Raw genomic sequence first — 144,179 nt, forward strand, 5'->3', positions numbered from 1 at the left:
TCTCCAGCCCGAACGACATTCCAATGTCATTGCTGTATAGCCTGGTAGTGTGGATCAGTGAATCGATGTCTCGTTCACTCTTGGCATACAGCTTGATGTCATCCATGTACAGGAGGTGGCTGACAACTGCTCCGTTCCGTAGTCGGTATCCATAGCCAATGATCTCACTGAGGGGGTTCAGGCCTATGCAGAACAGCAGTGGGGACAGAGCATCTCCTTGGTAGATCCCGCACTTGATGGTGACTTGTGCTATGGGCTTGGAGTTGGCCTCTAGTGTTGTACGCCACATCCCCATTGAGTTCCTGATGAAGGCTCTTAGGGTCCCATTGATCTTGTACAATTCTAGGCATTCCAGTATCCAGCTGTGGGGCATTGAGTCATAGGCCTTTTTGTAATCAATCCAGGCAGTGCACAGGTTGGTCAGTCTGGTCTTGCAGTCTCGGCTGACTGTTCTGTCTACCAGTAGCTGGTGTTTTGCACCTCTGGTATTCTTGCCAATTCCTTTCTGTGTGCCGCTCATGTATTGACCCATTGACCCATCAGCTTGTTGATCCAGGTTTCAAGCTTGGCCATGATCCTATATTTCAGGTCAGTTCCTCTCGCACTCAACGATCCTTCTCCTACCGCACTTGGGGCTTTGTACCCAATCTCGGGTGGGGGTGATGATATCTCCCCCGATATCTCCCCCGACCTGACGTCCTGACTCCTCCTTGCTGTAGCATTTATGTTGTACCTCGTCAATCTCTAGCTGTGAAAGCAGTCCCTGTTGGAACACTGAGCTACTAGTTGTTTCGCCGTCATTGTGGATGTTGGGTATCGAAGAATCCATAGGTCCCTCATCCTATTCATGTAGCCCCTTCCGCCGGGGTTACTTGCGTAGTAGCATTCCATCACCGATACCGAGTACCTAATAAAAACATGATTTAAATTTACAGGTAACAGCTTTAGTCATATAATTTAACAAAAAAACAAAACAAAACAATGGACTGGTTTGGAGACATTCTGTTTTCGTCTCTTGCCTACCGATGCCTTCTTGTTCTAGTAGCCCACTTCTCGTCAGGGTGCCCTGGTTCCTCAACACCTGACGCGGACCTTGTTGATCCGGGCGACGTCAAGTTCGTCCAGTGAAATAACACAGTCGGGGTGAACGCGAGTCTGAAAAATATTTAATGCATGAAATATTTGCACTGATTTTGTGAAAGGGCCTTCATATTAAATCTGCATTTCATAATTTCAGAAACTACTGAGAGGTATAAAGAGAAAGGGTGACATCACTAGTTTCTTCCACACAAAGAGGAGAGATCAGGGAGACAAAGGGCATGAAGCTGAGCCAGGGCAAGAACCTGAACCAGGGCAAGCAGCAGCAGAGGAAGAAGAAATGGACATATGGTCAAACGCAGAGGAGGTGATAGGGTCAGACAGCAGAGGGAAGAAGAGACAGCCTGAGTTCTCTGTGATTATTCAAAGTGATACCCTAAGATGTCTATCTGAATTATAGATATATAACTAACATGTAAAACTAAATTACAGTAATGGTTTAATCACATTAAATATGCATTAGCATTGTGCTGCAATACAAAATCTAATTAATTAATTTGTGCATACCAGATTATTTGAGCAAATAGGTTTTTCAAAACACAGTTGAAGCTCATGCAATATTTTGTTTTTTGTATGTGAGTTTAGACACATCCAAAGCCAGAAGTGACAACCCAACACAGCCACATCTGAGTTTTCCTAAGACATAAGGATGCAACAGACAGTGCATCTTGTGAAAGGAGCTTTTCTGCTTTGAGGATAATTAAAAACTATTTATGGTCAACTATAGGGATGGGTATTGATAAGATTTTCACGATTCCGATTCCATTTTCGATTCTGTTTAACGATTCGATTCTTTATCGATTCTCTTATCGATTCTTTTTTTTAAAAAAGGAGAACACTAAGGTCAAATAGCTTAGATCTTTGTTTTATATCTTCTCTTTGAACAAGATAGAAATTTAGGAGTAACATGGCCTTACAAACCCAACAGTGAGATCTTAAGAGATCCACAGCCTACGGCTCTTCAATTGGGTGTCACAGGGTCCCCAGGAAAAAAATTGTAAATGTAAAATAATAAAATAAATACTCTTCTGTAGCAATAACAAAGTATAACATAAATTATTCTGTAGCAATTACACAAGAATATCCAGTAATGTCCCTGCCTACAATTAAACACATTCACTTACCGAAAATCGGGGGCATCTGCTGTGGCAAATGGGTGCAAGCCTTTTACCACAAACTTAGTCACTGCTTGGTGACATTCGTCTATCCTGGCCTGAAAGGAGACGCTACCGGTAGACTGCAGCGAGAACTGCCAGCATCTGAGGCAGCCAGACTCTGTCTCTCTCATCATGGTCACCTAAATGCACATAATGGCAGGTTTTGTAATAAGGCAGATCGCGCTAACATAATATGCACTGTTAGTTGATTATTTACCTGCCGCATTAACGGGAGAGGACGCGCAAATGTTACCGCTGCTGCTGGGTTGAGATTCACGAGTCCGGAGCGGAATTAAAAACACGACATTCATTTAAGGTCATCGCGTGTTTTGTGAGCAAATGCTTTTGCACATTCGTAGTGTTTCCTCCCTTAAATGAAATATCTACTTTGCAATTATTGCAAGTTGCCCTGTTGTCATCCGTTCTCGTAAAGTATAACCAAACGTTTGAGCGTTTAAGCCGCTTAGGCGCCGTGTTTCCTGCCAGGTAAATGACGCTCTGCAATGTGGTGACGTCATTCGGGGCGACTGGAATCGATAAGGGAATCGTTTGCAAAAATGGCAAACAATTCCAAGGAATTGAAACAGTGGGAACCGGTTCTCAACAAGAACCGGTTTTCGATACCCATCCCTAGTCAACTATGACAGAGGAAAGACTGTCCAATCTGTCTACACTCGGTATTGAGTCCAAAAGCACAAAAGCATTGGATTTGGATGAGTTTGTCAGACGGTTTGCTCACCAACATGGAAATCAGTGCATTCAGTTGTTGTAGACACAATATTGTTCAACATGGCCTAATGTAATGAAAAATAAAGTACTTGACTAGTGAACCCTGATATTGAAAAAAAAAAAAAATTTCATGTTATTTTGTTCAGTGTTTTTTGTAAAATGCAGATTTCTGACCTTTTGGTGTAAATGTTAGGATGTAATACACTTTTGAACATATTTCCAACATAAAAAGAGTATGAAACTTAATTAAAAATACAAGTCCAACCTAATCCACCTTGTGTTGTGTAGGTTTCTGGATTTTGTACTTATTGGGATATATGCTTATTTGTTGCATAGGCTATACAGTATATAAAATCCAAAATATTTTTTAATGTAACTGAAATATTTAGTTATTTGGGCTAATGCCAAAAAGAATGTTAGACTATGTTATATTAAACATGCAATTTACTGCAAATTGATGTATTTTAACTATATATGGCATGTATTAGAAAATGTAGCACCTGCAAATGTGTAAAGAAATTGCTTTGACCCTATCTGATCTCCATGCCACCCCAAAAAATTTTCTCTAGATCCGCCCCTGACTGTGGCCTTATAAACACTGAGGCCACCTACCTGTTCAACTGATTGTGAGTGTAATTATGTAATCATCCAATCACATGTCAGCTGCTTAAAGGATTTAGAGATGTAGACATGTTCAAGATGAAAGTGACTTTCAACATGGCACGGTTGCTGGTGCCAGATGGACTGGTCTGAGTATTTCAAAAACTGCTGAGTTTCCCACTACCATCTGCTGAGTTTACCTGGAATGGTCTGAAAAAGAGAAACTATCCATTGAGAAGCAGTTCACAGGAGAATGGCCAGTCTGATTGAGCTGATAAGAAGGCAAATATAACTTAAAAAAACCCCACTTGCTACAAGAAAAGTATGCAGAAGAGCATCTCTGAATACACAACATATCGAACCTTGACACAGCTGGTTTGAAGATCACATCATATGCTATTCCCGTCAGGAAAGTGAGGCTACAGTTTGCACAGACTCGCCAAAGCTGGACAAAAGGAGATCAGAAAAACATTTCTTGGTCTGATCAATCTGCAGTGAAATTCATGTGGCTGCATTAGAATTTTATCTATCCTGCCTTTTAAAAATGGTTTGGGCTGTGGTGTGATGATATGGAGGATATTTTCTTGGCACATCTATTGTGTCAGTGTGTTCAAGGCCCCAACAGTCCAGAGAAAAAAAAAAATCCTCATAAGGGAAACTCGGCCTCAGTAGATTACTTCGACACAACCAGAATTCCTGTGCAAAGAAGAGACAGAGATGAGGAGACGACAAAATCAGAATAGGCCAAACTTCCGATATGAGTGGATATCACTAACAAGATCAGGCATCAGATGAGGGAATTCATTCATCCCAGTTAAATAGGGGACCCTGGGGTGGCTGTAGCTCAGGTGGTAGAGCAGGTCATCTACTGATCAGAAGGTTGGTGGTTCGATTCCTGGCTTCCCCTAGTCTGCATGCCAAATATCCTTGGGCAAGATACTAACCCCAAATTGCTCTCCGATGCATCCATCGGAGTATGAATGTGTGTGAATGTTATCTAGAAAAGCACCTAGAGAAATGTGCTTGTGCGAATGGGTGTGAATGGGTGAATGCACAAGTTGTGTAAAGCGCTTTGAGTGCTCAGAAGAGTAGAAAAGCGCTATATAAGAACCAGTCCATTTACCCATGACCCTATTGGGGACACTCACATGGGAATTTTAAAAAGTTCCCTCCTGACCTCTGTTTGTTTTCGGTGTTTTTTTGACAGTCCCTCATCTCGAGCGCATCATGTTCAGCTTTGTTTCCTGTCTCATTACTCCTGATTTGTTCCTCCTGTGTTCCCAGCTGCTGCTGCCACTTCCTTGATCCCTACTCCCTCATTCATATATATATGTATATATACACATATATAATTCGTGTTTTTCCCAGGTTAGTTGGCATTATTTCTTGCTTGCTTGTTAACCAGCCTAAATAAACCGCTCACTTTTTGTTTAGACCAGGCCTGTCTTCAAGCTTATGGATTTTGATCATCTCTACAAAAATTATTGTTTAAAGGCTTTTAGCTGCTGTCAAAATTACTGTTTTCCTTGCTCATTATTTTTAATTATTTGAGTTCAATTCCACCATCAGGCTGGGGCCTTGCTGTGTGGAGTTTGCATGTTCTCCTGATGTTTGCGTGGGTTGCCTCTGGGTACTCCGCCTTCTTCCCACCGTAGCTTGTGGGGATAGGTTAATTGATTAATCCAAAATTGCCCACAGGTGTGAATGTGCGAGTGAATGTGAGTGCGAATGGTTGTCTGTCTCTATGTGTTAGACTGGCAACCTGTCCAGGGTGTACCCCGCCTCTCGCCCTATGACAGCTCCAGCACCCCCCGCGACCCTGAAAAGGATAAGCGGAAGCGAATGGATGGATGAATGAATAAATGGATAAGATATCAAGCTCTATTTAATTCAAAATCAAAGCTTAGAGGTGGGTGTTTAAAAGCACCTTAAAAGTCTCAAGGTTACAAGCAGCTCTTATATGGTTTGGTAGATTATTCCACAGTTTTGTGGCTGCAACAGAGAAGGCACGATCATCTCTACTTTTCTGATTTGACCTCGGAACATTTAGGAGCAGCTGGTTGTTTGACTCTAGTACTGTTGTTCATGGTGTTTTAGAAGTTCCTTTAAATGTGATGGGGAAAGACCATTAAGACAGTTAAAAACCAGTAGCAAAATTTTGAAATCAATTGTGTAACAAACAGGAACTAGTGTTATATGTTCCCATTTTCCAGTTCCTGTTAACAAATGAGCAGAAGCACTTGCAGCATTACATGCATTACTTGCATCCCTTTATTACTTGCAGCATTACATGCTGCAAGTAATAAAGGGATGATCTAAATCGACATAGATAGATTTCAATCTCATCAGCAAAGCAGTGTAAAGAGATATTATATAGGAAAATAAGTATGGCCCGTGACAAACTCCACAAGTAAGAGGTTGTAGCTAAGGGAACATCTACAGTGTGAATTATTTTCAGCAATCAACAAAATGCAGTGAATGAACAAAAGAGAAATTTAAATCAAATCAATATTTGGTGTGACCACCATTTGCCTTCAAAACAGCATTGGTTCTTCTAGGTACACTTGCACACAGTTTTTAATGGAACTCAGCTTTGGTTGTTCCAAACATCTTGGAGAACTAACCACAGATCTTATGTGGATGCAGGCTTCCTCACATCCTTCTGTCTCTTCATGTTATCCCAGACACACTGGATGATGCTGAGATCAGGGCTCCGTGGGGTCCATATCATCACTTCTAGTACTTCTTGTTCTTCTTTAATTTTAAAAAAAAAATGCGAAATTTGTTCTAAGGGTTGTTCTGACATCTCAGTTCCAATAGATTTTATGGCTTGGTCAGAGGGCCCGGTGGCGCCAGTGTCCGGCAGCCTCGCCTCTGTCAGTGCGCCCCAGGGCAGCTGTGGCTACAATGTAGCTTGCCATCACCAGTGTGTGAATGGGTGAATGACTGAATGTCGTGTAAAGTGCTTTGTGGTCCTTAGGGACTAAGTAAAGCGCTATACAAATACAGGCCATTTACTATTTTACCATTTATTTTTTGGTGGGTTGGGTCTTACAGGGTTAATTGCAGACTTTCACTAATCTGTTTCAATTCAATTCAATTTTATTTATACAGCGCCAAATCACAACAAAAGTCGCCTCAAGGCATTTCATAGATACAGAGAAAAACCCAACAATCATATGACCCCCTATGAGCTGCTTTGGCGACAGTGGGAAGGAAAAACTCCCTTTTAACTGGAAAAAACCTCTGGCAGAATTTGGTTGTAACAGCAGCAAGAAAAACACATATACAAACAAACAGGGCACAGGACACAGAACAGAAACAAACACATTTTTTTTTACATATTTACATCAAAGACAATAGTTACCAAAAACTATTCTTTTTTTTTTTTGGATCAGTTGTTGATGTGCTCTTGAATTCATTTTGTTGGGCCAGCCACTCCTGGGAAGATTCACTGCTTTCATCATTTTGAGATCTTTTAGCCCACTTCACTTTGTCAGACAGGTTAACTACCCCATACGATGGCTTGTTGATGAATGCACATTATCTTTGTTTATTTACAAGAAATGTTTGCACATTCTTGATATTTTTGAAGGATTTTAGCTTGACTCTGTATAAAATAGAGCAATTTACAAACATAGTAATCTATTTTCCAGTCAAACGTTGTCCAATGAAAATCAGTTATATTAAACTTTCATAAAAGTCATGACTGAGTTTATTGGAACTGACCGTGAACCCTTTCAGATTTTTAACTTATCCACCAAGGAGAAATGGAGACATTTCAGCAGTTCAGAATATATTGAGCAACAATTAGGTGATTACTAAAGTCATTATGTTTCACTATCTCAGGTACACAAAGTCAAAATGACAATAAAAGTTATTTCTCAAATTGTAACTGGCATGGCTGTTAGCAGTAGAGATGGCACGATACCACTTTTTTATGTCCGATATGGATATCATAAATATGGATATCTGCTGATACCGATATGAATCCAATATAGTGTTTTTTAATCAATAAAACTGTTTTTTTTTATCTTGCTGCATTTTGTATAAGTTCATACTGAAGTTTAAATAAACAACAACACTAAAGCTATTCTGTTATACCTGTATGTAAAAAATACACTGCACCCAAAATATTTCATAGTTCAGCAATACTGATCAATCTAATAAATTTAAACCTACTCCATCCTCCTTATTCTGGTATTTTAAAGAGTACTTAGCAGAAATATTAAGCAACCTAACTAATAGGGTTGCAAACCCTATTAGTTAGTTTACATCAGATTAAAACTTTGGGTGTACAATTCAGATAATTATTTATTAAAAGCTAGACATTTTAAATGAGAATAAGACAGAAAAGTATGTCTTTGTGCCCCACTTTTCCCTGTTCATGCCCTATCGGCCCCCCAGGCTCAATTTTGCTAGATCCGCCCCTGCACAGTTACCAGCCGTCAGCTAAGTAGAAAAAGATCCTGGTGTACAAAGTAATATTAAATAAATTCTAACAACAGATTATCAAGGTTAAACGTGCTGCTGTTGTTCAGCCGCTGGTTTCCTCTTTCTGGTGCAAAGAAGAGAGACGGACTTGCGACAGAAAAGCCGATCAGCTGATCATTAAGCAGTTTCATGATTCATGAGCAGCAGGAGAGGGAGGGAGAGAGAGACAGTCGCTCCATATATTGGTTGTGAAGCTTAACGTGGGAATGCTTTACAAACATTCAGAGATGAATTTACACACTTGCTTTACTTCTCTCTGGGATTATGGAACAGATAACTTCCTCGGAGATTAAATGCCGGTTTGGTAGCGAGGCTACAAATACACACAGCCGCTCTATCACGCGATACACACTGCTCCAACATGCTACGGTTATTAGCCGAGTTACACCGTGTCGCAAGTTTTGTGAGGTGCTTTTTTGATATTTAATGGATCGGATTACATTTTCTTTTATTCCTCTCCGACAGGCACGTGCAGAGGGGGGGAGGGGGGGGGGGCTGGAGGGGCTTGCGCACCTGCCCCTTTCCTGATGGGTGCCCAAAGTGCCCTTTTGTTGAGGCAACTTTTAAAAAATTTTATTTATTTATTTATTTATTTATTTTTTTTATGTGTGTGGGCGTGCGGAGTCCTGTCTGTGCCCCTCAACAATAATATATACTATTAATCACGGTTTTGCTAAATAAAAGGATCTGGCTTGCATCAGTCACATGATCACATTTAACCAATGATCGCCCTTGACGGCAGAACGCGCTGGTTATGAGCCGGGAACGAGCTCACAAAGAGCATGCGCATTTTTTGCAGTCCGGAGCTGTAGGAGAAACACAAATTAACTCAGAGACACAGACTTACTATATTTCTTCCATACAGACTGATGCAACAAAACCAGTAAGTAGGTGTACAGCGTACACTGTAGTGTATAGTACCCAGGAGTATTGGCTTATTACGTACACGTTGGTAAGTTGTCTTGTGGCAACTGACGAACTGAAACAAATGAGCGTGCTGTGTTTGCAACAGCGCGACGAACATTACCTGTCCTTTTATTAACTGCACAAGTAGTGCTGGTCATAGCTGCTAGCTCACTGGGTAAGGCTGTCATGGGTCTGTAGCTCTGTCACCGTTTTAGGGAACATATTTAGTTTTAAAGTAAGTTACAGGGCTTTTCCTGCCTTTCTGGGGGGATTATATTTCACTAAAAAACGATCTAATATGCATGTCCACATAATTATGCATTATTATAATTATAATATATTAAAAAACACACGCTGTATTTTAAAGAACATACATTAAGAAGCAGATTATATTCGGTTTAGATTTTAAATAAGACAAAATTTGGATTTTACAGAGGTAAAATTATTGTATCTCTACAGTTTAAAAATGTAATAAGCTTTCCCCTGCACAGAGTGGATAGTGAAAGAAATGGAATCATCATAATGACATTATTTCATATTTATTACTTCCCCCTCCTCATTGCTTTATTATTGTAGCTCTAGTAATAAATAATAATGTAAGGATTCTGGATCAGCACAGTGATGCCCATAGTATATACAATATTCTGAAGAAGGTCTAAAATGTCACTGTGTGTGCGTGCATGTGTGTGTTTTATGTATATGGATTTTTTTTAAATTATTACTCATGATATAACATTGTCCAGACATGGCTGGTAAGGACATGAGGAGGAAACAGTAGAAGCTGTGTGAGGCTACTAAAGGCAGTGCTATAACATTTTTCTGTCATCATTTTATTATAGATTAAGTGCAAGAGTTGTTAGGTGTGGATAATTAGATTATAGTTTATTGCAATAGCAAGTTGTGCCTTGTTCTCAGATAGACAGCAAGTGTAGAGTGATGGAAGGAAGAAGAGAAGCAAAGAGTGATTCACAGGCAGAGCCTAATTTATTTCTCACAGTTTTTGTTGCCTTATGGTTCCAAGCGCTGTCACCAATCTTTGCATTTTGTTATTATCTCATGACACTTGTTTAATCAGCTACCATCTCTCCTATGGACTTTTTAATGTCTACAGTCTCAGATCAACACAGCCCTGCCCTCCAGCACTATCAGCAGCAGGAGCAGCAGCAACCCCTCAACAGCAACATTGTACCCATCAGGTAAAACATAGGCTACGTTTGCTTTGCCTTGTCGCCACCTCACAACAGTGATATAGTATGATGCAATCCCATATTAGATTCTTGATGAATGTGTGTTGTTGTTATTCAGCCTGGTTCAATGTGCCCCTTTTTAACTTTGAGCACCCGCCCCTTTAAACATCTCTGCACGGCCCTGCTCTCCGATATCCGATCCAGTAATTTAGGTCAGTATTGGACTGATACCAATACTAATATCGGATTGGTCCATCTCTAGTTAGTAGAAGAGGTTTAGTGACTGGCAGTGCTTTCTTTACACGTTAATATTTAGATGGGTGACAGTTTGATGTATTCTTAGTGTCTTACTTTATTTTGTAGTGATGAATCAAACTATTGTGGGTCAGGTTTTCATGGGCTTCCTGTTCCACCCCCCGCCCCCAAAAAAGCTTTAAAAACCACAACTGGTAGTGGCTCTGTTGTTCTTGTTCACACTTTTATCCTCTCCACATTGCAGCTGAGCTGAGAACAGTTTGAGCGATGCATCCTCAAGGTTACGCGACTGACGCCGTGCAGTTGCAGGGCATGGGTTATGGCGGACTCCCTGGTCAGCCTGGGGTGGTCCAGCACACTGCTGTGAACATCACAAGAGGGCAACTAGTCATCACAGAGCCCCCCAAAGACCATATCATCTGGTCGCTGCTCTGCTTTCTCTACTCAAATCCTTTTTGCCTTGGACTTGCAGCTCTCATTTATTCCATCAAGGTGAGTTTATTGTGACACATTTTCATTTCTTAGAAATAACACTTTTATGTGCTTGCTCTATGTGATAAGAGAAGATAAAGTTATCCAACATTTTGGGAAATGGATTTGATACAGAAGCCAGAAAATTAAAGACAACCAAGAATAAAAGAATATATAAACAAAAACAAATATACAATTTTTCAATAAAATAACATGCAATATGATTAAAAAGTTTAAAACTACAGAAAAGAAAGGAGTTCAATTAAATAAAATAAGAGTATCAATACATTTTTATTTTGTATGCATAATGTGAAACAAAAAAATTGAAATGAAATTTAATAGAACATTATGTAAAACATTGAAAATGATACAGGACATAACATAGGAAGATAAAATGAATGAAGTGCAATTGAGATAGAAAAATTTTAATAAAATGCAATAAAAGAACAGCAAAAGGAGTGTAATATTCTGGCTTCAAAAAATTAACCAGCTCAACTTAAATAAAGAAAAACTGAAATTCAACTTTTACTGAAATGTTACTAAAATTAAAGGCTTACTAAAAGTAGTGTAAGCAATACAGAAAATATCAGACTGAGACAATAAAGGACTAAATAAACTATAAACACAAAACAGATGATTTATGGTAACTTCAAACAATATAAGCTACATTTTGCAAATTGAAAAAAAATCAGTGCTCACAAACCAGAATCTTGTTATTTGCGGGGACTATTAGAGGATTATACATGACATCTGATGTTTTGAGTTGCGAAAATGTGCTTGAATCCATTTTTCAAAGTTGAGAAAAGTATATTTTCATCCTTGCAGGCCAGAGACAGGAAGGTGGCTGGAGATGTGGACGGTGCACGGCATTATGGCTCCACTGCTCGCAGTCTCAACATTGCAGCCACAATCATAGCTGCCATTGGGTTCCTCATTTTCATTATTACAATCAGTATAATTACAGCTCAAGCAGCTTCCCATTACAGTTACAACTATCGATATTAATCACATTTAAGCATTTCCTCCTGTTGTGATTAGGTCCCATTTGTGTTTTTCTGCTTAAAATGAATTTTGCAACCTTCTAGAACTTTTAATAGCATGATCTGAGGGGAAAAAAGCCATTTTACAAAAGTCTTAAATGGAAGTCTTCCCTATTTCTTTACTGAAAAGTTGTATTTTGAGACTTTGTTACTTGATGCAGAAATCCTGTCAGCAAATAATTAAGAATTAAAAAGCCTCACATTTTAATAAAGGTCTCTATTTTATTGTGCTTTACATATTTTTGACTAATTATAATTGGAGGAACTGGATGTCATCAACTGGTGACAGATTTTTTTATACCACGAGTGGGTAATAGGGCAGAGTGGTGAGTTTTCCTTCTCTGAAAATGTATAAACTGACAATGTTTCAGTTGTGTGCAGCTTGTTGAATTCACCCAGTTCTTTGAATCTTTGGGCTGAAGGAAGGACACTTACTCGGTGTATAAATGCTCAATCAACAATCCTTTATTTCCATACAATTTTCACACACTGAGCATAACAACCATCATGATGGGGAGAGATGCAGAGAGGGTCACAGCAAGTCTCAAAATGGCAATGTATTACACAGCTTCTTATACTTTTCTACTGGCCCCCACCTGGTCGTAAACCTAAACATTCACACTCTCTTATCTGTTGTGGCGCCTAAGTTATGACCTCGGGCTTCCTGTCTTTCTACCTCCTACAAGGGTGGGGGCACAGAATGTGGTCTGTTTTTGCTATTATCGGCACAAGGTCTTTTGCACACAACATTCTCAGAGAATGATTTAAGCAGTCTGACATGACAAGAAAACAGTGTAAAACATTCACAGCAGATAAATGGTGGCGCCCACCTGTCTAACAGAACCCAAAGGATGGTCACATTCTTTTAATCCCCAGAGATGTACTTGAACTTTTGTCTATCCTACTAACAAAATATACTGAGACATTTGGTCTAATCATACTATAAGAATATACTGCAAAGAGGGTCATATTCTTTAACCTCAAAATATAAGGAAACTAAGTTACATATTTTGCACACATCCTAGACTAAGGAATACATTTATGTTCTACAGCTGTTAACATAATTCATCTACCTTGACTATGGGTATAAGATAGCCTAATTTAAAATACTAATTTCACAATCCCCCTTTGATCTCTCCTTTTTTGGAGAGATCACTTACAACAAGCATTCTAAGGTTGCAATATCCACATCGACCTGGTTCTTATGGTCCTCCTTCAACAGAGGCATCATGACCCCGGGGCCCTCCGGTCCCGAGGCTATGGCCTTGTCCATAAGACGAACTACCAGCGCCCTGAGACAAGGTATGAAACAACATCCACATGTTGTAAGGACTGCAGTAAAAACAGACAGTGAAACCATAATTGACATGACAAAACTTTTCCATTGCCCAAAAACAGAAGTCATCCACTCCTCCAACGGGTTTTCAATACCTGAGTGTTCATGCATACGATGTGCCAGAGTTCGCAGCCCCTCCAGAGTTTGTTATCGAGCCGTCTGGAACAGTATTATTAGGAATTAAGGTGCAACACATTTGTCCGAACACAGCACACATGTCCCCCTTTCCCGCCAGGACCATGTCAAGCGCCATCCTGTTTTGTACTGCCATCAGATAGGTGGGACCTAATTGCTCTGCTAACCCTTCAACTGCATCACGCGTCAAATCGGCCAGCCGGAGAACGTGATAATGCACATAATTAATTCTATCGACGTTTTTGTTGGGGGTGACAGGCTTACCTTGGGTCACCTCACGGTCCGCTGAAGGAAGAGAAGTTGAATGAGTTCTGAAACTGGGCAATTCACACAATAAGAAAATAATCGTTACCAGGATCACAGTGAGCACAGTTAACATCCCCATCACTCTCCCGTTTTCCCAAAGCTTTATTTTCACATGGTAGTTTCTCACAGCCATTTTAATGTTACCTTATGGTTTTTCAATGTTATTCAGAATCAAACCTCTGTCTAAAGAATTTTTAATTTTTATTTTATTGCTGCAGCCACCGATGTCCTCCTGTTGTCGATTCTCCTTTCTTCAACCTCCAGAGTTAGACTACCCTTCGGTCGTTGCACAGGTCAGGGGATTATTCTGCCCCTTTTTCGCTCAAACCTGTGTTTTTTAGGGTCACGGCCGTGTCCCCCTTTTTCCCCTAAGAGCCTCTCCGACCTCCTAGGCTCTTCCGCCACCGCACACCGGCTCCAGTGATACCAAGTGTCGCCTTTGCCCCTCAGCTGGACCGCGTGAGAGGTTCGAGTGGTCACCTCGAATGGTCCCGTCCACCTCGGCTCATCCCACTTCCGCTTATGCACCTTCAGCCACACCCACTTCGCCTCTGGCGTGGTCACCTCCTTTCCGGTCGGATCTCCCACCTGCGTAGTGAAACTAGAGACAAGAGCCTTTAATGCTTTAAACTGTTTCACATGTTCAGACCCATTTGTTTCCTCTCTTAACTCTCTTACACCTGCTGCAGGGCCTGGAAATTGTCTCCCTGTCAGCAGTTCACATGGGGTAAACCCCGGTGCTCTGATTAACTGAGCACCTCACACTCATGAGTGCTATAGGGAGAGCATCAACCCAATTCATGTTTGTCTGTGCACAGATAAATTCATCCACCCTTTTGTCCTGTCTAGGTGGAGGTTAACTTTGAGTCGTAGTCAAGTCTTGTCAGCTTTTACCAGTCAGTCAGTTTGTTTTTATTTCCATTCATTCATTCTTTCTTTCATTCATCCATTCTTTCCTTCTTTCTTTGCTGATAGTGGAAACCATCGCCGCATTTGATTTCCACCCTCAGCAAAATGACGTCATTTCAAAAAGAAAAAGAAGAACTTTAGGTCGGATTACCTCGCTGAATCCTTTTTAGGCAGGGACTCTCATTTTCTAATTGTCCCAAATAAGTGGCTTTCTCCTGAGCCCATTTTAATGTGGAGAAAAATACTTTGCGACTGTTTTCAGTAAGAATGTTTTATAGCGCTTTAAAGTTCAATCTCTCAGGCCTGGATTAAAGAGCTGATTTGTTAAATCAGGAACTCACAAAATACCAAAATATCACCACCGGTGGATCACTCCTCTCAGATGTTCTTATTTCAGTGCACTGTAACAAAAGCAAAAACAAACGTAACCAATAAAATACTCATAATAACAAATACTGGGGCCCGTTAGAAACATGTCCAAGCATAAAACCATCTTTCTCTCTCTTATAGAAAGAAAACAATCCAAACCTCACTGATAAAATCAACCTAGTGTTAAGCAAAACCCAAAATCAACCAAAACTTCACCAGAAAGTGATAGGTTACGAGGCAGGGTGCACCCCGAACAGGTCACCAGTCTATCACCTAGAAACAAACAATCATTTACACTTACATTCACAGATAATTTAGAATCATCAATTACCCTAGCTCTAACAGCTGCATGACTTTTCACTGTGGCAGGAAACCAGAATACCCAGAGAGAAACCACTGCAAACTAGCCAGACTGTGGACTTGCACCCAGGACCTTCTTACTGTGGAGCAACAGCACTCACCAGCATGCCAACAATGTAGGAAATACAGGGAAGCTATAATTTCCTGTTGAATTTTGTACAGATCTTTAAAGCCTCAGGCAATTATGTTAAATACACCTGGGATACTTACGTAAATCCAAGGGCTGGCCCCCTTTTCTCTTTTTTTAATTTATTTTTTCAGTGTGTTCCTCCTTCAATTAAATCTCAATCACAAAAATGTGGTGCCCCGAAATAAGGCTCACACCGTTAATTCATCATTTTCACTCTGTACCACTGCTCCTTATCCGGCTGTGCGAAGCACAGTAAACACCACTCAGTCTAGGCCTTGAGCCATAAACAGACATCACTCACAGACATTGTTTTCATAACCAAACTGCTTTAGACCCTGTCCCCTAAATCTACACAAATGCCCTCTGGGTGACATGAAATGCATTTAACCAATTAACAATCAATGGCTTCTTGTTGTTGTAACAAATTCTGTATTTGGACGTTTGTGTGCAGCATTTTGCGTATCAGCATAGCATTTGTTAGTTGTGTATCACTCTTCATTGCACAAACATGTGTATGTGAGTGTGTGTGTGTGGATCACTTCTCAGTGAATTGAATCAGCATTTCGATTTGTGTGCGTGTGTGTGTATCATTTCTCAGTCAATCAATGAGTGCATATGTGTTCGTATGTGTGTTTCTCTTAATTCTGAGTCAGTGTATGTAGATGTGTGTGTTTGTGTGTGTGTTTGTGTTCATCACTTTCCTGTTCTGGTGTTCTGGGTAAACCAGGGCCTGAAGCGTGCTCTGGGGTCCTGCCTCCCCCTTTCCAGTCCGTTTGCATCCCTTGGTGCTGCTGCCCAAAGTTCTGTCCATACTGGTTCTGGCCCCAATTGAGGCAGTCCTTTTCTCCAGTGTCCTGCATCTTCTCCTTGTCCAGCTCCTCCTTAACTTGACCCTTTTTGCTTCTGTAGCTCTGCTGTGCGGCTTTTCTCAGAGGTCAGCTCCTGGCTGAGCCCCAACACCAGTGCCTTCAGCTTATGTTCTTCTGCTGCTTTTGTCCAATCTGAGGTGCCTCCTGACCTCAGTTACTCCTCGTGTCTCTGGCACGCCCTTTTTACTGCCTGATTATCCGTGTTGGTCCGTCACTGTCCTGCACAGTTTTAATGCAGAGTTGTTAAGGTCAGCATTCTTTTGCTCGGCCTCACTTTTCATCCGGGCTTAATAGGCGTCTCGTCACAGCTCTGTCAGCTGAAGCCGTCTGAAAATCTCCCCCGTGTAGTGAAACGGGCCTTAGATTTAACGTTCTCCGTCTCCGCTGCATGAGATCTCTTTCCTGCAGCACTGTTGACATTCTCAGGCTGTTGTTGTGGGTCCAGCTGCTGTAGCATTTAGTCAGGGTCACATCAAAGATGGTAGAAGGGAGAGCAAAGGTAGTAGAGGGGAGAGCAGGAGTCCAGGTCAGCCTCGGCTTTCCGGGCCGACAAAGCAGCCTGTAATTAAGCATAAAGAGAAAAAACAAAAACAAAACAAAAATAGACGAACAGGAAAATGATGTTGTTTTGGCTGTGTTATTCAGAGAGGGGCCAGGCCCTGTGTCAGCCTTCTCCCCCCCTTTTTTTTGTTTTTTCTCACAATATAATCAAGTCATAACCCACCAAGTTGACAGGACAACACAGGTACACGTTAAAATTCTTAAGATCATGTTTAATAACTCAAAAAAGGAATTTTATTTAATTCAATAATCACTTGTATTAATCAATCAGAAGAAAACATGTCACAATTTGACTCTTTTAACCACTAAATTTATTATTTCATCACTGGTTTATCGTACCAGTGTCTGTCTTTTTGAAGTCAAGTTGTTGTCCTGCAACCCAGAGAGTTTATTTGTTAGTAGTGGATAAACTTTATCATTTAACAACATGTGTATGTTAAGTTTTGCTGCTTTAACCTTGCTGGAAAATCTTCACGTGTTCATGAATGTAAGCTGTTTCTTCATTGCATGTATGTGCGTTTGTGGGTGGGTTATTTTAACTTTTTCTCCAACAAGGCATTTCCCTAATTGTGTGTGTTTTTAATTTTGTTTCCCAAATTTTGATTTCCCACCTTAAATAACAGCATTCCATGTCTTCAGCCAGGAATTAGAGCTTGCTTGTGAGATTCAGGGACACATGGTGCCAAAAACAATTCAGTGAAAAACTTGCCTGAAAATTTCCAGTGATGGTAACCGATAACTGGAGGAGAAGATGTCCTTTAAGCCTCTTTTCAGGGTGAGGACAACGTGAGAGGTCAAGCTGTAAAATTTTGAGCCAGAGCTTGGCCTGTCTGTCGTCCCAATTCTGTTAATCTATCCTTTTGCCGCTGTACTCAGGTTTCCAGGTTGAGAGAAATCCACCTGTATTAAGAGACTAAAACATTCATTTACTATTTTTCTTAAAACATCCATTTGGTTCACTTGCCTAGATTTTACTCTCTCTCTCTCTCGGTGCATCGTTCACACAGTCAGGCAGTTGCCTTTTATGGGCATGCAGATTTCCGGTCACCGACACTCACCCCCAGCAGCCGCCAAGCCATCCCTCCTATATCAAAACCCAGCCAAACATCCAACATTCACCGCAGTCATTCAAAAACTGTATTTATAATATTATAATCAACAAAATCAGCGTTTTAATTACAGGCATGTATCATTGTTTGCAAATCATAGTTATAAAACTCAATAACACGCTAAACAGGAAGTCCTCTGTGGGCTTCACAGCAGCCACCTCATTTGCATGTTCACACACCGTCTAAACTAGCTCGCAGCGCGCTGTCGTCACACACAGCCTCGTTTCACACTCAACTCCCTATTATATTTACAAAGACGTCTTATATTAACAATCACTCCTTCTTTATCACACAACTCCTTACTCTCCTTCGCCACAGCTGCAACCTCTAATTTTTTCTCTGGCGCCTCTCTTTCTCTCTCTCTCCTTTTTTTTTTTTTTTTTTTTTTTTTTTACACCACAGAGTAATACACCCAATTCAGCCCGTCTATCTCTATGTGGCTCCAAATACCCTCTTTATTTAATTTAACACTCGTCAGGGGACAGGCAAACAACAATTTCAACCACTGAAACGAGGAATACAACCTTTTTCAACCTTTTAACCTTATTTAACCTTATATAACCTTATTTCTCTGACTATTCTTAGAACTCAACCTTTGTTCGCAAAATGTGTCTTGTTCTATGTTCTCATCCAGAATAAAACGTAAACCCGTGATTACACAACCGTTTTCAATATTATTCTGTGGCTATGCGGGAGTCCTCAGTCCCCAAGTCACCACCTCAGCAAACCAGACGCCGCTGGACCTGACTGCGCGTCCACAGGTCAGGGGGGCTGCCAACACCATGAACAAAACCAATTTCCACAGGTCCACTAGGCATCAACCTTTGATCCTAAAATGTGTCTTTGCTCTAATGTCCTCCCATTCACACATTAACCGTCACTGTTACTGTGTTTATATTTCACACAGAAACACAGCAAGCGCGTCTCATCAGCAGTAATACACAGAAACACAGCAAGCGCGTCTCACCAACAGAAACACACACAGAAACCTCTGAGCTCACCTTTGAAAATGCAAGCGCACCACAAGCCAGATTCTATTTCACCTCTATTTCAGATACTACACTTTGGCCGCTTTTTGAAAGTTTTTCCACATTTCTTGCAACAGAAGCCAGTCATAGACAAAATTAATTATGTAGGGTAAAAGTGGGCTGCACTCTAGTCTCAACGTAGAATATGATTAGTATCTTGCTAGAGCCAGTTCCTATAACACACTTGATTTCTAGTCTCAACGTAGAATATTATTAGTATCTTGCTAGAAAATCCCTATAACACTCTGGAATTCTAGTCTCAACGTAGAATATAATTAGTATCTTGCTAGAAAGTTCCTCTAACACTTGAATTCAGCCTCAACTTATGCTGTTAGTATCTTGCGCCGAAAACCAGACACCGACAATTTAATGTGAAAATACGTGTAACCCAGCGAACAGATTAATTTGGAAAGCCCAATATGCACATTTGGTATTCATAATACAACAGGCTGTGCTTACCTTTTTGATGTTTGAGCCGGCTCTCCGTTCGCTTTGTCGCACGATCTCACCAAAGGCCAAATCTGCCCCTCCTCAGCACACCAAAAGATCCGGGTCACCGGCACCAAGTTGTTGAATTCACCCAGTTCTTTGAATCTTTGGGCTGAAGGAAGGACACTTACTCGGTGTATAAATGCTCAATCAACAATCCTTTATTTCCATACAATTTTCACACACTGAGCATAACAACCATCATGATGGGGAGAGATGCAGAGAGGGTCACAGCAAGTCTCAAAATGGCGATGTATTACACAGCTTCTTATACTTTTCTACTGGCCCCCACCTGGTCGTAAACCTAAACATTCACACTCTCTTATCTGTTGTGGTGCCTAAGTTATGACCTCGGGCTCCCTGTCTTTCTACCTCCTACAAGGGTGGGGGCACAGAATGTGGTCTGTTTTTGCTATTATCGGCACAAGGTCTTTTGCACACAACATTCTCAGAGAATGATTTAAGCAGTCTGACATGACAAGAAAACAGTGTAAAACATTCACAGCAGATAAATGGTGGCGCCCACCTGTCTAACAGAACCCAAAGGATGGTCACATTCTTTTAATCCCCAGAGATGTACTTGAACTTTTGTCTATCCTACTAACAAAATATACTGAGACATTTGGTCTAATCATACTATAAGAATATACTGCAAAGGGGGTCATATTCTTTAACCTCAAAATATAAGGAAACTAAGTTACATATTTTGCACACATCCTAGACTAAGGAATACATTTATGTTCTACAGCTGTTTAACATAATTCATCTACCTTGACTATGGGTATAAGATAGCCTAATTTAAAATACTAATTTCACAAGCTCCAGAAAATACTACAGAAGTTATACATTTAGTTGGATCAGATTTTCAAACCTAGAAATGTCCCTGGGCCAGACATTTGAAGCAGCCTGTAAGCAACAATTATAAACTTCAAACCCATATAAAGGAACTAATGAAAAAAGTCATATTTATTCATTGCTTCACTTTTAAAGTTGATCACATCTGAAAGCATGCACAAGAGTAAGTGCATAAAAATAACAAATGAGTTGTAACTAAACAGAATCCGAAGTAGCAATAATAGTTAAAAAAAAATCAAATTAAAAACAAAAACATTTTGCCCATATCTGACATCTGAATGTGCACAACATTAATGATTCAATCATATCAAAGCCATCACTGCAGAAACTCATTGCATTATACCATGATGGAACATAATGTTAACTGTAAGTCAGGCATGGCCTGATACACATCCAGTAATGTTAATATTTAGGCAACAGTTACCCTGTTTACATTAGTCGGAAAAGTGATTTATCCATTTTGTTGTTCTGTGCATTGAATGGGAGCTGATTTTTTTTATTGAGTTCATGTGTGAAAAGCCTGAATCACATCTGTATGTTGATCCAAACACAATGAGCATGACTGCAACTTTGATAAGGGTTTGATAAAAAGTTTGATAAACTTTGCAGCTCCTGTGCTGTGGCTACAGATGACTGCATGACAGCAAGTTCTAGTAGATTGTGTTACTCCCCAGCCCAGGGGAAACTGGTGTGCAACACAAGGAAAATCTAAAAAAAAAAAAAAAAAAAAAGGAAACTGTCCCCACACTCCCTGCTCTCAAGGAAGACAAACCAAAAACTGCCACAGATTTACAACATCCAGTCAGTTTATTAAGTCCCAAAAGGTAACGGGCATCAGGGTGAGCGTGGCCAAAGCAACAAACAAAATTCTCTAGATATGAAATGCAACTGGCTTACCTACACGGAAAACCCCCGAAAGAAAATACAGGTCTCTTACCTGCCTTCCTAACCAAAAACAGGAGAAAAGGTTCCAAAAGGAAATGGCTTCTCCCCCCTACAGCTACCGAGTAAAAGTATTTACAACTATTTAACAACTATTTACAACAAAACTATTTACAACACAGCAAAAGCTTCTCATTCCAGAACACAGATTCATACGCAGTCACATGCACAGTTCGTTGGGAACAGGAAGTAGGCGGGGGGCGTGCCAGTTCAGAAGGATCCTCATTTATAGACGGCCTCTCCCAGTCCTCCACCAATGGTCAGCCTCCACCTAGAACTCACATAACATCAACAACACAGGACACAAACTATGCCACCCTCTGGTGTGGCAGACAAAAACACAGTGCAAAACATCCATAACAATGAATCATATCAGTTGTGAACTTTTTCTCCCTCACCTTCATTGGCTGTGCAAGTCCATCTCGTTAACCACAAACACTCTTTTTTCAAATGTTTGAATATATCGCCCAGAAAGTAGACTTGACTGTGGAGCTGTATTTGTTTTTTGGGGTTTTTTTGCCTGCTGTTGAGCAGGAATATTGTGATCTCCTCTTTAAGATCATAAAAACACTGAAGAGTGCAACCTTTATATGGACTGTTGTGTAATGTGGAGCAAAGAGAGACTGAAGTCCCCCTGACTGCCTCTTGCCATCACAGCTGAGGGAAAAAAAAGACTTGAAAATCAATCTTATGTTTTAAAAATGTGTTGAAAATGGTCAGAGTGATAAAACACAGCTTATCCCTATCTGCTAGTAAGGATTAGGTATATGTCTGATAAATATGTTAGCAGAGAGATCTGAGTAGTGAAAATGTCTATTCAGTCTATTCTAGTTTTCCTGTGTAGACATGATCCACCATTGACTTTTTAATTCATGTCTGAGTCTGAGAAGACAAGAACTGTGTTGCCAACCTGTCATCCTACTTTTGGGCAAGAAAAATAGTGTTAAATGTTGTAAGAGTTAAACACAGAATTATGAATTGTGTTTTCTTTTGCTCTCTGTTGCGTCGTACCCTGTACATGCTGTGTGTTTGTCATGTTCTAGTGTTTTAGTGTTCCAGCTCCTCTGTTCAGAGTTTTTGTTCAGTTTTTTTTCTGAGTTTTATTTTGAGAAATTTCTTCCAGCAATAAAGCTGCGCTTTCAGTTTAATCTCCCTGTTTGAGTCCTGTTCTTGGGTCCACCTTCCCTGCCTGCCCACCGCACAGCCCATCATGACACCTTTGCCATAAGTTTGACTCTAATTATAGTAGAGTGACCATATTTTGATTTCCAGAAAAGAGGACGCTTGGCTCAGTCATGAAGAGGTTTAATAATACTGTTTGCTTAAGGTTCGCTTAGACACTGCTAGCATAATCCCACATAGCAAGCAGGCCTGGCCCTGATCTGGTATCAAGCCGGCACTGCTGGCTGATTTCTGGCATGATAAGACATATGTCATCCAGATATTGGCCAGGCCTGGCATAGATGGCACTGTCTATGTGATGGCATGCCACATCTGGCTCGATTGATGTTTGGTTTATGTGGCCCAGGCTCATAGAAAACAGGCCTGGCCCCGATCTGGCATCAAGCTGGCACTTCTGACTGACTGGTGTCATGGCAGAGTGTATTTTGCACAGAGAAGAATTTTTTGAAAAATGTATTGATAGCAGTGTTGAATATTATTACTAGAGATGGCACGATACCACTTTTTTATGTCCGATACCGATACCGATATCATAAATTTGGATATCTGCCGATACCGATATGAATCCGATACAGTGTTTATTAATCAATAAAACTGTTTTTTTTAATATCTTGCTGCATTTTGTATAAGTTCATACTCAAGTTTAAATAAACAACAACACTAAAGCTATTCTGTTATACCTGTATATAAAAAAAAAACAAAAAAAACAAAAACACACTGCACCCAAAATATTTCATAGTTCAGCAAAACTGATCAATCTAATAAATTTAAACCTACTCCATCCTCCCTATTCTGGTATTTTAAAGAGCACTTAGCAGAAATATTAAGCAACCTAACTAATAGAGTTGCAAACTCCCAGCAAAAGAAAATAGGGAACCACCCTCCACCCTCTTCCTCATGATGCTTAATCGATGTAATCAACTTTAATTTGATGCAGTGTGGAAAAAAAATGCACAGAAGTAAATTATATTTTAAGAATAATTAAATAGATTCAACATCTTTCTTCAACAGAATTGCAGACTGCACAGATGGTACCTTCCCAAAGGAAAAAGTACTACAGCTTACTAGGGTATATTAGACTTAACAGTTACTATATACAGTAATGGACTTCTATACATTTTACATCAGATTAAAAATTTGGGTGTAAGATTCAGATAATTATTAAATAATTAAAAGCTAGACATTTTAAATGAGAATAAGACAGAAAAGTATGTCTTTGTTCCCCCCTTTTCCCTGTTCATGCCCTATCGGCCCCCCTGGCTAAACTTTGCTAGATCCGCCCTGCACAGTTACAGCCGTCAGCTACGTAGAAAAAGATCCTGGTGTACAAAGTAATATTAAATAAATTCTAACAACAGATTATCAAGCTTAATAGTGCTGCTGTTGTTCAGCCGCTGGTTTCCTCTTTCTGGTGCAAAGTGGGCCAAAAACAAACAAGAGAGACGGACTCGCGACAGAAAAGCCGATCAGCTGATCATTAAGCAGTTTCACGATTGAAGTAGCAGCAGGAGACGGAGGGAGAGAGAGAGAGAGAAGAGGCAGTTGCTCTATATATCGGTTGTTAAGCTTAACGCGGGAATGCTTTACAAACATTCAGAGATGAACTTACACTCTTGCTTTACTTCTCTCTGGGATCACTTCCTCGGAGATGAAATGCCGGTTTGGTAGCGAGGCTACAAATACACACAGCCGCTCTATCACGTGACGCATACTGCTCCAACGTGCTACGGTTATGAGCCGAGTTACGCCGTGTCACAAGTTTTGTGAGGTGCTTTTTTGATATTTAATGGATCGGATTACATTTTTTATTTCTCACGGATATCCGATCCAGTAATTTAGGTCAGTATCGGACCGATACCGATACGTAATATCGAAATTTATATCGTTTCTATCGTATATCCTTTATATCGCCCATCCCTACAATCAGCTCAAAATGACGAAATGCAATATCCCAGAATCCATTTGTCCAAAACTCAAACGAGGCAGTGGCGGAGTAACACAGAGTGGCGGAGTTTGAAATATTACTCTTTCTGGGTCACAAAATAAACTTTTAAGATATTTTCATGTGAGAATGGTGCTATGTAAACTAATGTAACTAATGTAAACTTCAAATATCTGCTCGATTTATCAAGACATCACAGGAGTCACACATGTGTCCACTGTACCATCTGGGAACTCTTCTTGTTTAGCACTCGTAATAACACAAACACTAAATCCCCCTTCTCTTGTGCTGTTTTGTAGCAATGTATACACCTGAGACTGTCACCTGTCTGTCTGTCCTGCACTCTCTCTCTCTCTGTTTCTTTCTCTCTGATTGTGGAATAAAAGTATGAACATGTATTTATAAGTTACACTTGTGTTTGAATCCTGCAGCTTATCACATGATTTCCATGTGTGACAACTGCAAGTGTCCAGAATGAGGACAGACTGAGGGACCCACTGCTGCACATCATCTGTGAGGCTTTGCACCCCTGATGATCCAACAGGGCAAACTCAGCAGTGTGTGAGGAAGAGGAGGAGGAAGAGCCAGCAGCAGCTGACAGATGGAGAGAATAGACAGACTGTTCCCTGTTTGTGAAGGACTGCTAGGAAAGTTTAACATAACTAATTGTCTGTCCTGAATCAGTCTTATTAGGTAATGTTCAAATAATTTTATCATTCCAGTGTTTGCAGTGTGGGAGAAAGTACTCAGGGCCTTCAAGTTACACACTATGAAAGGCAGCAACAAGTTTAATATTCAGAAATCTAAAGTATGTATCAGCAGCAGAATGGACCTAAAAATAAATGTTTGTTTCAGTTCTATGAAGCTGTGAGTATTTTGGATTAGTAGCACTGCTGTGTTTGTTGCATCATATTGCTGTAATTGTTTATATGCTTTATATATTCTGAGGTAAGTTGATCTATAGTGTTACATCATATTCTATAAGGATGTTATGTGTTTGGATACTTACTGCCCAGTTTTACCCATTTAGCAGAAGTCAGCCTGTTTAAGGCTCTGATATCTATTCTGTATGACTTAAAGCAGTTATGACATGGTCTGATTTTCTCACCCAATAAAGGAATATTTAATATATCAGTCTACTCTTCATTCTATCAGAAACAGTTATCACAGCTTGTACATTTTCTTTTTACACATATATGTGATACATTAACATATATAACAGCGTCCTTATGTGCCGACACCAGTGTTTTAGCTAGCAAAGCGGCGTGGCTGATGTGGAGTGAAGCCAAATTAATGAAAACGTGTATAACCATTGGAGATGTGAGCAGGACAGACGGAACAATTGACGAGAAAAAGTGTGGACTTTATACCAATTTTTAAATTGTGTTGATAGGCCACATAAAACCAGAGTTATGATAAAAATATATGCAATGTTTGGTTTTCTTCCTGAATACTATTGTTCTTTATATTTACTGCGGAAAAAATGGTAAAAACTGCGTTTTATAAGGAAAACGCTCGAAAGCACTCTCCGCCTGAGCAAAACCAAAACCAAAAACAACCTACCCTTTTCTACTGGTCAAAAAATGTACCATGTCAACCAATCAAAAAATGATATGGCAACGTGGCATTTAGTTGTTTAGGAAGGGGGGAAGTTTTAGGAGTGACGGCGGTGTTTTGAGATGTGAGAGATTTGTGACGTTTAGTGCAAATCTTGTGTAGTTAGTGTGTAGTGTAGTCAATAGTTTTGTTGTGTGTGTCAGAAAAATGAGGCGACTGCTGAATGTTACAGGTGTTACAGGAGTGATACATCTCCTGTTGTCAGGCCTGCAGGTATCAGGCTGTTGTTCTCCTTTATCTCATAGTGGACAGAAATTATTTTTTGGAGTGGCACAAATAATTTGTGTGGCATCAGATTTTATGCAGAACACCTGATTGTTCTGTAAATATTTTGAAATGTTTATTTAAAAATGCATTGGCTGCATTTTTAGGTAAACAGCTGCAAAAAACTTTGTTGTTTGCATAACAGTTCCTTTTTTGAAGAAGTAATATAATTAATTGCCCAACATTGGTCATTATATACTGTATTTTGCAGACAGAGAGTTACAGGACTCTCTCCAAGACCACAGACTCATAATACAAGTCAAGCTTTATAAAAAAAAAAAAGAAAAAGAAAGAAAGTTGTGTTTTCAAAATTGGAGTTCCAGTTATTTTTACTACACAGGTCATGATTTGAGGTCAAGATTTTTTTAAATGTTCATTGTAAGTGGTATAAAACAGTTAACTAAAAGTAGTCTAGCATAAATGTAAATGCTGTAATTTGATTATTTTAATAAACCATGTAACTTGGATGGATTCGAGTGACCACAGTGCACATGTCTGCTGTTGCTCACAGTGGTCCAAGGGACTGCTCAGGGAGTTTGTGTGTTCGCTCAGACACATGAAACATTAGAGGGCACATTGCACTATATGGTTATATGGCATTTTAGTTAATATAAAGCATAGAATTGAGGCACTTCAAATAATTCCATCTCAACAAGTGCAACTCTTTGTTCAAATATCACACAGCTCTGTAGTGGTTTGTTTATAAGCCCATTTTCCATGGTATTATAAACATGTCCACTCAGCTGACTTTTGAACCAATTTAATAATTACTTAACATAAATAAATAAATAAATAACAAAACTAAAAAAACTAAACAGAATTAAACAAAAGAAAAAATAGAAATAAACTAATATATTGTTTTTGGGTGTACAAATGTTTCTTTCTTGCCTTGTGGTACATCCTCCTCTTCCTCAGCATTACCGTCCACCTCTCCACCCACAGCTACTCCACAATCACTGCTGCTATCACTGAATAATCATGAATAATCCTTTCTTTTTGTTTTTCTAGCAGTCATTCATCAGCCTGGAATCCTCAATTGACTCAGATGGTATATCCTCCAGTATCCTGTAGGCTTTCCTATCTTATTCCTATTCCTTTATTTCTGAACTTCAACTATACAAAATATTAAGACAGTAACTCACGAAGATAATCTGCAAAAAATTTGTTTTGCTTTCAAAAAAAATATTAACAAATATCAATTTGTTTTACATTAAAAAAAGAAGTCCTGAAGATCAAGTTTATCAAGAACAACAAGGTTACGGTAATGATATGAATTTCAGTTAAATTATAGCCATTAATTTAGTGGACATGTGATTAATTGCAAATTTCACCCAACACAAAATAAATATTTTGTCATTTTTACAATAATATGAATCCTCAGATTTTACTTTATGCTAGCGTATTTTTTCTACCTGCAAGAAAATCCTATAAAATAATTTACAATTTACAAGACTCCATAGATGTTCAGCATTTCTGACTTCCTGCCACCATCTTGGTTTGAGTGAAATAAACTGCACTTTCCATGACTGACCAATAGGAAGCAGTGTATGGAAGATGCACACGCAACACTGTGTTAGCTGATATGCAACTATAACAACAAAACACATGCAAATACAAGAGAACCGTTTTTCAATAGCTGCCCTCTGTAGTGACTATTATGCATGAAAGAACTAGATGTATCATATATTACATAAACACACATATTACTTTATGAGTGCATTTTTAAAGGGGATCATAAAATCACAGTTATTTATAAATAAGAACTTAGTGAAGGTGTGGCACGCTTAATTTGCCAATGAAATATGTTGGTAAATAAAGTTTAAAATGTATAAATTTTATTGGTAAATGTATCAACCTTAGAGCAGGCTGGTACATTTCTAGTTTAACCATTTCAATCTTCTTAAAGTACTGCATGCTTCCACAACAGAAGAAATCTGTATCTTCCTTGTTCTCTGTCTTGGATCAAGACAGAGAACCATCATAAGCTGTGGGAAAACTATTAAGTGCCCCTTTAGGGCTCATGTGGCCAGCTACCATGGCGAAATGTACTATTGCAGTTCAGGCAGCTGAATTTAAACAGAGTTCTTAGACATCTTTCATTGTAGTTGTACTGAGAACATACAGAAGTGTGAACTAATTGGTGTTGAGTTACCAAGTGACTTAGCTCAAGTTCAAGGTGTCTCCATATACAGTGGGGCAAAAAAGTATTTAGTCAGCCACCGATTGTGCAAGTTCCCCCACTTAAAATGATGACAGAGGTCAGTAATTTGCACCAGAGGTACACTTCAACTGTGAGAGACAGAATGTGAAAAAAAAATCCATGAATTCACATGGTAGGATTTGTAAAGAATTTATTCGTAAATCAGGGTGGAAAATAAGTATTTGGTCACCTCAAACAAGGAAAATCCCTGGCTCTCACAGACCTGTAACGTCTTCTGTAAGAAGCTTTTCTGTCCCCCACTCGTTACCTGTATGAATGGCACCTGTTTGACCTCATCATCTGTATAAAAGACACCTGTCCACAGCCTCAACCAGTCAGACTCCAAACTCCGCCATGGCCAAGACCAAAGAGCTTTCGAAGGACACCAGGAAAAGAATTGTAGACCTGCACCAGACTGGGAAGAGTGAATCTACAATAGGCAAGCAGCTTGGTGTGAAAAAATCAACTGTGGGAGCAATCATCAGAAAATGGAAGACATACAAGACCACTGATAATCTCCCTCGATCTGGGGCTCCACGCAAGATCTCATCCCGTGGGGTCAAAATGATCATGAGAACGGTGAGCAAAGATCCCAGAACCACACGGGGGGACCTGGTGAATGACCTGCAGAGAGCTGGGACCAAAGTAACAAAGGTCACCATCAGTAACACACTACAACGGCAGGGAATCAAATCCCGCAGTGCCAGACGTGTTCCGCTGCTGAAGCCAGTGCATGTCCAGGCCCGTCTGAAGTTTGCCAGAGAGCACATGGATGATACAGCAGAGGATTGGGAGAATGTCATGTGGTCAGATGAAACCAAAGTAGAACTTTTTGGTATAAACTCAACTCGTCGTGTTTGGAGGAAGAAGAATACTGAGTTGCATCCCAAGAACACCATACCTACTGTGAAGCATGGGGGTGGAAACATCATGCTATGGGGCTGTTTTTCTGCCAAGGGGACAGGATGACTGATCCGTGTTAAGGACAGAATGAATGGGGCCAAGTATCGTGAGATTTTGAGCCAAAACCTCCTTCCATCAGTGAGAACTTTGAAGATGAAACGAGGCTGGGTCTTCCAACATGACAATGATCCAAAACACACCGCCCGGGCAACAAAGGAGTGGCTCCGTAAGAAGCATTTGAAAGTCCTGGAGTGGCCTAGCCAGTCTCCAGACCTCAACCCCATAGAAAATCTGTGGCGGGAGTTGAAAGTCCGTGTTGCTCGGCGACAGCCCCAAAACATCACTGCTCTTGAGAAGATCTGCATGGAGGAATGGGCCAAAATACCAGCTACTGTGTGTGCAAACCTGGTAAAGACCTATAGTAAACGTTTGACCTCTGTTATTGCCAACAAAGGTTATGTTACAAAGTATTGAGTTGTATTTTTGTTATTGACCAAATACTTATTTTCCACCCTGATTTACGAATAAATTCTTTACAAATCCTACCATGTGAATTCATGGATTTTTTTTTTTCACATTCTGTCTCTCACAGTTGAAGTGTACCTCTGGTGCAAATTACTGACCCCTGTCATCATTTTAAGTGGGGGAACTTGCACAATCGGTGGCTGACTAAATACTTTTTTACCCCACTGTATTGCTTGTTACAAGGATTTGGATGAAGAGGTGTTGTAATGTTACTGCAACACACTTTGCAGACATATAAATACAATTATATCTGGCCCCAATATCTCAGCCCTGCTGAGAATCCATGCAGGCAAGGGATGGATTCTATTTTGATGGTCACACCAAATCAAATCAAATCACTTTTATTGTCACATCACATGTGCAGGTACATTGGTACAGTACATGCGAGTGAAATTCTTGTGTGCGAGCTTCACAAGCAACAGAGTTGTGCAAAAATACAATAACGTAAAACAAGCAAAATATAAGAATGGCTAAATCTGAGACTAATAAATATTTGTACAATATATAATAGTATATGCATTACTGGATGTGTATGCTAAATATGTTTTTCTACGTGTGTGTGTGTATACATATTTTACAAATTAAATAGAGTAAACAATAAAATAAAATATATAAATATATACAGAGTTGGTTGAGACATGTGCAAAACAGTGGCATTAATGTACAGTATGTAGTGCATAATGTTGTAGTTCCAGTAGTGGTGGTGAGGTGTCTATGAAGTGTTCAGCAGTCTGATGGCCTGATGGAAAAAGCTGTCTCTCAGTCTGCTGGTACGGGACCGGATGCTGCAGAACCTCCTTCCCGATGGAAGTAGTCTGAACAGTTTATGGCTGGGGTGACTGGAGTCCTTGATGATCCTCCCCGCTTTCCTCAGGCACCGCTTCCTGTAGATGTCCTGGAGGGAGGGAAGCTCACCTCCAATTATCCTTTCAGAACACTGCACTACTCTCTGGAGAGCTTTGCGGTTGTAAGCGGTGCTGTTGCCATACCAGGTGGGGATGCATCCAGTGAGGATGCTCTCAATGGCTCAGCGATAGAAGGTCCTGAGGATGCAGGGGCTCGTGCCAAATCTTTTCAGTCTCCTGAGAAGACCATGCGGCCAATCACATGAAACAGCAGACTGGGATCATACCATTATGTGAAAGAAGGAAGGGGGGCATGAGCTCCGAAAATATCAAGTGTAGTGGTACATGCAAGGTACACAGAGAGAGGGAGGAGCTGGATTTCAATGCAAGCGTGTCAGGAAAAAGAAAGAGACGAGTGAAAACGTGAAATAAGCAGCATCTGGCTGCTTTTCAATGATACTGAAGACTGCAAAGCTGAGTACAGAATTGATCCAATTAGGAGCTGGCTAAAGTGATGCCTGTTTCTATTTTCAACATTTTTAATTGTGGAGGACAAAAGTTTTAAACTTGTCCAGGCCTTAAACCTCGTGTTTGTTCTCCCTAGTAGTAGTAAATGAATAAAACAAGACTTTTAAGAAAACACTGAATATAAAATTGCTTCCTTGAAAAAGACTAAATTTACAGTTCAGTATTAAATATGAAACAAAATGTGCCATATTCCATCTGTCAAAGTGTCTTTGAATGGCAGAGATGCAGAAATGTGAATGCAGAAAAAACCTCCCTCAAAACATATTTTTTATTCATACATCATACTGTGGTAAACTACCAGAATCAATTTAGGACTATTTTATTTAAAGACTATTGAGGAAAAACAAAACAAAAAGGCTTCAGTGAGACTAAACATTGACCCATTTGTACTTTTGCACATTTTGTATAAGTGATATCATTTTGTTGGAGTGATAAGCTCTGGTTGCATTCTTTCCTCTTTGTATCACTGTTACAGTGGGGCATATAATGGGTAAATATGCTTCCATTCTTAAAGCCACACACTTTTATAAATCATAAGCTTTGTTATTTTTTTAAACACAAATAACCAACAATTTGAACGTGATAGCATTTATTTTAATATTGCCAGAAAAGCTATGCATTGTTAACATGTTATTCGTATGATAATACCACAGGATGTTGCTTTTGGAACCTAATGTTCCAGGAAGCATTTGCAGCTGTTGTGTGGTTTGGGGTGAGAATTTAACTGTCCTTCCCAACCATTGCATTGCATTTCTTTTTTGTGTGCGTGTATTTGTATGACTCATATATATTCATTAAATTTTACTGCCAAAAAGCTTAGTGACTTCAATTTGTGTCTGTCACAATTTGGCACACAATGGGGCAGACTGATTCAAGTGATTGCAAGAGTCAGCAATTCCTTTGCATTTATAAATTATGTGGCAATTAATTGCAGACCTTGTTTAAGAGTGGTTGTTTTCATTCTGAGTCTGACAGAGACAGGTTGCCTCCCACAGGCTCAGCTTGCGGGCGACCAGTTGGTGGTCGTCCTATTTTTACTTTTGTGTGACTGAGGCCTAAATCACCTATTCTGTTCTATGCTAACTCACGATTTATTCATTCATTATTTACTTGCCATACTGTGATAATACTATTAGGCTATTGACATGTTTGCATTGTTGGAGCTGTTTTCTTTTATGTTTGTGTTTGTTAGGTTTACCTGTTTAACACACATATATGAACACACACACACACACACACTTGATACTCTGCAGTCACATTTCACCTGTCTGTTGTGTTTCATTTCAGTTTTTACATGTCATGACATTTCTGCATGTCAACTATTTGAGTCACAATAACATCTGAGAAATAATCAATAAACCCTCAGATTAAGGTTGGTTTCTCATCTGATCCCTTATTCGTCTTGAGCTGTTAGAATAACTGCTTGTATCTGCCATCCTTTTTTCTTTCTCTCATTCCCCTCGCTCTCTCCTTCCTTTTGTCTCCCTCAAGCCCTGTACCTGCATGTGTGAGTCTCAGGCTGGCTGTTCCTTATGATGCAGTTTTTAAAGGATGGTTTCATTTATCAAGGGAAAACAGACCCTCCCCCTGTGACTAAGTAATCCCTAATCTTTATACAGTAACTTGTTGTGCCTCCCTTGGCAGCAAGAACCTTCATTTTGTTATTTCTTTCTTTCTTTCTTTTTTGAGCCATTCAGAGATGAACTTGCTGGTGTGTTTTAGATCATTAAGTGAGGCTGACTGAGTCTTTTTCTTCCAGATTTTTGGTAGAAAGAACAATTCATGGTTCCATCAAAAACAGCAAGTCATTCAGGCCCTGAAGCAGCAAAACAGCCATAGACTATCACACAACCACCACCATGTTTGACTGTTGGTATGATGTTCCCTTTATGCCAGATGTAGCAGGATGCAAAATTTACAAAACTGTCAACTTTTCAGTTCACAAAATATTTTCCAAATGTTTTGGGGGATCAGAAAGATGTTCTTGGCAAACATGAGATGAGCCTTTGTGTTCTTTTTGGTCAGCAGTGGTTTTCTCCTTGAACTCTCCCATGGGTGCTGTTTTTACCCAGTCTCTTTCCATTTGTTGAATCTTGAATTACTGAGACAAGTGAGGCCGGCAGTCCTTTACATGTTGTTCCGGGTTCTTTTGTTGATCTGGATGATTCCTTGATACACTCTTGGAGTTCATTTGTTTGGCCAGCCACTCCTGGGAAGATTCACCTGTATTTCAAGATTTCTTCATTTGTGGATAATTGCTTTTATTGTGCCCAAAGCCTTAGAAATGGCTTTGTAACCTTTTCCAGAATGACAGATATCAATGACATTGTTTCTCTGTTTTTTCTTTATATTATGCCATGGTGTGTTGCTTTTTGAGATCTTTTAGCCTATTTCACTTCGTCAGGTAGGTTACGTAACCCACACAATGACTTTTGGATGAATGCACATTATCTTTGTTTATTTACAAGAAACGTTTGTAGGATGTCTTTAGAGTAAAGCACCCATGAAACACACAGCAAAACTTGTGAATAACTCCAGATTCATCAGTGACTTTTTTCAGTATTGATATTATTCGGTACATATGTTTTGATCATATTAATATTGTATTCTCTCAAATTTACAATATATAGGCAAAAATAATAATATAAAAGATTAAATCTATATATTTGTACTAACTGTTAATTGTTTTTTGTGTGTAGATGCACATTATTGATATTTCTCAATAATTTTGGCTTAACTCTTTATAAAATCTAGCAATTTAAAAATATAGTCATTTCATTTTCAAGCAAAAGTTCTCTAAAGACAATTAGTAATATAGAACGTTTATCAGAGTCATGACAAAATATATTGGAACTGACCCTGAACACATCAAATTTTTAGTCTCTCCACCTGGAAAAATGAAGATGTTTCAGCATTAAAAAAAAGAAAAGAAAAAGAAAAATACAGCAATGATTCGGCGATTACTAAATTCATTATGTTTCATCATCTCAGGAACACAATGTCAAAATAACATTTAAATCCAGTACATCACGGTTATTTCTCAAACTCTGACTGGCAATGGTTTTAGAAGAGGTTTAGTAACTGGCAGTGCTTTCTTTGCAGCTTTACATTTAGAAATGTGACAATTTGCAGCATTCTTAGTGTCTTACTTTGGATCATTTATTTTCTTGAACAGTCTGATTCAGTTGTTTTCTTTGGATTATGAAATGGCATTATCTAATTTCTTGCTAATTTCAAGTGCTAAAGAAAGTGTGTAGAGAATTACACCAATTCTTATTTTGGCTTGAATGCACATATTTCCTCATGTCTTCCATCTGTTACACAAAGCTGATGATTCAAGCAAAATTTGTAACAGTGGGAAAGAAAGTGCAAGTACAGTACTGTGAAAACTTATTTATCCCCTTCAAGTTTTAATATTAAGCAAAGATGGCTTCATCATCTCATAAACACAATGCCAAAAAGTCACAAAATCAAATTCAGTCAATAAAGGTTATTTCTTAAACTATTACTGGCAGTGCTATTAATTTAAAAGGCTTTATTACTGGCAGTGGTGTCTTTGCAGGTTCATATTTACTGAAATGGTTTATATGAGACACTGAGAAAAGTCACTGGGTTGTTCAGTGACTGTTACTTTTATTATGAATGTTAGACCATAAGAGCAATAGACTGGACTCTTCTTGGCCTCCTATGCTGACCTATTTATTAAACATGTACATACAGGAGCATCCTTTTGTCTCTCTCCACATCTGCAAGAACAGAAACATCAAATAAAAAAAAAAAGCTTGCACTTCAATGATGCGTCATTATTCATTAATAGCAGATTTAATTCAATTTTATAAGATGAAATACTGAGGATTTAAAATGCTCTCGAAGTATTTTTCACTCACAGTCTGTAACATCAGTTCCAGTTTTCAGCTGATGGTTTGTTTGTTTGTTTTTCAAAACAACGCAAATCTGTTTATTACACACACACACACACAAAAGCTTTTAGAAAGCACCATAGTCTTTTTCAGTATTACTGTCATGTAAGACAGTTTAGTTCAGTATGACAGGAGCACAGGAGTCAATATGGTCTTATAAAAATAGCCAATTATATTTGAACTAAAAAAAACAAAAAACATATTGTTTGTGGTTGTACAAATATTCTTCATAGCCACTGATTTGCTATTTTATCCTTTGTGTGCAAAAAGCATTGTGGAATCTCTTGACAGTTTTTGGAAGAATATGTATACCATCTGTTACTTGATGCAAACATATTTTGTGCTCTAGATGTTTTGCCAAATCCTATAAAGTCCCCAGGAGCTAGATTCAACTACTTTTCAAAGGGCATGTCAAGGCGTGTGAGGGAGGGGACCAGTAACAAATAGGTCCGGAAATAGAATGAAAAGGAAAACAGACAGAGTTGTTCTATAATAATATAGTTTTATTACAAACAATATGGTTTTATTACAAATAACCCCATCTTAAAAAGCCGGCAACGCCGTTTTACCAATAATGCCAAAGAAACAAAGGAAACACTCACAGCAACAGCAACAAAAGAAAAAAAACTACCAAACAAATAAGGGAGGCACTTCCCACACTTCTTACTTTACTCCTCACCACAGGGAGACAATCTCAGGACCCACAAGCCCGTCTACTCACTACTCGAAGGAGGCTGCCTGTCCAAAACCTAGCAGAAAAACGTGTAGAGCCACAAAGGGGGAAAAAAAACACCTCGCTCACAGTTCATCCCCTGCTTACATAGCCTCAGAGGTGATTGCTGACTGGATCCAGGTGGCAAACGAGGCTAATCAAAAGCAGCTGTGTCCTGGGGCAAGAGGAGAGTGAGCGAGACAGAGGGGGTAGGAGTGGCAAGAGAGGAGGAGGCAGAGAGAGTGGGCAAACACCCCACCCACACAGATTGAGGGTCAACGAGGCCTCGGATAGCCGCTGAAACACTGGACATATGATCTGCCCATGTGTCTGTATAGCACTACATCATCTAGATACACATTGCACTGGGGCACATCTTCCAACACCAACTGCATTAAACGTTGAAAGGTAGCTGGGGCATTTTTCATGCCAAAGGCCATTACTGTATATTGCATGAAGTGGTCAGGTCATGCTGGCTCAGGGCATCTAAAACAGGCTCTACAACAGGATTGTTGGTCACCTCAGGGGTAGGATAAACTTTCCCACCCACTATGTCATTTCCCATTATAAAATCCACCCCATTAATCGGGAAAGAAGGCCACACAGCCACTGAAAAGAAACCACTCACCAGCTTACTCTGTACCCAAATATGATGGAGGGGAGCTGGCACAAAACTCATCCCAACACCTCTTACGATGATGCTAGCGTCACTATTCAAGCACACTAGCTAGTATGAGGGACTGTGAGCCACCAGTATCACGCAGAATGGTCACTTCACACTTGTCCTTGGGCTTACCAGACAGCGAAACTGTCCCCTTAAAAATGAAAGGCTTAAAACATTCATCTGGGGTCTCAGGTGAGGGGGGCCTACTGACAGGAGGCATGGTTTTATTCAGCCCCACCCCTTTTGGTTTACGTGAAGTTGAGACTGATTGTTTCTGTTTACAAGCGTCACAATCTGCGATCAAGTGGCCAGACTTAAAACAGAAAAAAACACTTTCGGTCTTGCCTTGGGACGAGACACAAGTACCTCACTCTTCGGGTACTGTGCAGCTGGCACCTCGTTAGCCTTCACTGGGGCGTCGCGTCGGTCATACCTACTGACACTGGTTTTATGGACGAGCGCAAACTCATCAGTCAGTGTTGCAGCCTGCTGTAGCGAGGAAACCTTTTGTTCATTAATATATACTGCTATGCGCTTCGCAATGCAGTTCTTAAATTCCTCTGTCCGCATTCGTTCACAGATCGAAGCCCGGTCAGCAGCTTTGCAGGCTGCACACCACCAATCGAAAAGGACACATTTTTCCCTGGCAAAATCAAGATAGGACTGACCCTGTCCCCTTTTCAATCCCCGGAAACGCTGCCTATAAGCCTCTGGGACCAGCTCATAAGCCAGCAGGATAGCACTTTTTAGCTTGTCATAGTCCAGGCTGTCTTCAGCTGACAACGAGGAACAAACTTCCTGAGCCTTACCTGCCAGCTTACATTGTAGCAAAATGGCCCATGAGTCCCGTGGCCAGTGCAAGGCTGTGGCTTTTCACTCAAATGACTCGAAGTAGATGTCAACCTCATTGTCACGGAACACCGGAACCAGACGACTGTTCATCAAACAGACCACATCAAACGGTGTGTCTGCCTGCCGAATGGAGTCAGTCGCAGGAAGGGAAGCCGGCTGAAGTTCCAACTGTCGCAACTTGACAGCTGTCTCCGCCTCCACCTTTTGCAATTCAACCTCCCTTACAGTATGTTAAAAACTGTTAACAAACTGTACAGTGACAGACGTGTTTACTAATTAATCAAGTACATCATAATTGTTTTCATAAAAATTTGTTAGTTTTTTTATAGTCATGTTTTAACAGTATTTTATTCTCCTCATCTCAATAGTGCTTTGCCTGTTAGGAAACTAGGTGGCGCCCCAAGTTAAGTTTAATAGCTTCACTACCCCATAGACCCAAGTTCAAGGTGTGTCCAGATGTTGCTTGTTATAAGAATTTGGATGCTATTGTAGCTCTAATGTAATAGAAACTCTTGACATTAAGAATCCTGGGCCCAGATTGTGTCATGACACTGGGTCTGTGACTCAGTGTTTATGTGTTTTCTGGTGTGATTAATATTCTTTGATTTAGTGTCATTCATGGTTCTGGTTCTTAGCTGTTTTCTGCTTACGTTATATTTATAGTTTCTAGTCTTTAGTTTTCTGTCACTATGGTTTCCCGGTGTTCCACATCTAGTTACTCTTGTGTCCGTGTTCTATGTTCCCTCTCTGTCTCCCCAGTCAGAATGACAGTTTCTTCCCCAGACTCAATGTTCAGCTTGCATCTCCATATTTGTGTCTTTCCTGTTTTATTTTGACAGTCCCTTGTCCTGTGTTCATTGTATTCAGTATTGCTTCCACCTTGTCTCATAGTGTCCAGTGTTTAAAAAGTTTAAAAAGGTGATAATTAGAATACAGTTACTAATTTTGGTAGCGTCAGTTACACAATGGACCCAGAGCCAGCACAACAGAGCCAGCAGTGCATGGGCAGGAATGCATTTCTTACGTGGAAATTCCGACAGCACTTCACATTTAAAGAATAAAGGGATGGGCAAAATCTGACCATGCAACGCAAACTCTGTTTGCCAGCAACTAAGCTGCTCTCAGTGTCAAAAGATTCCACCTCTAACCTAAAGAAACATCTGGAAGTTAGTTATTTTTAAAAAACTAATGTTAGCCTACTGCATCTACCTTGTTTTAGTTGTGGCAGCTACCTGGGTTATATGCCACTTCAGTATCTTCGATGTACTATTGCTGTGTTTGTTACTATTACTGAAGGCTACTTGCCACCAAGCTAATATTGCTAGCTGGCGTTAGCCGAGGTTAGTTCATAGACTGCAGACTGTTAGACTTGATGGATAGCATTAACAACCTGCTAACGGCAAATAATCTTGTGCAAGTCTTGAAGCAGTCTTTGAACTAACCTTCTTTTTTTTTTGTTGCTTATGAGTCATTTTAAAAGCAGAACTGTAAGTGTTTTCTCCATACATCATATTTTGGTAAACTATCAGAAGCTAACTAGAAGCTAAAAGACTATTTTACAAAACACTTCACACTGAAGTAAAACACTTCAGTGTGACTAAAAATCTATAAATTTCCACTTTTCCTTTAGCTTGTGATATTTGTTTTTGTTAGAGCGATAAGCTCTAACCTCAGTCTCTGCTCTTTGTATCGCTGCTGCAATGAGGCATATTGTGGGTAATATGTTGCCATTTTTAAAGCTACACTGATAAACTGATCAAATAATTCCCTGGATGGAAATTATGTTGCTCATTGTTTGAGATTTTAACAGAATTTTTAGTTTGTAGAGCTCAGGGAAATCACAAGATCTGCAGTTTTGTTTAACAACTTTTTTAGTTTCACAATTACACCTGTTTGTTTTCTTTTTTCTGTATTTTAAACTGCTTCTAATAGCAAAAAAGAAACGTAGGTGAGGTTCCCTGAAAGGAGTTCTTTACCTAGAAACTCATTTTGAGTCCAGTCTTTGAATGGCCACCCATGCAAGTCCCTCACCTCACTGACTATCATTCTCTTAAGGGCTTTATAAATCTGAAGCATTGTTGTTCTTAAAACAACAATTTAAGTGTGTTGTTTGTTAATATTTCCAGAAAATATGCGTAACTAACTGTAGCGAAAGGAACACAGAAATTGTCAGATGACATTGAAGTGGCTGAGTGTAAGAGAGTGTTATGGACAGTGCACAAAAGTAGCTTTACTGAGACCGTACATATAAGCTACACAATTTAAAGAAAACAGACAAGAATCTTATTTTCAGGGGACTATGAGAGGATTTTGCTTGACATCTGATGTTTTGAGTTTCCATGGACATGCTATACGGCGTCCAGAGGACGGTCTGTGTATTCAACCTCACCTCTGGCGCCGGCGCCCACCTCTCAATTTTAAATGCATGTAGACATTGAGGGTTCTCGGGAGGGGCCGTGCTGACACCTGCTGCTCTCCGACAGGAAGCTGCCCCTCTCATGGTCCTCCTTGGGCTCTCGCGCTTTGCGGACCTCTGGATGTCTGGGGCTTGGGTCTCCTCTATGCCTGCTTCATGCCCTGGGAGACGGGGCTATGGACCCCCACATCCTCGATGGTGAAACCTTTTGAATACAAGCGCGCTCATCCACACAGGTGTACACATGGGTGCTCACAGACACAAGCTATATCTTTCTTGGCTGCTTCCTCAAAACACATTGTGTGCTGTTGGTCTTGTGTGCTGCGCAACAACATTCCAACTGGTGTTGGCCCGAGGGGCCGATGGCGCGATATGGCAGCCTCGTTTCTGTCAGTCAGTGAATGTGAGAGTGAATGAATAGTGGCATTGTAAAGCGCTTTGGGTGCCTTGAAAAGCGCTATATAAATCCAATCCATTATCATTACACGTTATAGGTTATTGCAATGGTGTTGCGTTTATTGTATTGCTTTCTTTTTGAACCAAACAGGACATGCTAAAATAAAAAGAAAAAAAGTGGATACATGTATGTTTCTATCTTTCCAGGCCAGAAACAGGAAGGTGGCTAGAGGTCTGGACGGTGCACAACTTTATGGCTCCACTGCTCACCATCCGAACATGATACATTTCAAAGAAATATAAATGACCTGGTTTCAAAAAAGTAATGTCTATTCATTGTTTCGCTTTAAAATTTGATCACATCTGAAAACATGCACAATGAATTGATAAAAAACAACAAATGAATTGTAACTGAATAGAATCTGAGGCAGTAGCAACAGTTTAATAGCTTAATTGAAAAAAAAAAACCATTTTGATCATCTGACATCTGAAAGTGCACAATCTTAGTGATTCAATCCTATCAAAGCCATCAGTGCAGAAAACCATAAGAGTATATACATTATTAAAATATATAACTTATATAATAAAGACTCACCATTAAGCATTAGTAAGGTATTAGTAAGTGTTTCAGTCATCATTCATAAAACATTATAAAGCATTACTCCTCCTTTATAAAAAAAACTGATATAAATGTTTATTCTTGATTAATAGGTTCATGTATCATGCATATATAATATATAACTGTGATCAAAGTATTTACATGTATACTATTAAGGTTACATGCACTATTAGGATTTTAGGTATGAGCTCATTTTTTGTGAATTTATTAATAGAGAATTTTATAAAAACTTATTTGATTATTATTTTATGTACTTTTTTTTTAAATTCATAGTTAATTCAGGCAATTACTGATAGTCATTTAACCTTTTTGTGTGACTTCATCTAAATTGATTATTATGTTTACCTTATAAAGCATTTATTAATGAAAATCAATTAAGCTCACAAAGTCTTGGTTATCTTCACAACAGAAAAATGACAGACAAATCAAAAAGAGATACAAAACATACCAATATTTATTGCCAGGTGTAACTGTCAACCCCCAGAGATTTGCAGAAGATTGCAACGTAAGTTGGAACAGCGTCTAAGATGGTAAGAGGGGTTTAAGACAGAAAGAGAAGTTGGAGCTACAGGATATCTTACCTTTAAAATACTGAAGCTTCTTCATTTAAAATAAAATATGAATGAGATTATCACAAAAGTAAATGTTTCACAGAGCCTCACGAACAGTTGTAAACACTATAAACAAAATGCCCATTATATTAAGCCAATAAGCAGGAAAATGTCTCTGGGATGTTTTTAATTACTTTAGTGTATTCCTAAAGTTCAACTTTCCTCAGGTCTGTAGTCTGTTACTGAGCTTTAGTAAGATAACTCAGCACCCACTCAGGTTCAGGTCCAAAATGCTCCTGAATTAGTCAAAATAATAAGAGTGATGTTGTTCTTTCACACATGTAAAGTCAGCTTAAATAAACAAATTACAAGACACTTTGGAGCTGAATATAACTTTATAAATTACATAATAAGGAGGAGCAATACTTTATAAGTAATAAATAAAGCACTTACTAACACCTAGTTTATAGTGTGTAATTATTATAAAGTGTTATCAAATGATGTTGCTTGAATGGATGTTTGTCTATACACACTTTAATCTTTCTCAGACCTTTTTTGTTACAAAGAGGGAGGCTTTGGGCCTCATAGTTTTTTTTCTCTTTTCTGCCTTGTTTCCAATAAAATACTCACCTGGTTTTTATTTCCTCTTCAATGAGTGGCTCATATATTTTTGACTTTGAGTTCTGAGCTGTATTTGTTTGAAAGCAGCACACAAAGCAGCCCAGCTAGTGGATAACTGCTTGTATACTGGTGAGTTTTTATTATATTTTAATGTTAATACCATTTAACAAATGAACATCTCTGAATAACTTTGAAAACCTTTAACACCTTCTTGTTTATCTTTAAGCTCTGCATTTGAACAATGATGGCATGGCTCCAATTTTGTATCCTTTTCCTGGTGGCTCCAATTGGGTACAGTCAGAATCCAGGTCCTCGTGGTCCCAAAGGAGACAGCGGACTTCCTGGACCAGCTGGTCCACCTGGAGTAGCAGGACCAGTAGGTCAAAAAGGTGAGCAATAATCCTACAAACCACAAGACTACTGACCAGATACTATTTATATTTTATCTAAAGCTTGTTACAATTCTTTTGTATCAACAGAGGCTTATGCTACAAAGTATGAATGGCAGTGACACTGAATGAGCATTTTATGACATCAGAGAGTGGAGGCTCAATATATTTATACTTCTATATACACTTTATACTTAGATATATGGTTAAGTGTATTAAATATGGTCTTTTTTTGGTGCTGACGTGAAGCTAAAATTCCCATTTGAGTAGTGATTAATTAATAATAAGGTATTTAACTGCTTTTTAGCTCCGTATAACCAGTTTCCTAACGTTGTGAGAGAATTTTTCCTCTTTGGGCTGTGAGTGAATATCTGAACATATGGGGCTACACCTGATACTTCCATACCTGCTTTAAAGGAGATACTGGAGTTAATGGACCACATGGATATCCTGGACCACCTGGATCACTTGGACCTCGTGGACCACCTGGATTTCCTGGAAAATCTGGAAAAGATTCTGACTGCAGAACAGGTGAAAATAATTTTTTATTAGTTTCATTAGTTATTAAGTTTTATTTTTCATTTTTGCACACAAGGGCAGCACCAACCACTTTCTTTGCTATGAAACATTCCCATAGAAGCATTCAGTATCCTTAACCATTGTAACTTTCTTTCTTTCAGTCCAACCACTCGTTGTATCTATTTGTTGTAAATGCCGTGCAGGGGGCTGTACTCCCATGATGTTTCCTCTTCTTGCTCCTCTTCTGCCTGAGATATTCACTAAGCACATAATTGGTTGTGGCCATGTTTTTGATGTACTCATGGATCTTTGTCTTCTCCTGGACAGTGGTTCTCACTAGTCCTTGATTTCCTTGCTTCCACTTGAGTATAGAGTCTCTGGGTGTTGGACTTGAGGGGAAACCAACACAAGTACTAAAATCAAGGACTATGCCAAATAAAAATCTATTGAGGCAAGCATGAGTGTAGTAGGACTTGCACTAGGCATATCAATGGCAGTGATAGTAGCTGACTCTGACGATTGAATGGACTGGCAGGAGCAAAAGTAAAAACAACCTCTGTTAAATTTGATGCAGAATTTTAAATGTAATTTATACAAATTACTTTTACCATTTTAATCAGTAGGGTTTATTAATATCAAATTTTTGTTTTATATAGTGTCACTACTCACAGCAGTCCTCTTGGCACTTCACTGCATACACTATATTACTCTGTTTATGCTGGGGTACCTGATCCTTGGTTTAGAACGATATTTAGTGTAATGTGTTTTGGAATGTGAAAGACACAGAAATGTGGTATTTGAGAAAAAGTGCATCTTAGCTATAATTTTAATTGATTACTAGTGCTGTCAGCGTTAATCTCGTTAAAATGGCGTTCACGCCATAACCGCATTAACTTGACAAATCTCTGTTAGTGAGTTAACGCAGATTGCCCCGTGTGAGGGGCTGATGGCACTAACGCGTTAACGAGCTAACTGCGCTAATGAGCTAACCGCGCTAACGTGTTGACGCCGTGCATGATTAGAGATTTGAAGTTCAAAAGAGAAAAACTAGCTTTTATTTAATAACAGTTTGCAATTTTAAACATACACAAAGAAATGTTGGTCCCAAATGACTACAACACTGATAATTTTATCTGTTTGATCTAGAGCTCTTTGGTTACATAGACCAGGACCTTCAAACCATTAGAGCCCTAAAGGAAACAATAACCAAGTTAGAGCTGGGTAAGTGTCATCAGCAGCAACAGGACATAGGTTTTACAGTAACTCCATCATTAATAACTCTGGGGGGTTTCCTTGTTTGCTTTTAAAATTTCAATTATCTTTCAGATTATTATTTAACATAATAATTTGAATTTTGAGCAATAAAGCTAAATGGGAGGATACATGGTGTGTAATGACTAGACAAAACCTTTTTTCTGCTGGTTTCTTTAAAATAAAAGTAATTCATTCCAATTTCTCTTTCTATGCTGCTTTCTTTTTCAGTTATAAACTACGATTTTGCCCGAGGAGTTGATGGAAAATATTTTGTGTCCAACAAGGAAAGAGGCTCTTTCTTCCAAGCTGTTGAGTTCTGCTCCCGGAGAGGATTAGAGCTGACTTTGCCCCAGAGTGATAAAGAGAATAGTTTACTCACTGAAGTGTTTGAAAACAGTCCTAAAACAGTCTGGATTAATGTCAGCAATAGAAGAGCAGAGGGAAACTTTGGAGCTGATATGAAAAACCGACCTCTGACCTTTACCAGCTGGGCAAAAGGGCAGCCAGACAAATCCATCCAGGATCCAGGCTGCACCACGCTGTCAGAAGATGGCGTTTGGAGAGTGACAAGTGAATGCTCTATGAATGCTTACATTGTTTGTCAGTTATAGAAATGCCTTTGATGACATGAAGTAAAGTATAACTCTTTGGATTCTGGTGTGGGGAAATCAAATGGAGTACAAATATGTAATTACACATCTATCTGGTGCAATTTTCCTATTCCTATAAAACAGGTCAAAACATTCTTTCAAATCTTTTATTACATTTTTAGGTAAAATGAAAAGTTCTTTCGAGACCTGCAGTATTTAGTAACCATTCACCATACAGTAGCCATATTTATATTCATCCAGCAGAGTGAGAAGTCGTGGAGGGTGTTCTGGTTCGGTGGCCCCAGGATCTCATCTCTGCTTTATTTGCATGACTTGATCAAACAACAAACTTGTTAGTGAGTGTGACATGGCTGGAATGAGAATTAGCAGCTCAAAGTCTGAGGCCAGTCTGTGACTTGTTTTCAGATTTAAATGTATTGATTTTTTCAGCTTCCAAATGAATAAGCAGCTTGTAACCTGGAATGCAGCAGCAGTACATTATCATTTTGATTAAATCATTTCACCTTCATTACCTGAGCATGATTGTATCAATTTGTACATTGCACTTACTAAGATTAAAGTCATACATATGTTTCACTAGATAAATGCTTTATAACCACAGTTTTATCATGAGAGAAATACTCAGACATGTAAAATGTTTAAATGTGGATGATGGATTTGCAGGCAGATGTTAAAGAAATTTTAAGGTAAGTAACATTTTACTTTCAAATAACTCTGTCCTGTTCCTGGGTCTGTTGACCCAGTGTTTTAAGTTTTAGTTTTGGATGTTGTTTATGTTTAAGTTCATTAGATTAGCGAAGTTCATTTGGTTATTAGACTCCTTGTGTTTTCTTCCCCTGTATTTAAGTTTCCCTCACCCTTTGTGTTTCATGCTGCATGTCTTATGTTATCAAGTCTGTATTATCATGTCTGTCTCATGTTTCCTGTTTTATTTTGAAGGAGTTGTGTGTTCTTTGTTAATTGTATTTAGTTTCACTTCCTTTGTCCTGTCATTAGGCTCATGTCAGTCAGCTGTTCCTCCATGTGTTCCCACTTCCCCTAATCACCTCCAGTGTATTTAAGTCCTCTGTTTTCAGTGTGTCATTGTCAGGTCATCTGTTGTCCTTTGTGTCATGTTTCCAGGTTCTGTGCTCTAGGTACTTTTGTGTCCATGTTAGGGTTCATGTTTTGGGTTTCTATGTTATCTTAGCTCTCCCAGTTTAGGTTATTGTTTAGCTTCTCCTCTGCCTTTTGTTTTGTAATGTTTTCACCAGCCTTAATAAACGGCTCGCTTTCTGTTAACATTTAAGTTTTATTTCATGGTATCTGCATTTTGGGTCCTTTTCATAATACATACAGTCTGCCTCTGCCAGACTGTGACAAACACTTCTACTAAAGCAATGCCTTTGTGCTAGTCAATTTTGTTATGACCAATAGTGGATTTGTGTCTGATGTTATTCTCATACAGTTGAGCAAATATTTTGTACTACCACATGTAAGAAATGTTACTATTTTGGTAGTAACATCCAGGCATAGACTATGTGAATCTTCTTGTCTTTAAGTTTTTATATAAGTAATTTGTGCATAGATAAAAAAATATATTATATTGTGATTTTGGTGGATTATCTGTCTGCACTATCAGTTTTAAGTAAATTTAAATTTAATACTTTTAAAATAACAGGTTCCTTTTAAAGAAAACATTTGTAAAGCCTGACATTTGTTTGTAATAATGGTCAAAGCTTTTTATAGCATTTTTTTCTGTATGTGTAATCTACAGATTAAAAAATAATTCAAGAGAATAACCACTGTAAGCGTTGAATCTACTTTTAAAATTTGGTTATCACATAATTTTCTTACACTGAACGAGAATAAGACCAAAGTCATAGTTTTTGATAGTCACGCTCCGCCAGACCAGTTAGCTGATGCCCTCGGTCTGCTCGCAAGCCATCTCCCGCTCACTGTAAGAAACCTCGGAGTATTACTGGAAAGCTCTTTTAAACTAGAGAAACAGGTCTCCACTGTGGTAAAAACAGCTTTTACCAGTTTTTCCAGATATCTAAAGCAAAGCTGTTCCTTCCTCTAAAGGACCATGAAAAGCTTATCCACGCATTTATCACGTCCAGACTGGACTACTGTAACTCTCTCTACTTGGGCCTCCAACACTCTTCTCTTTACCGGCTTCAGTTAGTTAAAAATGCAGCTGCGCATCTCTTAACAGGTACTAGAATCTATCATCACATCACACATCTCACATCACATTTAATTAAATTAATTGCTGATTTTGTATATGCTAAGCAAAAAACTAAAATAAACCAAGACAAACAACAACCTCAAAAGGGATGGTTAGGTGACCTTCCTAAAACTGCAAAACCTTATGCATGTCAGGTCTATGCCACGAGCTCATGTGTTAATGAGTGTGTGTGTATCTCTCTATCTATCTGTATATATGTGTGTGTCTGTTTGATCCAGATCTCATTGGTTCCATGGACCAGGACCATCAAACCATTACATCCTTAAAAGAAAGCATATCTAAGTGATATAAGTTATTTTAGGCAGCATGGTGTCACGGTGGTTAGCACTGTTGCCGCACAGCAAGAAGGTCCTGAGTTTAATTCCACCATCAGGCCGGGGTCTTTCTGTGTGGAGTTTGCATGTTCTCCCCGTGTTTGCGTGGGTTCCCTCCGGGTACTCCGGCTTCCTCCCACTGTCCAAAGACATGCAGCTTGTGGGGATAGGTTAATTGGATAATCCAAATTGCCACTAGGTGTGAATGTGCGAGTGAATGTGAGTGCGAATGGTTGTCTGTCCCTGTGTGTTGGCCCTGCGACAGACTGGCGACCTGTCCAGGGTGTACCCCGCCTCTCGCCCTATGACAGCTGGGATAGGCTCCAGCGCCCCCCGCGACCCTGAAAAGGATAAGCGGAAGCGAATGGATGGATGGATTATTAAGTTTTGATAAAAATTAAGGGGAAAAAAGTTACTAATTACTAACTATATAATTCTATACAATACTATAATGGTAACTATACAATATTAACTGTACGATAAACAAAGATAAACAAAGACAGGACAGGGACAATACAAAGTGGAATGTGCAGTAGGTATTGAATACCAGTTTCAAGTTATTGTCAGGATATTATTGACGAGACATGACAAAGACGTGCAAAATACAAAATGTGCAAATATAATATAATTTAGGTGTGTGTTCAGAACTATGTGACTGAGTGTGCAAATAAGCATATTGTTCCCAGGTCCAGTTTGTAGTGGATTTGTGGTAGTTTTTGTTGTTTTTGAGTCTTTTGATGATTATTGTAATGTGTTTGTAGAGGTGTATGTTTACATCAGTCCTTTTTGTGGTAGTGAGTTGAGGGCTCTGACTGCTTGGGGGAAGAAGCTCTTGCAGTGTCTGGTCGTTATGGTTTTAATGCTGCGAAACCGTCTGCCAGATGGAAGGAGGGAGAACAGTGCATGTGAGGGGATGAAAGTGTCCTTCACTATGCTGTTTGCACGTCGAATGATGTGTCTGTCATAGAGTTGGGAGATCACACTTCCCACTGTTGACCGTCTCAACAGCAGATCCGTTGATGTGCAGTGGGGTGTGGGTCGTTGAGCTCTTCCTGAAGTTAACAACCATCTCTTTAGTCTTCTGAACATTTAGAGACAGGTTGTTATTCTGACACCAGTCTACCAGGTGTTGTACCTCCTCTCTGTATTCAGACTCATCGTTGTTGGTGCTAAGACCCACCACTGTTGTGTCATCTGCAAACTTGATGATGTGGTTTGAGCTGTACTGTGCAGTACAGTCATGTGTTAGCAGGGTGAACAGCAGTGGGCTAAGCACACACCCCTGCGGCAATCCTGTGCTCAGTCTGATGACTTTGGAGATTTTATTTCCTATGAAGACAGACTGGGGCCTGTCAGTTCGGAAGTCCAAGATCCAATTGCAGAGGGAGGTGTTTATTCCTAGTGAATCCAACTTCTTTACCAGCTCCTGGGGAATGACTGTGTTGAATGCTGAGCTGAAGTCAATAAACAACTTAATAATAAGCAACTTTTTGTCGAGATGGGAGAGAGAAAGGTGAAGAGCAGATGAGATGGCATCATCTGTGGATGATGTTATGTTATGTTGGCGATAAGCAAACTGTATTTGGTCCAGATTCAGTGGAAGCTGAGTTTTCATGTGCCTCAATACCAGCCTCTCAAAGCACTTAGTGATGATGGGCGTAAGTGCCACCGGCCGGTAGTCATTGAGGCAGGACACAGTGGACTTCTTTGGCACTGGGATGATTTTTGTGGTTTTGAGGCATGCAGGTACCACAGCTGAGATCAGTGATGCGTTTAGGAGGTCCGTGATTTCCCAACAATGATTTCTCAACTTGACAGTGCAGGTAAACATTAAGTAATGTGAGAATGTAAACAACTGCTCTCCTTGAGCACCTGACAGCACAAATGAACTAGCTAATAGATGAGATGCATCCAGAATGGCTCACCAAAAGTCGAAATGTCCCCAGAAAGGACCAGTCCCATGGAACAACCAACAAATGACCTGCCTCAGCATGACATGAAAGCGAATACAAGAAAGTCTATGACACAATGCCTTATACATGCATCCTGGAATGGTTAGAACTGTACAAGATCCACATGACCCAAATGAATTCAATGGGGACGTGAAAACAACACTAGAGGCAAATGTCAAGCCAACTGCTCAAATGACCATAAACTGTAGGATTTACCAATGAGATGCTCTGTCCTCACTGCCGCTCTTCATAGGCCTGAACCCTGCAGCCAGATCATTAACAAGACTGAATGGAGCAAGTATTATTCACCTCCTTTAAAGGGATGACATAATCACTGATCCATAACACCAGGATCTACAGTAATGACATCGGAATGTCATTCAGACTGGAAAAGTATAGTTGAATGGTAACAAATAGAAGAAAGAGAGTCAGAAATGAGACGAATGCAGTACCCAAAAGCAACACTAGACACTGAGGATCACTATGAGTACCTTGGAATCCCACATGCGAACAGAAACCACGGAGGAGCCATTAGGAAAGCTGCAAATGCAACCAGAGATGATCATGTGCTTAGTGAGCACCTCAGGCAGCAGAAACCCAAGAAAGAAGAGGAGCAAGAAGAGAAACTACAATGGAAGGACAGGATGCTGCACGATGTGTCCCACCGGGAGATAGAAGAAGTGATTGAGCGAGAGTAGGTTGTCAATAGTTAAATGGGTGGGCCTATTTGCAAGTAATGCAAGATTTAAATTTTTATACAAACAAGAGAAGCGATCTGAAGTATTTGAGTTAATCATATGAAATCTGTATTTAGGCACATCTGATTTGATGGGCTGACCTAAGAGAGGAAACTCAAATACTACAGGTATGTGGTCAGAAAAAATTAAGTCACAGATTTCAATGTCAAGACGTGACAGGCCACAAGATAGGACCAAATCCAAAGTATGACCACGTTCACATGTTGGGCCGTTAACTGACTGAACAAGATTAAAAGAATCTATCAGATTAAAAAAGTCATTGGCCAGTGGAGTGTTTGGGCAGCAAATGTGAATGTTAAAATCCCCCACAATTAATATACTGTCATAACTTGGTAAAATTCTTGTCAAGAATTCAGAAAAGTCTTGTATGAAGTCCTTATTATATTTCGGAGGTCGATACACTAGCGCCCATGGCACAAGAGTAGACAAACAAATTTCAAATAACTGCAGTTTAAAGCTGCTGTAGGCGTCTGCTGGTAACTGACGACAGTTGAAACAGTTTTTATAAACAGTGGCTAATCCGCCGCCCCGGCCTGTGGTTCGGGGTGAATTGAGGTAGTAGCAGAAAGTTCAGAAAACGAGCTTAAGTCACCCAAGGTGAGCCACGTTTCAGTCATCAGGAGAAAGTCCAAATTGCGAGTGGTGAAAAAGTCATTTTAGGATGACTTTTTAGCCAACGACCTGGCGTTAACCAGGGCCAGTTTAGCTAATGTAGTATTCACCGTGGGCTCGAATGATCGATCCAGAGGGCGAAGATTCTGGTAATCCACTTCACTCCTGCGAAGACGTGGGGAAGGATACCGTGGAAGCTGGATATTTTCCCTGGAATGCTGGATATCTTCTCTGGAATGCTCCCTGGAATCAGGAACAGGTGCCAATTCCAGGAGATGAACAACTTGATGTCCGAGGCTGCCGTGTAAGTAGCGACGCAGTTTCTGAGTTTTACCAGTATTCCACCCCGTTTCCCTCGCCTTCTGCAGGATTTCTTCCTGAGGGGAAGGCTAGGTGGATAACGGCGGAGAAACAGTGGTGCGGTTTCTACCACAGGGGGGACTCAGTAATCCTCACCTCCTGGGGCCATATGATACTGCCCATCAACAGTGGCTCGGATGGTTAATAGCGATTGGAAATCATACACCAAAAGAGTAGAGACATTGTTGAGAAAAACAGATATAAGCAGGGTTAGTAGAATCAAAACGGGTAACAGCTGATGGCAAGCCACACACACAGACGCCATCTTGAATCCCCACTGGGATCTACTGAATCACCCAGTGGTATCTCGCTCTCCGGTCTTTTCATTTCAAGGTGGTCATGGCTGATTTCCTCTCCCTCTTGTGGGTGGTAGGGTCGCCCGGATGGCTCTCTGGCCTTAGTTGGGTGCTGGAGGTATGTGGCAGGGGTGTGGTCTGCAGCTCTGCTGCAGAGGACTGGTAGGGCAGTGTGTCCGGTGGGCAGTGCCAGAAGGCTGGCAGACCAGCTGGGACTGGTTGGTGTGATCAGTCCTGCTATTTCAGTTACCAGCTGCGACAGGAGAGAAAAAGGCTGCACCATGAACATGCCAGCTGAAAGCTGATCAGAATTATTTAAAAAGTGGCAAATAAAATGTAACCAACCTGTTAACAGTGTGTACTTCTGGGTCCTTTGTGTCACAGACACCAACTGTCTATCACCTATAATCCAGTTTTGAGATCCCTTCTCAGGTGCCTTAATGCCCACTCACATCTTGTGTCAGTTGATCTCAGTAAGTCACATGATAGGGTGAGGCAAGGTCTCACAGTGGTTTCACCTGAAAGCTCTGATAATAATCACCCACACTCTTTTTCAAACCTTGCCACACGTGATGAGTAACATGATCAATAATGGCTCAACAACCTTCTTGAAGGAAAACTCCCACTAGCGCTTAAAATCCTGGGAGTCTCCACCATTTGGTCTCAGACTTAATGAAGCTTCTTGGATGAGAGACAAAATGTCTTCAAGAAATTTAAAACAGTCCTATGGTTTTTCTTTCCAAGCTCCTCAGATTACCATGACCTGGACCTATACAGTTATGTAAAATACATGTTTCATCAAAGATAAGTCTGTGTTCTTTGTGGTTTAATATAATAAAATAGTAAAGTTTGAACTACAATTTGTTTTATGATACACATATTTGTCTTTCTCAGAGTGTTTTAGCTAAAAAGAGGCAGGCTTTGGGCCTCATACCCCCCCCACCCCCCTCTTTTCTGTGTCCAACAAAATACTCACCTGGTTTTTATTTCCTCTCTAAAGAGTGTCAGATATTTTTGACTTTGGGTTCTGAAATTGTTTTAAAGCTGTACATGAAGCAGCACAACTAGTCGATAACTACTTACGTATAATGGTGAGTTTCTATTTTATTTTCATTTTAATACTATTTGACACTAACATAACTGAATAACTTTGCAATTTACATTTATAAAAATTCAGTTTAGAAAAATTACATCATCTGCATCTGGCTGTCCTTTCTACTAACTGTGAAATTACTGCTTGATCCTATTTACTAAATGTCAATTGGAATTATGATCAGAACACTAACATAAACTGTAAATAAGAAAATCTTTCACCAATACTGAACCAACATTACTGATCAGATTCTATTTATCTTTCATCTAAACCCTGCTATATTTCAGATCTAGGAATGCAGGCCTTTTGATTATTCACGTTTGACTGATCACAGTGGTTTGTCTTTTGTGAGTGGAAGGAAAAGCTTTTAAAAGGCATTGGTTGTAAGTGAACTCTCGATTATGACACCAGAGGCAGACTCTGGTTTTCTTCACCTGTTTCTCATTATAGCTGGGCTGGATGTCTTATATATCTGACTTTGACTTTTTTCTTTGCCACTTCTGTTTGGAAGCTGCAAAGAAGGATCACATCCATATCATTCGTCATTTAAACTGTGAGTATTTGTCTCTAAAAAGTACAGTTTTTTCTATTCAGCTGAAAACCTGCAACCAAACAAACTGTTATTTTTCTATGATTTCATTTATTTAAATTATCATAAAAATTGAAGACGATTTTCATTAGAAAATAATTTCCAACATGTCACATTTCAGAGTTGCATAAAGAAGATGAAGCCATTTGTTTTTGTCATAACCTTCTGCCTCATGGCTCCTGTGGGCTACAGTCAGCTTTTTGGTCCTCCTGGTCCTGAAGGCCCACCTGGGTCACCTGGAGAACCCGGGGCACATGGAGAACCTGGAAAACAAGGACAGAAAGGCTTGAAAGGAGAACCTGGTGAGTGTGATAAACATCCCCCCCAAATACACTCTCAGGCAGGGTTATTTTTAACCCCATAATGCCAAGTGTATTGTACACGACTTTTTATAGGGTTTTAAAAATTTTACATTATCAGTGTGATTCTTTTCCACCAAAAAACCTAAATAAACTGCACAATACATTTTCAAGCAATAATCTGTTGTTTTTTTAAAAAAAATCCAAATGCAGTAAGTTGCGGTAAGCAGTAGTTCAACAAATACTTCAATTAAAAAACAAACAGATTTTCCTGGAAATTACTTCATGGTCTAACATATTTGTGCCTCACATGGTTCTGGGTATTTGACCCAGTGTTTTTTTGATTTTGGACTGTTGAATGTTGTTTTGAGGTTTATGTGATTTCTTTATAGTTCTACATTGTTTAGTCTTTTGTGTCTAGTATTTCCCAGTGCTTCCTATTTTAATTATTTATGTGTTTAGTTCTTAGTTCTTTGTTCGTTTTCAAGCCCAGGTTTTCTTAGTCTAGCATCTGTGCGTCTTCCCTAGTGACCCGTGTATGTTTTCGGTCTTGCTTCCATGTTTATTCACCTTCTTTCTCCACAGTTGAGTCCCTGTGTCTCTTTGGTCCCTCTGTGCCCTGTCTCTGTAGTTTGCCTTGTTTACCCTGTCAGTGATGTCTCCATGTAATTTTCCCTTGTCTATGTCAGGTTTGTGTGTCTCAGTCTCCATGTCAGTGTTAGTTTCCTAGTTTATTGCTATAGTCACTTGTGTTGTGTATGTTATGTATGTAGGTTTCTTTCAGTTAGATTCTGTTGACATGTGTGCCCCAGGTGTGTTCGAACTGCCCTGATTTCCTCCTGTGTATATTATCTGAATGTGCCTCTGTTCTTTGTCACATCATCGTCAATCCTCCCGTCATATTGGGTGCTTTCTTGTTCCGTGTTTCCTTGTAGTCAGATTTTCTTAATTTCTTTAGTTTGGTATTTTGTACTACTAAAGTAGAGTAGTAAAACTGCCTTTTTGAGTTTGGTCTCTGGAGTCTTGCATTTGGGTCCAATCCCAGCCTACCAAACAGCAGCATCGTGACAGTGCCCTAAGTGTCACGGTTTGGAAGGCAGTCCACGTGGAGATAAGATAATGTGGACCCAAACGCAGACACAGATGCATGAGAACTTTTAAACTGAAAGCCAGCCTTTATTAGAGGCTCTACAAAAGACTGCAAAACAACTAATGAATGGAAGAAATAAAAATGCTACAAAAACCTAAACTGGATGAAGCTAAATATAATAATATGGGAAGCCTCAAAAACATTACAAAAAACCTGAAACCTAGAAGTGTTGTGTGTGTGTGTGTGTGTGTGGGGGGGGGGGGGGGGGGGGGGGGGGGGGGGGATTCACACAGGATGATGAACAGAGGATCTGGTAAGGAGCAAAGGAGAACACACACGGTGGCTGTGTCCCATTTCAGGGTCTGCACGCTTGAAGTACGCGCACTACGTACGGTGCGTACTGTAAGTACGAGAAGTGCGGAAGTGAGAGGCGTGTGAAATGGGACGGTATATGCTTTGTCGCGCTGTTCAGGTTGCCTAGCAACCATGATACTAACCGCGAGACACATTACATACGTTTGACAGAAATGAAGGAGAAAATTGTTTTGTTGGTCAATCATTTTTGTCATGACATCACTGTGATTAGTTGAGTATCTGAGGCTGAGACCACAGGACTGTAAAACATGATTCAAGGGCTTCATTTCTGTACTGAACAGTCATTTAAGATTAGCTAGTAAATAATAATTAGTTAATGTTGTTCATGAGACTAAAGTCATCTCACTATGGTAATGTAAATATAATATGGCCAATATTATAGTATTGTCAGATTATTATGAGATATATATATATATATATATATATATATATATATATATATATAACTGACTTTCAGCTTGTTGTGTTTGTGGATATATGACTGACTTTAATTATCCATAAAATCATCAGATTCTCTGTAAGATTAAGGTCAACTATATGTATATTTAGAAGTAGAGGCTTTAAAACCAAGTTAATGCTGAAAGTACAAACATCACTAGTGTCACATAACTTTGCCGACATGTGGCCAACAGCAATGTTTTAATGTTCTTCATTATTAAACATTCGCACATGAATAAGTGACGTCATATTCAGTACTCACTTTTGACAGTTCACTCTTGGCCGCTCCCTTCTGCCGTATTTTGCGGCAAAATTATCCACACCCACCGCCGCGCTATGAATTGTGGGATATATGGGACCACGAAGCGTGCACCAGACCACGCTTGATATTTGGGGAAATCGACGGCGCATTTGGAGTATGCATTTGAAGTACACTTCGAATTGGGACAGCCGTCGTCGCGTGGCGGTGACGTAACCGCACTTAAAATGCGTACTTCAAGCGTGCAGACCCTGAAATGGGACACAGCGAACATACAGAGGGTAATGAGGAAATGGCAAACAGGAGGCGAACACAGCTGTAACTAATCAGACCAAACAGGGAGGAAGCAAAACAGAATACACTGACATAGGACACAGACTGTCAAAGTAAAGCAGGAACACATGTAACGCATAGATGCAAACTTGACAAGGGGATACGGCTGACAGGGGAGACAGAGCAAACATTGAATACAGAGACAGAAAGCAAAAGACTAAGAACTCTAAATAACATTGAAACCAAAGACTAGAGACTCTAAATAAGACAAAAGAAAAGACTTCTAATAATAAACAACACAAAACACTGGGTCACCGAGCCAGGACCGTGACAGTAAGTGGTGATGTGTTGGGATTTGAATTTGGCCCCCCTTCTGGATCAATATATCTACAATATATTTGGGAAAAAGTAAGCCCTGGTTTGAAAAAGTGTTTGCTGCGTTCCTGATTTCATATTTCTTTTGTATGTTTGTCACACTTAAATGTTCTCGATCATCAAACAAATTTGAATATTAGACAAAGATAAAACAAGTAAATACAAAATGCAGTTTCTTAATAAAGGGGTTTATTATTAAGGGGAAAAAATCCTTGTATATGTGTATTCATGTGCGCATGACTATGTGTGTTTGTGTTTGGGGGTGCGTTTGTGTGACCTCCTGCTCACAAAAGGGTCATAAAGGCAGGAAGTTTACTAAACAAGAAAGCTGAACCTTCACATAGGATGTGCCTATAATAAAAATCTATAGCCTCCCCGACCATTCAATAGGCTGGGGAGGGGGTCAGAAACAAAGGAATGTCTTTGATCACATAGTTTGAACCAAGACTTACAAATTTAAGTACAATATTGGCAACATTTAACAATTTGACTCCAACATGGATTTTTTCACATTGTTGTGTTGTGTACATGATCATTTTCCCCACCTTATATGGACGGCATTTATAAACAACAACAGGGTAAAAAAAATTTCTCTGGAAAACCAGAAACTGGAAACATTGGTATGAACTTCACATCTTATTTGATGTGTTTATATCTTCATTTTAGGGGCTCGAGGGCCTAAAGGACAACGTGGAGTTTCAGGACCTCATGGACCAACCGGAACACCTGGAGTGCCTGGCCCACCTGGAACTATTATAATGTGTGGACGAGGTTAGATCATAAGAATAACTTTATTGATCCCAGAGGGAACTTCACAGACACACACTTTAATAGTGGCTCTATGGTGTTGTGGTTTATACATTTACCTAACAAGTCATATCTGAATTCAATCCTGTGAAACTTAAAACCCTTTGGGGTTGTGTCAGGGAGGGCATCTAAGGCAAAAACATGCAGGGCTACCTACTGTCTTGACAACTTGTGAATAAGGGAACAACTAATAGCAGTTTAACCCTAAATATACAACACATGAAAACTACATTCCCATAAAATATGCTCTTTTAAGTTTCTAGTGAAAACCAAAAATCTTAAAAACAAAGAAGGTTGGTGGTGTTTGTCTTGACTCCATTGTGAGACCATTTTTTCTCCTTATATTTGATCTTTCTTTTGTTTTAATTTTAATTTTACTTTCTCAATTTTTCTCTAGGTTTAGTCTCTAAACTTAATTGGTTAGGTTTCTGAAAGGATAATGGTTTTGGGAGTTGAATCACAATTCACTATGGTTTAGCTTATTAGGGAAGTCAAAATCCCATCCAGGGCCGCGCAGAGATGTTTAAAGGGGCGGGTGCTCAAAGTTAAAAAGGGGCACATTGAACCAGGCTGAATAACAACGACACACATTCATCAAGAATCTAATATGGGATCGCATCATACTATATCACTGTTGTGAGGTGGCGACAAGGCAAAGCAAACGTAGCCTATGTTTTACCTGATGGGTACAATGTTGCTGTTGAGGGGTTGCTGCTGCTCCTGCTGCTGATAGTGCTGGAGGGCAGGGCTGTGTTGATCTGAGACTGTAGACATTAAAAAGTCCATAGGAGAGATGGTAGCTGATTAAACAAGTGTCATGAGATAATAACAAAATGCAAAGATTGGTGACAGCGCTTGGAACCATAAGGCAACAAAAACTGTGAGAAATAAATTAGGCTCTGCCTGTGAATCACTCTTTGCTTCTCTTCTTCCTTCCATCACTCTACACTTGCTGTCTATCTGAGAACAAGGCACAACTTGCTATTGCAATAAACTATAATCTAATTATCCACACCTAACAACTCTTGCACTTAATCTATAATAAAATGATGACAGAAAAATGTTATAGCACTGCCTTTAGTAGCCTCACACAGCTCCTACTGTTTCCTCCTCATGTCCTTACCAGCCATGTCTGGACAATGTTATATCATGAGTAATAATTTTAAAAAAATCCATATACATAAAACACACACATGCACGCACACACAGTGACATTTTAGACCTTCTTCAGAATATTGTATATACTATGGGCATCACTGTGCTGATCCAGAATCCTTACATTATTATTTATTACTAGAGCTACAATATAAAGCAATGAGGAGGGGGAAGTAATAAATATGAAATAATGTCATTATGATGATTCCATTTGTTTCACTATCCACTCTGTGCAGGGCAAAGCTTATTACATTTTTAAGCTGTAGAGATACAATAATTTTACATCTGTAAAATCCAAATTTTGTCTTACTTAAAATCTAAATCAAATATAATCTGCTTCTTAATGTATGTTCTTTAAAATACAGCGTGTGTTTTTTAAAATATTATAATAATGCATAATTATGTGGACATGCATATTAGATCGTTTTTTAGTGAAATATAATCCCCCCAGAAAGGCAGGAAAAGCCCTGTAACTTACTTTAAAACTAAATATGTTCCCTAAAACGGTGACAGAGCTACAGACCCATGACAGCCTTACCCAGTGAGCTAGCAGCTATGACCAGCACTACTTGTGCAGTTAATAAAAGGACAGGTAATGTTCGTCGCGCTGTTGCAAACACAGCACGCTCATCAAGACAACTTACCAACGTGTACGTAATAAGCCAATACTCCTGGGTACTATACACTACAGTGTACGCTGTACACCTACTTACTGGTTTTGTTGCATCAGTCTGTATGGAAGAAATATAGTAAGTCTGTGTCTCTGAGTTAATTTGTGTTTCTCCTACAGCTCCGGACTGCAAAAAATGTGCATGCTCTTTGTGAGCTCGTTCCCGGCTCATAACCAGCACGTTCTGCCGTCAAGGGCGATCATTGGTTAAATGTGATCATGTGACTGATGCAAGCCAGATCCTTTTATTTAGCAAAACCGTGATTAATAGTATATATTATTGTTGAGGGGCACAGACAGGACTCCGCACGCCCACACACGTAAAAAAAATAAATAAATAAATAAATAAAAAATTTTAAAAGTTGCCTCAACAAAAGGGCACTTTGGGCACCCATCAGGTAAGGAGCGGGTGCTCAAACCCCTCCAGCCCCCCCCCTCTGCACGTGCCTGCTCCCATCTAATACAAAGTATGTCTGGTAAACCTGTCAGGGCTGCAGCTCCCACACATCCCACAAAGAGGACTCAAATGCAGGCACTTACTGAGTTGTGAGGGAGGTTTATTGCAAAAGGCAAACACAAAGAGGACATTACAAAAACAGAACTAAGGGTAATCTAAACTGGGAGAAACGTAACTATTTAACGGCAATCCTGAACACGAGGGGGGACAGCAGGGAGAGGACAAAGTGGATTCACAGACAGTTTTCCAGGAGACGAACACAGACGGACCAGTCATGAGCACATAAGTTTTCACAACATAAAAACACACAGAGGGACACTGGGAAATCACACACACACAGGTGGGAGACACAGCTGGACCTGATTAACCTGACGAGACAGAGGAAACACTAACACCAGGGACCAACAGAGGGAGCACCAACCCAGAATCCCAGAACACAAATCATCCCAAACCTAGAACATCACAAATAATTATAATAATAATAATAATAATAATAATAATACACCAAACCCAAAATCATTGAGTACCAGGACTCCATGACAAAACCTTTATGCAGACAAAACTTTTAGTATATACTGAACCAGGTTTAGCACCAGATGCATTGTATTGTGAGATGTCCCTTATGTTTTCATAATTATTTTACAGTTTTGAGAGACGTGGAAAAAGACAGATAACTAAATATGCAAATGAATAAATACACACTTTGTTAACTCTAATGTGTTTTGTCCAGATCCTATTGGCTCTTTTCAAAGCGACACTGAAAAGCTAATGAAGCGAATTGCCAAGTTTAAACTTGGTAAGTATCTTATCCATATTCATTTGTTTCAAATACATAACTGATATTTTATAGCATAACAGACAGCTGTTATTTCTTTCTGCTGTATTTTAAATTTGATGGTATATCTATGTTCTGGGGAGTTTGGCCTCACTATTACATACACAGGACTCTTCAATGGAGAAAACAGTATTAAGACCACCCCTACACCTACAATTTAAGGCAAACCAGACATAAGTAGCAATAGTCAAGATGTTGTTGTCAGCCACAGAAGGGACTGGTGTGGTAGTGGGTTGCAAAGTAGCTTGCAGATGACCAGCAGCTGTAGTCAGGACTCAAATTAATGCCTATTTGTATTATTTTGTTCAGATTAATGCAAAGATTTGCTGTCACTGAATGAAGCTAAGAGGTCACATCACTATTGTAATCAATAATAGTATAATAAACAGCATTCTTTAAGTTGATAAAGAAAAGACTACATAGTTGGTTTTTAGTTTTATTTTATTAAAATACCACCAGTTTGCAACAACAATAACCTGAAGTCAACACTGTAAAAACTATATTGATAAACAGTAACAAAATAATTTTCCAATGGCAATGCAGTAGCTGTAAAGAACATATTATTGATTAACATTAATAAAATTCTCATATTTAGAGGTTTTACTTCAAAATCCAAATTTCTTTTTTGAGACAATTCATGGTATATTAGTAAAATAAAATTTAACCGAATAAGAATCTTTAGATAAGCTTTAGAAAAGGCAACAATTATTTTGCCAGAAAATATATCCTTAAGATTGCCTACAAGTAAATGTCTTTTTTCTCATTTTACTTTTCTGTGCTTTTTTTCAGCTGTAAACTATGATTTTGTCCAAATAGTTGATCAAAAATACTTTGTCTCCAACAAGCACAGAGGCAGTTTCTCAGAGGCTGTAGTGTTTTGCAGCCAACGTGGTTTAGAGCTGGCGTTGCCACAGAACGCGGAGGAGAACAACGCACTGACTCAAGTTCATGGCAAATTCAGAGCCAAAGCCTGGATCAATGTGAACAATAAAAAAGCTGAGGGGGAGTTTAAAACTGACATGAAAAATCGACCTCTGACCTTTAAAAATTGGGGAGAAGGGCAGCCAGACAAATCCATTGAGGATACAGGCTGCACAATGCTGTCAGAAAACGGTTCCTGGCAAGTGACACATGAATGTTCTCTCAATGTCCACATCGTTTGTCAGTTATAGAAATGTCTCATGAGAAGAACTGCAAAAAACTCCCAAAACAAACAAACACAAATCCCACATTTATGTGTATATGTGTATTTTCAGCTTTGCATGCTTAATCTAACTCTGTTTCAGCCTTCTTGTGTGTGATGGCAACTAAAGATTATGTAATGCCAAAAGTGACAAAGCAATGAAATAAGATCAAAATTCAGACACGATACCTTTTATGTTTAATTTACATCAGTTCATCTAAATCATCTGTTAATGCAGGGTGTCTTTACATTAGAAAAACTACTTTTTCAGCTTTTGTTTTACAAAATATTTACTTTTGCCTAAGCATATTCATAAATACACTACATTGCTAAAAGTATTCCCTCACCCATCCAAATCACTGGATCAATCACTTCCATGGCAACGAGTGTATAAAGTCAGACACCTAGGCTGTAGACTGCTTATACAAACAATTATGAAAGAATGGGTTGCTCTCAGGAGCTCAGTGACTTCCAGTGTGGTATCGTGATAGAATATTACCTAACTAAATATTCCACAGTCAACTGTTAATGGTATTGTAACAAAGAAGAAGTATTTGCAATGACAGCAACTCAGAGTCAATTGCTACAAAGCTCCAAACTTCATGTGGCCTTCAGATTAGCTCAACATCAGTATGTAGAGAGCTTCATGGAATGGGTTTCCATGGCTGAGCAGCGCATCCTTACATCACCAAGCACAATGCAAAGTGTCGGATGCTGTTGTGTAAAGCTTGCTGCTACTGGACTGTAGAGCAGTGGAGACATTTTCTCTAGAGTGACAAATCATGCTTCTCCATCTGATGGGTGGGAGAGTCTGGGTTTGGCAGATGCCAAGACAATGGCATTTGTCTGACTGCATTGTGCAAAGTGTAAATTTGGTGGAGGAGGGATTACAGTGCAAGGTCGTTTTTTAGGAGATGTACTCGGACCCTTAGTTTCAGTGAGAGGAACTCTAAATGTTTCGCTATACCAAGACATTTTGGTGCAAGCAAGACCCATAAAGACATGGATGAGCAGGTACGGTGTGGAAGAACTAGACCTCAGCTCGAGAGAACACCTCAGTGACGAATTAGAGCAGAGACTGCAAGCCAGGCCTTCTTGTCCTATATCAGTGTCTGACCTCACAAATGTGCTTGTGGGAGAATGGTCAGAAATTTCCGTAAACACACTCCAAGATTTAGTGGAAAGCCTTCTCGGAATAGTTGAGGCTGTTATAGCTGCAAAGGGTGGCCCAGCATTAAGAATGGTAAGTGAATGTGAACATAAGTGAATGTGGCTGCTCCCTTGGACACATAAAAGGGTAATTTCAGGTGTCATGTGACTTTTCTTCCGCACAATATGTTTTGTCCACTGTTAGGGCTGAAAAAGATTAAATAAAGCAGTTTTTACAAACACGTCACAGAGCTGACTTTGCACAAGAATGAGGAAGAGAACATCATACTAAATCAAGTTTTTGGATATATTTACAAAAAGGCCTGGATCAACACGAGAAACAAAAAAGTGTCTGTTCGTGTGTGTGAGTCTAAAAAAAATGACAAATGCGCAGAAATGATAAATTTGCTTAATAAATTGTTCTTAAATTTGGTTCATTGTTTGATTTCTTTTTTCTTCAGCTACAAGCTACAAGTTTGTCCAAAGAATTGGTCAGAAATACTCTTGCAAGGATAGAGTTTCCTTCACCTTGTAGTCCAGAAATAAGAACTCTGCATGCATCAACACTTGAGCTGGCTGTGTCCCAGAGTGAGGAGGAGAACAGCGCATTGACCAAAGGGTGTGGGGGATGTTTGCACAGCAGCTTAGATCAATGTCAGAAATAACATGACAGAGGGGAATTTTGAGGTTAACATGAAAAACCAACCTCTGACCTTTGCCAAATGGGGAGATACAGGCTGCACCATGCTGTCAGAAAATAGCATCTGGCAAGTTACACTGAAATGCTTCCTTGAGTGCATTTGTCAGTTATAGCAGAGATATTATTATTTTTGTTATTGCAGGAAAGCTAACTGTGAGACACCAATTGATTTCCTCTTTCATAAAAAACTAATTAGCAGATGTTTATAGTTTTACAAATACTGAAATCCCATTAGTTCGTTATTTTTTGTTTTTAACACAAACACTTAATCATTCAGTCATCAATATATAAAGATGGAGATAGTGATTACAATGGAGATTTATAATCCACTCAGAATAAAATCTATAGCGTCCATTTTTCTAACTGGAAATTAAGTTGTCAGACTGTCAGTCAGTCAGACTTTTCAGCACACTAATCAATAATCATCCATTTGTCCTGTTGTAATTTGTCACACTGATAGAAAAAATGTCTCCTAAAGTTGGATTTTGGAGATGATGTTAATAGTTGTTCACAGATTGACACTTAGTCACATAATAATGTCAAACATTCTGTGAGGTACAATGTCTGAAGTTGAAATTCTAAACCCTAACATATTTGGAACCAAATACTCTTGTGAATAACCGTGTGAAGCAGGCAGGGATAGACCCAAATGGAGACTCATTTGGGTGAAAAGGAAGTCAAAAAAGGCAGCTGAACTAAACTAAACAATACAAAAACCAAACTGAGAAATGTGTGACATAAGCAAGTGTGTGGAACACATGGTGGGGAATGAGGGCGATCATGACAACGGACGGAGGTAAACAGAGGATTTAAATACACATTTATTATTAAAATAGACATAACATAAAAAAAATACATGTCCGAAGCACCATATCATCCCGTTATCAGACAGAACTATCACATGATCAAACAGAAGCTGTCAGTTCAGCTGTAAAGTGATCAATCATAATGAAGCAGTTCATTATAAATTGTAGATTCAAGCTGCTCTTTTGGCCACCAGATGTCACCAAAGATAACTGTGTTGAAAAGCTTTGAGTAATGAACCGTTTTGCAGTACTTCAATGCTTCAGAAAGCTTAATTTGGCCATCCCTAGGAAGTGATACTCTACCGCAGAGAGCACGGACACCAAGTGACAAGACGACACATAGGAGTGCTTGTGTAAATCACCCTTTTGCCATTTTTATCCTGACTCAACAGGTCTGTTTAGCAAGTAGTTAGATCAGATTGATTTTAGCAAGCAGAATTCAGCTTTGAGATCAGAACTAACTGTGACAGCATGAATCAGCTGGAGCGCTGTTGGACACATTCAAAGAATTTAATTGTGCAAGTGGGAATGAATGCCTGTGCCAGTGAAATAAAATTTTAGTGATGATGTTTTCTCTCATATGCCACTTTTAACCAATATATAATTCCGTACTCAAGTCATTATTAACAGATTCCAATGGAATCGGTAGCAACCCTGCTTCCCAAGAGAATAGCCAGCTGTGACCATAAGTTAGCAGTAATCTAATTAAAAGGTGTTGCAAATATGCAATGAGACAAAAGTGTAATTTTAAAGAATGTCAAAGAATAGTGTGGACACACATAAAAAGGCTATAAGTAGAAGACTTTTGGACTCCAGAAGCAACAAAATTTTGACTCTAATGGGGTCTCAAAAACAGTTACTTAACCAAAGATATTTTCAAAACTACAATAAAGCAGTAATTATTACTAACAGTTAAATGGATACATTAAGAGCTGCTTTTTTCTGCCTCTTGTGCCTGTCATAAATTTTGACACAAGTAAAGATTTTACTGTTTATCTGGATTCATAATGTCTCCCTGTGCATAATTACTATACATGGATTTGGATTTGCTGTCTGTGCAACAATTCTCAGGGACCACCTTGGAGATGCAATTCACTTTAGAAACATATTATCGTAGACATTTTTCATGCACTGATAAAGAAATTATGAAACAAATGAGCAATTAAAACACAACAAGCCTATAGGCTTAACAACGAGTTAAGTTAATTGTTTGCAACAAGTTGACGACTTTTGCATTGTTTCCAAAGCTGGAAATCTGAAGCTCATTTAGTAATCTTTATCATCAACTTGGCCACATATGTCTCTGTCAATGTCTTTGCTACACTAAGTTCAACATGTTTGAAGTTTTAAATGTTCAAAACAGACCCAAGCCAAGTATTTATATTTTTCAGAAACATACATTTTGTGAGTGTGGTATTTTTATTGCATGAAAACTATGCTCTGTGTGAAACCATATTTTGTTTCATACTGAAGTTTGTCTGCACAAATACCTGAAGAACGACCGTTTTTTTTGTCTTAAACCATGCTTTATTTGTGGTGGGGAAATAAAGAGAAAATAAATAAGAGAAAATAAAGAGTGCTGAAAAAATATTAATCTGGAAAGTAGGTTGTGCTTCAGCACAAGAGGGAGGATTCTACATTCTGACATTTTTTTCTATCCCAAATGAGATTTTGTAGCTGTTGTTTACTTTGGAGAGAACGATCCCTCTTACATTAGTTCTACCTAATATCTCAGTTATTTTGTTGGGACATTAGCAGTGAGGCAGTACACCCAACAGACTGCTCTTCATTTATATTGTAAGTACTTTCCTGCTTATTGCTTTATTCTACTAAATTTAATATTATCATGAGTGTTACATATTGTTTGAAGTATTGCTTGACATTCTAAACATATACCTAGAAAATCCCCCGGAGCTACGATCAGAATATTTAATACAATCTCTCTTTTGAATGATCAGATTTCATTTTTGTTACACATATTGAATCAGTCAAACCAAGGTAAATCTGGGAAAAATGTACATTACATATATTTTTAATGATCATTTCAGTTCTTCACTGAGAAGATGAGCCGACTTCTTTTTTTGTTTATCTTGTGCCTGTTGGCCCGCATCACCTACACTCAGTTTCCAGGTCCTCCTGGTCTTAAAGGTGAGAAAGGAGATCGAGGAGTTTCTGGGACACAAGGAGTGCCTGGACCACGTGGGCGAACTGGAATTCCTGGACTGCCTGGACGTCCTGGTGAAATAGGTCAAAAATATTATGAGTTCACTAAAAGAATGTTGTAAAGAATATGACTTCTTATCATCGTTTGATTTTGACACATATTTATGCAATTTGACTTTAGAAGGCTTAATGTCTGTTTCTTTGCTTTCAGGGGGAGTAGGAATAGATGGGCTTCCTGGGCACCCTGGAGAAACAGTGTGCACTGAAGGTAAAGATAAGATACAATAAGATGAGAAGATCCCATGTAGCATACTGATATTAGTCTCAATCTGTGTCAGACAGCACAAGATCAGTTTGATGACAGATTGCACAGTGAATTAGTTGTTGCTCTGTAATTTAAAAGAAAAATAGACCACACAGACTCATCAGCTCCTTTCATTCCTGTTGTACGCTCACAATTTAATTTCAGCTACAGTTGAATCCACTTGCCCAGATGTTGAAACCTTAAAAAGCAGACTTGCTGAGTTAGAACTGGGTAAGTATCATCATCAAGGCATTATTAATTATGTTTATTTAAAACTTTTTCAAAGACCATCCGTTAATAATTTGTTGTTGCAATTTACAATAAATCCAGTGTTTTTGCCTGATGTTACAACTTGATCAACATTAAAAAAGTTAGTTGATTAACAGTTAGCAGCAATAAAAAAACAGCTGATCAGAACATCAAAGCTAAAAACATTTGAAGATGACTGATGAATTGGCATATTCATTTAGAAGCCTCCAGAGATTTTGGGTATGGTGTGTGATCTTGTTCCTACAAGCTCTGTGTTTTTAAAATTTGATTTTACTTGCCTTTCTTGTATCTAACTATGACAAATGCACCATGTAGATGAAGCTTTTTTCATTGTTTCCTAATTGCTTATTTACCTTTGTTGATAATGATTTCTGAGTCACAGTTTGTTCCCTGACATTTTTGTGTTCTCTAGCCATTAACTATCACTTTGTCCGGAAAGTTGGTCAGAAATACTTTGTGTCCAACAAGGAGAGAGGCTCTTTCCCCAGGGCTGTCGAATTCTGCTCCCAACAACGCATAGAGTTGGCTTTGCCCCAGAATGAAGAGGAGAACAATGCATTGACTCAAGTGTTTGGCGACGATTACAAGGCATCTTGGATCAGTGTCAACAACAAAAAGGCAGAGGGGAAATTTGAGGTGGATATGAAAAACCAACGTCTCATCTTTACCAAGTGGGGAGAAGGTCAGCCAGACAAATCCATCCAAGATACAGGCTGCACCATGCTGTCAGAAAACGGCATCTGGCGAGTTACACCAGAATGTTCCATGAACGCTTACATCACTTGTCAGTTATAGAAAAATCCCGGTTCCTTGCGAATCTTGCTTTTAGCAATTTCCCCCCACTATCATGTTTATCTCAACATTTTGTATTGCATTTTTATTTCTTATATTACATGTAGAGAAATGTTCTCATTTACCCCAATGGAAGAAAAAAATCTAAGCTTGCAGTTGTTTATGAATTATGGGTAAAGCATCGGGGCTGCATTTTGTAGAAGAAAGAAAACTTTGTACTATTAAAAATGAGACCAACGATTCTCAGTTGACCAACTGAAGTGAAACTCCCAATGGCAATGAGTTCATGAATGCATTGTAATAGGAATAACTATTATCTAACAGACCTAAGTTTAAGTCAGTTATTCTGATGCTTGACTGATGTATTGTCAATAAATCATCTAAGCTAACTCTTCATGGTTTCAAATAAATGCTTTTGCATCACTATTGTGCTTTCTGCTACATGTCAGTGTCTTTATGTTAGACAAAAGCCTTTTTCTGTCTCCATCTTCATAATTCTATAAATATAATAATAAATGTATAACGAATTAAACATTGAACTGCAATAGAAACAAATTTTGTCAGTAAAGTATTATTCACATGGTTATAATGCAGTCCCAGACAATGCCATTTGAAGATATTGTTTATTTTTTTCCAAAGGGTGCTTTGAATACTTATGTAGTGTTTTCCTATAAAAACATCATATATTGTGCATTTCTACATAAAAGCCTTTTCAGCTGAAAACCTATGAAAATACAAATAAAAGTCCTAAATTAATGTTCTCCTTCAAATTTTCCAACACTTTCCAGGAAGCCGAATTGAAGTGTTTGGGTTAAGGGCAATCTGAAGGCAAGAACAAGATGTACCTAACAAAGTGTTGTGTTGTTTACTGTAGTTCCTTTTGCTTTTTTTTGCTTTTTGCGAACACAATACTGTACTTGTGGTTGAAAAACTGGAAAGAAATATTAACATACTTAGGAATAAAATTGAGGTGTCATCATAACTTAATAATATCAGAGATCAAAAAAGAGGTTGTAAAATCTTTATATAAATAAAGGTATGTGCTGTTATATTACTTATAATACTAATCCAACTCCCAGTTCCCATATGAGAGTATGCAGCTGTTGTTTACATGGAGGTCTGCCTAATATCTCAGCTATTTTTCTGTGGAATGAGCCAAAAGGAGGTACACCCAACATAGCAATGCTTATTTGTATTTTGACTTCTTCCCTAGAGTCTTTTAAGCACATCCCTAATGCTTCCATGGGAGTTGAGAGGACAAGTAGCAGCCATATGCTGCTAATCAAATGTACCAAAATTCCTCTATAATAATGAGAGAGCCTGATGAAATCATACAGAGGATGCTTTGTTCAAATTATTGCTGCTAAAGGTGATTCTGCAAAAGTATGATTCACAGTGTTTGTAGTTTTTCACTAAGAAGTGAACATAATGAAATATTTACATTGCACACAACCTCTGCAACATCTCAGTGTACTATTTTAAACATTAAACTGCTGTTAAATTTCCTTTAAATATGTGTTTCAAACAATTCAGAGTCAACTGATTTATTAATCTTAAATGTTGAACTTTGTCTTTTTAAGTCTGTCAATTTTAAGAGAGCTTTAAAACAATAATGCACTCGTGTTTTAATCTTATAGTGATGATTCTGTGGTCAAAATGAGCACAACTCTTTTTGAAATTGAGTTTTGTACAGGGAGTTGCCTTTTATGTTAAGTGGCAGAAACTGTTTGTGCCTCATAAAGTCAAATGTTATCATTTCTGCATTCACCCATAACTACGTCAAATCTGTATTCTCATGTTTAGATTCATAGAGTCTTTAAGGTATCACAACACAGTGGCAATTTTTTGGTTTGAAAGGGGGGAGGTTAATGGACAATCCCTAATGAGACGTTCCAGCTGCTTACTGTGGACTGAATCCCTCCCACATTACTTCTAGCAAATATCTCAGTTCTTTTTCTGTGGAAGCAGCAAAGAAGCAGTACACCCAGCACATCACTTCTCGTTGGTGGGGTGAGTTCTCTCCTGTTTATCTCTGTATTGTACTAAATTTTGTGCTACCAAATGGTTTTAACTCTTGAAAACACTTTAAAACAACAAAGATAAAGAAATACAACACGCTAGCTAGAAAAAAATAATTAAATTTAGCAATTTCTGAATAAAGAATGTCTATAATTGGAATATTCATCATTCTTCCATTTGAGGATTAGGGCTACATGGCTTTTATATGGAAAACTTAATACTATATTTAACCAAAATTTCAGTTCTGAACTACGAAGATGAGACTGCTTCTCTTATTCTCCGTCATCTGCTTGATGGCCACTGCCAGCTTCAGTCAGCCTCCTGGTCCTCCTGGTCAAAAAGGTGAAAAAGGAGATCCAGGATATCCTGGGTTTGCTGGGATGATAGGACCACCTGGACAAGATGGTATTCCTGGATCTCCGGGGAATAAAGGTCAAAATAACCGATGTTATTACTTCATTCCAGCAGTATTTTAAAGGATGTAATTTCGAACTAAATTTAGGTCATTTATTTTTTATTTGGACAGACAAATATATTTGATTTTGAAGCCACAAGCACCTTTAGCTGGCTCACTACCTGTTTATCTATTCTGCAGGGGAGCGAGGATTTCCTGGGATACCTGGATTTCCTGGCATTCGTGGAACATGCTGTAAAGTTTACACTTAAACACCTTTTTTTGCAATGATTGCTTTAGATCATGTACACCTCAGTTATCTGGCATGTTTTTTAAAGATAAAGGCTATGTGTCCCCTGATGTGCCTTGAAATCTATGCATATGGTGACACAATTAGGCAGGCGCAGGATTAGAAATAAGTCTACTGTATTTATAGTCCGTAAAGTTACTGAAGCTTGATTGTAGACTGTCGTTCTCTCTGTAACATTTGTAGTCACACAAATTTCTCACAAGGCCTCAGTTGTTTTGGTTGGTTACGTTTACTCAAAGCTGGAGTATATAAAACAATTTATGCCTGCACGCATTTTGTATTTTCTCATGTTATCTCCTGATTTGTTGATCATAAGTGCCCACAACATAATTCACATGGGTGTAATTTGATCACTGTCTAAATTTAGATGCTGGTTAGCAGCATGTCAACGATGATGGATGAGCTAGAAAAACAGTTTACAAATGGTAACCACTTGCTTTTTCCATATTTCTCTCATGACTGAACAAAATGTCCTGAAACAGTTTAAAGAGCCCATACAGTAAGCTTAACAGAGTGATTATCTAATAATTTCAGAAATCAGAAGAACAACAACAATTCCTTCCATGTCATAAATAAATAAAAGTTTGGAAAAGAAAATCTATCAGTGGTTAAAAGTGAGGCATAAAACGAAGAAACTTTAAATGACCATTTGTAGGTACAGCACAGCTGTAAGTGTGGCCTCTGTGTAAAGTTCACTAACTTGATCTGTTTGATCCAGCTGCTACTGAGACGAGCTGCCCAGACCTCAGAGCCTTGAAGGACAGACTTGCCAAGCTAGAGCTCGGTAAGTGTCACAATCATGTGTTTTTAATTCAAGTTCAAACACAACTCAGTTACAAAGAACTGTTTTTGTCAAATACACAGGACATCTGAAAAATACAACTTTAAGTCTAATTTTCAGACATGATTGATAAGTCATCATATTCATCATCATATTTCTGTGTGACAGTTTTCCATGTGTCTACAACATTAGATTTATTTTAAATAAAAACCCTAAGAGTAACAGTTTGCTTTATTACATTTTTCTGTTCTCTAGCCATTAACTATCATTTTGTCCGGAGAGTTGGTCAGAAATACTTTGTGTCCAACAAGGAGAGAGGCTCTTTCTCCAGGGCTGTTGAATTCTGCTCCCAACAACACTTAGAGTTGGCTCTACCCCAGAACGAGGAGGAGAACAACTCACTGACTCAAGTGTTTGGCGATGTTTACAAGGCAGCTTGGATCAGTGTCAACAACAAAAAGGCAGAGGGAAATTTTGAGGTGGACATGAAAAGCCAACGTTTGACCTTTACCAAGTGGGGAGAAGGTCAGCCAGACAAATCCATCCACGATACAGGCTGCACCATGCTGTCAGAAAATGGCATCTGGCAAGTTACACCAGAATGCTTCCTGAATGCTTACATCATTTGTCAGTTATAGAAAGTTCACAGTTCCTTGCAAATCTCGCTTTGGGGGATTTTCTTTCCCCATGTCATGTTTATCTCAACTTTTCATGAAGTGAATTAACACATAACTTTCTTAAACAATGATAAATTACATTCTACCCTGCGTGTTTTTTTTTTTAACAGTTTATTCTTTTTCTTTTACCTGTATTATAATATCTGATTTTAAAAAAATTACTACTGCTAACAAAACATATTTAGAGTTTTCATCTCTCTTTTATATAAATGCCAGATGGTATTCTTAATGCGTACATGCTTTAAATATAAAAATTACACAATAAAAACAACACTGCAGAAGTGTGCTATTAAAGTTTTACTTTTTAATTTTTACCTTTTACTACAGTGAAAAAACGCAACTTTAATTGCTGTTTTCATTAATTGGTTTGACTTTGTAAACTGATATTAATGAGGCACCATATAGTTTTCTGCTCTTTTTATTAAACGCAGATAGTAATTTTGTTTGTCTCTAAACATTTTAGAAAGTAATTACATAACAAAGAGAGTGAGAATTTCAGAACAAAGATAGTGTTGTAGATATAAACTGTAGGCCTAAAGTTACTGTGGTGTGATTAGATGTTAATACTAAAATAAACATTTATTCCAAATGAATGTAATTACACGATTTAATGTAACATTATGTTACATATCTTGTAAGATTAGTTAATTAAAAAAAAAAGAAAAGAAAAAGCACACATAGCAGAGGATGGTTTCGATCCATCGACCTCTGGGTTATGGGCCCAGCACGCTTCCGCTGCGCCACTCTGCTGGGCTACGTTGACAGCACAGGACACTATTAATTGGAGCTCTGAATACGCCCCTCCCACTGTTGTCTTTCGCAGAAGCAACGACGATAACGCATTTTACACCACATTTTGAGACGAAATACTTCGTAGATAATACGCAGTTTAAACCTACCTATCACACTACTGCAACAGACTATGAGAACAACTGCTACCTGCTCCACGGTCACATAGATAAAACATCACGAGGGACTTTTTTTGGTTGTTCCCGCCTTTGTTGTAAAGCACAGTTATAGGCGGCAGAGGGCGGTGTTGCTCATTCTTGTTTCAACATTTGAAACAACAGCATTCAAAAGCAAAGAGACACGTTTAAAAATCTAGATGATTCAATTCATTAAGTTATATTTGTTTTTTTATTCAGCCATACTTTTGAACTTACAGCTCACTATAGTAGTCATAAGATCTCACATTTCACAGTACTCATTTCTCTACTTAGAGCATCATCATGTTTATCATCAAAGTCGGTTTTCATTGTGTCATTGGCTCAAAGTTGACTCATTTTTAAATAGCATCAGAATCATTTCACTGGTGTTCGGAAATCAAACGAAGAAATTGTGCCTCTAACAATGTTTTTCATAAGCTCCACAATACAATGACAGTTATTGTTTTGCTGAAATGAATTTTTTGAAAAATTGGAAATAATTTATAAATTAAATAACCTGTGTGTACTGTAATATTTTGATTATACATATTTAATGGCAACATTTGATTTAAATGCCACATGTCATTGACACAAAATTGACACAAAATATCACAATATTGTCATCTCTGATCACTCCCCTGTCACATTAACCTTAAACATCCAAAATGCAACTAGACTGCAGCAACCCTCTACTGTTAGGTGAGAAGATTTTTCATGAATATTTGGAAACACTGATCTCTCTATTTTGTGGTAAATGAAAACTCAGAAAATAAGCCTGCTACACTTTGGGAGTATTTAAGGGGTACTATTATCTCTTTTAAATCAGCCAGAAGGAAGAGAAACCGGGCTAAGCTCCTTGACTTGGACAAACAAATTAAAGATCTGGATAAAGAGAATGCCCAAATGCCATCCACAATGCTACATAAGAAAATACTGTCTTTAGAATATGAATATAATAATCTACTCTCAGCAAAAATCATTAAAGCCTTTTTGTGCACCAAGTAGAAATACTGAGCTTGGTGACAAATCGCATAAAATACTAGTAAGAAAACTTAGGAAACAAGAACAAGACAGTACAATTCATAAAATTAAAAATAATGCAATTGAGGCTTTAATGGACCCCAGAGACATTAACAATCACTATTTCCAATTGTATCAAAGTTTATATGCTAAACAAAATATAGATTGTGACTCTATGAAAAAGTTATTGGATAGCTGCACTTTTCCAAACCTAGGGGAGGATGAACTCACATGCTTAAACTCAGAAATAACAATAGAGGGGATCAAGAGGGCAATTGCCTCAAGTAAAACCAATAAGGCGCTTGGACCAGATGGCATCCCCAGCGAATTTTATAAGAAATTTAGTGAGATTTTGTGCCCATACCGGCATAAAACATTCACTCAAGCTCTAGCAGATAAAGTCCTCCCTCCCACCCTTACAGAGGCAACTATAACTGTTATTTATAAAAAAGGTAGGAATGCTGAGAATGTTGGTTCTTATCGTCCCATCACCTTGCTAAATCTGGATGGGAAACTATTGTCTAAAGTATTTGCCAGTAGATTAAGCCCCTTTTAACACAGTTAGTACACCCTGATAAAACTGGATTTATACCCCAGAGAAATTTTTTTAATCTCAGGTGATTATTCAACATTATTTACTCCACTGCCAGACCTAAAGAAGAGTTGGCAGTTTTGGCACTCGACGCTGAGAAGGCATTTGACCAGATTGAATGGCCCTAGTTGTTCGAAATATTGGAAAGATTTAAATTGGGGAAGAAATTTATTTCAGTGGTAAGTTTGCTTTATGGCAATCCTCATGCTCGCATTCTTACCAACCAGAATCTATCACTATCCTTTGGCTTATATAGAGCGACAAAACAGGGATCTATTTTTAAAAAAAATACTGATACAACTACTAATAAAATCCCTCCCGCATGCATTCTTGAAAGTAGTGTAGGGACACAGCAAGGTCGTCAGTAAGTTCAAAATAGATCTGTATGTCATCGGCGTAACAGTGGAAGGCGATATTGTATTTTTCAAAGATTGCGCCTAGAGGGAGCAAATACAATGAGAGGAGAATAGGGCCTAAAACCGATCCTTGAGGCACACCACAACAGACCGGAGCGGAGGAAGAGGAGAAGGTACCTAAGTTAACTGATAAGGATCTATCAGCGAGATATGATTTAAACCAGTCGAGGGCGGTGCCTCTAATACCCACAGTGTGCTCAAGTCTTAATAATAAGATGTTATGGTCCACCATATCAAAGGCCGAAGAGAGGTCCAGTAAAACTAGGACCATAGAGCGTCCAGTATCAGTGATTACAAGAATATCATTGAGAACTCTAACCAATGCCGTTTCAGTGCTATGCAATGGCTTAAAAGCAGATTGAAATTTCTCAGCAATATTGTTCAAATATCACTTATTTGATATGTGCAGTTTCCAGCTTTGCTGTGTGTCCTTTCCCATTTGTTAGGCAGGAGGAAACTTGGCTCATTGGTCTTTTAAAACATAGTCTGTTGAGTCTGTTTAATTCCCTTTCAAATGTATATAATCCTTGTGTTTATATCAAAATGATTTTCAAAAAAAAAGAAGAAGAAAACAATGAAAAGGACAAGCACTTGATTCTAAAGCGTATCCTCTTACGCTGGTTAACCCTCTTGTCCAGCATAAATTGGTCAGTGGCCATCTACAGTAGACTGTGGGATCTTCAATGTATGCAACTGTTACAATTTGTTACAAATATTACAATTTGTTTGGCTTCAGCTTAAAAAATAATGTTCAGGTTGGGTAATTGACTTTATTTTATGTAAGAAACGGTGACAGTTCACATGAAAACCAAATGAAATGAACTGAACTAATAGTTATTATATGTTTTAGAAATGTGTCCTGTTGGTTTTGTTAACCCACTCTGTTCCCACCAAGATACAGATGCCTGCCTCAAGACCTCTGGCAGACTCTTCATCAGACATATCAAGGCTTTTCAGCATCATTCAAATGGCCTTTACCTTCACCCAAATCACCACGCACCACCTTCAAATCTCTAGGAAAATTATCGTTTGGATACTTTTCTCAACTACAGTTTATATATTTGGTCTTTCTCTCAGAGAACTGTTTCCCTGTCTTCTTCTCTCTATCTCTATTTCAGTCTCACAGGCTTGACCACATAATGACAGACCTGCAGTGCATTAAAGGACCCTGCCCATGCATGCTCTCCCTGCCACCTCCCTCTTTATGGGCCTTTTTAAGCCTCTTGCATAGAGGGGGGGACTACTCTCAAAACGAGGACCAAGCATCTGGAAGGATAAAAAGCTCACAAAGTTATCTATCCACTTACAGCTAGGATTCCCCTCTCTGAACGCTAACAATGGACAACCATTCCTACAACTTCCCTTCCGACTGCACCCCTCTTACCAACTGCAAATCTGCCCGCAAGCCTGTTGGATCCACTGTAGTGAACATGGGGAACACTGGCAAGAATCCTCCTCGAGACTATCTAGTCTGGTCGCTGTGCAACACCTTGTATGTTAACTTCTGCTGCCTGGGTTTCATGGCGCTCATCTACTCCATCAAGGTGAGGCCTTGTACTCTTTTTCTTTCTTTCCTTTTGAAAATGTTTTACAATCAATTTACAGACATCGAACAAAGAAGGGTCTACATTGTTAACTCAGTCCCAATTAAAACAAATCTTTCTATTAATGTGTGTTTTTTTTTTTACATAAAGTAGCCTTCATTGTTGTCTCCAGTTATTTAAACTCTTTATTAAAACATTTTGAAAACAAAAAAGGCAGGAACTCTTGGATACACTTGATGAAAAAAAATGGATCAATTTCTATGCAGTGTAACACAAGACTTTTGTCAGTCTTGAACAGCTTAATACTAACAAGAACATTGTGTTTCTATAATTGCCTCAGCCTTCTGGAATGAAACTTGGCAGCAAAAGCAAAAGTTGTGCAAAGTTGGCAAGGATACTTGCCAATGGGCAAAAGTCAAGCACCAATGAGTGGCAGCACCTACAATAACATTTCTAAAAGAAGCAGCGGGAACCAGCAATTATATTTTTGACAAATTAAAAGGAGAAAATTGTTTTCTTTTAACCATGTGTAAGTGAGGGTATAAACCGTAAAAGGAGTGGAAAAAACCCTGCATACCCTATCATTTTTAAGGTGTTGTTAAAAAAATTCTTATAAAATGAATATGGAAGCATTCTTCATTTAAAAACTGTACATTATACTTTATTTTTTACAGATTTTTTTATGTGAAACATAAAACAAAACAAAAAACTTAACACATTTTAAAAAGTTAAGAAGTCCTGGAAAATTGCATTTTCAAATCTTGTTTGGAAACACCGCATGACTACCTGGAAATAAAAGTTCCCGAAAATCTCACCACAAAAGGGTGTGTATACCCTTTATTTAATTTTTTTTCTGCATGCACACGGTGCAGCTCAGAATCACAGGGCCACTGGCTCAGCACTCAGATTAAAGACAGTCACTGGTTCCTTGTCTGAGGAGTTAAAAATGGCATAATTGGTATCTTTCTAATGGGCAAGTACTCATGGGAAATTAGAGAGTTGTATGGAAGGCCCTGGCTGGGTTCTTTCCACAATAAATGGATACACTTAGAAGCTATTCAGTCTGCCCTGGGTCAGCACTGAACCAGATCTGTGGGACAAGCTGTCTATAAACAAAAAGATTATCTGTGTTTTACCTTCTTTATTTACAGTGAACTCATATTATCTTTTATATGTAGTGCAGATGAAGCTTTAATGTCTCTAGATGTCCCACAAGTCTTATGAGACTGAGGAGCAGGGGCGTAATTTCCAGGGGGGGTTAAACCCCCCCAATAATCAGACCCGATATATAAATAGGCTGTTCATTTTCTTTACTCATTTCAGTTATTACCAGCAAAATAGTTGCATGTTTAATCATCTGGGAATTTACCCAGATTTTCAGCACAAAGTTACGTTGATGCTGAGGAGTCTTCATATTTAAATTACCAGTTAAAACTGACTACACCAGATTTCTTAATATGAATTTGTCTTCCTGCATCTTTGCAGGCCAGGGACCAAAAGACTCAGGGCAACCTGCAGCTGGCTCAGGAGTGTTCGGACAAGGCCAAATGGTACAACATACTGGCAGCCGGCTGGAACCTTCTCATTCCGCTCCTGGCCATCGTCCTGCTTGTCCTCCTGCTCGTCCACTTGGGCTCGTCTCAGGGCTCTTTCGACTTCCTTGGAGAAGATGGACTCCAAAACTTCCTGAAACTTTTCAGCTGGTAGATGAAGGCAAGAGATAAGAGTGATATGTGAAGAAGGCATTTGATTTAAATCAAGAATATGAAGGCTGACATGAGAATTTATTACACTCCCAACCTAAATGGGAGTCTGGACTTGGGCTGACCTCTCTGCCCCCTAATCAGCGTTAAAATACCATTTTAACTCAAAGGAAATCATATCAGTGCATTTTGAGATGGTCTCAAAAATGCGGAAAAGTAAAGTTAAACTTACAAAAAATAAAAATTAACAACAAACACATTAAGAAAAAGCATAACAGAAATTTCACATATGGGATCTGAAAAACTAATATTAAAATGTCCCCATTTTAATGTCAGCCTTACTAGGATTGGTCAATAGAGATGTGACGCTGACCAAAGACTGAATAAGTATTAGTATTGTATTGAGACTGGGAGCTGAATCAAGTTGAGAGACTGAGCAAGCAGCTACTCTGCATCGTTTTTGTTATTTATTGTATTTATGAGTGAATTTGAATGATCTTTTGTCAGGTTAGAGAAAGAGGGAGAGAGGGAGAGAGAGGAATAGCAGAGAGAACAGGGGGCTGTGGAGCTGATGTCTGAATACCACTAGGATGAGAAATCACTTCACAAAAGGACAATCAACATTCTTCTTGCATTGACAGTCAAATATATTTTATCTCTCAGCAGGCTTTAAATGTTATTAGTCACGACACACATTTATTTTTTATCACTATTCCTGTGATTTTATAAGCATTTTGAATTTCTCTTGCTGTCTTATAAATGAGTTAAATAAACCAGTTACTGTTAACACTGTTAGCACAAAACTTTTATTCTTTTGTTTAAAAAAAAAAACTTTTGCTCAATTCATTAAAGATCTACAAATGCATCTCAGGTCTTTCAGGAACATAGAGGCAAAGAGGCGCTCCATTAAATTGCAGTTTTGCACCTACACCCAACTTTAAAGGTATCATTTTGGGCCTCATATGTAAGCCTGTAGGGTGGTTCTAAGGCAACGGGAAAAGCAGGGTTGTTTTCATAGCAGCTGTGAGCCTGCTGTTTTGCCAATTATATACAGCACATCCTATTTCTGGAAGCTGCACAAATGTGCCCTGCAGTTTTGAGGCAGTGCCGACCACTACAGAGGAGTCAGCACCAATGTGGAGGCCTGCAGTGAAGGGGCAACATGGCTCATTTCCACTCAATCTGCTCTTTGCTCAGGCATTATTACAGACTGAATGGGTGTTGCTCCCTGTTTAGCACTCTGAGACTTCAGAGTCAACATGTTTTTGTTAGTTTACTCTTCTACTGCAGATGGACTCATTAGAACAGCCTTAAAACACCAGTTCTAAACAAATCATTACTTGTTCCAATAATTGGTAATATATCTGACAACATTCTTTCATTTGTTCTAGCGTTGCTTATATTTTAAGGAGTGAAGATTGTAGATACAGATAGAGCAGTATACCATATGGTTCAATTACATTTTATTTACATAGAATCAAATCACAACATTGGTTACCTTAGGATGCCTTATATTATTAGGTAAAGACCATAAAAAAACAAAGATAACTCCCCAAGAATCAAATGACCTATGACCAAGCACTTGACGACAGTGGGAAAGAAAAATACCTTTTAATAGAAAGAAACCTCCAGCAGACGCTGGCTCAGGGAGGGGCAGCCATCTGCATTGACTAGCTGGGGGTTAGGGGAAAGAGACAGGATAAAAGACACACTGTGGCAGAGAACCAGAGATTAATAACAACTAATGATTGTGTGATTGTGGTGTATAAGCACATTAAACACACCCCTCAGCAGCCTAGGCCTATTGCACAGTAACTAAGGATCACCTGATCAAGCCCTGACTATAAGGACATATGTTTGCAACAGCCTTCCAAAAATGACTTACCCTTCCAAGTGTTTTCATGTTCATGTGCTTCATGTATGTTTTTTTTTAGCCACACATGCAATGAATCAAACTTGTGCTTACATATGTAAAATATACACCCACGAATACCTCATGAGCAAATCAGAAACTAGCCTTTCATATAATTCTTCAGAGGCTCTGTTTGCCCTCCTGCAACTCATTTCCACTCTTTGATGATTTGGGTGTCCTGCTCCTACTAACCTCCCACCTTCTGGACTCCCATCATATTAGCAGCTTTTCCTTTGCTAGCAACTTTATTTATACACACCCAAATCACAGCCTGTAGCTTCCAACTTTCTATTTTCCTCTTGTGGTCTGAGAGAAATGCTTACAGATGTCTGACCCATGGAGAATTACAGGATAGGAGGCGGCACTGCATAGGGAGGTGGCGCTAACTTCTCCATACTCTTTCTCGAGTCGCAGCTGAGGCCTGTGGGAGTAAAGACGTGCAGGAGGACTGCATAACCTCGTGCTATCAAGTCAGTCAGGAGACGGAAACACTTCTTAGCAATGAACTTCAGTTGTTGTTGTTTTTTATAGTTGTGTGAAGGTAACTCGCACAGTACAAATTTCATTGCTCAGTGTAACCAATGTATTTTGTGGTGTATATGACAATAAACTTCTTGAATCTTGAATCTCTAACATTTACACTAACCTAAACTGAATCATTAGTTTTCCAATATTGGTTTGTTAGCGTTTTATGTCAAAACCAAACCATAAAACTACCAGTTTATGGCACTGTAACAAAAGTACTTTTACGCAAATTACAACAAGATAAACAACTAAACACTTTTTCAAGACATTTTCTATGAATTAATAAAAACCCCATCATTACCGGACAGTCTTGGCCAATTAACTATCAAATAGTTGAGAGTTTATATCTACTATCAACTTTTTGCTGTAATTTTACACATTTATATTTTTATTTAGGACACAGACATATTTCTTTGCAACAGCAGCTTTTTCTGTCACGGAGAAAAACTGACACATAGTCTTAAAATTATTATTCTTTTTCATACATTAAGATACATTATTACATTGCCACCTGAAGCAAACATTTTCTGGTTCAACATCCGGGCTACAAGGGTACTAACCAGGTGTAGAAATTATGAAGATGCTGTGCTTTTGTGTCGTATTTAGTCTCACTCTGGCTTATCATTTATTTGAGTCTAACCAAAATTGGTGTTCTACAATGTGCTCCAAGATGTATATGATTATGAATATGATTTCTGCACATGACACTGTGGAGAAAAATGTGCTTCAAGTCATTCATAAAGGGTCACATAGTTTCAATAATGTCAGCATTGTCTGTAGGACATGTATCAACGTCACAGCAATCAGGAGTGGTTTATGGAATCCATCGCTGGAGTACGATGACTTCAAAATTTTCCTACAATACAGTACGGTTGCTACGGTACGATCTTCAAAAGTCCAGTACTGGTCATTACAATTCATCATTTACACAGAAGTCAAACTGATTCCCAGATCATTTCTTCTTGTCTCCGTTTTGTAATTCTGTTTCAACTTCAGCTGGTTCACTCATTCTCAGTCTAGACCTCATACCCGGCACTTTTGTTACCAGCGACCTGTCAGAAAAACACATAATTTGTTCCCTTTTCTTGTGAATTTATGAAAAAATATGAGCAATATCACAATTTCACAGGCATAAGATAGTATTCGAAAAGAGTTACTATCCCAAAAATGTAACATATCTTTGCATTGTAGTGTATCTAAAGTTTTAAGGAAACTAAACAAGTTGTAACGTGCGGTGGAGATGAAGCCAGCCGCGGAGGTGTGCAGGTGGATAGCGAATGAGCAACAGCTTCTGACTTTCCAAAAAGTACTCATTTATTTACAATATCAAAAATAAAAGTGCTACCTCTATCACACATTACTAAAGAGCACACTAGTCCGCGTACACACGGGAGCATCCATTACAGGAGGAGTGCGAAGAAGAACAAAAAGGGGGTGACACACCAGTCATGAGACTGGAGGTGCCGCCATGTGGTGATACACTGCATTACAATAGCAACTGTTACATAGTCCCCCCTGGTGAGAAAAAGGCTGTCCTCAGCCGTACACATGTAACGCGGTTGAAGGACCAGGGCGCCTGACTGCAGCTATATAGACAATGAGCTTTCAGAAGTAGTCTCGACTATGGAGCCTGAGTGTGTGAAGAAAACACAGGAAACCAAAAGTAGAGCTCAAAAATATATATATATTGTGTTTGTTATGATAAATATAGAGACAGATATACAAAAAAATATATATGTATAATATATCACAAACAAAATAATGCTAACAATACAAAACAGCTTATCATGTTCCAAAAGGAGGTGGGACGAGGTTTAGTCCAGCATGAGATTTGGTTCAGTTCCATGGACCTGTGATAGGTCACGTGACAACAGTTTTTGTAATTCAGTCCATAGGTTTATGATTCCTACCGCAACATAGCGGTGGTCGGGTGGCTCGCCATCCCGCGCTGATCAGGGCTGATCGCGGGGAAAAAAACCTGACCTAAACAAGGTCAAAAACATAAATTATCATTCACAGAAGAAAATGAAACAGCATTCTATTGCTGTGACAAAATAAATACATAACTCCATAAATAACAAAGTCAAGTAATTAATGCCATGTGTCATACAACAATCAATAAACCATCTTCTCTTATAACGAATCTCATTCAAAATACTATCATAGAAAAACATTATCATGGGTCCCATCAAAGTATATCAGCAATAAAGCTAATAAACATTATCCACAGTTATTCAGATATATTTACAAAACTCATTTAATCACAGATGTTGCGCAACAGATTCAATAATCTAAATGGATTTTAACTCAATGCAAAATCTCATAGGCCGTTTTGGCATTTCATCAGAAAAGTAACAAAAAACATCCAAAACGGACAAAACTACAGAAATCAAATCACTCGTTCAACTCTAGATACGTTAATTCAAAATTCGGCCATAGTAGAATAAACAAAGACAACAATATTCAATGAATAAAACCAGTAATTCAACTTACTGTCGCTAGCCTAGCATCAGCTTACCGGCATTTTAGGATGTGCGACCGCCGCTCCGCATTTACAGTGATTGCGACCGAACAAAACAAACAAATAACTCACCGTTGAGTTGATTGTGAGGTAGTGTAAAGATGAATGAATCGGCCGGGTTATTGCACGCGGTCAACTAGTATGCAGTGTAAAATTTGTCAATATCTGACAAGTACGCCAACCACAGGGACAACAGCAGCCAGGGAAGCAGGGAAGATGCAGCTGATTGACCCGGAAGTTATATGGGGTTCATTCCCGCCACAATAAAGGGACTAGCGGAAGTGGGGACAGAAGTCACCGTGGTTACACACAACTGAAAAAGCACACACCACACCTAACAGTACCCTATACATAGAGGTTACAGCTAAGATTGGTGCACACACACAGGGCAAAAGACCATTTAAAAATGAAATTGGTGAAAATAAGACGAATATGTACAGTGGAAAATCAGTTTTCTTAGTTTTTCATTTTTTTTAATTTTTTTTTTAAGTAAATGCCAAGAATGAACCTTAACGCATTAAAGAGCCATAAAACTGGATTAAGTAGAGCAAACAGAAACATCTACATATCATGACTCAAAATAGCAATGCAACAAGGCAGCATCAAACAGGTTTAACCAAAACATTTCACTTCAGATCAAGCCTGGTTGTGTGAAAATCATTAGTCCATCTTTTGTTGCTCCAGCCAGACGTAACTCTGGGGCAACGTCTGGGCCTGAGATTGTAATGTCCACCAGCAGCTGGGTGCTGGACAGCTCTGGGTGAAAGACTGTCTGAAACAGCTCCCACACCAGAAGAAGAGTCAATGTCCGGTAAATCAAAGGGGAGTGGCTCAGAGTCAATGTCAGTGTCTGCAGGAGGGCCAGGGTGGGCCTGAGAGTCAGAGTTCAGATCCTCTGCGGTCTCTCTCCCAGCAGGCGATGAAACAGAATGTTCTTTGGAAGTGAGAGAGTCCCAGGTATGGAACGGTTGCATGTTCACAACATGATAAACACCTGCATCCACACCGGAGTCCACCCAAGTGAGCCTGTAATTAACATCACTGAGTCTCTGAGATACACACAATGGTCCCTCAAACAGTGGTGCAAGTTTAGCAGTAAAGTTAGACTGAGCGTCTGACCTGGGGTGCGTCTTAACTCTCACAAGGTCACCAACACGAAACGTGGCATGTCTCAAGTCATAGTAATGTTTTTGTCTGTCATGGCTATAGTCCAGAGCTGCTTTGGCGTGGTCGTCAGCTTCCTGCAGGGAGGCTCTCAGAGTCTCAGGGTAAGGCACACCTGGTTCATCAACACCTGCTGTAGAAGGCTGAGTGATAAGGTCAAGCGGGGTGTCTAACTCACGACCATAAAGCATCATGGCAGGAGTCATACCTGTACTGTCATGGGGGGCGGTACGCAGAGCAAAGCAAATCTGAGGGAGAAACCTGTCCCATGATGTGTGCTTATCACCTACATAAGCGCGGATTGCAGTTTTCAGAGTCCGGTTGACGCGTTCAGTAGCATTTGTCTGAGGGTGATATGCCGTAGTGAGTCTGTGCACCGAGCCTAAGGCAGAAACAACATGTTCAAAAAGCTCACTCACAAAAGGAGACCCTCTGTCAGAAATCAGGTGAGTGGGTGTACCATGTCTAGCAAAAATGTCAGTGACGAATTTACCAGCTGCTTCCTGAGATGTAGCTTCTTTGACAGCGCTGGCTTCAACCCATTTAGTCAAATAGTCAACAAACACGATCAAATAAGCATTACCAGTAGGGGTGTGGGGAAGTGGCCCAACAAAATCCACACCCACATACTCCCAGGGTTTCTGGGGGACAATGGGAACCATAAGACCGGCTGCTTTTTTCTGACTTGGCTTGGTGAGTTGGCACACTGAGCATGAAATCACATAGCGTTTCACATCAGCTGCCATTTTGGGCCAGAAAAACCTAAAACGCAGTCTAGCCAATGTCTTAGAAACACCCAAGTGACCTGCTGTGGGGTGGTCGTGGTAATAGTCCAGCAAGGTGCCTCTCATGGAAGTAGGGGCAAACAGTTTCAGCTCTTTCAAAGGGTGCAAAGGACAAGTGGATTTGGGGTCTCTGTAATACAAAAGAGAGTCATACACAACATACTGTAACAAGGTGGCATTGTCCGAGCTGTTCAGAGAGTCTGCTTCAATGTCTCTGAGGAGTGGACCTGTGACATGATCGTCTAACTGCAGCTGTCTCAATTGTGAATGGTCAGCCAGAATGACGGGGGCAGAGTACGAATGTCCAGGCTGCCCATGACAGCATGATCTGGTAAAAGATCAGTCGGTCTGTCACAGGTCAGAGGCAAAGGGTTGCGTGACAGTGCGTCGGGAACTTTGTTTTGTGCACTATTGTGAAATCAAAGTCCTGCAAACGAAGTGACCAGTGGGCGAGTCGGCCTGTTGGGTTTTGACGAGACATGAGCCACCTGAGACTGTTGTGGTCAGTGAAGATGGTAACATGAACACCTTCAACATATGGGCGGAAGTGTTCCAGAGCCCATATCACAGCAAGGCACTCCTTCTCTGAAGTGCAGTAGGGGAGTTCAGCTTTGTGAAGGGAGCGACTAGCAAAAGCCACAACATACTCACGACCCTTGTCATCCTTTTGCATCAACGCTGCCCCGAGACCAATGTCACACGCATCTGCGTGAATGGAAAAGGGACGGTTGAAGTCCGGAAATGACAGGACCGGGGCTGATGTGACATGGTCTTTCAAAGTGTCCATGGCACTTTGACAGCTGTCGTCCCAGCGGAAAGCATTGTCCTTTCTGGTGATGGCGTGAAGAGGTTCGGCATGGCGGGCATAATTCTGAATGAAGCGCCGATAATAGCCAGTCAAGCCAAGGAACTGACGGACGTGTTTGACCGAGGTTGGGGTATCAAACTCCTTAACCGCCTTTACTTTGTCTGGATCGGGCTTAACACCTGATGATGTGATGCGGTACCCGAGAAAGGTGAATTCATCGAGGCAGAATTGGCACTTTTTGAGCTTCAATGACAAGCCAGCAGCTTGGAGTCTGCCCAGCACCTCCTCAAGATCCACCAAGTGCTGTTCAAAGGTAGGTGAGGCGATAACAATGTCATCCAGGTAGACTGCGCACGTTTTGTAAATGAGGCCAGAAAGCACAGAGTTCATGAGTCTCTGAAAAGTTGCAGGTGCGTTGCAGAGCCCAAAGGGCAGCACCCGAACCTGGAAGAGACCGCAGTGAGAGATGAAGGCAGTTTTAGGCTTCGAGTCCTCTGCTACAGCAACCTGCCAATAGCCTCGCGCTAAGTCCAATGTTGAGACAAACTTTCCCCGTGCCAGAAAGTCCAAAGACTCATCTACACGAGGCAGGGGATAAGAGTCTTTTTGGGTAACTTGGTTGAGCCCTCGAACGTCCACACAAAACCTTGGTTCTGCGGCCGCTCTATTTACAATGACTACAGGAGCTGCCCAAGGGCTTGTGGAAGGTTCAATGATGTTGTCCTTCAACATTTGTTGCACTTGTTCTTCAATCACACGTTTCTTAGCAGGTGACGTGCGGTAGGGTGGGAGATTGACAGGTGTTGCATTGCCAGTCTCTATGGCGTGCTCAGTGAGAGCCGTTCGACCAAGTTGACCATCAAACAAGGAGCTAAACTTGCTGAGCAGATTGAGTAAAGCATCCTTGTTGTTCTCTGAGAGACTTGCTTCAGACAGTTTGGCTGTTAAGTCTGAGCGAATCAAGTACAAAGACATCAGTGTTCCAGGTGAATGTGAGTAATCATTTTGAAGGTCCTCTTCATCGTCTGCGAGCGGGCAGGGGATGTCCTCAATGTAGACTGTTCTAGTGGGAATGTGAATAGAAACAGAAGCTCTTGCCATAAAATCCATTCCCAGAATGAAAGGAGAGGACAAATCTGGTATTATTGCAAAACGCTGGTAAAAGTTCTTGTTCATGAATCCAATATTGAGCCAAATAACACCCTCAGGGATACAGGGAGCATTATTGGCGAGGTTAACTGCAGGACCATTCCACTCACTTGTGTTTCTAGGGTAAGAGTCATTTACTTGAATGAGATCTGTTCGTACAGCCGAGAGGGAAGCACCCGTGTCGAGGGTAGCATCCACAGATGAAGCATTGAAGTTCACTTTCGTTCTTAGTGGGGTATTCCAGTGGACTTGTGAAAAATTGTCTTCCAAGTGTCCAAGACTGTGTCCACCCTGTAGTGAATCGGGCGTGTGAGGCTCCGTTAGTAACTGGGGGAAGGTTGGCCTCTGTGAAATGTCCTCCCCCCCCTGTAGCTTCCCGACTGCCTGTATTGTGGCTGGGATGTGGTGCTGCTTAATTCCACCTTTTCATGGCCAGGGTCAGAGGGGCCAGGTGCCGGCAATGGCTGGACTGGGCCATGCCTAGCGGCGTTTGAGGCTCGTTGTGGCAAATGAGGTTGGGTGTTACAGTTTGGGCAGGTGCGTGTAGTGAACCCTGGCTGAGAGCATTTGAAGCAGTAAGGTTCAGGCTTATAGTTGTCTTTGCCACATAAAGCAGGCTGTGGTCTTTGTGGTCCAAGCACTGAGTGAAGCTCATGAGCATGTAGCAGCAGGTCCATTACAGAAGTGACATTAGCGCCATACAGGGCAACTCTGTATTTTTCAAGAGCATGTTTAATAATCAGGTCGATTCTGTCTTTTTCAGGTGGAGGACTCTTCAGTTTGTCAAACTCACTCAACATGTGAGCAACAAAGGTTGGGAGCGGTTCGTCCTGAGCCTGAACACGATCCAAAATTCCTCTCAGGATGCGTTCTTGGTTGTCGGAGGGCAGAAAAACTGTCTTAAATAGTTGACAGAGTTGAGCCCATGATGTGATGTGGGAGCTCCATGCCTTGAACCATTTCCCGGGCTCTTTTGCAAGAAAGTGTGGCAGTTCGTTTAGCAATTGCCCATTGGTTAGGTTCAATGAGGCTTTGTATGTGCCAACTGCATTTAACCAGGCCTCAGGTTGCACTTTGCCATCCCCAGCATACACAGGAGGCTCCAGTTTGGCGTGATGTAAAGCTGCCGCAATCACTCTGGAAGTGCTGCTGAGCTCAAGTGAGTGAGATGGGAGGAAAGGATTTGTAGGTTGAAATGGGTTGCTGGGCAGGAACGGATTGGTACTGTTGGTGGGTTCAGTTTTGTCCCTCGTAGGAACATGAGGTGTTGATGTGGCCATTGGGAAAACAGGAGACTGTGGGACTGCAGGAGGGGGAGAGTTCCCTGTTGCGAGTTGATCCCACTGCTTTAGTAAACTCTGCTGTATGTTCAGTGAGTCACGTAAACAATCACTAAGCTTATTCACCTCAGTTCTTAACTCCACCACTTGTTGGCTAAGGCTAGGAGTCACATTTTCAACTATCTGGCACATAGGTAACGAGGTAAGTTCCATGTCTGAGTCAGAGTCGTCTAGGTAGTGTGCCATTGCGATTAAAAAAAAAAGCCGCTCCAGGGCACAGCGCAGTTATTGATATAGCAGTAAAAGAGTCAGCTAGGTCAGACTAGAAAGACAAAACTGCAAAAATGCCATTCAAGATTAAATTTAGAAAAAACACAAATAAAATTTCGCCCAACAACTGAAATTAGGCTGGAGTGATCAGAACCATGTTATTACAATAGCATGTCTGCAACACTAGAGCTCAATGCAAGATTAGTTTTAAATCGTTTCGTTATACTGAGCCGAAGACCAGCACCAACGGTTGTAGTCGGCCAAGTTATCACTTACTTGTGCTACAGTCAGTCTAGTCTCAGCAGAGGGAAAAGGGAATGAAAAGCCAGCAGAAATGTTCATGTCCAGGCTCTCCACAGAAGAATTAATCCTTAGAAGACGAGACCAACAGCACGTCCAAATAACAGATCCACAGAGTCCATTCGCGTCGCGGAGTCAGCTTCTCTCTTTTTCTTTCTCCCAAACGGAGCAGCGACACACCGCGGTATCCAGAAATTAGTCGGGTCCCACCTGAGCTGAGGCTGTGGCCATGGCTGGGGGAAACGTCCAAGCGTCCGTAAAAGTGGGGGGATTTCCGAGACAGTTCACGTGCTAGAAGAGAAGAATCCTCGGCGGGATACAAAAATCGTCTGAAGTCCAAGGGGGAAAAGTTCGGGCGCCAGTTGTAACGTGCGGTGGAGATGAAGCCAGCCGCGGAGGTGTGCAGGTGGATAGCGAATGAGCAACAGCGTCTGACTTTCCAAAAAGTACTCATTTATTTACAATATCAAAAATAAAAGTGCTACCTCTACCACACATTACTAAAGAGCACACTAATCCGCGTACACACGGGAGCATCCATTACAGGAGGAGTGCGAAGAAGAACAAAAAGGGGGTGACACACCAGTCATGAGACAGGAGGCGCCGCCATGTGGTGATACACTGCATTACAATAGCAACTGTTACAAAGTGGAGGACAAAAGAACATGTGACAATCCAAAACTATTTAAAGCAGATTAAAAGTCATATCCTTCAAAGAAAAAAAAGAAGAAAAAGAAGCTAATTTCAGTTCAATTCATCTCAGTTCAAATTGCCATTGATATGTTTGGAGGAAGTCTATGGAACGCCAGGACTGCCATAATGAATTAATTAAATACACCATTAAATAATTAATTAAATGTGGCAATAATTAATTAAAATTGGAATTAATTAATTAAATAAATAGTTATGACACATGTAATTAATTAATTATTGACACATTTAATTAATTATTTATGTATTTCACATTTTAATTAATTATTGACACAATTAATTAATTATTGACACATTTAATTAATTATTTATGTATTTCACATTTTAATTAATTATTGACACATTTAATTAATTATTTAATGATATATTTATTTATTTCATTTTGGCAGTCCTGGCACCTGGCTCTCATCATGAATTAATTTTATCTGTCAACCTCACCCATCAAATGCAGGGGGCGGGGTTAACGCTGCCCATGCAGCTTCTCTAACATTTGATTGGTTGCCATGCAAAGTAAGTCAAAACAGGTCGATCCTAGATAATCGATTGCTTGTGTAGACTTGGGCCAGCCAGGTATCCCAGAATGGATTTCAAATCACAGGCAGCAATGTTGGTGGTGTAGTTTTAAAATACCCCGTTTTTCTGTCACCAACTACACTTTTAACAGTGTTTTAGCTGCGAATGTCGCGCTGTAATCTTCACATGTCCGGTCAGGTTGTCAACATAGAACATGTTTGCAAAGGTGCTCAGATGTTTTCAGAGATTTCAGTAGCTCTGCTAACAGTCAGCATGCAGAGTGCACCGAGGGGGTTACGTTAACCGGTTTGTTTACATATTCCACTCTCCGTGTTCCACGTGTTGCATTCGCAGATTCTCATTTTCACCGAACGATCGTCTCTTTCCGCCTGGTCTTGTGTCTCTGTGCTTCTGTAACATAAAGAACGAGCTGACATTTTTCTCACGAAACCAGCGATCAGCTCAACAGGCCCTCAGTTTACCTGCATGCATCCTCCTCCTCACCTGTCAGCTGTTTAACACCTGCTGCTAATTCAAGAAACACGCCCACGTTACCTGGTTATAGTCACAGTTTAACTGGGCAGCCGGTGCTCGATATTATGCAACGTCAGCACATTTTTCTGCACAAGATAAGTAAATATAGTTTTTCCCGAGCGCAGAGCTGCTGGAGCTTGTTTCCCAACAGAGCACTTTATAGGCGAACCCACTTCATCAGCGGCTGATGTCCAATCATCGGCACACAGCTTTGAAACCTCACCTGAGTTTTAGCTCTCAGTGGTTAAACGCTGGACTTAATTCACTCAGGTTCTGTCTGTCGGTCACGTTTACTTCGCTGTTTTATTTACAACTGAGCAAATCGGTTTGGCTGAGGTTAAAGTTACGTTTCATAACTGCACAGTTTTACAGACGTTTAATGGTTCACTGGCACATGTGTTAGACTGAACCATTCGCTTTTCTTTATCTGGTGTGTTTTGGATTTAACAGTGAATTTTGAGATTAAACTGACTTTTAAAATGTTTTTATACAAAGAGGAAAGAGAAGGCGCATTTCCACCGAAAGGAGCAGAGTTTCCAACTACATGTTCATAATGCAGACTGCAACCTGGACAGAAATATTATATCATCTGTTTTTTAATAGTTATTCAACTGTATTCTAGGCACCAGCGATCTGTTAGAATTTTTAGAGTTTACTTAACTAAAAATAAATGAGGTTAACATATAATTTGTGTGATTTATTCTCTCTCTCTCTCTTTTTATTCATTTATTTATTTTTTTGCTTTTTCGGTCAAGTTATGTTTAACTGTCAAAGGTTTGTTACAAACTATGAAACACATGGTGCAGACTTCTGGATGTTAGAAGAAAACTAATACTGCTCATGAATGAGACTAAAGGCAGGAAGGTGTCCTTTAAAACTAAACATGTTAGTAGGACTTTAGTATTTATATCATAGTTTATGAAATAGCACGTGTATTTCAGTAATAGCCTACTGATTTCAGTGTAGTGGTGAACAGTCACACAGCTCACGTGGGTGTTATCTGTGATACTCCTTAACTATCATTTATCCAGGTTAACTTCAGTTAACTCTGAGCGGCTGGATCGACGGAGGTCAGACAACAATTTTACATGTATGATCTTAAAACAGGACACAGCCATTATCCGTCCTGGCCTCATATCAAATGTGAACGCAGACTGAGTCTATGTTTGACGTTTGCTTTATATCTAATCTTCCTCTCAAACATTTAAACAGCAGCGAGTCTGCAGCTGAGGGAACACAAACTCAAATTGTCGGAACAGGTTTGATCGTTTCTTGCGTTCATTTGGTAATTTATTAAATGTATAACTGTTATAACTGCTGAGTCTCTTACGCTGATGAAAATGCAGAAAACACAGATCACGAACACCTGTTCAACCAATCGCTTTCATTCCACTTTGACAAACTGACGGTTCATCTCTGTTACAGTGTTGCGTTAGACTGCTATATTTTTGTGTTCTTTATGCTGTAGATTTTCACGTCTCTGGAATAGTTGGCAGTATTAAGGATGCTTTTCTGTAAAATCATATTGATATGACCCGTGAATTATTTGTAGATGACAGTTAGATTAGTCAGCTGGGAAACTCTGGGTTAACTCATAGAGCTGAAGATATCGTGGACATGCTGACCTCGCTCTGTGGTGTACAGGTCCGTTTACCCTCATGATTAATATTCACAATAAAAATATTAGCCGAACATCATGAAGTCTGTATGTGTGTCATAGTTTCGAACAACCTTTGTACAGTTAAAGCAGTTACTACATGAGGAAACACCAACGTTATCTCTTTTATGCGTTTATACACAGGTCACGCTGATTACTGAACAAAAACCCAAAGATCAGCTGTTAATCGAATTTATTTGCTCTCTCTCCTCCTTAAACATGTTTTTAATGTTAGTTATAATTCAGAATTGGCGACTGAAACACGTAGGACACATAAGAACATCAGGAAATAAAACCCTGATAAATATAACCTCAGTAAAAGAAGTCCGTGTCAGCGGGGGTTATTACAGCTGTGTACCGGGGCCTGAGCTTTGTCGGTGGTAATAACAGCTCGATCGCTTGCGAGGCGAGCGGGTCTATCCACGCTTTGCCGTGAGATTGGGCAGACATCTCCGAAATCATCGAAGCACTTTTACAAAGAGGCTGTATCTTGAGAAACCGACCAGACACATGAAGATTAAACCACTACATTCTCGGCTAAAAAAATATTAAAACTGTATTTGGTGACACACACAAACAGGGTTTTTCAAAGTTCAGTTCTGTTAGTTTCCACATGCTGGTTGTTGTGTGCTAAAAACAATGGCTACCAGGCCAAAGCAATGGTTTTGAGTTGATCAGCGTTAACCCCGCCCCCTGAGTTTGATGGGTGAGGTTGAAAATGAAATAAATAAATATATCATTAAATAATTAATTAAATGTGTCAATAATTAATTAAAATGTGAAATACATAGATAATTAATTAAATGTGTCAATAAATAATTAATTAAATGTGTCAATAATTAATTAAATGTGTCAATAATTAATTAAAATGTGAAATACATAAATAATTAATTAAATGTGTCAATAATTAATTAATTACATGTGTCATAACTATTTATTTAATTAATTAATTCCAATTTTAATTAATTATTGCCACATTTAATTAATTATTTAATGGTGTATTTAATTAATTCATTATGGCAGTCCTGGCGTTCCAGAGGAAGTCAGGGGAGAGGTACAACAGTGAGTGTCTACAGCCATCTAGACAGGGTGGAGGCTCTGTCATATTGGGGCTCCATTTCAGCCACTGTTGTTGGGGAAAACCTCTCAAAACCTGCTTATTAGTCAAAGTGATTCCGACATCATCTGTTCTTGCGAAGTAAAGACAATATTTTGCAATATCTGGCACTCAATAAGGGCTCTTCCTGGACCTGATCACACCTTGGCCTAAGGCTGATCGCATTTTTCTAAGAAACTGTGTGGCTGAATCAAAAGGACGTGACTATAAATAAAGCTTTATTCACGGGTTTTAAGTAAACATTTTCATTCCATGCTTTTTCTGCATGTACCATCAGCATTAAGATGCATTTATTTAAAAGGTAATGTTTTTTTTTTTTTTGCACTTTTGCTCTTGAAAAGCACCCTGTGTATGAAAGCATTGCTTAAAATAACGAACTGTCCAATATTTCCTGTTAAATAGTAATATATGTTGTTTTATTATTAAATAAGTTGTATAAAGATTACATTTTTTCTTTAAGCCCGTGATTGGGGAGTTGCATATACTGGTGCAGGACAGCAGTTTTCAGCGGTACCTGGTGGGTGCAGTGTAGTCAAAGTTGTGATCCGCCGCTCTCGATTAAGATTATGAAAAATGCATCAGAGAGAAATTTCTCAGTCTTCCCGCAAATGTAAAAGGAGTTGCTGAGGTAAAATGATGCAGCTCTTAAGGGCTTTTCTTGTCCATTCTTACCTGTGTATTACCAGCAATGGTGTTTTCAAGCAGAAAAATTATGTGTATACCTACATGTCTGTATAAGCTCTGTATTAGGGACGCAAGGTGCGACGTTTACAAGGTGGTCTTTGAGACAGAAATCAGAAAGTAGAGCGCGATTAAAACAGCAGGAAAACGGAAAGCGCCAGATGTGCCAAAAAGTGATTCCACTCTGCTGCCCTCTTTGGCCAGATCTCTCTTGAAAAATACATTTTATTGCCAATTGACACGATATGGGGCGTTTCCTAACACTGAGGCACTTGAAGAGGAAAGTTGACAAGTCATCCAACACAACAACCCAACACATCTGATCCAGGATCGACAGACCATCATAGTGAAAGGACAGCAAAGTCAGCATGAACAGGTAGGAGCGTGGTTAGAAGTGTGGTCAAAGGACACCTGTAGATTCAGTCAATGAATTAATAACCTGTGCGCCAAGACACGTTAGCAACTCATCCAAGAGTTTTTTCATTGTGATTAACATAATCCCTAGACTTGCGACAAAAAGTGCTTTTGTGATGCAGTAGCTTATTATTTATTATGTGTACAGACGTTTACCTGTACCGTGTTTTAGTATTTCTATCGTCTCCATCTTTATTAATATTCTACCATCTCACTACATTCCGTGATTGCTAGATTTTAGAGAAAAAACCGTAAACGTCAGCTTACAGCAGTGCTGTGCCATCCTACATTTTGTGGTGTCGAGCCACCAAATCATTAGCATTTGTCCATTACTGGTAATACCGATACTTTTAACCTATAAAGCTAATGTAGGGAAGAGCAGTGTGCTACGACTTCATTTGATGAATCATAAATAATGTGCGAATTCTGAACACACTTTAATGACCCCTAAATTACTGTGAGTTTTACTTTCCACAATAATTAGTTAATACAACAAAACACGCCTTTCAACATTTCATGTTTTTTGAAACTGAAAAGCTGAAAGGCATTTTTCATTTCCAATACTACTACTACTAATAATAATAATGATAATATCATAATTATTTAACAGGCGGGCAACATGGAAACACTGTATTGATACTATTGTGCTAGTATCTAAGCAATACCAATACCAGCATTCAAGGGCGTAGATTTGGCATGGACGGAAGGGACATGTCCCCACCAATAATTTGATCTCTTCGAGTAAAGAAAAACTAACCCGATAGAAAGAAAAAAAAAAGATCTGTCAGCGTCTCGTTCACCCAGCGGTGCAGAAAGAGTTTAGTTTGTGTTAGCTCTGTTTAGTTTTAGCAGCGGCAAACCTGCGCTGCGAGGAGGAGAGGAGGACGGCAGCAAAAAGGAAGAACCTGGATATAAGAAAGTAATTTTCAAAGAAACCTGTAAGTCACTTAAAGCCAAGTTCACTCATAAAATGTGTCCGTCATAATAACGTTACAGGCTATGCTAGGCTTTGGGCCACATCAGTCTAAAATTGTATGTACCCATTAATAACGTGTTTTGGAAACGAACTGCACAGCAGGCAGCACTATTAGTTATCTCAGTCTCCCACAGTAGCATTTCTAATTTTGATTGAAACTGTCAGAGAAAACAGCAGCCTCGAGTAAGCCCGGATATTAGTTTACAGAGGCTGTTAAAATTATATGTCTAACTTTAAATGTTGGTGACACAATAATTTCATCCTAATGGTACTGACATACTCATAGGGTTAATTTTTGAGACAAAATATCATGAGGTAGTCATGATTTTGCAAATATTCCAACCAACAATGGGGATACAAGATCACAGGTGGAATTGGATGATGACTTGTTGGTTCATTACTGTATTTGAAGCACATGTGTGACTGCATGTATTTGGAATGTCTCACTGTTATTTATCAGGTGACAGAGGCAGCTCTGCCATGTTGTAGCTCAGACAGAGGTGAAGAGGCGAGGTCACAGGTGACTGACTGATAATTTGGTGCTATAGATTAACTAGTATTTATTATCATGACAATTGTTAGGCTGCTGATGTAAATTGATTCATTAGTGTATATTTGACAAAGAATCTGAATTGACATGTCTCACTTTTTATATGGCACGAATCAATGTGTTATTTTATCAGTTGGCAATATGTCCTAGTGCAGTCAGAGGGGAAGAGCCAGGGCCAAAGGTGAGGCACATCAAGCACAAAATAATAATAATTGTAATCTGAGGATAAAACGCATGTACTGAGGCTAAAAGAAGCTTCAGTGCTCTGAGAAGACTAAAAAGATGGGTAAGGTTAACAGTGACTCGAATGAGATTAAACAATGCTGCTGTATGCCATGTCCACCAGGAGAGACTGGACAGTATAGATGTAAAACCAATATGCCAGCAGTTTATCTCAGTTAACGAGAGGAGAAGGCATGTGTTTGGCTCCTTCACATAGTGGACATTGAGTTGTTGTGTGGGGCACCAGTAGTCCATGTCTGTTGCTGTAACAGTAGTTCATGTTTGGAATAAAAAAAATCCCAGCTCACTGATTTGATCGGGGCAACAGTGTGCCTAAACTGTTGCATAATTTTGCTGAGAGATCTTTTACTTTGTGGTAATCTTAGATAAGTAGTTTTATGGACAAAACCCACCAGGTCATTCAGTGTTCCATTAGTGCCAAAATATAACAGATGTTGGTGTACTATAACTGTCGCGCTGACCTAGTAGGTGTGGCTGTTGCTCTTCTCTTCCTCCTCCTGCCCACTACCTGCTCTGTGCTGCTGCTTGTGCATGGCTGCTGATTTAGACCTTGTGCAATCTACAGCTAAGCGCGGCCTGGTGTGCGCCGCTCCGCCAGGTGAGCTGAATTAGAGCAATCAAGGGCTGGCATGCCTAGTAGACCTTAAAATGCATGCAGCAGTCATTTGACCCAAGTGCGACATACTGAGAGGACAGCAAACAAGCAATCCACTTTCCACTGTGAGGAAGACTTTGAGCTAGACGGGCTATTGGTAAGCTCTTGGACTCGTATTTGCTGCTTATATGTTTGGGAACTATGGAAGCTCAATTGTGGAGATGTATTTATGTTTGGGAAGTAGTTACTGCATTTAAGTTTAAAAAATTATATTGATATTAAAATGAATGTTTAAGTTTGAATAAATTGTTTATGTAGCGCTACCTTCTCAAGATCCGTGTCAACACCTCAAGAGGAACTTTAAAGCCTCACCAGTTAGTTTGCTATGGTCTTGACAAGATTGCTGAAGTGAAAAGACATGTTCCACCTCAGAAGCTACAGAAGATCTTCCCTGACATCCCTCTCCAAGACCTCATCAGACCCAGAGAGATCCAGCTTCTAATCAGCCATAAAGAAGGCCAGCTGGTGCCCCAAAAGATCCGCTCCATCGGTGACCTGGTTCTCTGGGACAGTCCACTTGGCAAGACAATTGGGGGCACGCATCCAGATCTCTTTGAGGAAGTCACTTTGATGGCCCACACCTCCATGACTCACTTCGCAAGATCAATGAGAGCTGCTGCATTCAAGTACCAAGAGTTCACTAAAGACCTAGCTTCCTGTCAGCATCCTGATCACCCTGAGACTCTATCCACCACAGCTACCAGCAGCAGAGACTTTCTGAAGTGGTGGAGGTGGGAAAGCATCGGAGCCGCTTGCCAGCCGAGATGTGGAGGGTGTCATTGTGGGAGCTGCCAGCCAGGGGGTAAAGAAATGACGCTCGCAGAAGAGAGGGAGATGGAGATTGTGAGGAATGGCCTGACTTGTTCAACTGGAGATGACCACAGCAGTGAACCACATTGGCATGCCAAATACCCATGGGTAGAAGATCCAGCAACCTTGCCAAATAACAGGAAAGCGGTAGAAGCAACATTCATCAGAACTGAGATGAAGCTATCTAAAGAACCTGAATGGAAGACGGCCTATGCTGCACAAGTTCATGAGATGGTAAACCGCAGAGCTGCAGTGAAGCTGTCCAAAGAAGTCCTGCAGAGTTGGACTGGGCCAGTATGGTATATAAGCCACCTCATCGCGCCAAATCCACACTTGGTCTCTACCCCAGTGAGGTTGGTGTGGAACAGCAGCCAGAAGTACAGAGGCCTCAGCCTGAATGACGTCCTCATCAAAGGTCCTGATGTCCTGAACCCGATAAGAGCTGTCCTGCTGAGGTTCCGAGCTGGTGTCTACGCCGCCCTTGGTGACATCCGCAAGATGTACAACTCTGTCTGGCTGGAAGATCAAGAGGTCCACTTGCACAGATTCTTGTGGCGTGACACAGAAGATGCAGGCATAGAAGACTATGCCATAACAAGAGTCAACATTGGAGACAAACCTGCTGGTTGTGTAGCCCAAGTCGCCATGAGAGAAACTGCAAACCTACCTTCATTCAGTCACTTCAAAGAAGAGAAACGTGTGCTGGAAGAAGCTGCTTATGTCGATGACATCCTGACATCACACAATGACCTTGACCATCTAAGATGCCTAACAGCCAACATCGAGCACATCCTGAGAGCTGGAGGATTCTACATGAAGCCTTGGGTCTACTCCAGTCAAAGTGGGAGGGAGGAGTCAAAGAAAGGGTTGCCTCGATCAGAGCCAAAGACTATGATCCTGCCGAACCAGCTGACGGAAGATGACAACAAAGCCCTTGGCCTTGGCTACACTATACATTTTAGAGTTTGCAAATATTTTAATAGACCTTAACCAAGGATTTTCTTTTACAAAGAATTATTTTCCTTAAATTAAACCAAACATATTTACACTAGTTTTAAGATTTAACCAAGGATTTGGGGTAACTATTTTTAGTATTAATTAACATAAATATGTGGGCAACACTATCTACAAACAATTTATTCAAACTTAAACATTCATTTTAATATCAATATAATTTTTTTAAACTTAAATGCAGTAACTAACTGAAGTAATGTTAAGTCCTTAAAGTCGTATTCTTTTATTGTCATGACTGTATTTGAAGCTATTTTTGTTTGTATGATACCTGATTTATATGAAATATGACTGAAGTAAACTAAACTCTAAAATACTTAGTCATTTGTTTAATAGTAATTTAACATTATATAATTCAAATGTAAAACTATGAATTGTACATGCCTTTAAACCATTTAAAATTAGAATAGCATATGTAGGCAAGTATATTTCTCCTTGTTTATCAAGAAGCAAAGACAAAAAGGGGAAAAAAAGAAACAGGGCAGGGTTGAATCATCCGTCCCCACCAATGCCAAAACCAAATCTACGCCCTTGGCAGGAACACTATACATGCGAGATTGTTCTTTTATTAGTCAGACTGTTATACAAGCTATAACAGATCCTCGTGCTGATTAAAAGTAGCACACATGCAGTAGGGTTGTCCTTATGTAACTTTCAATTTTTGTCTGTCACGGTTTGCTGGAGGACTCACAAGCAGGACTCAGAGGCACAGTATCTATTACAATTCTACCAGGTGTATTTACAAACAGTGCAGAGGGGGTAGTGCTATATACAAAGCAGTGACAGGGAAAAAGGCTCCGGGGAAATCCAGGGAGGGAAAAGACACTCACTCTTCTTCTGACTCTCTCCAGACACTCACACAAAGGAATCCGCTCGGGGAATGCAGGGTCGGGTCCAGGGGATCTATGTACAGAAAGAAATACACATCAGAGGTTTTGCACAGGGAAAAAGAACTTGCTCAGAGCCGGGCTGCACTGACGTGAGTCACACACAACAATCCAGTGATGAGTAGAAGCCACTCCCTGGCTTAAATGCTGGCTGCGCTAATGAGGCCCAGGTGTTTCCTCTTCAGAGGGGCGTGGGCCGAGGGCGTGAACCCACCATGAGTTCCGCCCTGGCGAGAGAGAGAGCAAGAGAGAGCGAGAGAACTACTAGTCAGCAGCCTGCTGATCCCCTGGCCGTGACATTGTCAGAATCTGTTTTTTTTTTTTTTTTTTTTATTTATTTAAATCACCACAAAAAAATCCACTTTTTCTTATAATCATTATCATAACAACCAATGTGATGAGAGCGGACAGAAACTCTACCTGGGTGCTATTTTTAAAGTCTTACTCAGAAGAGTGACTGTGATGGTCATCATGTCCAACGGGGTTTTAACACAAGCAGGCAAAACACACGACTTCAGCTCAGCTTCGACAGAGAAGCATCTCCAAAACACCCAGACCTCATAATCAGACAACAAGCTATATATAGCTTGTCTGATTTGCATGGCTGTGCCTGGCTTCAAACGTATACGTTTGAAGCCAGGCGCAGCCATGCAAATAAGTTATTTTGCCTTCTTGGGTTTCATTTTAAACACGAATAGGACTGTTAGTGACATGAAACCATTTATTGTGAACCCTACCTAACAGAACAGATCACCAAGTGCTCCAAATGTTTGAGTTCAGCTATTTCATAAAAACAAGGATGGCAAACTAGGAAGAAAAAGTGTCACTAGAACAATCAGAGCAGGTCTGTGCACTTCACTTCACACGGCATAACATGTCAATACCAAATCCCTTATCCCTTAGGTGATGGTAAAGGTCATAGGACACAATTAACTTTTCTTCCTCATTCAGTCCACATGCTCCATGGAGGGGGAATCCTGAAACCCATCATTCCCATGAGGATAAAAATGTGTCGTCAGGACAAAGCTGATCAGCTAGAACAACTTTGTATTCATTTATATGCAACCAACAACATAAAATAAGCTGGTTTATGTTTTTCCTTCAGTATTTAATTTAATGTATTTGTTTAGGACAGTGCATGTTAATGAACATAAATGTAAAAAAAATTACATGAATGTAAACATACCAGATTATAGCCAAGGCCTAATTTCCATCTGTTGTCCTTAAACATAAAAAAATAGACAATTCATAAAATTCATTCATAATAAAGACTCCATCACCAAACTTACACATAAACACCATTCTGTTCCCAAATAAAACATTAAAACTATACAACTTATACATGATCACACACTTTCAATGTATGTCACTCATAGATGTACTAATCATTCCAGGAATTTTTTATGTTAATACTATACATGCGAGATTATTGTAACTTAACATTATATAATTCACATAAAACTATGAATTGTAATTTTAAATGGTTTAAAAGCATGTAGAATAGCATATGTAGGCAAGTATATTTCTCCCTTTTTTTTTTTTTATTATTTATCAAGAAGCAAGGAAAAAAAAGAAACAGGGCAGGGTTCGGTGGTTGAATCATCCATCCCCACTGTGGGGTTGAACAAAAGTATTTTATCAGTACAATATAATCTGCAGTATAATCATTGCCTTAACAATGTAACAGAAAGCTTTAAGATGGCCTTAAAATGTTTATGCATACTGTTATCATATTAACCTTTTATTCCAGATGATTCATTGTTATCTTTTAGTCATTTATATCCTTTTTATTAAGCTTTTAGTAGGGGCATTCATTTAAAACATTTATTCAACATATTACAGATATAGTTTCAGGTAGGTTATTATGCACATGAGAATTGGCCTCTCTTCTCATAAGACAAAGTTCGCGTGAGGTCGAGACACACACACTCACACAGTAGATAGACTCATTTATCATGTTTGCTGGCAACTGCAAAATTGTCTCTGTTAAAGAGGAACAGTTTTTTGCAGGGTGTGGGTCTGGTTTTCCAGACAAGAAGTGAAAGTCAATGCCAAAACCAAATCTACGCCCTTGCCAGCATTGGTATCAATATTTGAATTGTCCATGCGCCTCTAGTTTTGAGTGCAATGCCCAAAATCTGACCAAAAATAAAGAATGGTAAATTGCTCCTTACATCAAAATAATAATAATGCATTAAATAACAATAATGAAATTATACACAATTATGTTAAACTTTCATTAACTTATCTTACTTTTATTGTTTATTTTTGCTTTTGGGTAATTCTTGGAATGTGAAAATGTCTTGCTGGAAATTAATTTTACAAAATTGTTTTGTTGTTTGTTTGTTTGTTTGTTTGTTTTTATCACAAATAGTCTCAGGGTAAATTATTTCTGTCTATTTTTATTGATTGTGAAAGAAGCAAAAAGGAGGATGAGAATGACGACAGGATGAAAAGCATTACATTTTCAGCATTAAACACTCAGAACTTATCATTAGTTGTTCAAACTTGTTTTATTACAGGAAGGAAACATAGAAAGGTTTGATAATCAACTGATAACCACTAATCATGATACACATCACGACTGACTGGGCTTTTAGGTTTTGTCAAGCCAGTTAATGTAAGAAAGCCAGGCCATGTTGAAGTTCACAATATACTCCTCAGGTGTTCTCTTGAAGGCAGTCCTCTACCACAAGTATATCATCAGTGTGGTTACAGGTTTTGCAATCACTTCAAAAATGGACTTTGAAATTTGAATTAGCACAGGGCAGGAAACAAATCCCCATGATGGAACTGTTGTGTAGAGTATGGGGGTGCTTTGCAGTTTACTTTATGTCCTGTTCTTGATTCAAGTCTTTGAATGAGAGCTAGACCATCAGGCAGAAAACTCCTGTGGTAGTTTAACTGACTGTCATGGTCATGTGCACTGATTTTTAATTGGATCCTGTGAGCCAAAACAATTATTTACGCAGGGCTCAAAGGTGAACACAAAATATGTGTGATGTAATCAGCTCAGCTCACACAGAATGAACTCAAAAGATTCAGATGTGTTACACATAAACATTTAATTAAGCTCATTAAGGAGACAATTGTAATACAACTACACAGGCTGACAGCCTAGTCATGTGTGTTACACATTCATATCCACATGTCAAAAGTGAAAGAACAAAACAGATATGCTAGCTATGCTTTCCAAATAAACAACTTCTGGTGCTAATAAAATGAAAATGAATGAACCTGTAGTAAAAAATACACACAATAATAGATGTTAGGTGTGTTTTATGTTGTCCTATTTGGCATTTAGTTGTAATTACACAGGCAGCAGGGCAAGCCCAACCACTTTCAGATGCTCCAGTGTGGTGATGAGCCACTGGAGGTGGTGCATGGAGAAACCAGGTACAAAAATATGATACACCCAAGCCTTGTGAAAATAAATAATAAATAAATGTTTTTATGGTTAAGTATTGATAAGAGTTGCAGAGTGTGGTGCGTGAACTTTTTGTGGCTTTCTAAATGTCTGTCTTTCACTGCACAAAAGTGACACGGCATTTAATACACTTATATAAATGAAGTACCACTGCACCATTCTAATAAAATTAGCTAGCCACCCCTTTCATCCAAATATACTCAGGTCAAGAAACCAAGATGGTGATGGTTATTTAACCTTACAAAATAAAAGCAATACATTTCATATAATTATATGATATAATTCAAATTTTTAGGTAAGATCAACTGCAATTAAAGGAAAATCAGCAATTCATGTTAGAGTAAATAACTGGACTGTCGACCGTTGAATTTGATATGACTGATAAAAAAGTAATATGTGTAATGTGTTTTTAGTACATGCAATATCCAAACAAGCAGTATGATCACATCATCATCTTTACTCTACTTTTTCAAATGTTGCTTATTAAATATCGCGTTGCCCATGCAGATGTTTGATCAGCAAGGTGGAGGTCAAAGACTTCATTGAGAGGTGCATGACAGCAGTGGGTACGAAGCAGCATCATGCTCGCAGTCTAGCTGAAGTGTTGGTGGAAGGAGACCACAGGGGCCACTACAGCCATGGACTCAACAGGATGGGTCAGCCTCCTTCAAAACTGTGTTTTCATCATTGTTGCTTCATTGTTTGATCCTCACTATACATATCATTGTGTCTTATTTGCACAAAAACTAAGCATCTTTCCTCACTGATGCTGGAGACATCAGCAGTAATTTTACATTTAAGTCTGTGTGTCGTTTATGTGTACTCACTATATTTTTAACAGACATGTATGTGAAGGACATTCAAACTGGCATCTGTGCCAAGGACGGTGAGCCAGTGATAGAAAAGGAGAGTGAAGCGACAGCACTGGTGGATGGGAGGAATCTCTTAGGCCCAGTGGTGGGAAACTTTTGTATGAATCTGGCCATAAAAAAGGCCAGCGACGTCGGCATTGGCTGGGTGGTGGCACACAGTGAGTCCCATTTGAACCCTAAAGGAAATGTTATAGTGGCGACACAGTTAAACAGATTTCCAGATCATTTATTATTGAACTGTTTGCATTTTACTTCCAGTAAGAACCAAAATATAGTGCATTATGTTAGACACAACTGGTCTTATACTAAACAAGCAATATATGTCTGTCATTTGTTGCCCTGTTTAGAAACCTGTTCATTTTACAGAGATATTTACTAAAGTATTTGATTATACAAAATCCTACCTTTATAAGTGCATGATTCCTGTTCAGCAACTAGTTGACCGTTTAGTTTGTTTAACACTCAGTGAGGTGATAAGACTCAGTTAGACTTTAACTCTCTGAAGTCATAAGTCACTATTGGTAATAATAACCCTACCCTTAACTTCCATTTTGGAGAAAAAAATAGTTTAAGTAGTTTTTAGAGTGTAAATTAGAATTATTGTTTTCCTTGTTGCCTGATTGCCAAAATCTTAAGATAACAACAAAGAAACCTACATAATTAGATTGCACAGGGTTTGATTAGGATTGGGGCCCATGATGATTTAGCTCTTAGAGGTTTAAGAAACTTTCATTTAAGGGGAAGAAGTGCTCTCTCTTGAGTTTTTAAATATAATTATTATATTTCAACACTTATTTATAGTGGAGAGATGGTTCTCAAATCTGACGACTAAAACAATGACAGTGCATTACCACTGCTGTCCAGCCATTAAATTTATATGTGACCTTTTTCTTTTTAGACTCCAACCATTATGGCATTGCTGGATACTATGCAATGCAGGCACTGAAGGAAAACATGATTGTGAGTGAAATGTTTGTCTGTTGATCTTTTTTCCCCTTTTTCAGTTTATTTTTTCCCCCAGAAAGAATACATTTTTCAATTGTAGACCCAGATTTAGTATGTTTTAGTATAACTTTGTATTTCCTTCCAGGATGATAGATGTCAATGACTGAGATCATAGCATGATCAGTTGCTTTTGCTTTTTGTTTAACTTTCTAATAAAAAATCTGATCTCCACAGGGGATGTCATTTACCAACACATCACCACTGGTGGTTCCCACACGTGCTAAAGAGGTATATGTATTAACTATTTTAGAAAATAATCCATAGTAAATGCAATATAATACACTTTAATTAAGATATTTATGAATTTGATCATAAAATCTTCATTATTCAAACTCTGTGAACTCTGCAGTGTACTTTGGGCACCAACCCCATCAGTGTTGCGGCTCCTGCTAAAGATGGAGACAGCTTTGTTTTAGACATGGCCACTTCAGCAGTAGCCCTTGGAAAGGTAAGATCAACATCTCTACTGCTGCATATTTGTTTATTGCACATGTAAGCTTCTAACAAATAAAATGCAAGCGAGCAGTGATTGACCACTGAAACAACAACATTTTGATTGTGGAAACATTCTTCTCTTGTACTGTATATAAATGTGCATAGGTGGAGCTTCATGAGCGGCGTGGAGACCCCATTCCTGAGGGCTGGGGCTGTGACCCTCTGGGAAAAATTACAACGGACCCCAAGAGAGTGCTGACTGGAGGAGGACTGGTGCCTGTTGGTGACAGTGAAGCCACAGGTCAGAAACAGCAGATCTTGTCAAGAATGTTTTCATTCTTCATGTGTGAAATGTGTGTTTTGTTTGCTTGCTTGCTTGCTTTTTTAAGTCTATATAATTGAACCACAACCCTAGCTGGCTGATTTGTGCTTCATCTATACCAAGATACACAGATTTGAAAAACTCATATAGGAGATTAATTGGAAACCAGTTATCAGAACTGGTGGAATTACATGCCATTGATGGCTAGGATCAGTATAATACATTTATTCCATCCATATGTTTTTCTGTGTTTTTATCTTCAGGAGGGTACAAAGGCTATGGTCTGGGAATGATGGTGGAGGTGTTCTGTGGCATCTTGGCTGGTGCCCAGTACAGCAAATACATCCGCACTTGGAAAGTAACAGACCGTGTTGCAAACCTGGTACATTTTGTTTTGCCAAGTTGTGAAATACAAAAAACACACTGGTTCCATTTCAACATGTTGCAACTTGTGACAAAACTGGTAACACAGTGTGCTAAAAGTAATCTAGTTGTTTTGTCTGTGAAATGAAACAGACTGAGAAACAAGTTGAAATTGTTGTATCACCTTTTTATTAAGAATAATTCACAACCCCCCCCCCAGAACAGGCAAGTTGCGGCACGAAAGAAACTCGTGGAAAAGCTCAGACTTGCAATGACACTGACGGGTGTTGCACAATAATCCAGCAAAGAAGCATTCTCGGCAGCCGCCTTAAGAAGTGGGCGTGGTGATGAGACAATTGCTTCCAGGTGTCTGAGCCAGGGGCTGGAGTTGTCATGACTATGCCCCGGTAGAGTGCAGTGTGCGGGAGGAGAGAGAGAGAGACACAACACAACAGAAACACTTGTAGCCATACAGAGTCAGCTGAGAAGGCACAGGGTCATGACAAAAGGGACCTCTGGCTAATACGGCGGGTTCCGTGTCGGGCTCGTAGCCGAAAAATAGCTTTACTTTGTTGTCTGGGTCAACTTTGCTTGCGAGAGACAGAGAGAGGCGTTGAAAGGCTGCTCCAACTGAACTTGTTGTTTTTGGAGGAAAACACGAACACGGTGTACAGTCGAGTCTTAATAGCTTACTTACAACTGGGCTCGTCAGGCACTCTTCTTGGCTGCAGTGCTTATTATTATATTTACATGCTCCCAGCTCCCGTTTTTGCTCGATGACAGCTCGTACTTTTCCTTTTTTTCCCTCCCTCGCTCACAGACATATAACGGGTATGGCAGTCCATTCTCCCTGCAGCACGGACTACACTGCCTATGATGCTACATTCTTTAGAGCTATACCTGTAGCATTCTGCCTATTAGCTTAGCACAACAACAACAAAAAGGCGCTCTATCACCCAGGGAAGTACCGTCGTGTAATCCATTTATTTCAGCAAAGTAACTGTATTCTAAATACCACCTTTTTAAACGGTAACTGTAACGGAATACAGTTATTCATATTTTGTATTTTAAATACGTAATGGCGGTACATGTATTCTGTTACTCCCCAACACTGTCAGCCGTCATGTACCAGCAGAAGAGAAATCAGCATGACACAAGTCTGAAGTGTTTGACTGCTGTTATCTAAAACAGAGGCCCAGCTAGTGACTCTGATATAGGTCATCTGACGTCAAGGCTCTGTTTGATGTTCATGTTTGATGAGCTCACAGTGTCATCTGTTTCGTATTTTCAGGGTCAGTGTTTTGTGGCAATCAATCCAGAGAACTTTGCTCCCGGGTTCAGTGACAGGATGTCAGATCTGCTGTCCATCCATAGGAACCTGAATCCTGTGAGTTGATCCCAGTGATGGAATATTAAATGCTAAAAAAGATTAATCAAAAATGCAGATGATATCCAGTAGTTACAGCTTCTTTGTTTTATGAAATCAAGTAGGGACAAACATTTGCAGGTTAAAAGTGAATTTCTTGCTCTATACTTTCTTTTTTTTTCTTTGTTCCTTTTTTGTGGCTTATCTGCTTCAGGCTGACCCAGACACTCCTGTTTTGGCTGCCGGAGATCCAGAGAGGATGAACATGAAGAAATGTGAGGATATGGGTGGGATCCCTTACCACATCAACGTCGTCAAATACATGGTAAAAGCTGGTTCTCATGCTAGTCTAAACTGCAGTGGCTAAAAGGTTGTCCTTTTTCACATAGAGCTCCCAACATGAAATGCTTTTCTTCAGACCTGTTGCTTTTACTGGAAATACTCCATTTGATTTGAGTGAGACTGCTTCTTTGGTGGAGCCAGGGAAAAAAGTGTTAATTAAATAGCTCCTGCTCTGTTTTCAGTTACACTCACAGATTTTGCTCTAGAGAAAAGCTGATAGAGTCCCAGGTATTTAACCTCTAGTGTTGCATCAGCTATGTTAAATGGTATTGGTAAATGGACTGGTTCTTAGATAGCATTTTTCTACCCAGTCAAAGCAATTTATACAACATGCCTTATTCTCTCATTCACACTAATTTATAAAAGCACTTTTTCCCACACCCAAGTGCTTTCAATCTAACATTTGAATTCAGATGAATGCATCAGAGAGTAACTTGGGGTTCAGTATCAGGTCATCAAGGTCACACACCCAAAATGGGAGTGAGGGATGAAATGCCTGGGAAGGGATTTCAAGCCTGTGTTGCAGGTAACTGATAGCTATTGCCACAGGCTACTGTATTCATTGATTCAAGGTAGATAGAGAAATTTAGCCTCTTTTACTCCTCTCAACCCGTCTATCTTCCCTGTCCAAAATGAGAACATTTCTAACCAACGTAGAGGTTAAATACTGGGAACTCCCCATCAGTTGTTAGAACTCAAGAAGCCTTTCAGATGAAAGGTGAAATATTTTCAAATCCAGTTCAACTCACATGCTTGAAGACTACCATAACCTGTATGACTGAGAACCTACACAGACTACAGGAAGAGGTCCTGTTTTAGCTTGACATTAACACCAGTTTATGTTTTTAACTAGAAAGTAAATGAGAGTATTTTTACCTAAATACAATCTGACTTTATTTAAAACCTCTTTAAGCATGATGCTAACTTCATTAGCATTTTGTATTTTTCCTGCAGAATGAATGCGCCAAGAAAATTGGTGTCAACCCACTGTTGCCATGTGACAAGATCGTCTCGGGTTAAGTTTATCCAAACAGGATTCTCAGCTGTGGAAATCAGCCACTAATGCTCAACTTGAAGTGCAACTTTAAGTACAATTCTGTTAATACACCTTATACATTTTAACAGTAATGTTTTATTCATGATTATACATGTGACATGTACTGTTATTTTTTTTTTTTTTTTACTTTACTAAAAAAAAAAAGATGTTTTTGCAGATGCTTGTGAGGTTTCATCACGCGTAAAGACTCAATGCTTTATCATCTACAATTAAACATATAATTCCTTGTTGCTGATGAAAGACAGTACTGTTGCTGCACAGCAACAGTACTGTCAGCAAGTATTATACTCACTTCTAATTGAAAATAACAATTTTCTGCTTCTTTGCTACTGATGTGAAAATTGTATTTTTAGTGTGAGATCATCTTAAAAACATAATTCTTTTATTCCCAGATCAATAAATGCCGTACTATTTGGAATGTGATGTGTGTTTTTCTATGCATTAATGCAATCCTGTTTTTAATAGACGTACTTTAGCGACCTCTTGATCTACCAATAGATGGGGATGTAAGCTTCTCTCACTCAATCCCATCTGTCAGGGTTCATAGCCTAAACAGGTAGTTCAAATAATTCTCCATAACTTTAGTTTATAAATGCATGAAATGTACTAGAACTAGCACAGAAATATATCTGATCTTCAAAAAGCCTAAAATTTCATCTTTACAAAATGTCATCAATGATTTATGTTGCAGTTAAACTCTACTACATTCTAGAACCATGCAAAATTCAGCCATGTCCTTCTTTCAGTTTGATCTTGTGAAAGGACTGTCAAACGCTTTGGGTTTACATTCTCCACCAGTTTTTTGCTCATGTAAAAACCTTAAACACTAACACAAAGAATGAGTTGTGTAAAATAATCTCTCAACTTTCGAATCAAATTCAACTCTACTGACTTGAAAATCTGATATCACACCACTAGATGGAGACATAGACTCATTAAGTCCTGGGTCACTATTTGCTCATGCTATAACTTGACAGTTGACACTTGATAGTCCAGGGGTCCCCAATCCTAGTCCACGAGGGCCGGTGTCCCTGCAGGTTTTAGATCTCACATTGGGTCAGCACACCTGAATCACATGATTAGTTCATTGCCAGGCCTCTGGGGAACTTCAAGACATGTTGAGAAGTTAATTTATCCATTTAAATCAGCTGTGATGGATCAAGGACACATCTAAAACCTGCAGGGACACCGGCCCTCGTGTACTGGGATTGGGGACCCCTGATATAGTCAGTTCAATTCAATTCAGTTATATTTATGTAAATTGCAAATTTATATAAACTGCACATCACAACAGCAGATGTCTCAAGGTGCTTTATAATGTGAGGTAAAGACCCAACAATGATACAGAAAAAACAGACAAAACCCCAACAATCAGATGACCCCCTATGAGCAGGCATATAGGTGTAGGTGGCATATAGTTTTCTAATGTTTTTTTTGTTTTGTTTTGTTTTGTTTTTTACCATACATTAGATAATTTCAATGTAATATCACATAATTTGGTGGTAATTTCCTTGTTACACAATTTTTCCATCACTTATAAATAGGGATGGGTACCGGTATCTGGCACCGGTTCTGACATAAACAGTAACCAGACCAAAAAGCAGCGCACATTTCGGTGCTTTTTTTTTCCCCTGAGATGTCATACACTTTGGATTCTAGCCAATCATTTTACCTTAGCATAGTAGGCGGGCCCAGGTACGTACGTTCTTTTAGAGCAAAGCTACAGATTAAAAATGCCCAAGGCAAAGCGGTCAAAAGTCTGGCTGTATTTCACAGCAAAAGATGCAAACTCAGCAGCCTGCAGCAAGTGCTTTAAGGTGATACTGTGCAAAGAAGGTAGCACCTCGAATCTGATGAAACACCTGGCGACGTATAGCATTGTGTTAAAAGCCGAGAAATGCACCGTATTTGATAGCTTGCTGCGAGACCTCACACCGTGCACATCTACTGCGGGTGTGGTGCCTGTTATCAGACCCGGAGTTAGCAACATCCCCCAAAAACCCAAAGAGGAGAGTCCTGGCCCCTAGCCCTGCCAGTGTAGCAGAAATGATGACGGATGATGATGGCAGCAGCAGCCATTCTTCTCTGGGTCAGTAGCTTAATGTTGTTCGTGTGTAATTTACATTGAGTAGGCTAACCACGTTATTACATTAATGCATATAAAGTGAACTAGCAAACACCGCGTCGTAGTTACATGCGGCTGTCTTCTTGTTTGATGGCAGATACTCCTTTCACCCTGGCCAAAAAGGCTAAAATGACCAAAGAAAAAGTGGAAAACAGCTAAACATGAGAGGTTTTTGGACAAAGTTTGTGTTTTTTCCATTGTTTTAGCACTGCTTTCAGCCAAGAGTGATACCATATACGCCCTATAGCTGCAGAAAAGGCTAACATTGTTATCATTTTACAAAAAAACAGCTGAACAGGAGAGGTTTTTGGACAAAGTTTGTGTTCTCCATTCTTTAAGCACCGGTTTGAGCACCAGTTCAAGCACCGTTTCAAAAGTACCGGTTTGGTACTGGTATCGGATAAAACCTAAACGATACCCATCCCTACTTATAAAGGACATAACCCAGGGACTGATTTGCAAACTACACTGCCACAGTTTATACTTACAACCTTAGTTATACACACAGATGTGATCCTAATGCCAACCTTTTGGGGACTGTTATTGTACTACATCGTGGTATAAGTACAATGAACTGCCCACACAGGATTACAGATGTGTTTGTTAACACAGTGCACCACCAGCATTAGAAATCAATCAACTTCATTTATTGCCCAACTGCTTTCAGACATGTGGCTTTATTTGTAAACTGCCTCTATGGTCTATTTGAATCGGGGAGTTTTCTTTTTTCTCAGGGGGTCTTCAGCTTGAACAGCTAATTAACACTGAAAATAACTCAAGAAAAGGCCCCTCTCCAAACAGCAAAGAAAAAGCAGTACTGGACATTGACAGATGCCCAGATTAGGACCTTAATCTCCCATGCCAAAAGTCCTGTCACTGCGCTCTGGACTCTGGATGTCCCATTAACACTCGGCCGACTGCAGACAAAAGGGGAGAAATCAACAAATCAATGGGCTTTCAGACCCACCAGGGGAGGGAAAGGAGGTGGCGGCAGAGTGGGAAAGGAGGTGGGGGCAGAGTGGGGTAGTGGTTGGGTGGGGTCATAGTGGTGAGTGCTGGGCTGGGCCAGATTTGTGAGTGGGTATGGAAAAGATGCATAAATATTAAGTCTGGGCAGAGGGGGAAGGTGGCTGTGTGCTCGGGTGGAAGGCTCCACTGAGTCCAAGGATTAAGAGGCCAATTCAAACACTTGCTATAGGGGCCAGACTCAGAGGTGTGTGTTCATGGATGGATAAATTGATGGTGGGGGTCTAATCTGCCCTGGCCTTGGCCCGGAGCCCTTGTGTGGATTAGACCAGGCCCCAGAAAGCACAGAGAGAGCAGGGCCGCTGGCTAGGATTAAGCAGATTCTAACAGGTGTATTCTTTTGTAGTGCTATTGGGGAGGGACTCGTCACTCACTGAACGAGCAAATCATGAAGTAACTGTTTATTACTCATTGACGCCAATGATGCCAAAAGATGTGGACTTGTACCTGCTAAAAACATGCTTGGTGATGAGTGTGTGGTGGTGCAAGGTTACATACAGGAAACTAGTCAAATGAGGCAAAATGGAAAAAGATAAATAAAGAGGTAATAAACTCTCAGATTACTCCCACAAACACTTTGTCATCCCAGCAGATCGGTTGTTGTACCTGTGAAACAGCAGCTCCGCTATGGAGGAGAGGGAGAGAGCACTTTCACACTTGTAAGAGGATCAGCTGTGAGGAGCTTGGAAGTTCAATGACCACGTTAGAAATAGAAACAGACTTGGGGGATAGTTTATTGCACTGATGGGAAAGGTTTAGGAATAGGTGCCATGTTTAATTGGACTTATAACCATCAGTGGTGGGAAAAGGCATATGCACAAGTGTGTATTGGCCAGTAGGCGGGAGGAGGAGTAGAGTGATCATGAGAACGGGGTGAGCTAGGAAAGCTCTGCTGCTCTCATGCTGAGTCTTTAATGAAGTGAAACGACTTCCTGGTCTGTTCTCCCAGCTGTTGTCCCTGCAGAGCCAAGATATTTGGCCTTGGCTCTTTGTCCTTCTCTGCCTACCATACCTCCAAATGTCCGAGCGAACACGGGAAAAAATAAAAGCAAAGCATCTGTTGTGTTGTTCACTCCAACTGCTCGAGAATGCAAATACGTCTCCATCTGCTGTCTCTCTTATTCGGATTTGAGCTCGGTGTTGATTGGTGCCATGGACTTTCTTAAGTGCCAAGAAGATGCTGGATACTGAACTCAAGGCTGGAATATTGGAATGATTTGCATAAAACACCATCAAGCACCTTCCCTCCCTCTGCTGGCACGATCTGCTTAATGCTAAAAACACCATCTAGAGCAGTAGTGTCAAACACAAAGCAAATACTTCAATCTGGCCCAACAGACGGGTTTGGAAAATATGAAGAACAGCATCGATTTTAAACTAGATTAGATAGATTGTTAACCCCCCATCTCCAACTGCCATTCAATGGATAAACAATGAAATCACAGAAAAGTTCCTGTTTTTTCACTGTCTGCTGTAGAAATGACTGTTTTCTTTACAGCCAGTCCAAAATGTGTTTGTTATAATTTACAATTTCATAACTACAAAACAGTCTGGAAGATGAACTACCAGAACGTTTTCTGTAATTTCACAAAATTATCATGTAGTTTCTCTGGGCTATATGTGGCCCATGATGTCAAATGAGTTTGACACCCCTGATCTAGAGCATTTTGACATTAATAAATATATTTTAATATATTTTTTAATACTTTGTTTCTTGAGTTGAAGTCATAAAAACAGATACCAAAAACACAAAACGCAAGCCCCAGCATTCTCACTTCATGAGAAACTACAGAGTTTGAAATAAATCTAAATAAAAGTCAACATTTCCTTCCCCAAAAAACTCTTATTGCACTGGTAACTGAATAGTGCAACAAGAGTTTGCTGGTATCTCAGACATGTGAGTATGAGAAAGTTGCCACTCTGTGCAAAAGGTGTACAAGATTTCTACATTTTACCACCAAGCAAAACCAATCACAGGATGTCCTGAGGTCTGCTCCACTGATAAATTTAATGACAGTTGCTTTAAGCTCAATTTATTCCAGTTTTAGAATCTTAATGATTTTAGCACACTCATCTTCACTCATATATTTACATTATCTCCAACATCAATATGAGTGACTGCAATATAATAACTGACTAATGATTTACCAGAGTTTCACATGTTTGAACACTCACACAGGTTACTTTTACCTAAATAGTGTTTGCTACAACAAATATTTCACAAAATGCTGACAGCTGCTTCACAGACCACAAAGTCACAACGTGAGAAAGATGTATACATTTTGTTCTGAGCTGATAATAAAGCCACAGTGTCTACTGATGGCAGACTGATTTTAAAAGCTTCTTCAGTGTTTGTAAAGACATTCATTTTAACAAGTTAGTATGCTCTGATATGAGACTTGCCAGTCACTAATTGAATGAGGAGTTTAAATGGAGCACCACAAACCTGCTTTCACAGTCTTTCTGAAACACACCCTTGGCGTGGTGCAAATAAAGTGTAAATAAACTGCTGGCAGATGTTCTTGTTTAGCATGAGAAAGTTGCACAAACCACAGGAAATTCATATAAAATAACAAAACAACCAGCCTCATGCCTGTTCAACCTCAGACACATCACCAAAATGCAGAACACCAACGACAAACGCAAAATACATAAATAAGCATAAATAGCTGTAGTTACCCTTGTTTTTTTCTATAGTAAACATACTACATACCGTACATTGTGAAACCACATATTTAAAGCAATCACTTTCTTTTCTTTTACTCTCCACTATTGCTCCCTAGTCACAGTTCCTCACTTCTACACAATTAGAGAAAACTGTCTTTGCGATTTCTGATTTGCAGCTAACTTTCAGTACAAACACTAGTAGGAAAACAGAAAAGACAAAACAATAAATCAGTCAAATTACCCCACCTACTTATTGTTACATAACAGCAAGAAAAAAAATAGCACCAGTAATCAAACCCATTACTGAGAATGTTTGGGGATATGGCTCAGAAGAGGATGTCTCTCTTTTGATCAAGCTAAGATTAGAGATGCTTAAATAAAACTTCTCATCGTCTCTTTTCTTGAATCACTTTGTGGTTTGCACACCTTTGGATATGGCCACCCCTGATGCCAGGTTCTTACACCCACATGTCAAGACACAGCTGAGGTGCTGACCTGCTTTTGTCTATGTGTGAGGTCCTAATGGCAGTCTAACAGTTGTCCCCATGTGTTTTCCACTTAAGGTAATGCTGACTCTGTCACTTTCCCTTAATTTCCTGTTATCACCTTCATTATTTAGCTTTCACAAGGAATTCATTTAGGTTTGTTTGCACTGATGCTTTCTCTCATAAATAAACACACCAAAAAAATAATGTAGAATAATCTGTTGTTTTATTTTATTCTTGCTGTTTTTAGTTGTTGTTTTTTTGTATTTCTTAGGCAATGAGAACTGAGAACTGTGTGTGATTTTGACATTCATCCTTTCTGTATAATTACTGCTAAACCAAGAAAATACATATTGCAAATGGTAAGAATTTGATTTATTTCATGAACATGTTTACCAGTATTAGATTGTCAGACTGATCTAAAAGCAATCCCATCTGTTAGGCCTCATCAAATTCTTTCACAGACAATGTCTCAAACTGGTGTAATATAGCCAAAATAGTTAGATTGCTCAGCTGGCAGAGTCAGCTCCTGTGAGCAGTGAAGATTTTGTCACTTTTGTGTTGCTAATGCCAGCTTCAACCCCACCCCACAGTGCAAAAAGCACATCTGAAACAGAGGCAGATTTCACTCTGCATACACTGATGTCCCTGAAGACCTTCAACAGTATCCTGCTGTGTCCTCTTATGAAGTGACAGGTATAACACAAGTCGACAAATAGTCACAGTCTGACTTCTCTGACTGTAGTTCTCACCATCAGCAGCAGTCTTGACTGAGCTGCCAGTGGGAGCTCAGTGCTTCATTTGCTAACCAGCTGGTGACCTATTGTTTTTGCTCTGAGCTTAATAATCATCGCAATCAATACTTTGTTGTAAAGAAAATCACACATAATCTCAACTAATCTGCAAACAACAACTAGAGAGAGATATACAGACTTTATTTTTTATTTTACTTTGAGGCCATATAAATATGTGATATTTTTATTTATTTATACATATATATATCAAGTGGTGATTCAAGTGGACATTTAGTGTGCAGAGAGCCTCTCATGAAAGACGTATGGGGAATATGTATTTGGAGTGGGCTCCATGTTCAGTATACTGCTCAAAAAATTAAAGGAACGCTTTTTTGCATCGTGACAATTAAACTGAGTTACTGATCTGTCAGTTAAGTGGTTGTGGTGGTGGTGGTGGTGGTGGGGGGGGTTCTAATAAGTTTCAGCCGCTTTGGTCTTCATAAAATTAACAACAGGTGCACTAGGCAGTGAGGCAATCCACAAAACAGGAATTGTTTTACAGATGGAGGCCACAGACATTTGGCTAGGGTCAGTGTCACTACTGGTAGCATGAGGTGACACCTGGATCCTACAGAGGTTACACAGGTCCAGCTCCTCTAAAACGATACCTTCGTGCGTGCTATTCCCAGGAGGCTTGTGTGTCTCTCAGCACACAAATCAGGAGCATACAGGAGATTCCAGGAGACAGGCTTGGATAGCTGGACAGGGTCATAGAGGTCCTTAAACCATCAGCGGGAAGGGTATCTGAGGAACAGGATGACCACTACCAGAGCCACAAAGTGAGCTCCAGCAGGACACTAGTGTCAATATCTCTGATAAAACAATCAGAAACAGACTTCATGAGGATGGCCTGTGTGGCTAATGTCCTCTGGTGAGCTCTGTTCTCACTGCCCAGCAACGTGTAGCCTGATTGGCATTTGCCATAGAATAACAGAATTGGTAGGTCTACCATTGGTGCTCTGTACTTTTCACAGATTTCACAGATTGGTTTGGTAGTGGGTCAATATATCCATGGAGAGAAGTATTTTTTAAAAATCTATATATTGTCATCTGTTTTGGTTTGATTTGGTTCTCTCCCTTGAGTTTTGATCAGCCCGTAACTGAAGAGGTCTGCTCACCGCTTATATTTCCAGACAATTAAAGGAAATTAAAGAACAAATGACTCACCCGTTCTCAAGCTGTTATATAAACAAACAATGAGATAATTTCAAACCATGAAAGGCTTTTGATCATTCCCCTCCCTACTAAATGAAAGCTATTTTCTTGGTGCCCAGCAAACCTCATTCCCCCTTAGATAAGGTGTTCTGGTGCGAGATGTTTTTTTTTTTTTCTTTGGCAAAAGAGGCCTTGGTACACAGCAAAAGGACTTGCAAAGCAACCTTTAACACACTCGCAAAGGCCACCCATCACACAGTCTGCTTCATTAGGCCAGCTGCTGCCCTGATTTCTATAAGGAGTCAGAGGGCTGCTGACAATAACAGGTGACAGGTGATGGTGGGAGGGCCTGGGACAGCAGCTCACCCTTCTCTGTGGCCAGTCACTGTTGGTTTAGGGGCTCCCAGGCCAGTGCTTGGGCCTTGTGTGATGGATTGCTACAGCTGACATGGTGATGGTTGGGGGAAACTGATCCAACAACGACCTGACCCTGAGGACCCCAAAGCCTTTTCTGAGCTCCCTTTTTATTGTGCTCACTCACTGAAAAGCAGGATTAGAGAAATGTATCAGTTTGCTGGAAAGTTTATGGTCTCTTTATTAGAGATGTGATTTCAGCTTGTGAGTGTTAAATAGCAGTAACAGAGGGTTTCTCATTCTGCACTACCTCAATGTGTTATTTATGATGATATACACTCACCAGTCACGTTATACCTTTGTGTTTCAGAGCTGCCTTAATTCTTAATGCCATAGAGTCAAGGTGCTGGAAACTTTCCTCAGAGAATTTGCTCTATATTGACATGATAGCATCAGACAATTGCTGCAGATTTATCAGCTGCATATCCATGATGCAAATGTCCCATTACACCAAAGGTGCTCTATTGGAGATCTGATGTCTGTGGAGGCCATTTGAATACTCACTGGCATGTTCAAGAAACCAGTTTGAAATTATCACATCTTTGTGAAGTAGGGCATGTGGCACGAATAAGGCACGGCGGGTCCAGGGATCAGCGTTTTCAGACATTTTATTCACAACACCTCACACCACACACACCTGAGTCCCCGTGTTTTAACCTGGCGGGCGTGATTGCGGATGCCGTGCAGGTGCGTCCGCCCTCCCTGCACGCCACCGCAGACCACGCCCCACCACAGGGCATAATCCACAAAGTACGCTTCAGAACACAGTTACAATGTGGATATGAAGACATAGGAAACTATATTAGTGCGCCAGTGCTCACTGCTTCACAAAAAAATAATGTTGCTGTTCACTAACACAAACATACAAATGCAAACTTCTTAAATTTAAAATAAAAAATATATATATTAAAAGAACTAAAAACTAAAGAAATTGCATCAAGCCACAGCCTCTGTCCTTCCTTCCATCCTTTCAAACCATAAAGGGATGGAGGTGGTCACTGGTCAGCAACAATACTTAGACTGTGGTGTTCATTTAGTACAAAGCAAAGGATCTAAAATGTGCCAAGAACACCAATACACCATCACCAGCAGCCTGAAATAGTGATACAATTTATGATTGGTTGTTATTTATGTCAAAGTCTGACCCTGCCATCCAAATGTTGCAGCAGAAGTTGAGACTCATCACAGCAGCTTTTCCAGGTGAGCCCATGTGAATTGTGGCCTCTATTTCCTGTTCTAATGTGAAATGACTGGCACTAAGCATGGTCTTCTGGTGCTCTAGCCCATCTAATTCAACATGCTGAGCAGTTTTTGGACAATTATATAAATCCTGAATGTGGTACAAAAAATCCCAGTAGATCAACACTTTCTGAAATACTCACACCAGCCTGTCTGGCACCAACATCCATAACTCGTTCAAAGTCACTGAAATCATTTTTTGTATGATTTTACTGTTCTGTTCTATTGATGTGCATGTTTTACACATGTGATGATGAGCTGACATAATGATTTCAGCTTCTGTATGTCACCAAACAGGCTCACAGAATTAGCTTGTTAAACTGTTATTTGAGACTAATTTTATTTTCAATTACATTACATCCAATTACACTGTAACTGAATTCAGTTTGCGGTCGGCTGACCATCGTGACGCCATCTCTAACCCAATAGTCTCCCATATGTGGTATGTTGTGGTACTCACGCCCATAAACTTGTTTCCCATCCACCCTCCATATGGGCCCCCACACTGACCTTCATCTCTGTATTACACACATGCACACACACAGTCCTCCCTCCTTCCTTCCAACCACATGAAACAGACAATCAACAATAGCTGTTTCAAAAAGGTAAAGAAAACTAATATGAGTGACTGATATTATCAGTAGATGTGATGTGGATAAGACACAATAATATATTAAATACCAAAACAATTACGCAAAAAGAATTTTCTTGCCTGAACAAACAGCTGCCAGATAAACATTTAAAGTGAGTGAGTATGTCTTCTTAAAGTTGCTATAAAACACTGAGAGAGCCTTTCTGAGTTGAATAAAAGTGAAAATAAATCAGGCAGTAAGATGAGGATCAGGTGTCTGCACACTGATGTATTTGTACTGAACCTTAAGGCTTGTTTATCCAGCTGTGCTAATAGACTCATTATGTGGAACACGTGTAGATTAGCCCATAGCCGAGGTCCGGCTGAGGAGCACTGTAGCTCCTTTTAGAGTCATAATGTACTTTCTCTGGCCAGTGTTCAGTTTTATTATGTCCTAAAATAGGAAATCCAAGGACAAGCACCATAATAAAGTGATCCAGTGGGATCAAACTCATAATGTCTGCACTGGCAGACTAGTTTTTTAATTATTAACCACTCATTAATTCAGCTGTTTCAGACTCAGCCTTTTACCGCTGATCTTAACTTATGTAACAGCTGTGAGTTTTCTGCTTTTCTGGGCTTGAGATATAAACATCAATGTTCTCAGTTACTGTTTGCTTAACACTTTACTTTGCCTTCGTAGTAACTCACAGGATTAAAATGTACTTTATTTTTTTCCACTCAACTTGTGTTACAGTTGTGCTTTTTTTTAAAGAAACAGTTTCACTTATTTTTGAGTTGTCATAGTGTTCACTTCTAAACCTCACAGAGATCCTGCAACAAAACTGAGCTTTATTGTAATTCCACATTGCTAATAACATACCTGTTGACTACTGGAAAAAAAAAAGCTGTCTCTGTCGATCTGAACCTTTAGTCCCACAAACATTTGTTCATGGATCTGTTCCATTTGGCTCAGGTGAAAGGGTTCAGGTGAGAGCTGAGCTGACCTGTTAACTGCTTCTACAGCGGCCCTGAAAGGTCAGAATGCACTGCAACTGCAGCAAAAATGCTGACAAAATGCACAAAAAAACCTCCCCAAAGACCCTTAACAAAACTCACAAAACAAAACCAAAGTGTGGACGTGACATGCTAACAGTAAACAGCTAGTAGCAAACATGTAGCTACAGTATTGTATGACTCGTATGATTAAACTGCACATTACCTTGCTTTTTTCTCTTCCTCACCACACTGATTAATACACTCTTTCTTTTAACCATCAGTGCAGTTCTTCACATGCATTTTTAGTGCTTTTCTACTTGCTGGTGTTTTCTTAAGATGTAGCGTCTCGCAAGAGCTAGCCGATTAAAAACGTGTGTAGGACACTTCTGTTGTCACATACAGCTCAGTTCGGTGATGTTAAGAAAGGTTTAAAGCTATAGTGTGAAAATAGCTTTAACCTCCTAAGACCTGAACTCTTCCACTGCATGCATTTTTAATTTCTCTTTGATATTTGGGCTGATTGGGACCTGATGAATGTAAAAACAAAGAATCACCAGATTTTTTTTAACCTGATTTTTGTTTCCAAGAAAAATGAGAGCCACATATGAGGATATTCGTTTTAAATTTTGATAAAAGAGAGGCAGTATAATGTCCTCGTAAGTGGATATCAGGCCTTTGTAGAGCAAAATTTGTATTTTGGTGTAGACAACCAAAAATGTGATGTCCACATATGTGGATGCCAGGTCCTAGGAGGTTAAAGTGAGGAATCACATTTTATGAAATAGCTCCAGAAAACTGCTGGACACAGAATGTTAATGTTTTGGGGCAAATACTGTTTTTGAAAAAACAGCAACCTATCAACACATTTGCATATATGAATGCAACAAATATCCAGTTGCCTGCTAGTTTATGGTGAGCATAAAACTATAACGTCACGTTTGTTATCATATCTGCCGCCACACAAAACAGGTGCAGTTATGTTAGACATGTTCGACCAGCTTGTTGAACACCTTAGTTTGTTTGTAATTCTACATTTTTTACATTTGGAAATAACTAGTAATTGTTCCAGGTGTAATTACTCCATATATGTGATTGCAGTCATGTAACATAAAGGTGCAGATTTACTGTTCAGTTTAACACAAATCTTTAATTGAACAGCTGTGTGAGTCAAATGGGATATATTGTGCATTTCCATGTGTGTTTTGTCTGGGATCGTTTAGGTGTGAGTAGCTGTGGGGGGTGACAGTGTCAGCTGGTCCATACAGTGAGACGACACTACAGCACTTCCACTCCATTGACAGCGAGGAAGTCTCTGGTCTGTTTGGTGCGATCATCAGGACAGCTGGTGCCTCGGCAGCTGCACGGCTGCGGGGTGGCTGGGAAAGAGCCCGTCCTCGGCAAACCCAGTAGGGGCTACTTCATCTGCTCAGCTGTTACCCACCCACCCCCACCCTTCCTCCTTCATATCCTCCCAGCTCCCCTATTCTTCATCAGCTGAAAGCAGCAGGAGAGACAGCTGGCTGATGCTGCCAGAAAGAGGAGGATGAGGTTGTGTGTGTATTTGCATGGAGCACGGGGTAGTCAAAACACCAGTGACATCACTGCCAAACTGAAGCATTTAAATTCACTCACAAACGTGTTGTTTTGCTCCTGGTTGCTTGTCTTATTGTGAACTTGCAGGCTTCAGTTTGTGAAGACTGAAGTGAGTTTTCAGCATTTAAGTGACATAATTAAAGTGAACCTGCCCATTTGCACCGGCTTTAACACTACATGCATTAATAAAGTAAACTGGACTTTTTTACTTTGTATAAAGCACGTATGCTGTGCTTAGTGCTTTGTTTCAAATTGATGCTTTATGTGCCAGTACCAACAATATCCTATTTTGTTATATACACTAACCCTGTGAAGCCTGAACCGTGAGCTAAATGAACCTGGAGTGTTTATTTAACCTTTTGACAATTTTTCTAAAATAACAATTTGCATATATTTTAACATTTTTGCTGCATTTGCCATTTTTGGGAAATTGATTGATCACAGTTTGATCTTAAACAAACAAAAGAAAAAAATCTGATAAATTCATGCATGATCCTAAGTCCAGAACCCCCTGGGTGTCTGGTCATTTGCTCACATCTCTTCCATTAACTCGATTCAATATGTGTCCGACATGACCTCTATTTTCTTCTTTTTTCCAGACCCTTGTTTCATGATTTTATTAAATGCCTGAATGACTTGTCTTTATTTATGTATGTATTTGCACTATGTGTTGAAGACTATGGTGTATGTTTTTGTTTTACCACTTTGTTTAAGTGTTAAACAAAAAAATCAGGAATCCATCCAACACTGAGCATGCACTTTATAACCAGTGCAACACTGCAGGGTAAAAGTGCTTATTTTCATATCATTCTGAAGGATGTTACAATACAAACATAACTGTGCCTGGCATGGATCTCCATTCATTGTGGAGGTTTTGTTGTTGATTATGACTTGGGGGGCGGGGCATCCTGGGGAGTTTAAATGAACAGAAGTCGAGTAGGGAGGAGGAATAAGAGGAGGAGGGAGGTAGGTGGCTGTACTAGAAAGCAGAGTTCCTTTGTCCTCAAAAAATCTGTCCATAGAGGGGTCAGGAGCAAACTTCAGTTCAAGAGGGGTGAAAACAGAAAGAGAAGTTGATGTCATACTGAGCACAGCTGCCTTGAGGTAACAGAAAGAGGTAAATCTGGATTACTTGAATGCAGTTATTAGGCGCAGTCAAACAGGATATCTAGCTTCTCCAAAGTATTTCCCCCTGGGTTACATGTTACTGTAATCATTATACCTTTGGATTGTTGATCAGAAAAAAGACTTTATATTTATTTACATTTATTTATGTGAATTTAGGCAAACCATTTTTTTTCGAAAATAATCTGCACACTAATAACATGATGAAAATAATCTCGAGTTTTGGCTCCAGCAATATGCTTTTTTTTGTTATTTTAATATGGCCACACATTTTCACTTGCAACACATTAACACCCATCTTCGATGAACCTGTAGGCTTAAATTCACTGCATGCCCAGGGGTTTAAAAAATAAACCCTTTGCTCTGGGGGGGGGGGGAGGGTAGAACTGTGAATGCGAAGGATGGACAGGGTGGGGGCGGGGAGGCTATACATATCCATCTGTCTGGGCAATAAAGCATGATCATTTCATCTCCACTGTCATCCTGTTACGGTTTCATCTAAGTGGTCACAGCCCATCTGCTGGTTGCTGGTGACAATTGATCCCTTATTGATTCATTGAAATGTTTAATGACAATCAAGGTCAATTAATTAACCATTTGCTGGGTGTTTTAATTACCCTGGGCTAATTTAAGTCCACTGATTAATTCTGGGTCCCCAATGGTGGAAATGAACCGCAATGTCAATGGTGGGATTAAGGGCACAACAATGGATGACAGATGACTGACAGAGCACTGAGTGGCTTTGGAAAGCTGTCCTGATGTTCGTATTGTAGATTTTAATGAGTGCATTGTGTTAAGGGACTCCAAAGATGAACTGACCATATTGCTGCAATTTATTTTGACTACCACTGGAACATATTGAACAATTTCTTGTTATTTTTGTGAGGTCAACCTTGCCAAAGGACAAAGGCTGAGTGGCTGTATAGTCCGGTATTCATATCACAGATATGTGAGCCTGTCAATTAGAACAACAGGAAACTTAACAGTGTGAGTATGTGGGGGGGAATACACTTCAATTAAGGTTCTTGTTGTGATAAATCTTTAACAAGTAAACACTAAGGCCAGCAGGCAATCAGCATATCTTGAACGCTCAGGTTTACCTGGAGATGATCATTTGAAGAGGGGGCGATTCACCTCCTTTTGGGGGCCTCTTTTTAGTGCTGTGCCATACTGCACATTCTGGTATTGGGGTTTTGGTATAAAGGCAATATGAATCCTCATCAATTTGCAAATTCTGAACACATTTTAAGGACCACTAAATCACTGAGATTTTTACTTTTGTGCTGTCTTTTTTGGAGACCTTGAATATAAATGCACCTGTCTCTAATGCACTTTGGGTTAGCTTCTGTTGTTTAACTACGCTATAGACTGTAAATAACATAGACAAGACAATCAACGAAGGTTTCATAATTCATGTCTGAGGTATACTTTTTCATTTCCTGGAAAAATAATTTAATTATTTTGTTTACATACTGAACTTCATCAATAGAAACCAAGTATCTCTTTTTTCACCCATAGTGCACTAATGCCACAGTCCCTGTCTTTAAATTTTAAACTTAAGTTTGAATGTTATGCTAAAGATAGCTTCATACATCATTTCTTCACTTTTCTTTACCACTTAATAGAATATTGATAGAATATGGTCATGGGTGGAAACAGGAAAAGTGGTAGGGCATTTGTGTGTGTATTTCTGTAACTGTGTATTCAGCAAATGATGTCAGCAAAACCTATAGTGACTGTTTGGAGGTATAATGTTGGCCACCTGACACAAAAGAGAGTTTGCAGGGTTTGCCGTTTCCTCACATTTTCTGCCAAGTTTGGCTAAACTGGAGATTTGCATTGAAATCTGTTGGATGATGTGAGGATCTATTGTTTCTGCTTCTAAGTGTCTTTCCATAAATCCGGTTAAAGGTTTTTTTTTTCTACCCCACATCTTATAATAATACACTCCTTACTCCTTATACAAAGATAAACACAAACAAGTACATCTTTATTTCCACCTTTGTCTCCCACGTCCCTCACCCGCTGCTTAATCTCAGTGTTTGGTGACATCAGTGTTGCTCTGTGTTTGCTATCAAATACAGACCTCATCTATCAGCCCTCCTGGCCTGTGAGAAAGTCCCGCAGTCAGCAAGTGGATGTGTGTGCATGCGGTACCAGGAGGGTGTGTGTGTGTGTGTTTTCTCCTGGCTATCCCAAGATAAAAATCAGTAAGCTGTAAGTGGTGAATTTAATCTCTTGCTATCTTGAGTTCGAACTTATCAGTGTTTCCCGTGTTAGATTAAAAAGTATCTCAGACCTGTTTTCTCAGACCGAAAAGGGCAACGTGTATATGGGGGTAAACATCTAAATATCTACAAATAATTTGGGGGATTTTTCTTTTGAACTTGATCTCTTGTTTTAGAATAAAGTAAGGGAGTTCAAAGACTCTCATAGTTTGGTAAGTGAATTAAATCTTCCCCATACTAGAGCTGACCTGTTAAGAGAAAAGCAATAATATACATAATTAATGAGGGTTACAGTTACAGTGCTCCAGTACAAACAGTAACAAAAACAGACAATACAACTAAGAAATAGCACAATATATACATACATATAAGTCACTTACTAATAAATATCTGAATAAGAAAGAAGAGCATGTGCAAAAAGGGTGTAGCTATTATTAGTATACAGTGTGTTAGGTGGATGAGTTGTACAGGGAAATGGCCACAGGCAGGAATGATTTCCTGTTTCGTTCAGTGGTGCTTTTTGGTAAGCACCACTGAACGTGCTCTTGTGTCTAGCCAGCATGCCATGAAGTGTGTGGGAGGAATTATCCAACATTGTCTTTATCTTGGACAACATTTGCCTCTCCGACACCACCTTAAGTCCTTGAGTCCAGCTCCATCCCCACAACATTGCTGGCCTTGGGATCAGTTTACTTAGTCTGTTGGCATCTGTGACCCTCAACCTGCTGCCCCAGCATGCAACAGCGTAGCGGATAGCACTGGCCACAACAGACTGGTAGAATATCCTGAGCATTGTCCGACAGATGTTGAAGGACCTCAGCTGCCTTAGAAAATAGAGTCGACTCTGGCCCTTCCTGTAAAGTGCTGTGGTGTTTAACCTTCATTCTTTGCTGCTGTGTTTAACCCGTCTCTTCTGTGTAGGGATCGGCACTGGTTCTGACATAAGCGGTAGTAACCAGACCGAAAAGCAACGCACATTTCGGTGCTTTTTTTTTCCTGAGATGATGGCAGCAGCAGCAGCCGTTCTTCTCTGCATGAGTAGCTTAATGTTGTTCGTGTGTAATTTATGTTGAGTAGGTTAACCACGTTATTATATTAATGCATGTAAGGTGAACTAGCAAACACCGTTATAGTTACATGCGGCTGTCTTCTTGTTTGATGGCAGATACTCCCTTCACCCTGGCCAAAAACACTAAAATGACCAAAGAAAAAGTGGAAAACAGTTAAACATGAGAGGTTTTTGGGCAAAGTTTGTTTTTCCCATTGTTTCAGCACTGCTTCCAGCCAAGAGTGATACCATATATGCCCTATAGCTGCAGAAAAGGCTAACATTGTTATCTTTTTACAAAAAAACAGCTGAACATGAGAGTTTTTTGGACCAATTTTGTGTTCCCCATTCTTTAAGCACCGGTTTGAGCACCGTTTAAGAACCGGCACCATTTCAAAAGTACCGGTTTGGTACTGGTATCGGATAAAACCTAAACGATACCCATTTCTACTTCTGTGTCAACAAAGCTCCAAGAAGCTTGTAGTTAAGTCTCTGTAATGAACGCACAGCGCATTTTCTTGATCACTGTAGTGGTAATCAGATTACTGTCACACTCTTACATGGCGGTAGTAACTTAAAAATGTTTTGGTAGGGTCATGTCTTGACCTTTTTTACCAGCAGGAGGCGGTGCCTGTCTGCGTAGGGCCTGATGAAATTAAACACTGCTGTCTCTCCACAGTAACACTTATTCCCCTCATCTAGTTCCAGCATGTTATTTTATACCTGTTTAGTCATCTGTCTGCAGAGACACACTCTCAGATATTTTAGAGTTCATACCTGAGCTGTCTGTCCACACTAAACCACAGAATGTGGAAGCACTCAAAGGATGAATTTAGGGGTTTCATTCTGCTTCACAAGTCTACTGTGGTGTATTTAGTCGGCAGATTTCTGTTTTCGTGATATAACTGTGTGTATTTTGGTTTTTCCAATCATACTGCTCTACCCCAAGTGAGTATGTGCAGGGCATACACACGCTCACATACACAGGGCTACCTCTGTCTGGCAACCAATCTCTGTCAGCCACACCCTTGTTAGAGAGAGCTGCTTCTTTGTTTGGGTGCATATATGTGTGAGCATAAACGTAGTGTAGAAGGTATCGCTGAAAGGCCACTCTGTGTAAAGTGGTAACTGCTCTGTTTTGGTAGCACTTTTTTATACTTGATGTGAAGGTAATGGGGTTCATTTCCTGAACTGTGTATGAGTGTGCGCAGCGTATACTTGGGTGTGTGTGTTGGTCAGATTCAGACCAGTGTGTGCTGTGATCATAAGAGCGTCAAGGATTATTAGAGAGAAGCAAGCGGCACTGTTACAATAATAGGCCTGGGAGTTTTAACCTGAGTTTGACGGCCTTGCAGGTAAGCAAGGGGACCAGGCTCACTGTGTGTGTGTGTGTGTGTGTGTGTGTGTGTGTGTGTGTGTGTGTGTGTGTGTGTGTAATCTTGTGAATAAGGACATTTTGGAAACACTTTCAGGGAACCTAATTCTTTAAAGGATATTTGAGGGCATGTGTTTGAAGAATAACGCTTTGAATTTTGTTTAATCTCACAGGTAGCTTTTGCTCATGTCTTCACTCAAGGTATCAATTTACATGTTGTGCTCAAAGACGCTAGCACTGTGTCCTATATTTCATAACATCAGTCTTTGAGTTCCTATGGAGACTGCTGCCTGCCTCCACCCTCACTTTCCCTTTACACAGCAGTAAGAATCACAAAATTAAGTTAACGCTGTAAATATTATTTATGACCCTAGGAAATGAGTTTTTGTTGGTAAAAGCCTTATCAGATGTGAAGTTTATTTATTTTGTTGCAGGGAACCAGACAACTTATAGTAAGTGTTCAAGTGTTTCAGATACCAGAAGGGGGCAATAGAGGTCCATTCCCAGGTGGTATTTCCCAAATGCTAAATGGTTTTCTCTCCATCCAGAGAGCTCTCTTTCCCTCCCTCTTAATCAGAAAAGCACACTAATACACACAAGCGCACACACACACACACACACACACACACACACACACATACAGAAAGAAAGAGAAATCACATCGCTCCTCCTAGGCATATGCCAAGGGAGTATATCCCTCCAACCTAAGAGGAAACATGAGGAGTTTGCTTCAGGTAGGCTGTGCAAAACTTGACGTTGGTTCAGCAATGGTCGCTCATTCCGCTACCCTTTCCACCCATTGTCCCTACCTATGTTAAAACAAACAATCAAACAATTGACCAACATCTCCAATACGTGTTGCCATGGATACATCTAAAATTAACGGTACTTTTTAAAATGTGTGTGTGTGTGTGTGTGTGTTCACCAGATGCAGATTCCTGAAGGGGCTGCAATTTCATGTATCTGTGCACTTTCCTGTCAGTGCGCTAAAGGTCAAACGCTTCCTCGTATTTTGTCACAGCTGCAACTGCATGGCATCCTCCCACATAAACCACTGGGTCGTGCATGTGTGCACGTCTGCGTGTGTGCACTTATGTGACATGAGGAATGAGTGTGCTTCAAACCAAAAACAAAGGTAAGAGTAAAATAGCACCCAGGGCAGCCACAACTTGAGAGAATGACAAATGTGTAAAAGCAGGGGTGTTGGTGGTGGTGGTGGTGGTGGTGGTGGTGGTGGGGGGGGGGGGGGGTATTCACGTGATTCACATGAATTATGATTGGTAATGATTGGACAAAATGTTACCCTTAGATAAGATTCAGAAATATAATACTTTAGCATAAACTTTTAGATCAAATTAAAAAATTAAGTCGTGCAAAAAAACAGGCACGCCTTTCTGACCTGAAATTCACAGACAGCACCTTACAGTAAAAAACAAACAAACAACTAATTGAAATGGAAAAAAAGAAGTAAAACTATTTTCTTGTCCATGTCCACAAACATACAATATGCTTAACAGTGTCTTTTTTTGTTTGTTTTCTTTTCTTTCTTTCGTTCTTTCTTCGTTTTTGTGTGTGTATTTTGGACACTTCACACTGCCCACTACTTTCATTTCCCCTGGAAACTGTGAACTCTGGGTTGTTCAAAGATCATATGACCTTTGTAACAAAGTTGCTATCATTGCTAATATTGGAGTCATTGTGAGTTCCTGAAAAAACTCCCACTCTGTCTTTTCAGGTATCTATCTATCTATTTATGTTGAAGTTGTTCTCTTACAACTGTAAAATAGGAGCAACAAGGTAACACTAACAGCCTACGGAGGAGAGGACAGGCTGCATAAATGAATCTTGACATGCTTCATTCCCCCTTAACAAGTATTTTCCAAGATTACCCATGTGTTTATTATCATTACTGTCATTTCAAAAAAGATGTTGTTTTAGCCAAAATACCAACCCTAAACCATGTTGTTTCTTAAAGCTGCTTTGCTTTGAGTTCCCAGAATGAATCTGCAACGTGCCCTCAATCCAGATTTCCCACTCACAGTTTCAGAGCAACCCCAGCAAACGCTGAGCTAAAAATCCTAGATGGTGGGAGTGAATGTGAAAAGTAGAAGGATGGTATATAAAAAAAAAAAGTTCATCTGTACTGCCACTGTATTTGCGACTCACTAACAAACCTTGAATAAACCATACACAAAGCACAGACCAGGCTTTATTAATGAAAGTGCTGCAGTGCTGTTTTCATGTGCAAAATAAAAACAAGTATTATGTATATTGCTAGTTTCAGTTTTCAGTTTTATTTATTTATTTAGTGATACTTGAATGGTTTTTCCACAGTTTTTCTGGAATACATTAACACATGAGCCATGTCATGATTTCCGAGGTTCCTGTAACGTGATGCAAAACCCATTAACATCATTTATTGGATTTACAAACCATAGCACATCTGAAGTTTATGAAGAACTGACTAGCATGAGGGGTTGTTCTCTCTACAGCAATGACAGCTGACAACTCATCCATTTTCCTTATCTGGGCTGAGATGATAGTAGACTAAGGTACCTCGGACATCCTTCCACCAAATTCTCCAGCACTTCCTGGAAAATTGTTCCTAGGGCAAGAAGGATATCTAATCCCAACACTCATAGAGCAAGCACTTGTCTGTGTGATTGTTGGAGGGGTTTTTTTGTACAATTATGAGGTCTATAATCTTAAAATATAAAAACGCCTTGAGGTGGTTGTTGTGGTGATATAAATAAAATTGAAGTGAACTGAACTGAAATCAGAAATGGGTCTTGTTGAACCAGTAGGGCAGGCTATATCCCTATTTCCAATGCCAAGAAATAACCCAAACCAGAACAAACAAAAACAAATTTCTGCTCAAATAATGACATTGCTCACAACCATGTCAAAGTGTGAAATGTGCACCCCGTCTTTTCACATCACCTACCTCCCTCTTTATGTGTCTGTGTGTGTAACCTCCGTGAGTGCCTGCGTTGACTTGCACTAATGGCCAGTCCTCGGCTGCTGCTGCTGCACTGCCTGGTGGGGCTTGCACAGACTCAGGTGACATCATACCCTCCTGCCACATCCACACGGGCCCGGTGCCACTCTGCTTTTGCCCCCTCTTTTAGAGCAACCCTCTCTATGAGGGCTTTCATGTCTACTAGGCCATGTCATGGGTTTAAGTATGAGTTCATTTCCCAGGCTGGAGTCCAGGGGATGTTTAATTTGGCCCCAGGCGCTAATCATTTCACTGAAGTGGAGGTGATGGCGATGTGTTTATATACACTGCTCATTTTGAGGAAGTACACGGACTCTAAATGCACATGCATTTGCCAAAGTAGCTAGCATGCATCTGATTATAAAAATTTTCACACTTTTTAAAGACCAGTGAGGAAAGTTGTTATTAGTTCCGTGTGCTTTTTGTGGAAAACAAGGACAAACGTGGATCGTCTTTCTTGAAGTTAACACGGCAAGTACAGGGCGTGCATGCAATTAAGGACTTAAGCACTTACGTAATATGCATGTGGTGCAAATGTGTGAATGGCAGGGGTACAAAAGTTGTTGTTTTGTGCCTCGCAAACACACCTGAACAGAATTCTAAAGCATTAAAAGACTCAACAAAACAAATGCTCCTTGCCCAACTCTGGCATTTATGCCAACCTTAACCTAACCGCAGTGAACATTATTACAAAACCAATATTCACATTTAATATGATTTAGATTCAGACAGATTTATGGTCCCACATTACACACATAAACACATATGTTTATCCATATCAAGGATACGCTTAAAATTTACTCCCAGTTTCCCACCCCTTCCTCTGTCTCCTGTGTGTTATTTCATTGAAAAGGTTGTGATAAGTGAAATCACACTAAAAATGTGAACCCTGCCCTTATGACTCAACTTACACGCAAACGCAGCATTGAGTCATGCAGCAATGCCACCAAACAAAGATGACATCATCTCACAATGTGTGTTCAAAGGGGAGGGGAGGGGGCATCTGCAAGTGGTGTGACTACTGTTTGGTCATTTAGTGTGAGTTTGTAAGGTGTGTGTGTGTGTGTGTGTGTGTGTGTGTGTATTGGTGTGAGTGTCTGAGAGGTGTGTCTGTCCATGTGCATCTGGTTGCATGTGATTGCATGCCTTCACATCTTAACCCCCCACATGTGTGAGAGCATGCGAGTGTGATTCTGGATGACGCTGAGGAAGAAGCAGACTATGACTCACCACCCGTCTGAAAGAGGTGACTCTCCAGGTCTGTGTCAGCTTTTTCCCGCCAAAATCCCCCCCCCCCCCCATTGTTTGTTCATCCTCCTCCCCCACCGGTGTACCGCACTCCTTCTCCTCCTACAACCTCCCACCTTCTTTTCTCTTCTTAGGCTTCATTCTATCTCTGCTGACCTTTGACCTCATGCTCCCGTTGACCCAAGAGGCCAGGAGAAGTAACTCAGAGTGTGCCTGTGGACAGAAAAAGAGCTTGCATAAGTGTGTGCAAATGCATTATGAATAAATTATTTTTTAGGGTGTCAGCTTGTTAATATAAATTTCTGTGTTCAAGTAAGGGGCTTTTTAGTTCAGTCAGTATTTTTACACTTTGGAGACTGTGCAGATGTTAAGAAGTGTGCAGAAAATGGAAAATATTACAAATCCTGTTTTTTAAATCCACAGGCACTTTTCCAGCCCTTTTCTTTCTGTTTTCCCTTGCAAAATATGATAAATAATAAAAACACGATAAAGCCAAAAACATATCACAATGTAATGATACAAAAATAACCAAAACTGTTCAACCGTATACTTCATTTATAAACCAGATACACAGCGGGTTAGTCTTTTTGTGTGACTCAGTCAGCATTCTTCTAAAAAGAAAAACCTGAAAGAGGCAAGCATGGAGTAGAGTTGGGAACATGGCAAGGACATCACCTAGATGGGTGGAGGAGAATGGAAAAGTGTCGAGGAAAGGAGAAAATAAAATTTCATTTCTTTGAGGGTATTAAATAAAAGTATATTAAATAAAAGTACAAGTAATAAAATTATTTGTTAATACATACGATGAAAGATTCTTCCACCTTTGCTGCTGAATAGACATAAATGGCAGGTGTGATGAGATCTATAGCATATGAGCTACAGAGTTGAGCTAGGTTAAAGAGAAGGAAATAACAAGAATAGGAAACAGATATACTCTATCTCTGTTCACTACAACACAAGTGGAGTTGGCACAATATAAGTGGAGTTGCGGCAACAACAGCAAAAGAAAGTTGGATTTCCGAGTCAGGAGCCATTTTTCATTCATTCATTTCATTTATGCAACAAAATTACAGTCAGCTGAAAATGTAAAAATCAGCTGCTCAATGTTGTGCCTATATTAAAGTAGAGGCAAGAATTTGCCTGATTTATGTAATGTCATGTAATTTTGGGTTAGCATGGAATAGCATGGTTTTGGTAGAACAGTATTGATTCTGCCTTGTTAAATAGTACTGAAAATGTTGCTATCAAGCCCTTAAATACAGGGTCAGTACTGGTGATACTAATACTTTTAGCCTTTAAAGCCTTATAAAGTTTATGCAGGTGAGAGCAGTGTGTCACGATTTATGAGGCAAATCACCATTAATTTGCAAAATTGGAACAAATTTTAATAGCCAGTAAATCATTGTGATTTTTACTTTTGTCAATAATTAGTTCAGTCATGCTTCATATATTTTGAAACTGGATTTTTTGGACACCTGCCTGTCTCTAAAGCACTTGAGTTTAACTTCTGTTGTTTAAATGTGTTAATATAAATAATAAAGACTAGGGATGGATGGGTACCGGTATCCGGTGCCATGATGGCACCGGTTCTGACATAAACGGTAGTAACCAGACCGAAAAGCAGCGAACATTTCGGTGGTTTATTTCGGTGCTTTTTTTCCTGAGCTGTGATACACTTTCTTCTTCCTTACATTTGTATTGGCGGTTGGCAAACAACTGAAAGGTGCATTACCGCCACCAACTGGTATGGAATGATACGCTTTAGATTCTAGCCAATCATTTTAAGTTTCCGAGGATAGTAGGCGGGTCCAGGTACGTACGTTCTTTTAGAGCAGAGCTACAGATTAAAAATGTCCAAGGCGAAGCGGGTCAAAAGTCTGGCTGTACTTCACAGCCAAAATATGCAAACTCAGCAGCCTGCAACAAGTGCTTTAAGCTGATACTGTGATACTGTCAAAGGAGGTAACACCTCAATCTGATTGAAAACACCTGGCGCCGCCATAGCGTTCTTTTTTAAAGCCGAGAAATGCACCGTATTGATAGCTTTCTGCGTGTCTGCGAGACCTCACACCGAGCACATCTACTGCTTGTGGGTTGCCCGTTATCGGACCCGGAATTAGCAACATCCCCCAAAAACCCCGAAGAGGAGAGTCCTGGCCCCTACCCTGCCAGTGTAGCAGAAATGATGACGGGATGATGATGGCAGCAGCAGCCGTTCTTTCTCTGTGTGAGTAGCTTAATGTTGTTCGTGTAATAATTTGCGTTGAATAGGCTAACCACATTATTACATTAATGCATGTAAGGTGAACAGCAAACACCATCATAGCTACATGCGGCCTGCCTTCTTGTTTGATGGCAGATACTCCCTGTCACCCTGGCCAAAAGGCTTAAATGACCAAAGAAAAGTGGAAAACAGCTAAACATGAGAGGTTTTTGACAAAGGTTTGTGTTTTTTCCATTGTTTAAGCACTGCTTCCAGCCAAGAATGATACCATATATGCCCCATAGCTGCAGAAAAGGCTAACATTGTTATCTTTTTACAAAAAAACAGCTGAACATGAGAGGTTTTTGGACCAATTTTGTGTTTTCCATTCTTTAAGCACCGGTTTGAGCACCATTTAAGCACCGGCACCGTTTCAAAAGTACCGGTTTGGCACCGGTATAGGATAAAACCTAAACGATACCCATCCCTAATAAAGACGAGCACACTTTTAAGGCTTGAAAGTAGAACGTGTTGCTGTTACTGGAGATCAGGGCTGTTTCTTCCAATATCAGAGTCAACTTTACTTGGCCAAGTTTGTGCACACAAACAAGGAATTTGCTCTCTTCACACAAAAATAGGCAGAACACACTATTTATAATAGATGAAAATTAAGGTAAAAAACTAGTTACAGAAAGTCTTAAGGAACTATACAACTATAAGTGCAAAACTTTTGGATACAAAAGCATTACAATATTACATAGTTTTACATATTGTTGTCGCTGTAGTATAAGTATTAATAATAATCATATTAGAATTAAGGGTAAAAGAATGAACGAATGATGAAAAGAGGTAGGAAAAATGGAGAAAGCAGAAGCGAGAAGAAGTAAAGTCAGTCATGACCGTGTAAACAAACTTATCAGATGGGTTTATGGTTAAATTATGCCATGTCGCTTTACTTCATTTCGCAATTTCAAGTCCACTGAATCACTCATTGTTGTAAGACGTTGCAAGTTAAACAGGGTTATCGGTAATGTCATGTAAATGGCCTCATTGCCATGGGAAATAAAAGACAAATAGCCATCTTTAGGGTTTTGCAGTTTACGAGGACTTGAAAAATGCATGCGCGCATACTTTTAGCAACATGCATTTTGTTTTTTTCAGAGACACTCAGTGACTCATACAAAGTCACTGCTTTTGACCGCACATCCATACAAGAGAGTGGTGCCTCTCAGAGCAAACATATAATTGTCAAAGCCTCTCGCTCCTCGACACTTACTCTTTGCTTGTTTGAAACTCCACTGAATAATCTTGACCTCCTGGGTTCAGGAAAGACGCACAAGAGCCAGTCATATGATGTCATCAGGGTCAAAGGGCAGGATTGTGTAGCCTACACAGCCAGACTAGCAGCGGCCTTTGAACAAGCCCTGGCTTTATTCATCCTGACCTCCTGGAACAGTTACAGGATCCTAGAGACACAAAGAAGTTGAAGCCAGAAACACACAATGACTAATTTTCTACTCACTTTAAACAACAAATATATCTGTGTCCACGGCTTTTTTCCACTGCAAAGAAATCAACACAAAGAATAACAACAAAAAGGCTAGGTCAAGGCAAAACTGGTTTTTGTGGCAAGTTTTAAACAGATAAAAGTGTTGATCTTTTTAAGGTCCAAGGTTCAACTCTGTGCTACGTTTTACGTGCCACATAAAATTTAGTGAAAATAAATGTTTCATTGACTAGCTGAAATTCGCCTTCACAATGCTCACATTAAAAATACATAAATAAATCAAAGTCCAAAACAAAGTAAGTTATAATCTTACTATTATGCTCATCTAGTTTAAGAATTGCAACAACAATCAGGATTTGATTTGGCTATATTTTGCTTTTGTGGGGTGGATTTTTGCCTTTTTTATCTAGCATTACTTTGTGATGCTTCTGGAAGTAGACGTTTATGTAAAATAACAAAATAACATATTGGGGGGCCATATCTAAAGAACATGACAGAGCTGTAAGAGAGGCACACAAGAGGTAAGAGATATGGCAGGAGATGGGTGTGGCCCACCTCTCTCTTCATACAAAGTCCTATTGTGCCCTGAGCCGTGCACATGCCAACAATGGGTTTGAGTGACAGACGGCTACCAAAACCTGAGGATAGGCAATGGCATCTTTGTTTCCCCAGCTCATATTGTGGTGGACAAAGAGTGCTCTGCAACTGGCAGAGTTGGGGGAGGCTACTTTGTAAGTGTAGTTTTACATCAGCCACTTCGCACTGGGAGAATTGGTCACTAGGGGTGGGGGTGGGGGGGACCAAACAAATATTACAATGATTAGTCACACTGAGAAATGTATATTTTGAACATTTGCACTTTGATAGGTTTTCAATGGGCTGTGTGTATGTGTGTGTGGGTATACTGGTTTTCACTAACATTACATTAATGCTTGTACTTAAATCATCTTTTATCTATTACTAAACCAAAAACTTGATCTAAATTGATCTAAATTATAAATAAAACAAAAAAAAACTTGATATAAAATCCTGTCTAATAAATATCCTTTAAATGAACTCAGCTGATGCTTATAGAGAGACGAGTAAATGAATGTTAAATTTGTGGGACTGTTTTAAAATCACAATTACTGTAGTTTGGCCTGTCTTAGGTGCAACGTGATCCCACGTTGTTGCATCGGAATGAAACATATGAAGATTTATCTTGGATAGAAAGGATAGCAAAAATGAGTGAGCCCTTGGTGTGCCTTGTGAAATTGTCTCATGCAAATATTGTGCTTTGCGTGAAGTTCTGTAACTGGTCAGGTTACACAACAACGCTTCTAACGGTGCTGATCAGATGCAGACAGAGACAGAACTGGATAAACCGGATTAGTGTACTCAGCATGCTAATTATAGTATATCCAACCATAGCAAATGTATTTAAGGTTTAACCGTTATTTACTGGTCATTTTCAAAGCAAATCTTTTCCAGTTCTACAAACAAACGAACACCATGAGCCAGTTCATACCCTCAGATTCAGTTTGAAAGTTGAGGCTTGACTCAAAAGGAGATTGTCCTTTTGTTTTCAGGGACCTACTGTCACGGTCCTGTTATTTTGTTGTCTTTGTTCTGGTACTTTATGTTTCTCAATGAATTCATGTTTGTTTCTGTGTTCTGTGCAAATCTTTTGGTTCCTTCTTTTGTAAAGTGTATTGTTTGTTTGCTTTCACCTGTTTGTTACTTTCACCTGTGGCGTGAAAAAAAAAAAGGGGGGGGGGCACAAAAACTAAAAATGGACTGATCAGTTTTCTAATGTGTTCTACAAAGTGCAATTCCAGCAGTGTAAAAAACAGCAGCAGATTAGCACCAAGCACAAAAACACATCTTTTTTTTTCTGAATGACCAACTAAATGCATGAACATTTCAATGACAATGTGATTCACAGTTTGAACTGTTTATTTTGCAGGTTATAAAATATATTCTTTCATCAGGTGATTTATATCGCACTTAGATGATAAAAGAAAAAATAAAAGTGTGTTGTGTCTGTTTGCTTGATAGTTGCTCCCAACTAGGGTATGTGTTTTGCATAAGTTACCATGGTGATCTAGCCTGATCTGCCTTTGTCACACTGTACAGTACCTCCAAATTCAGGCTCAACATATCTTGCTAACCCATCCATCTTGCTTCATAGTGCACCAATCTGATATTCTGTCATCCTGTCAGTGCTGGATTTTGACTTCTGATTGCTCCACAGCACATCTTAACACCCAATACTGAAGAACAACCTGAAGACGTAATGTAGAAACAGTTACTTACTACAAAGTCTCAGTTGTTTTGTTTTTTTACACAATATCATCTTTTTTGTGTTTCTGATGTTGTTTCAATCATTGTTGTGGCAAGTCTTCTTTTGCTATTCATTTTATTGCCTTCACCACCACCACCTACCTTCCTGTCTTAATTTACTTTTGGAGCATGTATAAACAGATTTTTTTTATATATGTATTAGAGTTAACCAGCTTATTTAACGTCATGCCACCTAGGTGTTAGATAGCATGTGAAAAGTCATGAGAAATCTGAATGAGAATTTTCACACATGTACTAAAATGCTGAACCTTGTGGGACATTACACAAAGTCTGGGTGATTTCACCAAGGGGATTCATGTCACACATATATTGGTACCTTTCTTGTCAAAACCACACAGAGAATTTCTATCAGTGCAACTGTGGCAGATGCAAATGATCTCCTGCTGTTTTCTGCATATGAGAAAAGTTTGGACAATGTCCCGCCCTGATTCTCCTGGCTTTTTCATTTGTGAAAACAGCTTGAGTGCAGTCATTATCAGAAAAGCACTGTCCTGTCTATGAGGGTACAAATTTGTAGCAACCATCTGCCAAAGAGTGTGAAGACACAGTGACACTATGTGCATGAGGGAATTCATCAAAAAGTGCATCTGTGGGGGACAACTTGGTAACACCAGAGCACATCTTTTGATAGCATTCACTAAACCATGACACAGCTGGTGGCAAAATCTACTGCCCCTTCTCTCCTCACTATCCTCATCCCCCCGCTCCACCTCTGTTTCACTCATCTTGCTGTTCCTGCAGATCCCGTCTGGGCAAACTCCCCCCGTCAGATGTGGCCCAGCCGAGTGTGGTGGAGCTTGCATGGTTTTACGCAGCGGGGACCAGCGGAGACTATTGTGCATAATCTTGCAACGCAGCAGGTAGCCGGCAGAAGCCGCATGTCGGGAGCCTTTGAAGAGAAGTCGATAGGGGCCAAGTGTGTGGGGATAGTTGGGGTGTACAGAGTAGAAAGGGAGGAGGCAGGGGGACTGAGTGGAAGCCCCCAAAGAGGCAGTTTAATAAAGATATTTAATACCTCAGAGAGGCCCTGCTTTGACTCTTTTGAAGGAACATGGAGATGAAAAAGAGGGCCAGGCTGAGTGTACACCCCAAACCAACAAGAGAAGGGAGGAAAAAGAGGAGGGGTAGGGGAGCTAAGAATGAGGGTAGAGAAGACAAATGACTGGATTGAGCGTAGTACAGTCTTTAATAACTGTTGACATTGACAGATCTAAAATCTAGCAAATTAATTATTTGATCATTTAGCAATAGTGGCTTCTACTTTTAATGCACACTTCAGTCGTAATGTCTTTTAACTTAAGTAAGGCTGGACCCTTGCTCTTTTGATTGCTCATTAACACAGAGTGTATCAACAACAGTCATCCGATTTCAGCAGGCTATCTTTTGAATGTTATAGAAATTTAAAAAACATAGTGGAATATAAAGTTTTACATTTCTACTGTTTAGATAAAATCTGACCCCACAGATATTTTTTGGTTTTAAAATATGCATAAACATTTCATTTATTTACAACCAGCATTCATGGACCAATGTTAATGGATTTGGTTTAACTTTTAGAAGACAGGAAAAATATAGACTAGGGATGTGCACTAGGTAACTAGATGAGCAGTCATTGCTATTGCCACTACTAGTAGTTTAATCCAATTGTTAACATTTTAATTGATACCCAATGCCAGTAAATTGTTGTGGAGCTGCAGTCCCAACATTGTTATAGAAAAATGCCTAAACTCTGGTAATCTAGGCCTGCAGGTGTTGTTAGGCTTTTTATTTTTAGGTATTCTGAAGGCGGATACAAGCGAGATGAGCTTTCTCCGATGGGTCGCTCTGGTCTCTCACGTCTCTGGAGATGTGTTGATGAGTTCAGTCATTCAGGAGAGTAGGCTCAGAGTAGAATTGCTATACTCCTCCACAATGTAGTATAACTTGCACTGTTTCTAATGCGAAATGCAAAGTGCCACAAAGTTAAGCATCATTTAAAGTATAAATAATAATTGAAGAATGTGATTAATGTGTAGAAATTTGTGTAGAAACTCCTGAAGACAAGGTCCTCAAGTTGAAATTAACATCTAGTATTTCTAGTTTCATACTAGTTGGTTAGTCTTCTCCCCCCACCCCAAAAGTTGCTCAAATATTTCAGTTAATTTGGCATGTTTTATGGCAATACATTTCCCAGTGCAGCTTTGTACAGACAAATACACAAACTTCTACTGCCTAGCCAACTTTTGAGTGCCCCACCAGCTGAAAGAGCCTTGTTGTTTCATATAGTGACTGTGGGCAGAATTTTCAATCCATGACCATGCTTGATGCGCAATGTTGGACAGCAGCAAGGCATTGTGCCCCCCAGCGCCAACCCTCCTCCATATTCATAGAAACAGGATGGAATCTAATAAACGTAGGCTTAGGAGAATCAGTTGTCTCACATGGGAAAATCAGCTAATTGTCTAGCATTGTAGGGAAACAATGCCTCAACTATGAGAGCGTGGAAACTGTTGAGAACGTAAAGAACGCAGACAAGATTGGGTATATTCGTGTGAATTCGCATCCACGCTGAGAAGTGGCAGAAGGTGGACATTTCTGTATCTTTGAGTATTTCCACGTTCAAATTTCCCATTTATGCAGATCTTTTGAATCTCTCCAACGTCATTAAAAATGACCCCACAGATTGCTTTTGTAAGGAATCTCTAAGAAACTCACAGTGAATTTTACTGTTAAGGAGCATCAAGAAAGGACACATCTGATGACACAATGCCCCAACTTCCACATTTGAAGTTGGGTTTCTTTTCATTATTAAAAAAAACAAACAAAAAAAATCCTTAGTGCTGTGTTTGTTATTGTAACCAAGACAAAGGTTCAAACAACCTTTCTCTGGTAAAGTGTATTTGGCAATGCAATTTACCAGAGTATCTCCCAATAAAAGGGCTTATAGCAGTTTACCATAGGCGTCTCATGTTACTGGTGCAGTGCTGGAACGTTTTAATGCCTTACTCAAACAATAGTCAATACTTAAATGTAGAGGATATAAACCATAGCAATTTATTAGTCTAATTATTAATTAGAAATAATATCCATGTAGATTTTGCAGAATCTTTCTTTTGTCTCCCGAGAAACACAAAGTAGGAGTTTTGTGAAAAGCGTTTTACTGTCCTCGAAAAAGGAACTCTTTGTTCCAGTCCAAAGACACATGAACTCCTTCATGCTTTTTATTTCATGATGTACTGTGCAGAGTTACATTACTTTTGTCCCTCTAGCATAACCCAGATACGCACAACTGACTTTTCATGTGTGTTTTTTGTGGTGCTGCAGTTTCCTTGTTACCTGGGGAAACAAAATCAGTGGTTAGTTTATGAAGTTACACTTCAAACAAAATGTAAAATCATAAAATAAATAAATAAATTTGTTTCTTTTTAGAGCAAAAGTTTGTTTCTTGGATGACTGTATAACAGGCCGCACGGTTACCAGTCAGGTTTAACACAGAACAATTGTTACATATTATACATATAACTTTACTATACATAGAAATTCCCCCTGAAGATTGTTGAAAGAGGAACAACAGCGTTCGTGGTTTAGATGCACTGCCTCAAGAGTACATCACAGCATTTTCACTGACCTAAAACCCAAATGATGATCAACACTGTGTACAATATGATATATATATAACAGTGGCCACACATTCTTTTCTATGTGTTATTATTTTGTCTGTTTCTCTGAAAACGATTCAACTCAAACCACAGAAATGACTGATTAACCCAATGAATTAATGAAAAACGCATGATAATAAAGATCTATAATGTTAATACAACCAAAATGACTTTTTAATCACATCTTTGTGATTGGAAATCACATCAGTGCCAATGTTCAACATAAGGCAAGTGATAACCTAGTTTTCTGCTCCATCCTTGTAGTTTTCAGCTCACTAAACCTGACCCCTCTGTGGCACGCACAACCTATTTATCACCTTTAGGATCAAAATGACCTAGTTAACTGAGGATCCCATGTCTAAAACTGCTCAAACTCTCACTTTCCTCCCCTGTCGAATGCTGATTTGTTACCTAGTAATCTCATTTAGCCCCAGGGCGAGTATTATGCCCATATCACATTTCCTGTAGAGTTGGGACGTGTGTTGTGTTTACAGTTTTTAAAATGTTGCCACTGTTTTGTGGTTGAATACAGGAATCACTTAAAGAGATCTAAAAGGTTGATCTCCAGAAAAAGTTTCTCCAGTCTTTTAATAAACGTAATTACGACTGGTGGGATAGCTGAAGTAGTCAGGCATCAATTGTTTTTTTCCATTTTTAATGAGTCACAACCTGGAAAATTGCATAACACTCATTATATCACAAAAGAAAAGTTACCAGCAAAGTCTCACAGAGCTCTTATACAACAAACCAGAGCAACACACCTGCATTTCCAATCTATTTAAGCAGTGGTTACAAAGTCTTTACTTTCTGTCAAAGCAGCATACAACAAACAGGTAGTAACCTCTTATATAAACTGCCCTGACTATCACCAAAATACCTCTTCCCAACTCGTTGAGATGCAGCAGAGATATTGTAACCTGAATGGCCCTGTGTCCACTGTGTTGTTGGCTGCTGAATTCTCTCATTGTGGGACTAATGGAGGAAGAGATAAGATTTTTTTGGTACTGTTTAACACCGCAGTCCCCTTGGCATCCAGCACTTGTGGTTGCCAATGGGCTGTCTGGCTGGAGGCAGGGAGGTGTAGGGTTACGAGACGAGTAGAACAATGGGGCCGAGTGCCTGAGTCAGCACTATCTCGCTGCTCCGCTCTCCCTGCTCTCCCTGCTCACCCGTTTTTTTTCCCTCCAACAAATCTCGCCAGCCAATCGCAGCTTTGTGCTGTGGAGGGAGAATACGCACACTTTACAAATGCACACACACATACACACGCTTGAAGAAAGGAAAAAAGTAAGTGGGGGTTGGGTGGATTTTGAGACAGAAAAAAAGCAAAGCACTGTCAGAGTGTAATGTAAAAGGGGCCAAATCTTACAGTGTAACTTTTAACTGCTCTAATCCTAAGGAAGAAATGATAGCTAAAAAACTATAATTTGAAGGAATAACAGGATCAGTTCACAGAGCTAAAAGTCTTGTTTCCTTTAATTAACAAGTGAATATCCATTGTGGGAAGGACAGCATTTCAAAACAAAGTGCTGTGATTTTTGTTGCCATGTAAGACAGAAAACATGATTTGCCACACAATAATCAGTCTGAATGTCATATTTGACTCAGAATTGAGTAGTTTTGAAGAAATACAAGGCTATATATTGTTAGGGTGAACATCCCAACATAGCATCATGTACAGACAACATTAGCAGCTCTCATCTCATAGCTGCTAATCTGGAACAGTCTGTCCCTCAGATGTTTCATACCCAAAGCACCTGGCAGGCATCAGGTTGTGTTGCTGGAGTGAAATCCACTGTTCTTGGACAATAATGCGTGACTATTTTAAACAGACGAGTGCTGATACTTCAGGGTTCAACAGATATTTTGAAACACTATCCCAGTATCGCTGTGTATGTGATTTTTGCTGTATAGGGTTACATGTTTAAAGGCTTCTTCCAAACTCTGTGCATACCATCTGCTCCTCAATGTAAACCAAACCCTGATTCATATCCAATGTCTCCTAAAGGTAAGATAACCCAGCAAAGGTTAACAAAACAAATCTGAGCTTCATTCAGCAACTTATAATGCTGCAAAATATAATATTTTCTTACCCCTTATGCTGAATGCTTTTATACTTTTCAATAATCTATGTAGGTGTCATGTGACACCGGTGTAAGTACAGCTGCTATTAATTTGCTTGAAGCATTATTATGCTAAGATATTGCAGACTTGGTTTATTCGGTGGATGTTCTGTCTCTCTGAATGGAAACCTTGTAAGCTGAAATTCTGTCGCTCTATTTTAAATGTCACAGACTGACACTGAACCAAAAAGTGTTAGTCAGCAGCAACAGCAGCAAAAGCAGTGGCAGTGTTTGATTCATTGAAACGTAAGTACCAAAACAGAAGTCTGTCTCATTTTTTCTCCCATTCCTTTGAAGATTGGAATTTAAAAAGATGTTTTCAGACATTCATATACACACTCATGGATGCCACTTGAAATATAAAAATTAAATAATTTATTGTAGGACAGCGCGCATTTGTTGTGACATTATATGTATTTCCCTCCAGAGTTGGTTTAATTTTTTGCCAGGACCTCCCAGTTTTGATGATGGGAGAGTTGCACCGTTCAAGTCTTCTGCTTTGCATGCCAAAGAGTCTCAATGGGGTTTAGGTCTGGACCAGTGTGTGGACTCTGTGGTGTTCAATCCATGTGTGAAATCTATGTCTCACGCTCCGTGAACCACTCTTCACAATTTGAGCCCAATTAATCCTGGCATTGGCATTTTGGAATATATCCATGCCATCACGGTGGGAAAAAAAAGTTCATTTATGGAAACGCCTGGATATTCCGTTTATTCAGGTAGTCAGCTGACCTCATTTTTTGACACGTGATTTCCAGCTGT

The 144,179-nt window shown here is 39.6% G+C and overlaps 7 protein-coding genes, 2 long non-coding RNA genes and 1 other non-coding gene across 11 annotated transcripts; 6 read left to right on the forward strand and 4 right to left on the reverse strand.

Moving 5' to 3' along the window:
• Positions 1-1,819: 1,819 nt before the first annotated feature.
• LOC146515161 (uncharacterized) lies at positions 1,820-4,407 on the reverse strand. The gene is made up of 2 exons (XR_014874969.1): positions 2,473-4,407; positions 1,820-2,395 (listed from the first exon to the last, which is right to left on the reverse strand). It is a non-coding gene; the product is annotated as an uncharacterized LOC146515161 (long non-coding RNA).
• Positions 4,408-13,956: 9,549 nt separating this feature from the next.
• LOC146515162 (uncharacterized) lies at positions 13,957-27,472 on the reverse strand. Its single transcript, XR_014874968.1, has 2 exons — positions 19,509-27,472; positions 13,957-14,315 (listed from the first exon to the last, which is right to left on the reverse strand). It is a non-coding gene; the product is annotated as an uncharacterized LOC146515162 (long non-coding RNA).
• A 13,690-nt stretch (positions 27,473-41,162) lies between these two features.
• On the forward strand, positions 41,163-46,392 carry LOC146515163 (phospholipase A2 inhibitor subunit B-like). The gene is made up of 5 exons (XM_085168262.1): positions 41,163-42,221; positions 42,319-42,481; positions 42,899-43,012; positions 44,147-44,221; positions 44,483-46,392. The coding sequence occupies exons 2-5, from the start codon at positions 42,334-42,336 to the stop codon at positions 44,863-44,865; spliced, it is 720 nt and encodes a 239-aa protein (XP_085024388.1). The 5' UTR covers positions 41,163-42,221; positions 42,319-42,333; the 3' UTR covers positions 44,866-46,392.
• A 6,410-nt stretch (positions 46,393-52,802) lies between these two features.
• On the forward strand, positions 52,803-61,455 carry LOC146515164 (mannose-binding protein C-like). Its single transcript, XM_085168261.1, has 5 exons — positions 52,803-53,033; positions 53,191-53,371; positions 56,845-56,949; positions 59,998-60,063; positions 60,892-61,455. The coding sequence occupies exons 2-5, from the start codon at positions 53,206-53,208 to the stop codon at positions 61,272-61,274; spliced, it is 720 nt and encodes a 239-aa protein (XP_085024387.1). The 5' UTR covers positions 52,803-53,033; positions 53,191-53,205; the 3' UTR covers positions 61,275-61,455.
• A 4,110-nt stretch (positions 61,456-65,565) lies between these two features.
• Positions 65,566-68,035, forward strand: LOC146515165 (mannose-binding protein C-like). The gene is made up of 5 exons (XM_085167035.1): positions 65,566-65,737; positions 65,989-66,187; positions 66,315-66,371; positions 66,573-66,638; positions 67,090-68,035. The coding sequence occupies exons 2-5, from the start codon at positions 66,004-66,006 to the stop codon at positions 67,470-67,472; spliced, it is 690 nt and encodes a 229-aa protein (XP_085023161.1). The 5' UTR covers positions 65,566-65,737; positions 65,989-66,003; the 3' UTR covers positions 67,473-68,035.
• Positions 68,036-69,367: 1,332 nt separating this feature from the next.
• LOC146515166 (mannose-binding protein C-like) lies at positions 69,368-71,931 on the forward strand. The gene is made up of 5 exons (XM_085167037.1): positions 69,368-69,479; positions 69,731-69,920; positions 70,084-70,137; positions 70,911-70,976; positions 71,229-71,931. The coding sequence occupies exons 2-5, from the start codon at positions 69,746-69,748 to the stop codon at positions 71,609-71,611; spliced, it is 678 nt and encodes a 225-aa protein (XP_085023163.1). The 5' UTR covers positions 69,368-69,479; positions 69,731-69,745; the 3' UTR covers positions 71,612-71,931.
• A 397-nt stretch (positions 71,932-72,328) lies between these two features.
• On the reverse strand, positions 72,329-72,400 carry trnam-cau (transfer RNA methionine (anticodon CAU)). Its single transcript has one exon. It is a non-coding gene; the product is annotated as a tRNA-Met (tRNA).
• A 2,765-nt stretch (positions 72,401-75,165) lies between these two features.
• LOC146515168 (interferon-induced transmembrane protein 5-like) lies at positions 75,166-78,503 on the forward strand. Its single transcript, XM_085167038.1, has 2 exons — positions 75,166-76,148; positions 77,634-78,503. Exons 1-2 carry the CDS (start codon positions 75,942-75,944, stop codon positions 77,853-77,855), a joined length of 429 nt encoding a protein of 142 aa, XP_085023164.1. The 5' UTR covers positions 75,166-75,941; the 3' UTR covers positions 77,856-78,503.
• A 171-nt stretch (positions 78,504-78,674) lies between these two features.
• LOC146515169 (uncharacterized) lies at positions 78,675-92,693 on the reverse strand. The gene has a single exon (XM_085167036.1). It carries the CDS (start codon positions 88,239-88,241, stop codon positions 87,036-87,038), a length of 1,206 nt encoding a protein of 401 aa, XP_085023162.1. The 5' UTR covers positions 88,242-92,693; the 3' UTR covers positions 78,675-87,035.
• Positions 92,694-94,010: 1,317 nt separating this feature from the next.
• On the forward strand, positions 94,011-108,931 carry LOC146515170 (uncharacterized). Of its 2 annotated transcripts, none has more exons than XM_085167039.1 (11): positions 94,011-94,154; positions 103,259-103,407; positions 103,593-103,781; positions 104,522-104,583; positions 104,803-104,856; positions 104,978-105,076; positions 105,229-105,364; positions 105,649-105,767; positions 107,040-107,135; positions 107,329-107,439; positions 108,411-108,931. In XM_085167039.1, exons 1-11 carry the CDS (start codon positions 94,147-94,149, stop codon positions 108,474-108,476), a joined length of 1,089 nt encoding a protein of 362 aa, XP_085023165.1. In that variant the 5' UTR covers positions 94,011-94,146; the 3' UTR covers positions 108,477-108,931. The 2 variants fall into 2 exon arrangements, with proteins under 2 accessions (XP_085023165.1, XP_085023166.1); XM_085167040.1 differs by lacking the exon at positions 94,011-94,154 and adding an exon at positions 100,347-100,371.
• The last annotated feature ends 35,248 nt before the right edge of the window (positions 108,932-144,179 follow it).

The sequence above is a fragment of the Neolamprologus multifasciatus genome, chromosome 7, assembly GCF_963576455.1.
Source record: "Neolamprologus multifasciatus chromosome 7, fNeoMul1.2, whole genome shotgun sequence".
NCBI lineage: Eukaryota > Metazoa > Chordata > Actinopteri > Cichliformes > Cichlidae > Neolamprologus > Neolamprologus multifasciatus.

Excerpts from the sequence above, each read along its gene's own strand:
- LOC146515165 (XM_085167035.1), top strand. The coding sequence starts at position 66,004 with ATGAGCCGACTTCTTTTTTTGTTTATCTTGTGCCTGTTGGCCCGCATC. Across the intron at positions 66,188-66,314 it reads TGGACGTCCTGGTGAAATAG|GGGGAGTAGGAATAGATGGG; the intron begins GTCAAAAATATT and ends CTTTGCTTTCAG. Across the intron at positions 66,639-67,089 it reads ACTTGCTGAGTTAGAACTGG|CCATTAACTATCACTTTGTC; the intron begins GTAAGTATCATC and ends TGTGTTCTCTAG.
- LOC146515168 (XM_085167038.1), top strand. The coding sequence starts at position 75,942 with ATGGACAACCATTCCTACAACTTCCCTTCCGACTGCACCCCTCTTACC. Across the intron at positions 76,149-77,633 it reads CGCTCATCTACTCCATCAAG|GCCAGGGACCAAAAGACTCA; the intron begins GTGAGGCCTTGT and ends GCATCTTTGCAG.
- LOC146515163 (XM_085168262.1), top strand. The coding sequence starts at position 42,334 with ATGATGGCATGGCTCCAATTTTGTATCCTTTTCCTGGTGGCTCCAATT. Across the intron at positions 42,482-42,898 it reads AGGACCAGTAGGTCAAAAAG|GAGATACTGGAGTTAATGGA; the intron begins GTGAGCAATAAT and ends CCTGCTTTAAAG. Across the intron at positions 44,222-44,482 it reads AATAACCAAGTTAGAGCTGG|TTATAAACTACGATTTTGCC; the intron begins GTAAGTGTCATC and ends TTTCTTTTTCAG.
- LOC146515170 (XM_085167039.1), top strand. Across the intron at positions 105,768-107,039 it reads CAGACCGTGTTGCAAACCTG|GGTCAGTGTTTTGTGGCAAT; the intron begins GTACATTTTGTT and ends TCGTATTTTCAG. Across the intron at positions 107,136-107,328 it reads TCCATAGGAACCTGAATCCT|GCTGACCCAGACACTCCTGT; the intron begins GTGAGTTGATCC and ends TATCTGCTTCAG.
- LOC146515169 (XM_085167036.1), bottom strand. The coding sequence starts at position 88,241 with ATGGCACACTACCTAGACGACTCTGACTCAGACATGGAACTTACCTCG.
- LOC146515164 (XM_085168261.1), top strand. The coding sequence starts at position 53,206 with ATGAAGCCATTTGTTTTTGTCATAACCTTCTGCCTCATGGCTCCTGTG. Across the intron at positions 53,372-56,844 it reads AGGCTTGAAAGGAGAACCTG|GGGCTCGAGGGCCTAAAGGA; the intron begins GTGAGTGTGATA and ends TCTTCATTTTAG. Across the intron at positions 60,064-60,891 it reads AATTGCCAAGTTTAAACTTG|CTGTAAACTATGATTTTGTC; the intron begins GTAAGTATCTTA and ends GCTTTTTTTCAG.
- LOC146515166 (XM_085167037.1), top strand. The coding sequence starts at position 69,746 with ATGAGACTGCTTCTCTTATTCTCCGTCATCTGCTTGATGGCCACTGCC. Across the intron at positions 69,921-70,083 it reads TGGATCTCCGGGGAATAAAG|GGGAGCGAGGATTTCCTGGG; the intron begins GTCAAAATAACC and ends TCTATTCTGCAG. Across the intron at positions 70,977-71,228 it reads ACTTGCCAAGCTAGAGCTCG|CCATTAACTATCATTTTGTC; the intron begins GTAAGTGTCACA and ends TCTGTTCTCTAG.